At 38.1% G+C, this 111,427-nt stretch overlaps 7 protein-coding genes, 2 non-coding genes and 3 pseudogenes across 9 annotated transcripts in view; 2 read left to right on the forward strand and 10 right to left on the reverse strand.

Moving 5' to 3' along the window:
- The window catches only part of LOC147931051 (uncharacterized), a 17,813-nt gene extending 1,301 nt beyond the window's left edge, over positions 1-16,512 (reverse strand). The window contains exons 1-3 of the mRNA XM_087476760.1: positions 16,091-16,512; positions 2,949-3,229; positions 1-2,703 (exon numbers count right to left, since the gene is read on the reverse strand). The exon at positions 1-2,703 is cut by the window's left edge and continues 1,301 nt beyond it. Of these exons, the coding sequence (XP_087332886.1) occupies positions 1,506-2,703; positions 2,949-3,088 (1,338 nt within the window). The 5' untranslated portion in view covers positions 3,089-3,229; positions 16,091-16,512 and the 3' untranslated portion in view covers positions 1-1,505. The remainder of the gene's footprint in view (positions 2,704-2,948; positions 3,230-16,090) is intronic.
- Positions 5,458-5,564, forward strand: LOC147931052 (small nucleolar RNA R71). The gene has a single exon (XR_015576831.1). It is a non-coding gene; the product is annotated as a small nucleolar RNA R71 (small nucleolar RNA).
- LOC147931053 (uncharacterized) lies at positions 7,537-16,611 on the reverse strand. Its single transcript, XM_087476761.1, has 2 exons — positions 14,099-16,611; positions 7,537-8,031 (listed from the first exon to the last, which is right to left on the reverse strand). Exon 1 carries the CDS (start codon positions 16,376-16,378, stop codon positions 15,458-15,460), a length of 921 nt encoding a protein of 306 aa, XP_087332887.1. The 5' UTR covers positions 16,379-16,611; the 3' UTR covers positions 7,537-8,031; positions 14,099-15,457.
- A 181-nt stretch (positions 16,612-16,792) lies between these two features.
- On the reverse strand, positions 16,793-17,371 carry LOC147931054 (defensin-like protein 1). The gene is made up of 2 exons (XM_087476762.1): positions 17,288-17,371; positions 16,793-17,153 (listed from the first exon to the last, which is right to left on the reverse strand). The coding sequence occupies exons 1-2, from the start codon at positions 17,346-17,348 to the stop codon at positions 16,978-16,980; spliced, it is 237 nt and encodes a 78-aa protein (XP_087332888.1). The 5' UTR covers positions 17,349-17,371; the 3' UTR covers positions 16,793-16,977.
- Positions 17,372-36,903: 19,532 nt separating this feature from the next.
- On the reverse strand, positions 36,904-39,956 carry LOC104732583 (phosphoglycolate phosphatase 1A, chloroplastic-like). The gene is made up of 11 exons (XM_010452146.3): positions 39,379-39,956; positions 39,178-39,245; positions 38,952-39,044; positions 38,798-38,869; positions 38,594-38,665; positions 38,345-38,404; positions 38,167-38,219; positions 37,935-38,032; positions 37,632-37,731; positions 37,343-37,446; positions 36,904-37,249 (listed from the first exon to the last, which is right to left on the reverse strand). The coding sequence occupies exons 1-11, from the start codon at positions 39,878-39,880 to the stop codon at positions 37,143-37,145; spliced, it is 1,329 nt and encodes a 442-aa protein (XP_010450448.2). The 5' UTR covers positions 39,881-39,956; the 3' UTR covers positions 36,904-37,142.
- Positions 39,957-40,042: 86 nt separating this feature from the next.
- On the reverse strand, positions 40,043-40,819 carry LOC104732584 (uncharacterized). Its single transcript, XM_010452148.2, has one exon. It carries the CDS (start codon positions 40,743-40,745, stop codon positions 40,194-40,196), a length of 552 nt encoding a protein of 183 aa, XP_010450450.2. The 5' UTR covers positions 40,746-40,819; the 3' UTR covers positions 40,043-40,193.
- Positions 40,820-43,659: 2,840 nt separating this feature from the next.
- On the reverse strand, positions 43,660-55,711 carry LOC104733821 (uncharacterized; annotated as a pseudogene).
- An 8,799-nt stretch (positions 55,712-64,510) lies between these two features.
- LOC104733823 (uncharacterized) lies at positions 64,511-65,871 on the reverse strand. Its single transcript, XM_010453369.2, has 5 exons — positions 65,864-65,871; positions 65,596-65,775; positions 65,367-65,490; positions 65,064-65,276; positions 64,511-64,961 (listed from the first exon to the last, which is right to left on the reverse strand). The coding sequence occupies exons 1-5, from the start codon at positions 65,869-65,871 to the stop codon at positions 64,644-64,646; spliced, it is 843 nt and encodes a 280-aa protein (XP_010451671.2). The 3' UTR covers positions 64,511-64,643.
- A 3,404-nt stretch (positions 65,872-69,275) lies between these two features.
- On the reverse strand, positions 69,276-69,378 carry LOC147931055 (U6 spliceosomal RNA). Its single transcript, XR_015576660.1, has one exon. It is a non-coding gene; the product is annotated as a U6 spliceosomal RNA (small nuclear RNA).
- A 22-nt stretch (positions 69,379-69,400) lies between these two features.
- On the reverse strand, positions 69,401-69,519 carry LOC147931056 (5S ribosomal RNA; annotated as a pseudogene).
- Positions 69,520-75,800: 6,281 nt separating this feature from the next.
- Positions 75,801-77,445, reverse strand: LOC104733824 (putative F-box protein At5g38390; annotated as a pseudogene).
- A 5,821-nt stretch (positions 77,446-83,266) lies between these two features.
- On the forward strand, positions 83,267-87,915 carry LOC147931057 (uncharacterized). Its single transcript, XM_087477157.1, has 7 exons — positions 83,267-84,463; positions 85,204-85,585; positions 85,769-86,002; positions 86,350-86,444; positions 86,496-86,591; positions 86,852-87,112; positions 87,886-87,915. The coding sequence occupies exons 1-7, from the start codon at positions 83,267-83,269 to the stop codon at positions 87,913-87,915; spliced, it is 2,295 nt and encodes a 764-aa protein (XP_087333283.1).
- The last annotated feature ends 23,512 nt before the right edge of the window (positions 87,916-111,427 follow it).

Genomic DNA, 111,427 nt, shown 5'->3' on the forward strand with positions numbered 1-111,427 from the left:
AGAGAAAGATGATCCAAATATGTATATGGTATCCATGAGTTTAAAACAATGCACACATTGATAATTGAAATTCAATATTAGGTTCTTATAAATAGGAAATGGTGTCAAATCACAACATGCTTCAATTTAGACAAAATGCAATGCAGGAATTCAAGGCTTGGTTCAATCTTATGCTTCTAACTACTCAACTAGCATCAAAGTACTATTAACTTGGGCATTGATCCTAGTCTAGTGAATTAAGCAAGCTAACAAGGAAATACTCATCATAGATCCCTAATGCAAATATTATACAATCCTACATGAAACATGCTAAACATGATCCTAATATGCAATGTAAACTACATGAACACTCTTTTGTTATAAAGATTTTTGCAAAAAAGATTCAAATTTTTAGGGTTTTTCTATGCCTTAGATGCTATGCAAATACTAAACATGATGATGCTAAAAAATCGAAATAAGAACACAAAACACAATGTCAAATGCTATCTCAAATCCTCCCCCAAACTTAAATCACACAGTCCTCTGTGTGAAAGAAATTTGATAGAGGATTCAAGATTAAAAACAAAACACAATGTCAAATGCTATGATATTTACAAGTGAAGGTGATAGTGGTACCTCAAGGATTGGAGAAGAAGTTGTCAACATCCTCTTGCATGCTGTCAAATGTGTAGTTGCGGTCTTGTTGGTCACTTGGAGATGGAGATTGGGGCAGCTCGACGACGGTGATCGACCTGCACTCGGTCGAGTGCGTGCTCGAGTAGGGGGGTCGAGCTAGACCGCGGATGCCATAATTCTGAGCTTGCTGCTGGTAGAACTGCTGGTAGAGTGCTGGATCCATGAAGTACTGGGGTGGGATGGGAGGGTAACCTGGATAGCCTGGATAAGCAGCTGGAGGTGGGAAGCCATATGGTGATCTGGGCTGGAACTCGGCCGAGTGCATTTGGGATGCTCGGTCGAGTGGGTGCTCGAGTGACCCGGTCGAGTGCCTCGAAAATTGTTGTTCTCGGCTACTTGAACTCTTCTTCCTCTGATTTGGCTCATACATTGAAGCTCTAGCTGGTTCCAAAGGGTTTGCAATTCTTGAAAGTGCTCTAGTTGAGCTACTCCTCCTCAAAGGGTTTGAATGGCTTGGAGATGAGTTTCCACTCTTCAGCTCAGCAATCTCCTTCTTGAGGCCCTTGATGGACTTGGCCATGTTGGTCACCTTCTTCTTAAGCTTGTCAAGCCTCTTCCCATGCCACTTGTTCCACATTTGCAAAAGTGTCAACCTCTTGCTATTCTCTCTCACTCCTCTACTATCCCTTGGGTTGGGCTCATAATCTTCAAAGTAGAACTGCTCCTCTCCATCAACCATTTGCACATCTCCAGCTCCATCAACTCTAGGTTGAACTATCCCATTAAACAAGTGCTCATCAGCTGGCCAAAAGTCAATGTTGGCTCCTTCTTGAATAGTGGTGAGCTCTTGGTTAGGCAAGATGAATTGTTTCTTCCCAAGTGTTGGAAGCTCAAAATTGAAGATGTGATTTCCTTGATGCATCTCCTTGGCTAGGATGAGTGGAGGTAAGGTAGCTTGAGTCAATCCATCTTGGTGAGACCCTTTCTCCTCTAAGTGGGACCTTGGCAGCTTGTAGAATTGTAGTGATGATGTCTCCAATGGTGAGTGCTCCTCTTGAACCTTTGTTGTCCAACTTGCCTACCCAACTCCTCAAATATATCATGTGCTCTATGAGCACCATTGCAAGATCAGTCTCCACAGTGCTCCCAAGAATGATGGTTTCATCTCTTGCCTTGAGGATGATCCCATTGAGAGCCATGTCAATCATCTTAAGCTCACCCTCATTGATATTCCCAGTTTCCTTCCTAGCAAAGAAGGTGCTGGCAAGAGCTTTGTGGAAGTATCTTAGGACTGGGCTCCTTATCCTTGAACTCTTGGAATTGGAGGATGAGTAGAGTTTGTTGTCCCCAATGGTTTCCCAAACGGAATAGAGCTCCTCTCTTGGTATCATCAAGCTTCTATTACTCTCAACTTCAAAACCAAACACATTGGCTATCTTCTTCATTGAAAGCTCATGCTTCTTCCCCTTGATTGTGAAGGAAATGTGACCAGATCCAACCTCAGCATCCTTCCTTGCATATGTGTGCAGCTTGACAGTGGCCAGAAACTCACAACTTTCCTCCTTGTAGCCCTCCATGCAAAGCCCCATAAACTTGGTTAAGTTGCTCTTCTCAAAAAGATACTCCACATCTTCATCAATGGCAAGCTTCTCCATGGTTTCCTTGTGAGGATATCTAGTCCCCAAGAACTCCATTCTCATGAAAGCTTCATACAACTGCCTCTTTGTCAACCCACAAGATTCTGCTTCTCCATCATCCTCTAGCTCTTCTTCTTCATCTTCTTCCTCACTCTCACTTTCAATCTCCTCTTGTTCAACCTCAACTGCTGGCCTCTTCCCTTTGGCCTTCTGTATCCTCATGAACTCATTATGGGTTGGCTCCCTTTCTTCTTCACTTTCAGTTCTCTCAAGATCTTCCTCAACTGAATCATTCCTTGGGCACGGCATCTGGCTCGACCGACCACTCGGACCACCACTCGGTCGAGTGCTTGATCGAGTGGGGAGTCGAGTGGTTCTTCCAAATTCTCCTCTTGATTCAAGGCCAGCATCACGACGTTCCATGGAGTTTGCAGCCGCTTGTTGACACTTCCTGGTAATCCTTGAAGACATTTTTGAATAGAACTGAAGGGAATAGACTCAAAGCTCAAAGTTAATAGGTTAGTGACCCAAAAACTTGAAAGAACTAAGCTTGAGCAAAAGATGAACTTTGAGAGAGATTTTAAAACTTGAATTTAATTTTTTTGAGCAAATGAGAGAGTGTGAGAGGTATAGGATCGTGCAAGCTCTATTTAAAGAAGCTAAGGGGACAAGGGGACAAGGGTAGAGTGTCCATACCATTCATATTTGAAATGGGAATCTTTGACTTGCTTTTTAATGCCACTCGACCCCATACTCGACCAGCACGTGGTCGAGCTCCCTTGACCAAATTTTGAAAATTCAAAATTTTCTTCTTTTTCTTCCCTCCACTCGATCATTCTAGAGGAATGAGAGTCGAATGGGCTTTACTTCATTTCCAACTCAGTCGAGTACCTCTCGTGGGCTGGTCGAGTGGGCTTGCGTTTCTCCTTCCCCAAGTCCAAATTTCTCCATACCCATCTACACTTTCATTAAAAGGCCTGCCCAACACAAACATAAAAGAAAACACATCAAAACTACTAAGAAAATAAAGCATATTTACAAAGGATACCTTAGGGACTTCCTCCCTAGTGAGCTTGTTTATAGTCACTAAGCTTGACTTTGGTTGCCTTCTTAGGACTAGTCTAGATACCAAGGAGGTGACGAAATCCTCCCTGGAACCTCCCTATCACTGTGAAGTTGATCCTTGATCACCTCACCCTTAACACACAAACCATACTTCTTCTTGATTTTGAGCCTTGGTCTTGCTTTCCTCAAAGACCTCTTGTTTAGCTTGACTTGGAGATCCTCAACCATACCAGTCAACTCTTGAACTGACCTCTTAAGCTTTTCCACAAAATCTTCTTGTAGTGAGGGCTCAGCCTTTGGAGTTGCCTTATCACTTAAACCTTCTTGACCACCTTTGTCCTCTATAGTAATTGGTTGATCATCAATGGTAGGAAGGTTGGTTGGGTTATAGATGTTAAACTTCATAGCTATACCCTCAGCAATGTTCAAGGTCACAAGACCTTCCTTGACATCAATGACTGCCCCAACAGTGGCTAAGAATGGTCTCCCAAGAATGATAGGATCTTCAGGCTCCTTGTCCATCTCTAGAACCACAAAATCAGTATGAACCCTTGCTCTCCCTATCTTCACTGGAATGTTCTCCCACTTGCCAACCACATCTCTATTTGACCCATCAGCTAGGCATACATGAAGGTTGGTGGACTTGAAGTCAGTGTGCCCAAGCTTTTGAGCTATAGAATAGGGCATCACACTGATTGATGCTCCCAAGTCACACAGGCACTGGTTGTAGTGGAGATAGCTAAGTGTGCAAGGCAGATATAATGGTCCTGGATCCTTAAGCTTAATTGGGATGATCACTCCTCCAAGGTCCTCAAGATCCTTCTCATCTTGAGCTTGAGCCTTCTTCTTTGACAAATCAAGCAAAAAATCTCTATAGAGGGGAAATGGTTCATACTATTCCAAGGCAGGTCCTCTCTCCTCTTCTTGGTAAGCAATGATGATCTCTTGTATGGCCATCACTTCCTCTTGTTTCTCAACCACAACTTCTTCCTTCAAAGCTTTCTCATCCTCTTGTTGCTTAGACATCATCTCCTTTTTCTCAATTATTTCCCTTAATTCCTTAAGCTTCTGTGCTTTGAAACGTCCTGGGAATGGTAGAGGCGGTTTGTAAGCAGGAGGAATATACTTAGCAGGCTTGACAGCTTTGGAGACTTCAGCTCGATTGACCACTCGAGCATGCACTCGGTCAAGTGGCTGTTCGAGTTCCTGGTCAAGTGCAATGGCGGACTCCATTTGCTTTGCACAAACGTCACTTGGGTCTTCAGTAACTGATAAATTCCCCTAAACTTGGACTTCACTGTCCTCAGTGACTTCCTCATCAGAGATATGGATGGCTTTTGCAGTGAACTCCCTTGGATTTTGAACAGCTTTTTCATGGAGTTGGTTGGGTTTAGGAGCTGAAGTGGAGGCAATGTTGCTCTCCATATACTTCAGTCTAGAGTTGAGACCTTCAAACTTCATGTTCAGGTCATTATATTGGGATGTGAGCCTTTGATTCAACTCAGCAAACTGTTTGGTTTCCTCAATCTTTCCTTGTGTTTGCCCAATCAACAACTATTGCATCATAGCTCTTAAGTCTTGTTCTTGGCCTTGGTTAGTCTGAAACCCTGGTGGGGGACATAACTGAGGCTGGAACACTTGATGTTGTTGTTTGGGGACATTGTTGTTCTGTTGTTGACGTTGTTGAGGTGGATAGACTTGGTCTTGTGGATTAGCTACATTGGTGCTTCTATAGGAGAGGTTGTTGTTCTTGAACCCTCCTTGGTTGTAGCCTTTGAATCCACCCTGGTTTTGCATATAACAGAGCTCAGCAAACTCATTCTCCCCCTCTTGAACTTGAACCTCTTCCTCACCAATGAAGTGAATGGACTTTTGTTGGCTAAGGAGGATTTTATCAAGCTTCTCATTGACCATCTTCAAATCCTTCTTGTATTTGTCCTCTTGGTCAGTGGAGGTGGACCTTATGGTTCTGTCATAGTCCTCATTGTAATTGCCATCTGACTGAGCAAGGTTCTCAACTAATTTCCATCCTTCTTCCACATTATTGTTGAGGAAGTTGCCATTTGAAGCTGTGTCAAGAAGCATCCTGATCTTGGGAAGCACTCCTCTATACAAGGTGCTTAGGAGTGACTCATTGCTGAAGCCATGATAAGGACACTGAGTCTGAAATCCTTTGAACCTCTCCCAAGCTTCACAAAAGCTCTCATTGTTTCTTTGAGCAAACCCAGAAATTTCATTCCTCAATCTAGCAGTCCTTGCATTTGAGAAGAATTTTGCCAAGAAAGCCTTCTTGCAAGCATCCCATGTGGTTATTGCTCCAGTAGGAAGAGTCTTCTCCCAAAGGTGAGCCTTATCTCCAAGTGAGAATGGGAAGAGCCTCAACTTGAATCCATCGCTACTCACTCCATTAATCTTGGTAAGACCACAGATTCTATCAAATTCATCAAGGTGGTCTAGGGGATCCTCCATTGGCAACCCATGGAACTTGTTGGCTTGAATCATGGAGATCAATCCACTCTTGATCTCAAAGTTGTTGTTTGGTACTGTGGAAGGCACAATGCCAGCTCTCTGGTTGTGGGTATTGGGTGCATCTCCAGCACCAATGTTCCTTGGTCTTGGAACTGGATCTTGTTACTCCATTATCACTTGATCTCCTTGCTGTTCTTGAACTACTCTTCTTTGCTTATGTCTCAAACCCTTTTGCAGTCTGTGGATGTTGTCAATAGGCCTTTGAAGATTGTCTTTCCCCTTGGACCTTGTGTGCATCAACAAACTGAGGTACTGACTCGAACAGGTGCACAGTCGAGCACATGCTCGAATGAGTGGTCGAGTCGACTGGGAACTGGTGTCTATTTAGATTCGCTGTCTGACTCGATCAAGTGCTCGATCACTACTCGGTCGAGTGGTGGTCGAGTGGGTGGTCGAGTGGTACCTGAAACTCAAGACAGCCAAGCAAAAGAAGATTTGAGTTCAGCAACTTCACAAGTGTATAAACGAACTTAATCTTAGACTAATATTGACCCTAAATGTCACAAAACACTCTCAAATGGGCAACGGCGCCAAATTGAAACAAGCTTTATTTGTGGTATGGGTGATGAGATGATGAATGTATGCAATGGTGAGATATGAACGAATGGATGGTAAGGTGTTTCAATTCCCCTTATGCAGTTGCAGTATAAGAGGTGTCAATCCAATCGGAGAGTTGTGAACAATCAAGATGTGTATATGAGCCTAAGTTAAGCCAAGTATGAAAAGGATGTTTGTCACTAACAGTCCTATTGATGAAATGTAAAGAGCAGAAGGTAAAGCTACTAGAACTAGATGCTAAATGTAAATGGAACAGAATGATTATAACTAATATGAAGCTAGAACAGAAATAGAAACTATAATAATGAACTAATGCAAAACAAGTAATGAACAGGACAATAGTAAATGCAACAGAAATGCAAATAGAATGAGACAAGAGATAAGACAGCACAACTACAAATCATAAACAAGAGTTCTGGGGATGAACCCGAGCAAGCACTCGATCGAGTGTAGATCGAGTGCAGGGTCGAGCTGGGCAAATCCGTGAAACAGAGCAATAACAAGAAAAACAGAGCAATACACAAGCGAATCAAACAACGATCAAACAACAGGATTAAGACTTAAAAATCAATAAACAAGGAAGGCCTTGAGGAGGGATTCATGGGCTGGACTAATGAATGAGGTCATCTAACTTGGTCAACAAATATCAAGCAAACTTTGAGCTAATCTCTAGACATATATTTCTAAGACAAGTTTAATCCACTCTCATGGCAAGAAACAATCAAACCTATGCATCTCTAGACTTGTTCTCACATAGAAAAGAATCTACACAAGCAGGCATTAAGCAATATATCTCATACCAAACAAGACCTCTAATCTCTTAGCAAGCCTAATGGTAAGCTCTAGATCTAGCCTTATCTATGCTTCTTAAACATTGGTGTGATGCTAAGATTCTTGAAATCAAACCCTACCCTCTCAGTTATAGGATCAGTATTAAGAACATCTAGCCTAGAAGAGATTCTACCACAATCAAGCTTGACTAAAGCAAACAAACCTCAAACACAGCCCAGCCTAACCCATCCTCAAGATCCTAAGCTACTACTCACAAGAACACATGATGAACATCAAAGTCATAAACCTAGAAAATACTGAAACTTGCATCAAATGAAAGATAAAGCAAAGATCTACAATATTTAAGAAGGAATCAAACACGAGTTCTTAATATCTTGAAAGTTATGAAACCAACAAAATCCAAGAATCTTATGTGTTCTCTCTTAAAAGAGTACAAGATCTAAGAAAAATAAAAGTGCAAAAGGAATAATTCCCAAAAGGGTAAAAATTAGGTTTCTGACTCTTCTAAAAAACGCTGGACTCTTGGTGGCTGCTGCGTACAAGGTCTTTAAATAGAAAAAGTAGTGGAAGCCCTAAAAATGCTAAAAGACAAAATAGCTAAGCGGCTCGGCCAACTCGACCCGGTGCTCGGTCGAGTGACCGGTCGAGTTGGCTTCTCTCGTGCAGCTTCCACTCGGTCGAGTCCCTCTCTGCACACGGTCGAGTGTCTGGTCGAGTGGGCGGTCGAGTGGGACTCTGGACCTTGGTTCTTCAGCCTTAACTCTCTTGCTTTTCCTTCATGATTGCCTCACTTCTCCTCAGCATTGCTTCCATGCTCCTTAAGCTCCAAAATCACCTGATTATGCATGAAAAGATGCAAATGCAATGTAACTATACTCTAATGCATGATTGGTCCTAAAGCTATGCAATAATGGTAAAAATGGATAGCAAAAGATGAAAAAGATGTGAATTTACTAAGGGAAAACAGGGTAAAATATAAAAACATCAACTATACTCTCACAATGTATACCCGCTTACAGAATTTGCGACAAGGCACTAAAACTGTGGATGACTATGCTTCTAAATTTTTTTCATTGCTCGCCCGTAACTCTTTGACGGAAACAGAGGAACAGATGGTGTCAAGGTTTATTGGTGATTTGCGCTTACCAATTCAGAACATGTTGCTACAATTCAATCCTTTGTCTGTTTCAGAGGCTCATCAACGAGCTGTGTTGATCGAGCAGCAGACCTGTTGCCAAACCTCCACATGGAACGCTCAATGTCTTCGTCTTGGCTCTGTTTCTGAGACAGGGGTGTCGAAGGCCTTGGACCAGTTGAAGTTGACAGAACCAGTAGAGGGGTCATTCCCAACAGGACAGCAGCGTTCTGTTTCGCTTAAGTGTTTTAAGTGTGGGGAACAGGGCCATCGTCAAGCCGCATGTCCTACTACTAATCGACGAGGTCTTCTAACAGGTACTGATGATCCTATTTATGATACATATGAACAAGATGAAGATAGTGCCGAGGAGGAATCTGAACAAGTACAAGGGGATACCGGTACGTTGTTGATGTTGCAACGAAATCATCTCCTTCCTCATGGCGTTGAAGAGTCTTGGCTTCGTACGAATATTTTTCAGTCAACCTGTACGATTTGTGGCAAAGTGTGTCGTATGATCATAGACTCGGGTAGTTGTACTAATGTTATTTCCAAGGATGCGGTCTCCAAGCTTGCTTTGTTTACTGAATCTCATCCCACTCCCTATCGACTCGCATGGCTTAACTCTTCAACGGATTCGTGGGTATCTAGGCGTTGTCGTGTTCCTTTCTCCATTGGGCTGAGTTATAAGGACTTGGTTTACTGCGATATTCTTCCTATGGATGCTTGCCATCTTCTCTTGGGTCGACCATGGCAGTATGATCGGCGAACAGTGCATGATGGTTTCCTGTATACTCATAGTTTCACTTATGAAGGGAAACGTCTCACTTTGTTACCGTCGCAATCTGCTTCTGATCCTTTGATCACGACTCATGATATTGAGCAACCTACTCTTCCGACAGCTCTGATGCAGCCAATACTTTTTATCAACAAGTCCATGGCATTTGAAGAGTGTCACACGGTACAGGTCGCTCTTGTGCTTGTTGCTCAACCCGCTGTTGACCACTCTTTCACGTCTGCTCCTACGGCTTTCCAAGATCTCTTGGCCGAGTTTCGTGATGTGTTCCATGAAGATTTGCCTCCGGGATTGCCTCCGGGATTACCTCCGTTGAGAGACATTCAACATTGTATTGATCTGGCCCCTATTTCGACCTTGCCTAATCGTCCCCATTATCGTATGAGCCCAACAGAGCATGATGAACTACGTCCACACGTCGAAGAGCTACTCTCTAAAGGCTATTTGCGTGAAAGTTTGAGTCCATGGGTTGTGCCTGCTTTGCTCATACCTAAGAAAGATGGTACATGGCGTATGTGTGTTGACAGCCGAGCAGTGAATAAGATTACGGTGAGATATCGCTTTCCGATCCCTCGCCTTGATGATCTTCTTTATAAAATTGGGTCGGCTTCTGTTTTTAGCAAGTTGGACTTGAAAAGTGGCTATCATCATATTCGTATTCGTCCTGGAGACGAATGGAAAACAGCATTCAAGACGCGGGAAGGCTTGTTTGAATGGTTGGTTACGCCTTTTGGTTTGTCAAATGCGCCAAGCACTTTTATGTGCGTTATGAATCAGGCTTTACGACCTTTTATTGGCAAGTTCGCGGTTGTATATTTCGATGATATCCTGATTTTTAGCTCCTCTCTTGTGGTACACGTTAACCATTTGCGTGAGGGGCTTCTTGTTTAGAGGTGTGATAAGTTGTTTGGAGCTCTGAAAAAGTGTGCATTTGGCGTGGATCAGGTTATTTTTCTTGGTTACATTGTCTTCAAGCAAGGTTTGAAGGTGGATCCGGCCAAAGTCAGTGCCACTGAGTCGTGGCCAGTACCAAAAACTGTCACCGATGTGCGCAGTTTCCACGGCTTGGCCTCCTTTTACCACCGTTTTGTTCCCCATTTAGTATCATGTCCCCCATTACAGATTGCATGAAAGCAACCCGTTTTGTTTGGACACAAGAAGCTGATCTTGCCTTCCGCACAATCAAAAATAAGCTTGTTACAGCCCCTGTTTTGGTTTTACCAAATTTTGATGAAGCGTTTGAACTGCATTGTGACGCATCTAAAACAGGCATTGGTGCTGTGTTGAGTCAACAGGGTCGTCTGGTTGCGTTCTTTAGTGACAAGATTGCGGGTGCAAGAGGCCGATACAATACTTATGACATTGAGTTATACGCCATGGTTCAAGCCATCAAGCATTGGCGTCATTATCTTTTCCACAATCATGATGCTCTTAAACACATGGGAACTCAGGATAAGGTATCATCACGACACGCCTCATGGTTTGCTTATTTACAGCAGTTCACTTTGTGATCAAACACAAGGCGGGTACACTTAACAAGGTGGCTGATGCACTAAGTCGTCGCCATTCTCTGCTTGCATGTCTCGGTTCCGGGTTTTGAGTCTTTGCCTGACCTCTACGCTCTTGATCCTTTTTTCTCTAAAGTGTTGGACGATGCTAAGCAGGGGATTGTTGATGTTTACGTCTTTTTTGATGGATTTTTCTTTCGTGGGGCTCAATTGTGTATTCCTGATTGTAGTTTGCAGTTGCAGCTGATTCGTGAGCTTCATGGTGAGGGCCATATTGGGCGAGATCGTACATTGCAACTTGTTCGTTCCTCATATTTCTGGCCAACGCTTCATCGCGATGTTGAGCGTTTCATTGTTCCTTGTGGCTTTTGTCAGGCCTCAAAGGGAAAAGCAACTAACGCGGGTCTTTACTTGCCTCTGCCTATTCCAATGCAGCCGTGGACAGATATTAGCATGAACTTTGTGTTGGGTTTACCGCAAACTCAACGAGGTAATAATTCGATATTTGTCGTGGTGGATCGTTTCTCAAAAATGGTTCATTTTATTCCTTCCAAGAAAACGACGGATGCTGTTCAAGTCGCGGTCTTGTTCTTTCGCGAGGTGTATAAGCTTCATGGCCTCCCGTTGTCTATTGTTTCTGACCGTGACTCTCGCTTTTTAAGTCATTTTTGGCGATCTTTGTGGAGTCTTCTCCACACTACATTGGATATGAGTTTGGCCTATCATCCCCAAACGGATGGTCAAACTGAAGTGACGAACAGAGCATTGGGTGATTTGCTGCGCTGTTTGGTTGGTGATATATTAAGTCATGGGATTCTATTCTTTTTCAGGCTGAGTTTGCACACAATCGTGCCGTAAACCGCAGTACAGGTTCAGTCCATTTCAGGTCGTTTATGGTGTGTTGCCTCGCTGTCCAGCTGATCTTGGTCTCGCTCCTGATCGAACTCGTTTCCATGGCCGTGCCTGTGATTTGATTGATGAATTTGCAGTTATCCACGACAAAGTTCACTCTAATTTAGAAGCCGCGACAACGAAGTATAAAACAGCTGCTGATGCTCATCGCTGTGATGTGCAGTTCAGTGTTGCTGACTTAGTTTGGGCTGTGTTGACTAAGGATCGTTTCAAACTGGACACGTACAACAAGCTCAAGTTACGGAAGATAGGTCCTCTTAAAGTCCTTGCCAATATTAATAACAATGCGTACCGACTTCGTTTGCCCCCACACATGAATACTGCTGGCATGTTTAATGTGAAGCATTTGGTGCCGTATGTTGCTGATGATGGAGATGAAAATTCGAGGGCGAATTTTCTTCTTACCCCGGGAGACCTGATGTAGCACCATCTACTACTTATCTTATTTGGTTATCTATTTTATTAGGCTATTGAACTATGTATTTATTTATCGTTAGGATTGGGCATTTCACGTTTGGGTTTTATTTATGTCGGTTTCATTACTTAGGCTTCAAGACTTATTAGGGTTTTACGTTTTACTATAAGTACCCTAACTATTGTAATCGAAAACGGTGGTTGTTTTGATTTATAAAACGAGATAGCTTTTCTCAAACCGAAGTCTCTGAGTTCATCCCTTCTTCGATCCATTGATACGCAGAAGGTCTGAAATCCGAGCAACGATTGTTAACTCTTGATCCATTGATACTCGAGTTCTCTTTCGTTATTGTGTCCCTACATTACTTGATAGACATCATCCCCAATAGAATTTTCCATGCTTTCTTTGGCCATAAGCTCTTGAATTGACCCATTATTTGTTTCCTTGATCTTCTCTCTCTTTGACTCTTTGATCCAACTTGCTGCTGAGAAACAACATGAGCTGTATCATTTCTTCCCCTTGGGCTTAGTAGAAACACCTCCTGGTTGCCAAAAATAATTTTGGAAGCACCTAAACCAATTGGACCTAAAACTCTTCATGTGAAGAATTAGTTTGACCTCCTTTGGCAAATGAAGTGTATCCTTGTATTCCTTGGACCAAATCTTCTGTTTCTGAGCTTCTTGGAAACATAAGAGATCTATTAACATCCTCCAAGTAGTTTTGTGTCTCAATTATTGCTGACTTGGTCTGTGTAACACGATATTTGGCTCAGACGTGAAACTGGGATTAAGATAGATCCACTGACTTGAAATATCCATATCTTTCACATTTGAATTGATATTAATGTGATTCCAATTCTCCGTGGTTATGGAATGGATCGGGATTCCATAAAAGTTTGGTTCATATCTTTAATCCTTCTGACTTGGTCGGAATCCTCCTTTGAATGCTCGTAGGTCCAAGTCGCGTAGCCATGAGATCACCTGATTTGTAAAATGAATACCTCCTTCATTCGAACTCTTATTGGACTGATTCCACCTCGAGATATGCTCTAGATGAGGTAAGAATGTATCACAAATAGTAGTTTTTCTGGAAGAGTTGATCTTTGACTTGGTTCATGTTGAGCAAGACTCAAGGGTCGTCTTGGATTGTCTCATGGTCATATCACTATGTAAAAATATGGTCCCTACAATATTATAAATTAATAATGATATAAACTATAAGGAAATTTAGTGAAATATGACTTAATTGTCGTTTGTCTATTCTTGAGTTTGCATTCTAGTTGGAGACCATCTCTAATCTTTTTCATTGTATTGAAAAAAATTTTATGTTGTCTTCTCAAATCGGATCCAAAAATTGAGGAGAATCCTAAATGCAATGATTGTTTTATTTACATGTAATTGGTTCTAAAGACACTCCAATATGTTCTTCAATTTCATCATTACCAAGAAAGATAATACCAATAATTTATTCTAAACTCTAAACTTCTAACATTTATCATTTTCACATAGATAATTAATTAAACTATTAACATCAGTTCTATTACGATAGTCAATATTATAAATTAATAAACTTTTATAAAATTATGAATCATAACGAAAGTATCTTATTTTGTAATATAAAATTTTATCTTATATTTTATTCTTTGGTATAATAATACTAATATTTTATTCCTTTTTATCATATTATTATAATACTATGCGATGACTGCCTTGCAAAAACAGCATGATCACGAGGTTTTAACTGTTCTCATATATGTTTCTCAGCACCGAAACGTATATGAAACCCGTCGGTTATAATTATATATTGAATGGATGAACTTAGCGTTAAAGTCAAGGAAAAAAAAAGAGTCCTTGGTTTCTTTCAGTGATTATATGAGTAAAATCTACTAAGAAAACACAACCAGATGGAGAGAAAGGTATGTGTGAAGAGCGGAAGAGAAGTGTGAGTAGAATGAAGAGTATAAATAGAGATAGAGGAGTATTGTAAATGCATCCTGCGTGATCATTGAAGTTGAGAGTTTGTTAGAGAGCCAGTGTTCATGGAGATAAGAGAGGAGAACTGTAACTCCGATCTTATCAGTTAGGGTTCATAGTTTGTATTAGGGATTGAGAAGAGATAAGAGAGAAAAGATCACACCTTCAAACTTATTAAATCGTGCGTTTGTGGTCACGGATCGAAACAACCGTCATGGATCTCGTTGCAGTTCCAGTTTTCACAAGTGTGAGATCTGATTTGCGTTATTGGCTTGATTGGATGGAGAATCGTTTTGTGTTGGGAGATTACACAGATTTTGAAAGATTACACTTTGCACATGGCTTCATCGAAGGCTACGCAGATGCGTTTGTTCGTGGTGTTGAATCAGTGATGCCTTACTGGAGTTGAATCATTGTTCTTATGGAACCTCAAAGGCTCAAATTTATATGCAGGCAATTATGGAAAACACGAAACTGGAGGATCAAAGGCTTGAAAAAGGACTATGACTTGCTCTTATTATACCTGATTCCAACATATCCTTGACCATGCCTTCCATAACTTCCTTCTGTGCATGTGGATATCTATAAGGACGAACACTAATAGCATTGTGTCCAGGTAACAAGTTGATCGCATGTTCCCGACCTCTGATAGGAGGTAATCCAGTTGGAACATCAAAGACATATTTGAACTGCACCAAAACTGTCTGAAGCTTTTGATCCAGCTGTTCCACTTCCTTCTGTACTAGTTGTTGGCTAGACAACCTCACCTCAACTCCCTTCTGGTTCAGTGTGTAACCATTTGATAATGATTAAAGAGACATCTTTGATATCAGAAGGTCAGGTTCCCCTCTTAGTGTGACCATCGTATCTTTGTATAAAAATGACATCTCATGCTGCTGCCAGTTTACTTTACAATCTCCAAGAGTGCTCAGCCAAGCTATCCCCAAAATGATATCGATCTGACCCAGTTCCAAGACAATAAAGTCATTGGTGAATGAAAGATCTTGAACTGAGAACTTGACTCTATCGCAAACTCCCAAGCCATTCACTATTATGCCGACCCCAGTGTTATGTTTAAATGAGGGTCATCTCTACTCTTCAATCTGAACTTCTGGACTGCAGCTGGTGAAATATAATTGTGGGTCGCACCACTATCCAACATTATGATAACACCAGTTTTTCCTATTGCACCATGCACCTTAGTTGTATTGTGCGATGACAAGCCTCTGAAATAATTAAAAGATAGTGCCATGCATTCCCTTACTGGTTCTATCACCTCGGTCTCCTCCATGTCATCATCTAACAACTCCACTTCATACCCATTAAACACTGTTAATACTCGCAATTCCTTGTTTGGACATTTATGATCTTTGGAATACGGTCCATCACATTTGAAACAGAGCCCCTTCTTTCTCTTCTCATCCAACTCTGCATTGGTGTGATGCTTCCTTGGTCTCTGATCGCCTCTAATCATCTGTCTTGTATTGTTCTGAGCATACTCTGTTGGAATAGTTTTTGTTTTCTAGTTGTTCGTAACGAACTGTGAGTTCCCAGACTGCTGAACTACCAGAGTACCTTTATTCTCCTTATCAACCAATAACAATTCTTTCTGAACCACCCTGCGTATTATACTCGATTCCATAGCTTGAGCCTCAGCCACCATCTCTGGTAAGTTCCTTGGTTTTTGCATATGAACTAATTCTTGCATTTCTGGAGTCAAACCATTAAGAAAAATGCCTTCTAATTTTTTATCATCCAACCCCGAGACCTGAGAAGACAAATCTTCAAAGTGTTGCACATATTCCGCTATGGTTCCTGTTTGTCTGATGTAGAAAAGACTTTGACTCGGTCCCCTTAGCTTCGAATCTCCAAAACGCAGCAACAGACTCTTCTTAAACTGATCCCAACTGACAAACTCCTTTCTGTTAACCTCCCAATTGTACCAACTAAGAGCTTCGCCTTGTAAACTCACAGCTACCAAAGCTAATTTCTCAGTGTCGTTATAATTTTCAGTTCTAAAGAACCGCTCCACTGTCGCGATCCAACCATGCGTTCCCACACCCTCAAACACCGCCATTTCCACATTTTTAAGCAAGTTTTCTCTTATTGCAGGCCTAATCTCACTACGGCATGGTTCCGAGTTAGAATTTGTTACCTGAGTAAGAGGATCTTGTGGTTTTGAAGTAGAGATGTGACTCGGACCTCCGATCTCGCGTACTGTTGCTTTGCCGGATAGACTCGATAACACCAGATCTAACTTCTGTTTGAGCTCCAAGAATTGTTGATCTTGAGTATCGATTCTCGAATCTAAACGCGACTCCACACGGCGAACCATCGTATTCATCTCCGCCAATCTCTTGTAGCACTCCGCTGCTGACGCTTCCACTTGTTCCGCAGTTGCGATCTCCTTAATCGGCGATAAGGTTTTTTCCATTCCCATCATCACACTTCGATTTGAAATTCGCCGGAATCGATTTCCCAAATTAAACTTAGATTTCGCGAAAGCTTCGATCTAGATCACGATCGCACCAAATGATAAGAAAGAGAATGGTATTCTTTATTATCCATATCGGAATTGTAACAGAATGTAACCGTAAGAGTCCCTAGATCACTAGAGCATTACTCTCACCCACAGTAGTCACATACGACACTGTTTTACACACTCATTAACAACATGAATGGAATGAATAACAAACTTCAACTATTTATAAGTCTTCTTCTTCCCGTGCTTCTTCAGTCTCCACCTCCTTAGCACGTGACTTCCTTCGAGTGTATACTATAAACGGCTTATCATACCTCGTCGTACATAAATGGTTATACTAACCTAATCAAACATCTTTAATCATAAATACACATGTCATAAAGTCACTCATGGAGTGAGGCAATCTTATTTTATTTCGTACATAAAAGGTTATACTATAACCACACCAAACATTAAAACACAAACACACCTGTCATAAAGTCACTCATAGAGCGACACAGACAATTATTTTATGTAAAACACGCACACCACTGAGTACCAAATTAAAGAGTTTGGTTGGATCAACATGGGAAGTAGCAAATGCATCTGTGATATGGGAAGCGATAGTTGCAAGATCCATGTCGTGCTCCCTCGAGGTTAATGCACTGATTCTTGCATGCATTATTGTTTCCACAAACTCCTGACCATGTTCCACTTGACCTCTCGCATAACTTTGCTTCCACCATTATCGGTGTTTCTGCACACATATATAATTTATATATATATATATATATATATATATATGGTTAACCATACAAAAAATATCTTATTCAGAGAAAGAGCAACTTAATAGCTCATTCTAATACGTCTATAATAACATCATATACTCACCAAGACAAGCGAAGAGAACTAGAGCGAAAAAAAGGGCGGTGATAGAAGCAAACTTAGCCATGTCTATTACAACTTCCTTTTCAAACTATGTGTAGCGTGAGGAAATAAGCACAATATCAACCTATATTTATAGTGAAATGATGGTGAGTTTAAGTCTTTTACTTTTCATCTAACAATTAGTGTGTTACCCGACAAACTATACACACTTTCTTCTAGTAAACAATAGAAGATAAGATGTTTGACTAGTTCATAAGTGGGTTTATTAATCACGTTTCAGACTGCCTAATATTCTAAGTTTTTGCCAGTCTTTTACTTTTGTTTTGGTCGCTCTGAATTTCTTTTATCAAGTTTGCACTTCTTTTTTGAGTCAGTACAACTAGTTTTTTTAGATTTTGATTTTGGAAATTCTAATTTCGTATCTTAATCTATGTTTTTTAGTACTCAAACTTGATCAGTTAGTTAGTTTTATTTTAAATATGGTTATTCAAAGCATAAAAATTTAAAATTATTTGTTTAAATGTATTACTTGATAGTCCCTTTGTTTTGTATTAAGAAAAAGTTAAAGTTAAAGTTTTATTTATAAATTAGTTTATAATTACTTTTTTGTACAAAAAAAAAATATAAACTTTAGATACATGCTATGTGGAAAGAGCATAAAGTAAAAAAATCGTTTCCATTTTTGTAATGTATAACATCAATCTTTTATACCATCTCCAATGATTTTTCCTTTAACATCAATTTTTTATATCATCTCCAACAGTTTTCCCTAAATTAAATGAGATAGAGGGAGTATAACATAAATGAGCAAATCATCCGTGCCCGACGAAAACTTATGTTAGGATTATTTTATGAACATATAAAACGAGTTTTCGGTACATGTTTTTTGATTTGTCTATTTCTGTATGCATGAGTACCTGTGAAATTCTTAATATCCAGTGTTATCGTCAACTTTAAGTTATTGATCTGTCGTTTGCTTCATTTACATTCTTTACTTAATTTATCTATATATATATATATATATATATATATATATATATATATATATATATATATATATATTGATAAGCCATATTTCAACTATAGATTTACTGTATTTTTGCAGATTCGTTACGTAACTCATCACTCATCTGTTGTTGTGGATTTGATTTTTAATATGTTACAGTGACTTTATCCTCAATTTGACCTAAGCGGCTGCTTTGGTTTGAGACATATGAGGTGGCAGAGGCAGAGAGGCTGGTTAACTTGGATAAATTATCAAACATATTTGAGTAGAACAATTGTTTTTGGTCATGGTTGAGATAAACTCGTTGAACTTAATTGTGAGAGAGAAGTGGAAACGAGAATCGTTATCATTACGACATTATCTCATTAGATAATGGTGTTCACAAATTTTCCATGTAACGATTACTATTTTATATCCTACACTTTTTTTTTTTGTAATTTGTATCTTATGGAAGAAAAAATATAGATGTAAGGGTAATTATATGATTATGAAAGAAATCTAATGACAAAACTTTTTTAAATAAAGTCCGAAACCCTTCTAAATACATCCAAGTCCCTTCTACAAAAAGATCATAACAATACATGTACAAATAATTCTGCGTGGACCAATCTTGCAAAAAAAAAAAAATCGATGTCGTATGGAAGTTTTGTTAGAGGAGCTAAAAAGGTTGGACAAAAGATTGATATGGCTAAGCATAATTTGAAATTTGGATTATTTTTTTACTAGGTTCGTCGCATAGTATAGAGCTAAGATAGTAACATAACTAGGACTTTTAAGGATACCTGATTGGTTATTTCCTTGAGTGGCGATGACAAAGCGTCCATATACTATAATGATATATATCACCGGTCTGCATTCTTTTTTTTTATTTATTTAAATTATCTACTAAAATAGGATTTATCTTTGGTCTGAGTTAAGTTCAAGAAAATCTTGTCGTGGATCAAAAGATTGAACATGAGCTTGTTGTGTCCGACTTAACTTCAACTTTTTGTAAGTTGAACATGAGTAATACTGCTAACTCATAAGTATTGTAAAATAATCATATGCTCCCTACGTTTAATAATAAACTAGGTAATATCCCGCGCATATGTGCGGGTTATTATATTAGTTATGCTAATTCATTTTAGTTTATATATTAATTATAAAATTATGAGAATATTCTGAAAAGATAATAAAGTTTTTTTTTATATAATTAGTAGTAAAGTGTGGATTTAAAGTATAGATTAACATACATTATTACATTTTTATTTCTTAAATTTTTTTTTTTAGAAATTAAATGCTAAATAGGCCAATAAGAAGAGAGTGAAACTTTACTTATATATATACTAGGGACGAACCTGCCTTACAACGCGGAGGAATATTCATAGAGACATTAGTGTATAACAGACTGGAATATGTTATACTATCAGTTCATTATAGTGCAATCAATTATATATATATATATATATATTATAGTAGATTATATATTTATACAATGAATTTGGATAAAACAGTAGAAACAAAAAATAAATGGCAATATGATGCGTTTTGATAAAATAAACTAAAATTAGATTAAAGAAAAAAATTTAATATTATCATGAATTTGAATAAAATAAAATAAGAATACAAATAATGAGTAAATTGTCTTAATATTTGAAATTAAAGAAATTATAACTTGTGTTAGTATTTAATTTTGGTAATTAAAAAATAATTTATATAAAGTAATGATCAGTTAATGCTGCTACAGCGTGGAGAAATGATGAATATGTCTGCTGGAGCATATGAAAATGTTTACGTGTTATTTAGTTAAATTTTTCTATGTATATAATGTTAGTAAAAATGTTGTAAAATAATTTAATTTGTATAAAATTAATTGAACAAAAGTGTTTAAATTATTGAGAGTTATTGATATTTACATTATAAAATTATCAATGTTAGCTTTTAATAGTGAGATGGTTGTTGCAAATTTGGGAAGCTAAGCTTTAATTACTACGACTTTTTTTTTTTGTTGCGTGTAATTATCCATCTGGATCTAAGGCTGTAAAACATATTCCCATACCAATGGATCATGAAGAGATGCATTTAAATGGGCTTCTTTTGGACCGAGAGCTTTTTTTCTTAATTACCGATTTATGAATCGAGATCTCCATTGGAAAGACCGAAAGAGAACTGTTTTCTCATCTTCTTTCCCTAAACACCATCTCGGTTTCCTTCGATTTCCAAACCCTCGACTTTTCAAAATATATTTGACACAAACCTTTGCTGTTCTCAAGTCTGACAACTATTCTATTTATGGAACATGTTGAGATGAATTTTATCTGTTACAATTGTTTTCGGAGAAGCCCAAATTCGAAAATTCGAAGATCATTCAGATGTAGTAGTCAATCGATATCTTGATCGGCAGATTCAGTATAGGGTTTTGGTTTATTGGCCGATCCTTTTCAATACAATTAATCTGGTAAGCTGCCTTCACTCATTCACTTTATGTTATTACAGGTACAATAAGAATACATCTTTCTCGTGATTAAATCAAACATATTGTCTACAGTTTACCAATTTGTTATTATTATACCTTTCATTTGTTATATGTTTGAAGTAAATCAGAGAAGTGGCAAATTTAATGGGTGTATGTATGTGATGAATATACAATTTCTTATGTTTCCAGTGTATACAAAATTGCTATAATCGAGATGAAGAACATATACCAAGTAATCGTACTGATATATAAGTTTACATTTCCTACTTGGTTACTTATTTTGTAGTTGCGCAAGTTCTTGCAATAAGATTTTGTTCTGCATATATGACAGCACATATCATGTATCTCAGTGGAGCCATTTAACCTTACATTGAACTAAAGTGTTTGGAAAAGACTACTTATTGGTTAGTGTTTCCCGAAACTCTTAACAAATATTATTGATATTTTTTGTTACTTGATTTATATATAATCAAAAATATAATTATTTGATATGTCCATGAAAATTCATCTCAATTTTTTTTAAAAAAATATTGATTTTATTCAACAAATAAAAACACTACAGCAAGAAAACATAGATATTTTGAAAAATACATAAATATTTTATCAAGTTTTCAAACATAAAAATAATTCATTCATCTAGTAATCCTCTAACCAAACACGCTTCCTTGTAAGTGTCATAGACAATACCTTCAAAAGTCCTTAAATCTTCATCACATCTTGGTCCTTTTAGATAAGGGAAAAGAAGTTTCAAAGATAAATGACCATCAAACTTACTTGGCAATTGGCATATAAGATATTCTTCTATTCCCGTTTGTTCTCTTCCATCGTTCGAGCATTTGTCTTTCGGATTCCATGTAAAGTACTATGGTATGTCCTCAAACTTCAGATGAATACTTGTTTAGATCAAACCAAGCCAAAAGCAGTGGATCTTCGATCTCTAAACACATATAAGATGAATTGTTGGAAAAAAAACACATAAAATGAATAAGAGTACCCTAAACAATATAAGTTCACATATTCATAGTGAGTAACAAATCTTCATTGTAATATCTACCTGTAATATCTACTGTGAAATGAATAACACGATTGATAAACCTACCCCCGCATCACCTAAGATCATTTCAATGGTCTCACCAGAGAAAATGGTATATTGTGGCCAAGAATGAAAAATTGTGACTTGAATCCTCCATCCAGTCTTGTATGGCTTGATTGGACAATTGCCATGGCCGCCATTTCTAAAGAGTATTGAAAGAACAAATATAAGAAATTGTAGAAGGTATGATGAATTCAACCTAGATGACTGATGGGTATCTATAGGAAGACGTAGATCGGTCACTAATTAGGTTAGTTTTAGGGTATATTCTATGGAAATTCTCTTTTAATTATGAATATATGAGATTTGTTAGTTTAGGATAGTAATTAAATAGAATTTGAACTGCAAATCTTTTAGTTAAATCAAATCTCGCTGCTCAAAAGTAGGATCAATTGGGTATGTATATTTGGTATGTATAATATTTGTTCATAATTGATTTTCCTAAATGGTTTCAGTGATTCGCGCGAAAGTTTGGTGAGGTATGATAATGATAAAGGTAGGATTGTGATCGAGGGCGGTTAGGAGAAGTTGTGATAGGATCTCCCTAGGTTAGAAACTCTGATGAAGGCTGTAGACTGATGAATGATGATGTGACTCGGTGATGATGGTGCGGAAGTGGCAAATACGGTGGGGATGATGATGTGAGATCGTGAATATTGAGGGATATGGTGATGATCGAATGATAGAACAATGATTAGATGGAGATAGACTATTTAGGTGGTGATATGGATTGTAACAAGTGAAGAGTTTCTGAATCACAAAGTGTATAGAAACCCAGAAATCAAGAACGCATTCAAGAATTCAAATTGAGAGAAGAAAGTTCACAAATCGTGTTTACAACATACTTCTTCGCTGAAGAACAAAAGAGGCGTAGCTTTGGGTTTTAAACACCCTAGGGCTCGACACTCCAAACAACAAGAAGTGCAAAACCAAAACAACAAGATGTTTTAAGAAAATAAGAAAAACAGCAAAACGTCTAGGCGACTTGTAGTAGTACAGAAGTCGGTTGAACTAGTACAGAAGTACATTATTCCCCCTTTGGTAATGATTTCTAGATAACTCGACGTAGTGATCCATTTGCCTCATTAAAAACCATGCTGAGAAAACGCATTGGGACAAAACTCAGCTATGGGAAAAAGAGTACAAACTTCACACCTAAGTTACCTAGTCCTCATTACCGGGTGAAGTCTTCAAGGTGGATATGTTGAAGACTTGGATCCTTGGTAGGTTGAATGACCCGTCAACTATGAGTGAATGAGCTTCCTTGGCCATCTCCTTATGTTGAAGACTTGGATCCTTGGTAGGTTGAATGACCCGTCAACTATGAGTGAATGAGCTTCCTTGGCCATCTCCTTAGCTCTTCAACGAGTGATCCTTCCCACCACCTCCGGTTGCTCTGCAGCCTCTGGCTCCTTGCTTGCCACGATCATATCATCCTCCCCCTCTTCAAAAGGATTTGTCCTCAAATCGGAATCTGCATAATAAGGGAGCAAGTCAGAAACATTGAATGTAGATGATATGGAATACTTACCTTGAAGATCAATCTGATATGCATTGTCATTGATCCTCCTGATGACTTCAAATGGGCCATCAGCTCGTGGTAGAAGCTTGCTCTTCCTCTCTTCTGGGAACCTTTCCTTGCGTAAGTGAATCCACACTAAGTCTCCTTCTTCAAAGATGAGCTCCTTTCTACCCTTGTTCGCATGCTTCTCATATTGCTTGGTCCTTTTCTCTATGTTCTCCTTAGCTTTAGCATGTAACCTCCTCACCTGTTCAGCCTTTTCTTTGCCATCAAAGCTACACTTCACACTTAAAGGTAAAGGGATCAAGTCTAGAGGTGATTGTGGATTAAAACCATAAACAATTTCAAAAGGAGAAAATAGGGTAGCAGAATGCTTAGCGTGATTGTATGCGAACTCCACATGTGGTAGACATTCTTCCCATGATTTGAGATTGCTTCTCACTAAGGTTTTGAGGAGTGTTGATAGCGTCCTGTTCACCACTTCGGTTTGTCCATCTGTTTGCGGGTGACATGTGGTTGAGAATGAAAGCTTGGTTCCTAGTTTAGCCCATAACGTCCTCCAGAAGTGTCCTAGAAACTTGGTATCTCGGTCTGAAACAATTACTTGAGGCATTCCATGTAGGCGTACTACTTCCCTGAAAAATAAGTTAGCTACAATAACAGCATCGTCTGTCTTGTGACTTGCAATGAAGTGAGCCATCTTGCTAAACCTGTCAACCACAACAAAAATAGAATCTCTACCATTTCTGGTTCGAGGTAAGCCAAGAACAAAGTCCATAGAAATATGAGTCCAAGGTTGAGAAGGAATCGGTAGAGGAGTGTACAAGCCGTGAGGCTGTACCTTACCCTTCGCCATTTTGCAGATATGGCACCTAGAACAAACCTTCTCAACGTCTTTCTTCATTTGAGGCCAATAGAAGTGTTCTTGCAGTCCAAGTAGAGTCTTTGATACTCCGAAATGCCCAGTTAATCCACCTCCGTGAGCTTCTCTGATCAGCAGCTCTCTCATGGATCCTCTTGGTATGCACAATCTATCCTTAAAGAACAGATATCCATCCTGCCTATAATAGTTCTCAAAAGCAAACTTATGGCATTTGCCATAGCTCTCAGCAAAATCAATGTCAGTCTCATACAGTTCTACTATTTCATCAAAACCTTCAAGCTTAGAAGACAAAGTAGAAATGAGAGTGTACCTCCTGGATAATGCATCTGCAACTACATTATCTTTACCTTTCTTGTACTTAACCGTGTAGGGAAAAGTCTCTATGAACTCCATCCATCTGGCATGTCTCTTGTTGAGCTTCTGTTTTCCTTTGAGATGCTTCAGGGACTCATGATCTGTGTGAATAACGAACTCCTTGGGCCACAGGTAATGCTGCCACGTTTGAAGAGCTCTAACCAAAGCATACAGCTCCTTGTCATATGTAGGATAGTTCAACGTTGATCCTCCTAGCTTTTCACTGAAGTAAGCTACTGGCTTCCTATCCTGCATCAAAACAGCACCTATACCCACTCCGGAAGCATCACATTCAATCTCAAAAGTTTTCATAAAATCAGGAAGTAAGAGAATAGGGGCAGAGATAAGCTTCTCTTTTAAGGTTGAAAATGTCTTCTCTTGTGCTTCCTCCCATCTGAATCCTACATCCTTCTTGACAACTTCTGTAAGTGGCGCTGCAATAGTACTGAAGTCTTGCACAAATCGTCTGTAGAACCCTGCTAGTCCATGAAAGCTCCTGACTTCTGCCACGTTTTTGGGTGTTGGCCACTCCTTGATAGCCTTGACCTTCTCATCCTCCACTCTAACTCCTTCTGCACTGACAATAAAGCCTAGAAAAACAACCTCAGTAGTACAGAATGAACATTTAGAAAAATTAGCAAAGAGGGATTGAGAACGAAGAACATTTAGAACTTGGCGGATGTGTTCTAAGTGTTCTTCTAGACCTTTACTATAGATGAGTATGTCGTCGAAATACACAACCACAAAGATGCCTATGAACGGTCTGAGAGCATGATTCATTAATCGCATGAAGGTGCTAGGAGCATTGGTGAGACCAAACGGCATGACTAGCCATTCGTAGAGCCCTTGCTTGGTCTTGAAAGCTGTTTTCCATTCATCTCCTTCCTTCATTCTGATCTGATGATACCCACTCTTCAAATCTATCTTTGAGAAGACTGTTGATCCACATAACTCATCCAACATGTCATCTAATCTCGGAATTGGGTGTCTGTACTTCACTGTGATATTGTTAATAGCTCTGCAGTCAACACACATCCTCCATGAACCATCTTTCTTTGGTACAAGCAATACTGGTACTGCACATGGACTGAGACTCTCTCTGATATGTCCCTTACTCATAAGCTCTTCTACTTGCTTCTGAAGCTCTTTAGTTTCTACTGGATTAGTTCTGTAAGCTGGTCTGTTCAGTAGAGCTGAACCTGGTACCAAATCAGTCTGATGCTCTATCCCACGAATTGAAGGTAAGCCTGGAGGTATCTCTTCTGGAAACACATCCTTATACCCCTCTATAATCTCTATCATCTCGTGTGGAAGCTCTCCTGCTGACTTAGTACTGGTGAGTGTTTCCTTGTACACAAACATGAATGTGGTCATCTCTGGATCAAATAGCTTGTTGAACTCGCTGTGATTGATGTACAGGCTGTGAGACACTTTCTCTGTATCCTTGCGGTTCATGTAAAGCTGGTCCTTGTAGATTTCACTGGGTGTAAGCGGTAGAAGAGTGACCTTGCGTCCTTTGAACTCAAACGTTTGCTTGTTGGTGTAACCATCATGGAACACTCTTCTGTCGAACTGCCATGGTCTTCCCAAAAGGATATGACTTGACTTCATTGGAATAACATCACAAAGCAGCTCATCCTCATACTTCCCAATCGCTAGTTTCACCATCACTTGCTGCGAAACTGTCAAAGCTCCCTTGTTGTTCAACCACTGTAGCTGATAAGGTCTTGGATGTGAAGTAGTCTTGAGATTAAGCTTCGGTACCATCTCTTCATTAGCTGCATTAGTACAGCTTCCACCATCAACGATCAAGGTGCAGACCTTGTCTTGAACCATACACCGTGTGTGAAATAGGTTCTCACGCTGTCCTCTATCATCTGGGTGAACATGAACACTTAAAGCTCTGTGTGCTACCAACATCTCTCCCATGACTGCTGGTTCACCTTCTTCACAGAGTTCAGACTCTGATTCACTCTCTGAACTGTCTACTGGCACAATCTCTCCTCCTTCTTGAAGAAGAAACATCTTCCTGTTTGGACAGTCTCTGGAATAATGTCCCATTCCTTGGCATTTGAAACACCTAATATGACTTGTAGAGGTACTACTCTTGGGCTTGTAGTCGATTTTAACCTCCTCTTTAACTGTGGCTGTCACGGATTTGCTGTCCTTGGTGAAGGCGGGTTTGCTGAACTCCCTCGGCTTGGACATGTTAGGCGTGAATGTAGACCTTACTCCCTTTCTCTTGATCTGCGATTCAATCAGCTCTGCCTTATGTACCATTTCTTGCACATCCTCATAGTCCTGCAACTCTACCTTGTCTTGAATCTCTCTGTTTAAACCCCCAAGAAACCTCGACATAACCATGTCTTCACTTTCTCTTAGATCAGCCCTGATCATAAGTGTTTCCAGCTCCTGATAGTAGTCTCTAACAGATTTAGTGCCTTGAATGAGACGCCTAAGCTTGTTAAGAATCTCCCTCTGATAATGTGTAGGCACAAACTTCTTCCTCATCTGCGTGACTAACTGTTCCCATGTAGTGATAGCAGGCTCTCTCTGTCGATGTCTAGTAAGCCCCAACTACTCCCACCACAACAAAGTATAGCCATTGAATTCGGATATGGCTATCTTCACCTTGTTCAACTCAAAAATACCTTGAACCTGAAAGTTGGACTCCATCTTCCTTTCCTAGTCTAGATAAGTTTCTGGATCATTGGTTCCATGGAAAGAAGGATACTGAATTTTAAGGTGCTTCAGCTGCTGCCTCAAAGGATCATAATCCCTGCCATGATCTCTGTTTCGGTTTCTCCTCATTGTCTCTTGACTATGATCTGAAACTTCTTCTTCTTCAGAATACTCTCTATCTGACTTAATGTAGATTCGATGCCCAGTTACTTGTTCAGCTTGTTGTGGGCGGATATGACCTCTGCCGGTTCTGCGTTGTTCTCTTTCTGTACCCTGAGTGCTTCTCCTCTGATTGAAACAAGTCTCTCTGCCCCCAGTAGGTGACTTAGCTGTTCTGACCCGTGTATGCTTGGAAGAGGTTCCCGCGGGAGCCTTTCCTTTAGCTAAACGAAGGGCCTCATTAGGACTAGGCGGTTCTGTAGAACTATGTTCTAAAGCACTAGATGCGTGAGCTATGTCCTTGAACTGTTTCTCAAACTTGTTACTGAGCTGCTCCATCTGTTGCTGAAACTGAGTAGACATTAACTTGTTTGCTTCTGCTATTTGCTTAGACATGGCTTGATTCAGAGCTTCCATAGCTTCTGGAGATAGCTCCATTGTACCTGGAAATTAAAGAAGAAACTCTCAGTAAGTTGTTCCTTGAATAAGAGACACGAAAATAAACTCTAAGACTCTGAATTTTAAACAAGAAAACACGACTACAGACTAGTGTCGAGCGACACCTCAAGAGAATCGATCGACACCAAACCCTATAACGAGCAAACTTCGACAGAAACAGTTCCTAACACAATCAAAACTCGAAATAAACACAGAAACTGAATCCTAAACTCACAGAGCACGATCTAGACACAAACGAACAACAAAAACAAATCCTAAAACTAAACAAGACTCACAACGAAACGCAGAAACGAACAAAACCAAGAATTAAACAACACAAATCGAGATTAGGGTTTAGAACCGCTCAGCCTTTGGCACAGAGTTGGCTCTGATACCACATGATAGGATCTCCCTAGGTTAGAAACTCTGATGAAGGCTGTAGACTGATGAATGATGATGTGACTCGGTGATGATGGTGTGGAAGTGGCAAATACGGTGGGGATGATGATGTGAGATCGTGAATATTGAGGGATATGGTGATGATCGAATGATAGAACAATGATTAGATGGAGATAGATTATTTAGGTGGTGATATGGATTGTAACAAGTGAAGAGTTTCTGAATCACAAAGTGTATAGAAACCCAGAAATCAAGAACGCATTCAAGAATTCAAATTGAGAGAAGAAAGTTCACAAATCGTGTTTACAACATACTTCTTCGCTGAAGAACAAAAGAGGCGTAGCTTTGGGTTTTAAACACCCTAGGGCTCAACACTCCAAACAACAAGAAGTGCAAAACCAAAACAACAAGATGTTTTAAGGAAATAAGAAAAACAGCAAAACGTCTAGGCGACCTGTAGTAGTACAGAAGTCGGCGACCTGTAGTAGTACAGAAGTCGGCTGAACTAGTACAGAAGTACATTATTCCCCCTTTGGTAATGATTTCTAGATAACTCGACGTAGTGATCCATTTGCCTCATTAAAAACCATGCTGAGAAAACCCATTGGGACAAAACTCAGCTATGGGAAGAAGAGTACAAACTTCACACCTAAGTTACCTAGTCCTCATTACCGGGTGAAGTCTTCAAGGTGGATATGTTGAAGACTTGGATCCTTGGTAGGTTGAATGACCCGTCAACTATGAGTGAATGAGCTTCCTTGGCCATCTCCTTATGTTGAAGACTTGGATCCTTGGTAGGTTGAATGACCGGTCAACTATGAGTGAATGAGCTTCCTTGGCCATCTCCTTAGCTCTTGAACGAGTGATCCTTCCCACCACCTCCGGTTGCTCTGCAGCCTCTGGCTCCTTGCTTGCCACGATCATATCATCTTGGATGATGTTCGAATTGGTAATAATCGAAAGAATGCTTTTAATAGCGGGATGATCCAACTATTACTTTACGGTTTTTTGTTGCCCGTATCCGTTTCTTTAAACAATGTAAGATAAAATATACATATCATATAAACTTTAAAACTCAAATTTAGAATTACGTGTTTACAATAATATTTGATTTGATTTTTAAACCCATACAACAACAATAACAAAAAAACACAAAAAAAATTCTTAAGATATAGTGGAAGAGGATGAGAGAATGAAAGAATGAGATACTAAGAGAATGAATTTTTGTAAGAAAAAAGTGATGAAAATTTATATTTAGAAAAATGGGAATTACAATTCTCATTTATTATTTGTTTTAATACAATTGAGTGGAGAAATATAGTTAATGCATAATTTATATGATTTCATTAAATGTGAGTTAAATGTTTTTTAATTTGTGATTTAATATAAATAATTAATTTATTTTTTTTTGACTTAAATGAAAAGGAATACCAAGGGGCTCAAAAATGTAACTTACACATGATTTGGTTGTTTTGTTGATATAAACTCAACAATCACACATAATTTTTTAAAATAAAAATATTACTTTTGAAGTGACTAACTAAATTAGTTTTCTTATAAAATTATATGAACTTCAATCTAAAGGTTTTTTAAAACCCAAAGGATGACTTCCATCTTTTTGGTTTTTTTCACTCATCAATTTAATTTGTAGTGCTAGATTTCATACTAATGGTTTCATCTTTGGAGAATTTAGTTACATGGTATTAAATTATATTGTTTTTTTATATTTCATTTCCAGTTAAATATGATTTCTTTTTAGGATCATTTTTTCATTTTGCCTAAATCACAAAGACAATTTTTTTTAATTGAAGTTCTTTTTGTTTTCAAAAACCTCAAATTTTAAATAAAATAATTATTATATTGATCTTTACATATTCTATTGCATCACAAAACAAAATAGACTTTATAAATAGAGTTTATAGATTTTAAACAAAATAGACTTTATAATATTGATCTTTATAAATTATTAAAATGATACATGAATATGTGAGATAATCAGAATAGATAATAGAGAATTAGAGATGAATATTTTCAAATTCATGACCTTATTGTATGGTAAATATTGTAGAAGAGTATGAAAAGTAATGACTTATAAGATGCAAAATTAATATAGAAAATGGAGTTAAACCTTTTAAAACATCAAAAAACAATGTAATATATACATATCATACAAACTCTAAAACTAAAATTTAGAATTAAGTTTTTACAATGATAATTGAGTCATTGTGCACGTGTGTGGCGGTCTTCTGAGACATTGTGTGGCCTTTGTGGCGGGCTGTTTAGCCAATTGTGTGGCCTTTGTGGTGGGCTGTTTAGCCGATTGTGTGGCCTTTGTGTTGGGCTGTTTAGCCACAGTTGCCTGTTTAGGCGGTCCTTCGAGATGTATGGTCTTCGTGATGGTCCTTCGGGATGAGTGGTCTTCATGACGGTCCTTCGGGACGAGTGGCCTTAGTGGCGGTCCTTCGGGACGAGTGGCCTTAGTGGCGGTCCTTCGAGACGAGTGGCCTTGGTGGCAGTCCTGTTGAGGACATTTTTTTGGCCTTGGTGACGGTCATGTTAAGGACATTTGTTTGGCCTTGGTGGCGGTCCTGTTTAGGAAATTTGTTTGGCTTTTGTGGCGGTCCTGTTTAGGACATTTGTTTGGCCTTGTGGCATGTATATGATCCTTGTGTGGTCATGAGATATTCCAGAGAGGGGATATGTGGTTGGTAGGACATTGTGATGTTTTACGCGAGCCACAGGAAGGAAACCTGGATAGGGATAGGACTCAGACGTGTTCAGAATTGTTTGCTCGCGACTCTTGGGGGACTTTGGTTCTCCTAGTACTGCCATATTCTGAGACTTTGTGGCTTGGGAGTATGGTTGGTATATCGACTTCGGATGACCATCCGGGGGCGCGCTGTAGGGCGGCAACCCGAGAGACGAATATTGGACTTCCTTATATATTATGGCATGCGGGATTAGGCCCGATGAGGAGCCAACATTATGGCATGCAGACTTAGGTCTGATGAGGAACTGATAAAAACTCAAGGTTTAGGCCTATGAGTAAAGGAAAGTCCAAAAGTCGAGAAAAAATAACGCCTGGAGCGTGAGTCTATCGCCTAGAGTTGACCTTCCGTAGATCGGTCGGAGGAGTGCGGGCCGTGGAGACGGTAGCACGGGAGTCCTTTGCTGATGGTTGTTCAAGATTCGAGGACGAATCTATGTTGGTGACGGAGAATTGTAACATTCGCGAACCAATTATTGGTTTTCTGGGATGGGTGTCGATCGATACCAAGGTGGTGTTGGTCGACACCAATGTTATCAGGTCCGATCAGAATTATTTAATCATCGATTTTGGTCGGTTTGGTTTAGGAAAAACCACAGAACCGGACTATTAAGTGAGAAAAACGACCTAGGTCGTGTTTTGGTGTTTGTCTCGCCGTTTTTAAAGAAATCAAAGAGAGAAAATTGTTCTTGAGGTTCTAGAGAGAGATTGTGAGATTTCAAGGCTTTGTGGGAGTGAGGATTCAAGGCTAGGAACGTGTGGGAAGCTTGCTGGGATTGTGGATTCGTCATTGTTGGTCAGAATCTTCCTGCAGAGAGGTGAGTGCATGACCATGGCTGATCTAAGCCTGTGATTCCTTGTTCTTGCTTGTTTGTTGTTGTGTTTGTGTGTTTTTCTTGCTGGGATTGGTTGCTACAGGTTCCTACGGCGGTATATGGCTTGGGTTTTGAGTATTGGACGATTTGGTGGAGTTTATGAGCGAGATTCGACTCTCGGCTTCGAGCGGATCGCGGTTGCAGAGGGAGTGTCGACCGACACCAATTGGTGTCGGTCGACACTAGTGAAGCAGCATCGATCGACACTGTGGGGTAGTGTCGGTCGACACCAAGAGCCAGTGTCGATAGACACTTGGCTGGTGTCGGTCGACACCTCCCTTCCAGCAAGTTGATGTTCGTTTTCCTGGTTTGTATGCTTTGTTTGTTGATTGTTTGGAACTTTGGAATTACTGTTGCTTGTGTGTATAGCCCAGTAGATGGGAGGATTGCCTCACTGAGTGTTTATAAAATACTCATGCATCTCAATTTGTGTTTGTGGTGCAAGTAAAGGCAAAGTGTGACCGTGGAATCAAGGCAATGAAGAAGAGGATGTTCTAGGGACTCGATTGGTTGTTGTCTGGTATTGCTAGGTTGCTAGAGTTGGATCATTGGAAACATTGCTAGGTTGTTGGTTCTATGTTTCATGTTGTTTGGTTATTGGTTATATTTGAAGTATTGGTTATTTATTATTATTGGATATTGGTATTTGTTATTCCGCTTTTGATTGTGATTGTGGTTAGGTGGCTAGTGGGTATGAGACCACTAGCTGTAGTTTATTTATTATTTATAATTATTAAAAAAAGTCGGGTCGTTTCAAATATTCTAAAGAATCATATCATCTAACTTACCATATTAATTTCTTTTATTAAAATATTCATCAAATAAAAAATTTTGATATCTAACTTAACATATTAATTTGTTAATTATCATTATACTTCACCTCTCATTTTTATATATAATTCTATTTTGTGAAACAAATAAATTATCATATTATTTATTATAATTAAAAAATAGTTTTATTTCCGGATATAACATAAGCTGAATTTTTAAAAACAAATATAAAATTTTTAATCTATAAAATATTCAAGCTTTAGTAATATTATTCTTTAAAAATAATATCCTTTGATTTATAAATTTTACTGAGTAACGGGTCAAAATTTGACTATTTAAATTCAATTTTATATTTTTGTTGAATTTTATAATTTTATATAGCATAATAAACTTTAAATAGTTTATTTTGAAATATTTTTCATATATTGAAACTTGATAGAAAAGTTAGAAACTATAAACACTCTAAATTGATTTGTTATAGCAATGTCAATAATATGTCACTATAATATGAAAGAATTTCAAGAAACCAAGTATATTAAAACAAAATGTATAACAATATATTAAATTACTCATAATATAATAACTCGCTTTTTAAAAATCACATTCACAAAATTATGTCTTATAATGACATTCAAGTCATGATGTAGAATCTACATTGTTGAAATAACTTCACATATATAACCTAATACAACATATTAAAATTTTATTATGAAAATATAAAATATACAAAATCTATACTATTAAAATGGAAGCATTTTTTATAAGTAGACATAAATTAAAATATTATTACAATGAAATGCCACTCAAAACTGAATAGGGATCAATCTAAATAAGGAGCCAAACAGATTGAAATTAAATTGGAACCAAACAGATTGATAATAATTATACTAGCCGAACAAATATCAAATGATAATAACACATAAAATCGGAAACTATTAAGACCTACTATAAAATCGGAAATAAATCAACCCACAAAATTAGCTATAATTTAAACAACTAATTAAAACTAATTAACACTTAATTTATATGGAAGTTGATATAATCTTAGCAACTTAATCTAGGAAAATCTCAGAAATTAATACCAAAATCTCGAAAAAATCAGTTAAACATAGATAATAAGGAAATCAGAATTAAATATCATAACTAATCGACAATTAAATATCAAAACAGTCAACAATATACCATTTTAATAACAAACTAATTGATTGTTTCTTAAAATATTTACCAATATAACAAATGTTTTTCCTTTATCGATCACAGTTGTAAATGTATTTTTGAAAATTTAGAATTATTATTTTCCTAACCATTTGGAGTAGTTTTAGGAACCGTAACTATTAAGAAAAATATATTTTTAATGATGAAAGATTTTTCTATAACCCTAAATGACAGCTTATTTGTTTTTGTATAAATAGTTATTCTATTGACAAGCCGATCACTCAGATTCATCTGTAGTTCTATTAAAATATTTATGATGGTGTTTTTCTAAGTGTTTTTTTGGTGTTTTTTTGTTGGTTCTATAAAATCAAAATAGTTCTTTTGGTTTATTTTCTCACCTCAAGTTATTTATATGTTTCAGATTTTTTCCCTTGGAGATTGACCCAGTGACATCTTGAGTATGAAGAAAAAGAAACCAGGGAAAGCAACTATTAAGTTAATTCACTAAACTAATAATATATTAAATTCATATATTATAGTCTCAAAATTACATGTAAACTAAAGTTATTATTTTGCTTTTTGTACTTCAAAAAGCAAGTATATAAGATTAAGTACACGTGAACATTAGGATGGAAGATTATGATAATTTCATTCCCATGTATATATACATGTATTAATGTGAGTTTGACTCTGAGCGGTTAACAGGACAACAAATATGCCATTTTTGAATAAATATGGCATCATCAGTTACATATTAAGATTCTTAATTTAATATTGGATTATTTTCTTAAGCCTATGTTTTCTCACATTTTTTTTTGTGGTTTATACAAAGTGACATGTAAAGCCAAAATCATAGGAAAAACTTTTACATGTTTTCAATAAAAAAAAAAATACAGAATACACAAGCTACACCGCACCTTTTGCACAACTCTACAAGTTTTAAATTTTATTATAACTTATATATGTTATAATAGAATATAATGTTATTGTAGTTGTAACCGTCAAGTTTTCAATAATATATTATAAGGTCTGTTCGTTTCAACCTTCAAATTACAAGTGAGCGACTTAAAAGTAATGAATTCGGTAATTAGTGTCGCTAAAACTAAACCAGAGACAGATTAAGAAAACATGAACTTGCATGATTAAACGAACTGGCCCATAGTTTAATCAAAGTTTTGAAATTGCATGATTAAAAGACTTTTAAAAATGATTTACGATTGTAATGTCTGTATTTTCTAAGATAAAACAGGGAGGAGAATAAATAAGGCACTTCTTGACGTGTAGTATACTTTACTTGTGATTGATTTTACAATATTTAGAATTACATAGATGTAAACAACATGTAATTATGTACTAGATTTATGCATCTATCTACAAATAATGTAAAATATATATATATATATATACATATATATATATATGTGTGTGGGATAAGAGATAAATTGTTTCTTTAATATATTACATAAATTGTAACTTCACATTTTTTTGTTTTACATTTTAGGGGTAGATTATCTTTGATTGGAACAGAAAAAATCAAAAAGGTAATTTTTTTTTTTTCGTAAAGACCAGCATAAGATCTCAAATATTTAAATTATTATTAAAACCTTAGTTATGCGATAGAATATAAAATCTCAAATAGTTAAATTATTATTAAAACCTTAGTTATATAATAGAAAAACCTAAACATATACGGGACTAGACGCATTTTCTGTCCCAAAATAAACATACCGTTTTCTCTTACTATTTTTTTTTTTAATGTATTGTCTTTATTGATAACAAAAACAAATTTGATCATTCTTTTTGTCTAAATCAAATTAGAGTTTGGATCTTGAATATTAATAGCATTTTTAAAAAATTGTTTACAAATATTTTAGTAAACTAAGTTTTTAAAATTAACCCCGCACGTATGTGCGGGTTCGAATCTAGTTTTGTATAAAATCAAATTTAACCGGTATTATAGCACGGATACTTATCTAGAATCATTAAGAATATAAAATTTATAAAATAGGTATCTTTTTTCAAGCTATCATATTTACCATATGATTTTATTGCATAATGTTTTATCTAAAAAAACATTTAAAAACAATTACATAAATTTTATTTTATATAAAATTACAATAAAAATAAAATGAATTTCAACTCATGCTTTAGTATGAGTCTTAATTTAATTTAGTTCACATATTAATTTGCTAACAACTTCGAAGACTTTAAAATTTGAGATAATACGGAGTTTAAGTTGCTTTTGGACTTCATTTTCCAACGCGAGTTTTAATAGAAAAAAAAACAACAATAATGTTGTAAATGTTTTACGGTTATGAATCGTTTTGACTTTGTTAACTCAGAGCTAGGATTATGAATAGAATTAGCTAAGCAGAGCTATCTATATAATTACAAATACGTTTATCGAGTTGTGACAAACGTATCAAGAACACAAGAGAGCTTGTGTATATTTGCTTAGTTTTGAGTGATTTTCGAAGCATCAATAAAGAGAGCAGTTCTTTATACAAGCTAACTGTGTGTTTTCTTTTCTGTTTGTCATACGCTAAATTGCTGTTTCTTGAAGCTGAATCCTTGCCATAAAAAAAACCTTATCTTTGAAGAGTGTTGGCACCTCTATTTTGGGATAGTTTTGGCGGGCGTTGCATTGTATGGTGGCCATGCTGTACTGGATCGGCTTGCATCGAGGAAAACGATTGTCGAGTTAAAATATGTTCGGTTTGTAATTCTGTGAATAAAACTATGAATCATGTGCTCTTCACTTGTTCCTTGTTTGTGTTAATCGCCACTATCAATTTAGTATGTCGAAGTTACCTGGATTTTATAGAATCTACGGAGGAACATGAATAGATTTGTCTTCGATGGGCTTCTTTTTTAGGCCAACACGGTTATTGCTTAAGCTTTTGAGGATGCACGGTTATAGTTTGTTACTGATGCTAATGCTGCGGGTCTTTCGCCAAGGTTATAGTCTGTTCGATCGCGAGAATAACGTTTTCTTGACTCTCTTACCTTTTTTTTTTATGTGTTAATGCAGGGCCTTGTATGTATATGCACATAACCACATAAGAAAATGTTTAAAGTCAATGAAGAGTCTTACTCTTACAGATCAAAGCTTGGTTCAATAAACTCTTCCTAAACAATACACTTATTGGCTCGTTAATTTGCTATGCACAAGTAGGCACTGCAAATAAAAGAAGCTTGCCAAAACAAAGAAAAAGTATGAATAGACTGTATTTATAAACCCATAAAAAAGATTCAGTATCCTGAGTTCTGCAGAGTGATTGATGCTGGAGCGTACTTGATTATACAGTTGCTGCTTTGGGGGATAGAAAATCGGAGATCTTGCTGGTGTAAAAATCGGGTTGTATCTTGTTATCAGGGCTTTCCAACATTGAGATTGAAGTAACACCTTCAAGTCCACAAAAAAAAAACATAATGAATAAAATTTTGATTGACCTTAGATGTTTACACCGAGTTAGTGTTGATAGAGGATTAGTAATACCCGAGAGGACGAGCAGAGTTTTGCAACCGCCATTTTGCCCGAATAAAATGTCAGTGTCCAGTCTATCACCCACCATGCAGATCTGTGACTTTTGAATTCCAAATCTGCAAAATACAATATTAGTGAATCAACATTTCATTGCTTAAAGATGTCATTTGAAATTCTCTTTGATCTTGCACTTGTGGTATAAATAAATAAATGGTTTTATTAGCACTTGGACAAGATTAAGGAAATAGAGAAATAAAAGAAATCAGAAGAAATAAGGATGATGAGAATCTGGAAGCCTTACTTGTCTGCTAAATAGTCCATCATAAAAGTTGAGGGTTTTCCAACAACAAGAGGCTCACGTTGAGTGGATCCAACAAGAGCACCAACCATAGAGCCACCACCTGAGACCGGTCAAGGATGAAAAAAAAATGGTGAACATAGACAACAAAATAACTTCTCTATAACAGTCCATTACCAAATTTAAGGCACTACACTATGTTATTGTAACTAGCCTTTTTCTATAATAGGAGAGGAGTAAAATCCAATTTCTCAAACTACAACTAAATAAAAAAAGTTGAAATAAAAAAACATACAAGAAACCAACCTGCCCATTCTTGAGCATCAGTAAGGTGGGTGACAGCATCTCGGTTTGTAGCAATGAAAAGACACCCCGGGTTCTCACGGATACAAAGTGTTCCGTACCTTCCATTAGAAAAAAGATATTAGATCACCAAACGCAGAACACAAAGTTCTTCTATAAGGCATAGAGCAACCACAAAGCAGCAAGAAATATCAGTCCTGAAGTGTGGAAGGAAACACATAATTGGAAGACCTACTGAATTTTGTAGTAGTTGAAATAGCGATCAAATCCAACGACAACAGCTCCCACCTGGAAAGCAATTTCAGTAAAACTATGCTCAGTCTCTCTCTCAAGAACAATAAATTCATGTGTCATGTAAGTTGAAAGAGAAACAGAAACATAAAGGAATCAAAGGTATAAGAAGGATGACATACATCATGTTCATGCTCCATTAGGAATCCTGGCTTCAATTCAATCTGTTTTTTACCATCATCCTGTTTTTCAAGAACTAAATGTTCAGATTATGACAACATTTTCACAAAGTATTATAGAAGAGATGGACAAAACTGTATAATGCTGAGTTGATTGGCAGACAGAAAGATCACAGAGAAACAAGACCGGGAAATTAGCATCAACACAAACACAAATCCGGGAAGCTATTAAGGAAGGTCACGGATACATACCGGCCCTCCAAGGTATTGAAAACCAGCAAGTTCAAGCTCTTTCAAGATACCTTCCTCACCAATTACATAGACCTGAATATAAACACGCATCAGAACTTGCAAACAGAAGCGTTGTATTGTAGTCTTTACATTTGATTATAAGACGCAGTGATAACTGAAATTTTGAGCATTGGCTGAATAGTTTTTGGTTGAATGAAGGCTTACCTTCTTATCTTTTGGGAAATTAATAGACTGTAAGTAAGCAGCTGCAGCAAAAGATGAAGCAAATATCTCTTCCTGATGGGAAAAATGGATTGTAACTAAAAACAATTATATATAGACTCAAAGAGCATCTAGAGTATCTAGATTGTGAACTAACCTCGTTAACATTCAGGCCAAGAGTCTCAAACTTTTTGCCATACTGTTTCCTAGACTTTGTAGAGTTGTTTGTGACAAAAACCAACCTCTTTCCCTAAAAAGGTTAAGAATAACAAGAAAAAGCAGTTGATGTAATGGAAGAAACTATCAATCAGAATTAAGTGGGAAAGCTAAAACATAACCATTCCACACTTAAAACAAATCGATCAAAGAGATTGCTTACCAACCTTGGCACGAAGCATATCAAGAGTTTCAGGAACTCCCTCAATCAGTTTATCTCCCTTCCAGATTACTCCTTCAAACACACAAAGAATAAAGAAAATCAAAGAGAGAATTCAGCACATTTCTTGGCTATATTCCTCTATCATCTAACTAAAACTAAGCGATTACAAAATTACATTGTGTGGATTTTTTTTGGTTATACTGACCGTCACAATCGAAGATAAAGGTTTCGACAGAATCAATGAGCTGATCAGCGTTCTCAAGCTGCTTCGAGGCCATAGCTCTCGTTGTCATATTGGAACTCGTCATTCGAAGAGGCTTATGGTTGATTTTACGAATGGAGCCGCCGCAGAAAGAAGAAGAACGATATCCACAGAGCGTTTTGAAGCTGAAGAGTTGTTTAGAGTTTGGTAAGAGCGCAGAAGTAGAAGAAGAGACCTGTGAAACGGCTGAAGCAACTGATCTACTCAGCATTTTTTTCTCTTTTCTTCTCTGTTTCCGCTTCTTTTGGTATATTTTTTTAATTTTTAATTTTTGTTTCTGTTTCTTAAACGTGTCCATGGATGATGATGCTGACGTGGTAAATTGGGTGGATCTGGTAGAAGATATCATCCGCTTAATTGGATGAAGAAGAATCGATTGGACACACATTGTGAAAAAAATAATAATAATAAAGTGCTCTTTTACAAACAAAAAACACATTGGCATGTGACATATGTTATGACTCTTACATGACAAAAGCACCAACCAAAAAAAAAACACAATGGTAGAGGACGATGAGATAAGCTCAAGAAGGCCAGGTGTTTGAGAACCGCTAATGATTTCAAGTGAGGCCATTTCTGTCTTTTCACGTTGCTCTGTAATTTATCATTTTTAGAAACGATGATCATTTTCATTTATGTGTTTGAACTTTATAAAATTTAGTGATGAATTATTTTTACACCAATTAAAGTGTGACATGGTCACATTACAAGCATGAACGAACACAAACGTGTGTACGGATAAAATTAAATTGAAAATTTTAAATCTTGAGTTGAAATGGGTAAGAAGGCCAATCCTTGAGATCGTCTTCTTGCCTTCGAACCTTGAAATCATCATCATTCACAACACTCTCATCTAAATAATCACTATACTTCAACAAAAACGCTAGCACAAGAACGACCCACTCCAAGCAGAACATCAATACACACAAACCACCAGCGAGTTTTAGTATCACGGCACCGTCTTCTTCCAAAACATACGATTCCAAGAACCTTAGGAAATCCCCTGTTCTCGTGAACGTCAGAACAGAGACCGCGCCTTGGAATATGGCCGTGAGGACTGTGGCTACCATGTGTGAACCGTATAATCTGTCGCTAGTGGTTGCGGTGGTGGAGGAGGCGAAGATCGAGCAACCGGAAACCGCGGTAGCGATGGTGAGAGCGTAGAGTAAGATGAGGGAGAGACCAGAGAGTGATGGGAAGAGACGGAGGGAGATCGTGAGGAAGATGCAGCTTGAGGCTGAGCCTAAGAGGATGTAGTTGCAGATAAGGAAGATGTTATGTGTGTTGCTTTTCGATTTCGACATTCCCATTTTCTCGGATTCGAGGAAGAGAGATTTCTGTTTTTTTTTTTTTTTTGGTTTAGTGGGTTTGGTTGTTGAAGTTTCTTAATTAGTCCACTTTTATATGCAACAAATTTGAGAAAGCGATAAAGCTGGGATTTTGTTGGGACTAATAACGGTCGTATATGTTTTATTTTATTTTGAAAATATGACCGTTATGACTTAATGGGCGAAGACAAAAGAATTCAATTAAGGTGCAACGGCTCGATAACTTTTTAATCTTTCTTTTCTTTTCTTAATTGTGGTTGTTGGGATTAACGGTCGTATTTGTTTCTCTATGATTTTCTTATGTCAATTTGTTTTCATGATATGAGCCCCAAAGATGTGCGGTCTTCTACGTTGTCTTTTCTCCCACCTTTCTTGAACCACATTATGTGCTGTTCTTAATGCGTAGTCCATTCACTCCATTTGTCAATCTTTGCCATTTTCTATAGTTACAAAACTTAACCCGTTGTAAAACAACATGAAACCGAGCATCAAATCGAAATTGGGTAAATTGCCAAACGTAATTCTAAATAGGGAACTCTTCTAAATTGCCAAACGTAATTCGTAAGTTCTTCCAAAATGTAACACATATATAAGTCAATCTCTCTTAAGAGCCAACTCAGATACACAAAACCACATCTAAAATTTAGCAAGGCATATCAAAATTTTCATGTTCTAATGTTATTCGTAAACTCGACGGGAGAAATTTCAGTGATTTAAGACTCACCATTGAACTGAAGACTCCTTTGATTTCCACCGACTACAGATCCTTGAAGAGAGAACTATCAAATTTCAGAAACGATATCCTCGATATATATTTTTCAATATAAATATTATTAGCAAGCTTTTCTTTTCTTTTGTGGATCAATTCATATTGTATAAGCATTCCTTGCTCACCTTCAAATCCCCGCTCGGCTCTTAAGACATGACAAGTTACGTTTTGTATAGTGTGACAAGCAGATATCATCTACAAACAAATATGATCATTGTACTAAAACATTTTTGTAACACCATCCTAAAGATTTATTATTAAGATGTGAGTGAACGATCAATTGCTATAATCAGCTTTTTAATAATATAACTCAAACAAGATATTCACCTGCAGTGTACTGCAGGTCTATATTTTTAATTAAAAAATAGAACATAAAATTTAGTTATTATATTACATATATATATATATATATGTAAATAATATATTTTCCATTGACTACATGTTATTGTTTATTATATATATCCTTATTGGTGATTAAATTTAATTTAGTCAACAAATATACAATTTGTTTTTTCTTTTTCATATACACTGTAGGGATAATAGTATTCCATAATATATTATAAATTTATAATTATATGAATATACTATAATTTCAATTTGAAATTTTTGTTGTTTTATTTCTATATTATTTAATATTTTTGTATTTATATTTGTGCAAGTTGATTATAATTGTGAAGTGTTATTATGTAAAGTTTGATTTATATCAACTGTTTCTCTTATTAGTATTGATAGAAAATCTTAATATATTAGCTGCTTAAAAACAGTATGGGAAGATTAAATACAAAGAAGATTAATAATTGGTTTTGTTCGGGCCCAAAAATATTGGGCTCATGTCTTTTTGTACGGAAAAAAAATATTGGTTTCAACATTACATCGATTTCTCTTGCCTTATCAACTCCAGCTATCTGGTTTTGTAAATCTGAGAAATCAAAATTCGATTGTTATTATTCTTCATCGTTTTGAAATCGAAACGACATAATAAGTTAGTTTCTCGTTTAACATCTAAAAACGAATTTCATCAAAAAAAAATTAGATCTTTTCATTCCCAAGATTACAGATCTATTCAAAGTCATCCAATTACTCGAGGTAAAATTAAATGTTCTTTCTGTTGATTTTTATGTTAATTGCTTCAATATTTGATATTGAGTTTCCAATGTCCAATCAAAAGTATTACTGAGAGATGGTAATAGATTTGTTGTTAATCAGATTGTAGGATGTTTGAATTTTGGGAAGAGTTTCGATCCGGCTTGCCTCTTACACTAAAGTCAGCCATTGAATCTTACTTCACTGATATGGATGTCGTTTGAGGATTCTTCTAACAATATGATGGGCAGCCAATAATCAATCTTTATGCTATGTTATACATGAAAAAACAGTTGTTAGAAAGCTAAGTACAATTCATATGTACAGATTTCTTAAGAAACATGTTTTTTTTTAAATAATGGTAATGACTAATGGTGTACTTTGCAGGATAGATTGAAATTCTAAGGAATCTCGAACCAAAGTGTCTGTAAAATTTCATCCATTTCAATGTTAAGATGGTGAGTAATTGATGAGCCTGTTAAAATTCTGCATATAAACCTTACTGATACTGTTTTTTATATAACTAATTGTTGTTTGTTTCCTCAGGGTGAAGTTCAGTGGCTGGTGAATCTACTGGTACCATCACTTAGCGTCTTCAAATTTATTCCAGACTGAGGTTAGTAATCTATTTCTTTTGATCACTAAAGTTCGTATTACCAAGTTGATTAGGTTCAGTGAAATCAGTTTTTAAAATTGAAGTTATTTTCAAACAGTTTAATCAATTGGCTTTGATAGACATTCAAAAAAATTTTGTTGAAACGACAAAGCTAAATATAGTGAACTGAAAGTAGAACCTGTTTTCTGGTAATAAATCAAAAGATTAAAACTTCAATAAAATATATAATCAAATGTTATCATAACGTGGATTATGATATTGTGAAATCATGGGTTTCAATAGCTTGGTCTTATTGTGAAAGAAGTACCTGCATTTATAATAAAACATAGTTATTGTGTGAAAGCTATTGTTCTTATTGTTTCCAAACAGTAAATGAAATAGCTAGTAATATAAGATGGGTCAAATTTACCTTTGTAAAGGTTGTTGACTCAGTATATGTTTTGGAAAACCTCCTTGAACACAACATTAGTTGTTTGCATCTCAATTTTCCCCTCTTTGTTTAGTATTAGTATTCTCAAACCTTTTTCGGATGTAACCCTAGACAATGCAACATAAAGTTGGCTATGAGAGAACACATGTTTAGGGAAGTAAAGTCCTACTTTCTTTAGAGATTGTCCCTGACTCTTATTGATGGTCATTGCAAATGCAACAGAGAGTGGAAACTGTCTTCTATGCATCTTGAAAGGCAGTTTGGTATCTGAAGGTGTAAGGTTTATGCTAGGGATTAAAACTATGTCACCACTTCTGTCTCCTGTTATTACTTTAGCTTCCACAATGTGATTAGCAAGTTGAATTATCTGGAGTCTAGTTCCATTACACAGCCCTCCTTTAGGATCAATATTCCTAAGTAGCATAACCGGCGAACCAATCTTCAAACGTAAAGCATGGTGTGGCAAACCTGACAGCTTGATATTGTTTAAGAAATCTGGAGTGATAACCGGATTGTTCAGTGAATCTGAGTCAGTTGGATCTATACTATCAGCACTTAGGTAGATCTTTTCTTCTCCTACAGTATCAGGAACAAAAAAACGTGATTACTACCAGTAGTTGCAGAGTTAGTGATGACATGAATATCTAACAAACAGTAGTATAATTTAAACGTTTACTTACCTTGCAAATGTTGTAGCATATACTGGTTAATTGTATTGACATTATCATTGGTCGGTGCTAAAATTGCTCTCTTTTGAAAGAATTTAGGATCACTGTTTTTGTGCATCTCTGTTGGATCTCCATAGATTTCCTTACAAATTGCTGCTACTGGATTTTCAGCTTCTGTAATCAACAAATCTTGTGGAATATCTATTAGTGCCTCACCATCATTAGGCTCATTAATCCTACCATCACCAACAGCCAATAACCAATCTGAAAATTCTTGGATATCTTTAGCTTCATCAACACTTAATTCGTCTGACAGTAGTCGCATGTTTTTAGTCAACTTTAGGACCTTGCAGTGATCCCACATATATGAAGCATTAAGTGATGACATCACAATTTCTGCCCTCCCTGCTCCATTTATTACTGGAAGAACTTGTCTGAAATCACCTAAAAAAACAACAACTTTCCCACCAAATACCTTGTTATCTCTTGTTCTTCATAATATCAGAGAAGCTTTTATCTAAAGCTCCAAAACAAAACTTGATCATCATTGGTGCTTCATCCCAGATAATAAGAGATGCTTCTTTTATCAACTTAGCAAGATCTGATTTAGGCTTGATTTTGCAAACTGAATATTCATCAGGATTCAATGGGATTGCAAACCTTGAATGTGCAGTCCTACCACCTTCTAACAATAAAGAAGCGATGCCACTTGAGGCGACATTAAGAACAATCTGTCCTCTTGATCTAACAGCAGCTGCTAGTGTTTTCCACACAAATGTTTTCCTTGTTCCTCCAAAGCCATAAACAAAAAAAAACACCACCTAAATCTTTGAATACAGCCCCGGTGATCTCATCATATATACTCCTCTGCTCAGTAGTTAGCATATGTATCCATTCGAGATGCTTTTCTTCCAAGTAGACACAGTCATATCTCATCTCATCAACAATTAACCGGTTGGAGTTATCAATATCTTCTCGTGAAGGCTGCAGGAAATGTGCAATATCTTTGAGAGTTCCACCATTAAACAACATAATCATCTCTATTTCTTGAAGAGTTTAATTTTTTTATCTAAGCTTCCGTGAGAGTTAGTTCTGCATAATGCAAAAGTATTAGGCTTTAACCAAGTTTCGTATATAAATTGTGAATTGCTCTAAAACATATTATTACATGGATTGTTGTACTCTTCTCTCTTTTTTTGTCTCTATGTCCTATGACAAAAGGTGCCACGTTTGTAACCATACTTGTTCCGGTCTAGCAAGAGAATCTGATAGAAGCAGCATAGCAAAAAAGTTTCTCAAATAATCTCAAAAAAAAATACTGACCTGCTTCAATTAGACCGTAAATAAAAACTTGATCATCATCTAGAATTCCTCTTGCAAAACATGCTTCTTTGTAAGATTGATACACAACACCATTAAATGTTGTGATATCATCAAAACTCGTTGGACCTCTAACAATGTTAAGCAGAACCCTAAGATAGTATTCATCTTCCATTTTTCTAGTAACGTAGTTAATACGACCCAAAGAAAAACCTCTTGATCTCTTTTTCCACTGCTTATTCTTTCCATCCCAAGTGAAATATGCTGGGATTTCAGCATATAGAAGTTCTCGAGCTCGTTTCCCATTCTTTCCAACAACATTTTTCCTATTTAAAGTCAACCACGCCATGAACATTGAATCTTGATTAATTATACATTCCAGAACATCTGAAATATGAGCTTTTGCATCGAAATAAGCAGGTTGCTTACCTTCGACATGAAAAGTCAATCTCTGAACTGCGGTAGATCTATTTTGAATTGGAAACTTAAAAATCGTCCAAATTGCTTCTGACGCAGATAAATATCTAAAGAGATAAAATTAGGATAAAGCAAAGTTAGATAGTGATATAATATGCAATAAGAGGTGAATATCATAGTGTGAAAAAATCGCCTGTAGTCAAACCAATCTTTTATTTCATTCTTCTTTTTCTCATACGTATCTGGTGCTTGGCCAGGAGTGACAGTTTCAGTAGTGGTAGACTGATTTACAGGCTCAACAATAACTGTAACACGATCTGCGCCTTTGTTGATATACTTAAATAAGTATTTGATAGAACCATTCTGGTTACACCATTCCACATTGATATGAGCTTGATATCGAAGGGAAAGCTTCTTATTATAAGGCACCACATATCTATTGTCACATTTGATACCACCCTTTGATGTGTGTGGTTTTTCACTTCAAATCTTTTACCTTAAAAGACCACACAACTGCTGAAAGTGCACAGCTAATCGGTAGTAGTATTTAAGGATCGATCCCACAGAGATAGAGTTGTTGTTCGACCGAATCCAACAGAAGTAAGTAAGGCTAGGACTCAATAAAAATAGGGTTTTGTGGTTGTCACGGTTGTAGCAAGCAAGTAAACGAAAATAAAAGTGCAAGTAAATAATAAAACAAGCGTTGGGCATCAAAGGGAATCGCAGGGGTTCAATGATCTATCTATCTAGGAAAGTTTAGGGTTAGTTTGTATATCTAAAACTTGGACTACGAAACACTAATGAACCGTTAACATAAAGTTCTCAAGCTAACCGTCTAAGATCTCTACACCCCGTAAGTCAACTGTCGCAGGCTACGACGCATAGATCAAAGCATTTAAAACAGGTTCGACTAACATCCGTGGAATTCCATAGGTAATGGGTATGTGCTTCCTATGTCTCCCCACACATCTAAGCTAGGTCAAGCACACATGCAAGCTTTTGGCAAAGAACACACACTTTAGATCATAGTTAGTTCATGAGGCTAACTTAAAGCATTAAGTAAAGACTTAGAATTAAAGCATAGAATAAACAGAATTTAAATCTAACAAACCCTAAAAATTGCCACCTAAACTAAGATCATCTCCCCCCTTTGATTTATCCCTTTAAACCCAACTAGAAAACTACTCTAGCATGTTTAAGTGAATCATCAAAGCAAGGTTTAAACAATTCATAAACATAAAAGAATAAATAGAGAAAAAGGGTTTAGATATTACTTCAATGATTATCAAACAAAGTTGTAGGATCTTCTCCCTTAGAAACAAAGTATAACAAACGAACAAGAGAAAGAAAAAGAGTTGGTGGATCTCAAAGCTTCAAAGAGAGGGACGAGGGAGAGTTCTGAACGTCGGCTGCTCCTCTGGTCGTGTCTCTTGGCTGCTCCAATGAATGCACACTCTAAACCCTAGGGCTTAGAAGAGTATTTATAGGGTTCTGTCTAGGTTTAGGGTTTTGTAAGGGTAGAAACGTCTTCTCTTGATAAGTGCATGGCAAGGGCGGCGTAGGAAGCTTCTAGAACGGTGGTGAAGGCTTGGACTGGGCCGCCGTGGTGGTCGGTGGTCAGGCCTTCAAATAAAAGCTCATGGGCTTGATGGTTCTTCTTAGGTCGGTTTAAGGTACGTCTCGGTAAATCGGGCATAACTTCCGAATGGTTGGATGGATCGACTTAATTCCACGTCGAGGAGACAGATGACTCTTCTAGCTTTCCATAGACACCAAGTACGTCGAAATGTGAGTTCTGAAAGTTCTTCAAACGTTGCTCGTACTGTAAAGCTCTGAAACTTTCCTAAAACATATTTTCCTTGCCTTTTGGTCCTTTTTGCAATAAAACCTGTAAAATCTTCTTGAAACCTAAAACACTTGATAATAGACATTACAGCCTTGAATTCATATCAAACTCATCCTAAATGCATACTAAAACTATAGCTAAAATGGGTAAAATAATGATGTTATCACCCTTCTCAACATAGTCTTCTATTTTCCTCCTTCTATACACTGGATAACCATCACTACCAACTTTGGTAATATCTTGATGCTTTTTCGGTTATTGCTTTGAACATGATCCATCCACCATACAGGGTGAATTCCTGTTCGCTGCACCACATGGACCGTGAATCATAGAATTTTTAATTACTTCATAGAGCTCTGGTTCTTTCTCTTTATCTAGAATCTCTGCAGAAATCATCTTGTCGATGTCAACATCCATAGGTAGCTTACTTTGAGAAGCCATAAATAAGAGAATGTGAGCATGTAGCAATCCTCTTTTCTGAAATTCGACAGTATACATAGCTGCAGTAGTAGAATCGAAGTGTTATTAGGATCAGAAAAAACATTTTTTGTGCTAAATTAAGTTAATAATATAAGAGAAAACACTTACAGGCTACGGTTTTACCAAGAATATTTTTTTGTGTCAAATATTTTATTAAAGAATCCAACTTGATTTTGAAAATCCTTGCAACAATATCTGGTCTATCATCAGCAGTTAAACCTCTTTCTTGGCAATATCTTGTTATCTCAGGTCACTTAGGATTACATGTAAAGGTGATGAGCAGGTTTGGAAATCCGTGATGTTTACAGATTGCCATTGCATCATAGTACATTTGAACCATATAACGCGGTCCACCGGTGAAAGATGATGGTATACAAATTTGATTACCTTCCTCACCCATAGTAGTTGTTCCAGTTGCGGCCGCCTCTTTAATTGAGCTGTAGTTCTCGCATCTTAGTTTGGATTGATTAAATTACTTGATATAAGATAGTCGGTTAGATTTAATAGTTGTATAAGCATCACAAAGAAACTGCTGAAACAACCTTTTCGAACACAACAAAGTATAAGACTCGTTAGCCCTCTCTTGAATCCTGAATGCAAACCACTGTCTCATGCTAATACACTTCTTTTTTTTCTTGTTTGCTTGCTGATAACATTTCTCAATACCAGGCCTGAAACCATCTTCACCATAGCATAGAATGAGAGGATTTTGTAGAGCCAAATAGGAGATATGAATTTGACTTATCCTCTGTAAGTGACCAGTACTCTTCTCTTGAATCACTATATCACGGTCAAACATTTGCTTTTGAAAATCCCCAGGTATTAAAGCAGCTACCTCTGATGATGTTGGCATATTGTATATCCTTCCATCAACACCTTTGCGATCCGCAACAATACGCATGTGAAACGGCTCATCGTTAGTAGATTCAAACCTCTCTCTAGCCGACCTGAATATTTTCACATAGGGGTTGACATCATTGAGCATTTTCATAAGGACTTCGATGACTTCTTTTTTTAGTTTCTGTTTCCCTATGTCTGGCTTTGCATTTTCCCCTTTGCTTTATACATACAAAAAACACAAAGTTTTAAATCATAACTATATTTAAGTTATAAAAAATACTGAGTCAAAAAAAATAAAACATAGAATGCTTTTTTTTTGGTCGAAGACAGGGGAAAATCCCTAAATTTTATTAAGAAAAGAAAACAAATTACAACCGAACACGACGTGAGGTCCCAAACCCAGCAACATCCTCTAAAACAACCGAATTTACCACATCCGGTGGAGACTCAAAAATATGCAAACCTAAAGATAGAGAAAAAGCATAGTTGGCTAAACCGTCAGCGAGACGATTCGTTTCCCTATACACGTGAGAAATGCGGACTATCCAGTCCCTTGATAAAAAGCCATAGCACAATCGTACTAGGAAGGATAATGGATGAGAATCGTTAATTCCTGAATTAAGAAACTCAACCACTATCTGTGAGTCTACATCAAACTCCACCCTCGTCGCTCTCTTCTCCCAGGCTATGCATAATCCATAATATACACCCCATAACTCAGCCATAGGTGCAGTACAGATACCAATATTTAGAGCAAAACCCCCATACCAGTTCCCCTCTCCATCTCGTAATACTCCTCTCGCTGTTGCTAAACCTGGATTTCCGTGTGATGCTCCATCAATGTTGAGCTTAAACCATCCCTCAGTCGGTAAGCTCCATTTAATCAGCCTATCTTCTCGCACCACACTCTGATCACCACTATGCAGGACTGAATTTGCGAGAGAAACTTCAGTAGCATAATCCTTCAAGAAACGTACTATGTCGCGGCATTTGTTGTTTGAACCGAAGATGTTTCCACAACGCCATTTCCAACCCCACCAGGCGCTGATAGCAAAGAGTGTGGACCACTCGGCTCCACTAACATCCGAGTGTTGTCCCAAGTTAGCATATAACCATTCCAAGACCGACATCTCAAAGAACCCATGTACCTTTATTGTAGCCCCAAGTCTATGCCAAACTCCTGTCATGGCTGGGCAATCGCGCAGTATATGTATTATCGTCTCATTCCCACTTTTACAGACCTGACAAAGTCCTGAGTTACACAAATGTCTCCTGTATCTTTCCATATTGGTCATTAGCACCTGATTCGCCACCAACCATAAGAAGATTTTCACACGTTCAGGTGCTACAACTCGCTAGATGCGATCAAAAAACTGTTGCATCCTCTGTTTTGGAACTCGATCCCGTATTAAGAACTGATATGCAGACTTCACCGTGAATTTACCATCCGAGCACTCTCCCCATGCTATCCGATCCTCAGCTCCTATTACATTATCGAGCACTCTAGCGGCTAATTGTAATTGTGTGTTTGCTGACACAAAGGGTGCAATGCGTGGTAAATCCCAGCCGATACCATCAATCCATAATTCATGTACCCAAAGTTCACCATAGCCATCCGGAAGTGGCATTGTTACTGAATCTTGGAGGGGAGAATCAGAGAACCACTTATCTGACCAGAATTTGATTTGTCGTCCATTACCAAGGACCCAACATAAACCAGGGAACACCACCTCTCTCAATCCGGTCCCAATGCTTCTCCATATTGCAGACCAATGCCCCTTTGAGGTCAACCAAGCCAGATTTTGAGTATCTCCAACTCGATACTTACTTCTTAGTAAAACTGCCCATAAACTATTCTTCTCATTTAAAAGTCTCCATCCCAGCTTAGCTATGAGAGCTTTATTCATTGGTTTTGCCTGTCTAATCCCCAGCCCACCCTCTGGCTTCGGTAAACACACCCTATCCCAAGCAAGAAGATGTTGCCTCTTCTTCTCAGCTGAGCTTCCCCATAGAAAGTCTCTTGACAGTTTTTCTAGCCTTCAAGCGTGTGTTGTGGCAGAGATATTGTGCTCATTGTGTGAACTGGTATTGAAGACAACACTGCCTTTGTCAACGTAACTCGTCCATCCAAACTTAAAAACCTTCCTTTCCAGCCCGATAACCTTGAGGACACTTTTTCCAACACATCTCCAAAGGTCTCCTTATTGATTCGTTTATGAAGAATTGGCATCCCCAAATATTTTCCCAAGTCTCTGGTAGACTTAATACCACTCTCCACCGAAATCTGTGTTGCCAAGTCCCGATGAACATTGTCCGAGAAAAAGATTTTAGATTTTTCGAGACTTACTTTTTGCCCTGATGCGTGACAAAATTTCTCCAGAACTCGTCGTATTATCTTCACCTGTACTACTGATGCCTTCGCGAACAGTATGAGATCACCCGCAAAACAAACATGAGATAGCTTCGGGCCTCCTCTCGACATGGCAATAGGTTTCCACTCTTTCCCAGCAACAGACAACTCAATCTGGTGGCACAACCGTTCTAAACACAAGACAAACAAGTAAGGGGACAGCAGATCGCCTTGTCGAAGCCCTCTCTTTGGAGAAAACGGTTCTGTCTTCTCACCATTCCACATAAGGGTCATGGAAGGACCTGTAACACACTGCATTATCCAACTGACCCAATTTACTGGCAGCCCTGCAACCCAAAGTGTTTCTTCAAGAAAGTCCCACTTGATTCGGTCATAAGCTTTCTCCAAATCCAACTTTAACAGCATCCATCCCTTTTTTCCTTTCTTTTTCCTCATTGAATGGACTGCCTCTTGAACCACTACTATATTGTCAGTGCTCAGCCTACCTGGGATGAAGCTAGATTGTGCAGGTCCAATTAGCTTTGGCATCAGTTTCTTCAATCGTAACACCATAGTCTTCGTAATTGCCTTGAACAGCACATTGCAAAGACTAATAGGGAGAAATTGCATTATTTTCTTCGGTTTCGTCACCTTAGCAATCAGTACTAAGAGCGCATCATTCGTTCCACTTGGTAGCACATTAGACTCAAAGAAATTCAACACAAATCTTATCATTGATTCACCAACAACGTCCCAACAGTCTTGGTAAAATATTGGCTGGTACCCATCTGGCCCCGGTGCCTTATACTTTCCCATGCTTTGAACCGCTTGTTGAACTTCTAAACTAGAGAAGGGTTTAGTTAAAGACGTCAACTCATCCCTTGTTAAGCCCGCAAACCCAACTCCCGGTAGTTGCTCTCCACCCACAGAAACATCCTCCATAGAGTATAACTTCTTATAATACTCAACTGCAAGGCTCTCTAAATCCTTAGAGTTTGAAATCCACACCCCTTCATTATTATTTAGCATCTCAATTCTATTTCTTCTCCTCTTGATAATAGTGGATGTATGGAAGAATTTTGAATTGCGATCTCCCATCGTTATCCATTTCTCACGAGATTTTTGGAACCATAACACTTCCTCTTGCTCCAAAACTACATCCAGCTCTTTCATTAGTAACACTTCCTTGGTAAGTAACTCATCTGTTTGGATAATATCCAACAAGTCCTGAGTAGCTTTAATCTCCATCAACAACTGATCTTTTCTTTTATTTATATCACCAAAGATTTCCCGATTCCACTGTTTTAGTTTCACTCGTAATCTCTCTAGCGCCTCAGGAGTGGTCAAATTGTTTTGCCAAGAGTTTACAAACAACTCTTTGAAGCCCATATGATTCAGCCAAGCCGCCTCAAATCTAAACGGTCTTCGTCTCGGATCACCTTTCATTTTGGGGTTAAGTTGCAGGTATAGTGGTGCATGATCAGAAGCTAGTATCGGAAGGTGAGTCACAACAACCTCCTGATACTTCAAACATGTCTCGGCACAACACAATACCCTATCCAACCTCTTTGCAACATAAGTACTTTCCATGTTTCCTCGCCTCCATGTGTACTTGTTGCCTTTAAATCCCATATCAATCAGTGTAAACTCATTTATCCACTCACCAAAGGCTAGCGAATCTATCGATAAACGACCATTGCCACCAGTCCTCTCATCAAGCCTAATGATCGTGTTGAAATCCCCACCAACTATCAATGGATCATTAACTCCTTCAATCTCCTGTTTCAACTGCCCCCACAATCCACTTCTCCGACTTACAGAAGGTGCAACATATACCACTATTAAGTGTATTCTATCTTCTCCATTAACCACCAACGCATGTATAAACTGATCCGATGAGCTAATTATGGTGACATCTCCCACTTCAGTCCACCATAACAGCCATAAGCCTCCACTTTGCCCGATTGCATCCACCGAAACGAATTCGCAAAGCCCAAATGCTGACAAATACGGTTTGCACGATCTCCTGCTGCATGCGTCTCAAACAGGGCAAGTATGTCCGTCTTCTGTCGTTTGAGCATGTAACGAATTGATCTCCGAAAATTGGGTTTATTCGCCCCCCCGGCAATTCCAAAAAATACAATCCATTAAAATTGTGCAAATAGTCACTAGAACCACCGGGGAAACCCGTCACGCCGTTATCAGAGCTGCTCCCATCTCCGGCAGAGCTCCCTGCAACGTCTCTTCCATCTGTTTAGAACTCTCCATCGTATCCAGTCGAGATCTCTCCTCTTCTGTCTCGCATCCCTGAATCGACAAAGTCTTCGCCATACCATACCCTAAGTCGCTTCCCAGATGACGCCAATTCAGTCTTCTTCTGTATCGGGCCAAAGATAAGTCTTCTTGTGTGCCAAATTTGTTTATTCTGTTTTCCCTTTGGCCCATTAACGACACCCTTTTTAAGTTCACCATTTCTTTTCTCCATACCACTCTCCTTAGGCCCACATTTTCCCTTACTATTCGAGCCCAATGCAAAAACCGCTTTTTCTTGGTTCCCATTCTTCCCTCCACACAAATTATTCAAATTATCTTCATTTTCCTTATTCTGGTCCGTCGATATAGCAACTTCCATTATCTCTGGAGATATCATATCGTCTGCTAGATTTCCAAAACTATTCGTAATCTCAATATTCGCAAGAGCCTGATTTTGCGGGATTTCCCAAAGATTTTGTCCAGGTTCAGCGTCCCCACTCCCAGCTGAGAACACAACTTTCGTCGTCGGTGCGGCTGGCCGTCGCCAGGATCCCCTCACCAGTGTATACCCATCATCTTGTGAATTCTGTTGTGTTCCAGTACCCTGGGCACTGTTTCTCAACTGCTCACCATACGCAACCATGTTCCCCGATGGAGCCGTGCCTTGCTTCGCCGTTACTCCATCTGCCTCATGCACCTCTACCCTCCGCCGAGGACATGTACTCGCTTGGTGGCCAAAAATTCCACGAACTGGACATATGTTTTGTAACCCTTCAAAGGTTTCCTCAAATTCACCTCCACACAAACACGAGAAAATCGTGCCAGTTCAAGATTTAACGTCGTTAAATCCACTTTTACTGGTCTACCCAATCCTTTTGCTATGCACATCAAGATCGCGCGATGGTAAAAGTTTACCGGGTTATTCGATAATCGTATCCAAACCGGCGTGGTAACAATATCATCTGTCGCCGGATCAAACTCTGGATCCCATGCTTGCACCATAAGATAACTCCCATACACTCTCCATGGACCTCCTGTGAGCGCTGTCATGTATTCCTCCTCCACCTCAAACCTTACCATGAAGAAATTACGTGGTATATCACATACATAGCCCCCTTTGGCTTCCACAACTCCCTTAGCCGTTTCGACAACTCCGTAATCAAAATGTTTCGACCTAACACTTTCACGATCATGCAATTCTTCCACAGACTATTCATCACCTCTAGAACCTCCTTCTCAATGGTAACAACCGGTTCTCCATCCTCTCCTTCCGGAAACTCCAGCCAAACCTTCCCCTCCACAAACTCATCGTCCATCACCAGTTCCGGTCTGAGTCTCCCTTCTGTCCCACTCCCCTTCACCTCCCCAACCCATAAGGCCCCAGGATCTGAGGATCTCCTGGCGGCTCCACCCTTCCTCCGATGTTGACCATAGTCGCGTCCTCCTGCCCTAAATTCGCCATACCTTATTCTGTAATACATAGAATGCTTACTTGATGACAATAGCTCTATTAACTACTTCATTTTCAGTATCAACAATATATAGTCGTGAATACTTAGCATAATCACCATCATCTGGCTTTAAACTGCCAATCAAATGTAGTGACTCCTTGCAAACGAAACACGTTTGACCCTTTGCCTTTTGGCATAGAATGATCCACCTTTCCACCAAGAGAAGTCATGGCAGAAATCATATTATAAATTCTTATATTCTCTCTGTAATTTCTGCTCATTGCATCATTCCCTTTTAGAAGTTTCTTGATAATCTCTGGAGATTCTTTTAAAAAGGGTAATTTAACACTGCCTTGACCACAACATAGTGTAAAGGTTGGGTCCTTCTGGTTACGCCTTTGGTTTATACGCTCATCAAACCACATCAATGCACCACAATACTTACACTTGTATGCCGCATCACCATGATCAAAATAATCTATTGATTAAAAGTTTTTGATTGGGTTAAAATGAAAAAATATTAGTAGGCAGTCTTGTAAATAGTTTACTCTTTCTCCAATTGATACCTGATTTCTTTTGCTTAGCTGTCGAGTCTGGACATTTTTTACCATACGTGGGCGACCTCTTTTCTTTGGTTGAGAAATATTCGAGTTTGCTGCTGCATGTTCGATACTTTTCTTCAAAATTATATCCAATTTATCCATGAATTTTGCATGTTCTTCACTTTTGCCTCTCTGTTGTGATATAATAGTAGGTTCTTCTGTAGATTTATGGCTTTCTATATTAGCTGATTCATCTATTTCAGTAGCTGCATCGGAATACTGGTCAGTTTCATCGTCAGTGGAGCTGAGATAGTAGTTCTGTTCCACGTCCGTTTCAATTTCAGTCGAGCTCTCATTGTTGACATGGTCGATGCTTTCATCACCAGTACAACTATTTTCTAACTGTTGTTCCAAGGTTGCCGACCCTTGACCTAATTCACACAAAAATTGTAATTTGGTGGTCTAAAACTAAAGGTAAAAACTGAAAATTAATTAATTAGCAAAGAAAAAAATCATAAGAAAAGTATTAACTTGCATAAAAGTTGTGAATGATGCATTTTCAAAATCTTCTTGCAAGTTTCTAATTGGAAGCATATGAACTGGATTGCCATAATTTGCTTGTTTCGGGTTGGTTATATATGAAGTAGCAGTAGCAGATTGGTTCTGTAACACCCGCAAACCAATTTTTGGTATTTTGGTAAGGGTGTCGATCGACACCTTCTTGTGAGGCATCGATCGACACCAGTTATGGCCGGTTTGGTCGGTTCGTTTTTCATTGTCCGGTTTGCGTGGTTGGTTTAGGGAATCCCTAAAATCGAGTTTTTAGAGGAAGAAAACGACCTAGGGTCGTGTTGTTTTGGGTTTTCCGCCGTTTTCAGAGAAAAAGAAAAGAGAGAGTAGTTCTTGAGCTTCTGAGAGAGATTTGTGAGATTCCTTGCTGTTCCTGAGAGATCTAAGGCTGGGGAGGTGCTAGAAGCTTGCTAGGAGTGAGGGATTCGTTCTATTTGGTCAGAAACTTTCTATTTGGTCAGATCTAAAGCTTGCTAAAAAAGGTCGGTCGTTTCATTTTGGTATCAGAGCCCTTACGGTTCTAGGTTTGGGTTCACTAGGTTTTGTGCTGTAGATGTTTGGGATTTGCATGCTTTGATTGATTATGTGAGTTAGTCAATTGTGTGTGGCATGGAGTCCTAGAACATCCTCTTCGAGCCTACAGTGTGATTCCACGGTGAGTTTGTGTTTTTGTGTTTTTGTGTTATGTTAAGTTGCTTGTTAGCCTCTGTTCTTGGAAGTGCAGTGGTTAAAGGTCTTTGAGTTGTTGGTCGTGGACGGGGACGTGGTCGTGGTCATGGTCGGGCGGGTCCCGAGGCCAGCGAGTGTGTGGTCCAGAGTTCCACGAGGTGGTACGTCAGAGGGTCGCAAGCGTATCAGGAGGGACCAGAGAGGGTTAGCCGGTGTGAATGTCGGGGGTGCTGGGAATCCAGGTGTGGGGTTGCAGCAGGTGGAGCCCAGGGTCGAGATGATCGCTTGGCGGATCTATTGGCGTGCTGTTGGAGCGGTTACCGGGAGGGGTAGCAGTGCAGGCTCCAGTTGTACCCCATATGGCGGGTGCAGCCGAGGGCTGCGGATGTTGAGGAGTTTCCATCTTATGTTAAGAGGATGAGCAGTTGTAGATGACCGGTATGAGATTATTCTCAAGAGGTATCGAGCCTAGAGAGGCGGATAGGTGGATATATGCAGTTGGAGCAGATATTTTTGCAGCTTGGTGGTTAATCCAGTTGGATATTAGAAGTTGAGTGGCAGGCGTAACATTGCAATGTTATACTTGGACCACAGGAGGTACTTTTGGTCGGGAGATGTTTATAGTGGTTAAGGATTGTTGCTCCTGAGGGGATGGTGATTCTCCCGAATACCGATAGCTCGAGGGGCTGGAGGCTCTGAGAGTGGCAGAGGGGATTATGTTCCCCTGAGGGGATGAGTAGTTCCCCTGATACCGAGATCTTGAGGATTGTGTTCCAAGAGTGAGACGGTATAACTCAAAGTTGCTGGTCTGAGAGTGAGATCGGTATGGCTCAAAGGTTACGACCTAAGGGTGGTGGATTTGGGAGCAAGCAATACCTAGGACGTGAGTATAAACAACCTGATTGAATGTAGACCTCGAGAGATTGACGGTGGTTTAATCTCGGGTTTTAGATGTGTTGACCAATGGGTAAGGGTTTTATGAACCAGAGCGGTTATGAATGTGTGGCTGTTTCGCCAGGATTGTGAGGCCGGTGGTGCTGGAGACCCGGGAAGGGGAGTTACAGCAGGTCTGAGCCGGGAAAGGCATGTTTGCCAGATACATAAGTTCACGAGAAGCCTTCATGGCAGGATAATCTAATCGTTGCAACAATGTTGGATTACGTTTATTGGAGATGGACAGAGTTGCAAGATTCAAGGTTTTGGTAAGCTTGTTGAGGGAGACAAGGCAAGAGGTTTGAGTTGGCGGATTGCAAAGCATTTGACGCAGTGAATCAGAATGTGCGAACGTATGGTACTTGTTTGTTTTATTACATTCGTATTGATGATTTGCTGTGGAGAATTGCTAAGCGAAAAGCTAACTTTGTAATAAGCTATGTTGTGGAAGTTTCCCTAAGAAACAAGTTACTAGAGGTTCTTCGATGGACAAGAGATGTTGATATCCAAGTGGTGGTGAGTTGTTGTGGGCATACTTGATTATTTGTCTAGTAGAGTTGGAGATGCAGCTAGAGGATTGGTTGAGCAGGGGACTCTTTTGTCTTAACACTTCACTTTGGGGAGCGTCGGTGTCCACCAAGAAGAAAGACGAGGTATGGGTTTATGAGTTTGTGGCGATGTCGTTCGGGTTGACTAACGCGCCAGCAGCGTTTATGAGGTTGATGAACAGCATGTTTCAGGAGTTTCTAGACGTGTCTGTCATCATTTTCATCGATGCTATCCTGGTATTTTCTAAGAGTCCTGAAGAGCATGTAGTGCATTTGAGAGCAGTTCTAGAGAAGCTGTGGGAGCAGAAGTTGTTTGCTAAGTTGAGCAAGTGCAGTTTTTGGCAGCATGAGATGGGTTTTTGGGTCATATTGTTTCTGTAGAGGGAATTTCTGTAGATCCGGAGAAGATTCAGACCATCAGAGATTGGCCTAGACCGCAGAATGCCACAGAGATCAGGAGTTTCCTTGGGTTGGCAGGTTACTACAGGAGAGTTGTGTAGGGTTTTGTAAGCAAGGCACGTCCAATGACTAAGTTGATAGGGAAGGATGTTGCTTTTGTTTGGTCATAGGAGTGAGTGGAGGGTTTTGCATGCCTGAAGGCGATGTTGACTACTACGCCAGTGTTGGCTTTGCCTGAGCAGGAGATGGAGTCTCTGGCAGGAGAGATCAGTGCGTTGGGGTTGTGTGTTGTTTCACAGGAACCGTTGGGTTTGGAAGCAGTAGATAGAGCAGATCTTCTGAGTAGAGTGCGGTTGGCTCAGGAGAAGGATTTGGGGCTGGTGAATGCCTCCTAGGATGTGGATTCAGAGTATCAGGTCTCAGATAATGGTACTATCTTGGTGCACGGTCGTGTGTGTGTGCCCAAGGATGAGGAGTTGAGGCAGGAGATTCTGAGAGAGGCTCATGCGAGCAAGTTGTCCATTCATCCAGGAGCGACTAAGATGTACCGTGATCTCAAGAGGTACTATCATTGGGTCGGGATGAAGAAGGATGTAGCTAGTTGGGTTTCGAGGTGTGATGTGTGTCAGCTAGTGAAGGCTGAGCATCATGTTCCTGGCGGGTTACTGAAGAGTTTACCCATTCCTGAGTGGAAGTGGGATATGATCACTATGGATTTTGTGGTAGGATTGCCAGTGTCACGGACCTTTGATGCTATTTGGGTCATTGTGGACCGGTTGACTAAGTCAGCACATTTTCTGGCCATTAAGAAGACTGATGGAGCAGCGGTCTTGGCTAAGAAGTATGTGAGAGAGATAGTCAGATTGCATGGGGTATCAGCGAGCATTGTGTTTGATAGAGATTCTAAGTTCACTTCGGTGTTCTGGAAGGCATTTCAGGCGGAGATGGGCACTAAGGTGCATATGAGTACAGCTTATCATCCCCAGACAGATGGACAGTCTGAGAGGACGATCCAGACGCTGGAGGATTTGCTGAGGATGTGTGTGTTGGATTGGGGTGGCCATTGGGCAGATCACCTGAACCTGGTAGAGTTTGCTTACAACAACAGTTATCAGGCGAGTATTAAGATGGCTCCTTATGAAGCTTTGTATGGGAGGCCATGTTGTACACCATTATGCTGGACTCAGGTGGGGGAGAGGAGCATGTTTGGTGCTAGTTTTGTTCAGGAGACCTCAGAGAAGATTCAGGTTCTCAAGCTGAACATGAAGGAGGCTCAGGATAGGCAGAGGAGTTATGCAGATAGGAGGAGGAGAGATCTTGAGTTTCAGGTAGGAGACAGAGTGTACCTCAAGATGGCCATGTTGCAGGGTCCGAACAGGTCATTGTCAGAGACTAAGTTGAGTCCGAGGTATATGGGTCCATTCAGAGTGATTGAGCGGGTTAGATCAGTGGCATATAGATTGGAGTTACCTGAGGTTATGCGTGCATTCCATAAGGTTTTCCATGTGTCTATGTTGCGGAAGTGTCTCCGTGAGGGTGAGCAGGTGTTGGCTAAGATTCCTGAGGATCTTCAGCCTAACATGACTGTGGAGGCAAGACCAGTGAGGGTTCTCGAGAGGAGGATCAAGGAACTTCGGAAGAAGAAGATTCCTTTGATGAGAGTCCTGTGGGACTGTGATGGTGTTGAGGAGCAGACTTGGGAGCCTGAGGCAAAGATGAAGGCAAGGTTCAAGAAGTGGTATGAGAAGCAAGCCGCGACTTGAGCTTGTTTAGCCTGGTCCCATCTGTAATCCATGGCTGGAGCGGGAATGGAGTATTCCAGCCCATCTCTCTTGTTTCTCGGTCGCTTGGGGTGGTTGGTTGTGTGACTCAGTAACAAGATGAGGTGGTGTTGGGGTACAAAGTTTCCGTGAGGCGGGGTTGTGAAGGAAAGTTTTCTGAAGGAGAAGTTTCCAAAAGTGGAAAGTTTCCAAAAATGGAAAGGGCTAAATATGGAAAGTTTTATGGGAGTTAGAATTTGTCCATTTTAGCGGTGGAGAGCCTTAAAGGGGGGCTTATGTGTGGCTTTAGTGGCAGACTTTTGAGTCAGTGTGCCCGTGTGTGGCGGTCTTTTTGGACAATGTGTGGTCTTTGTGACGGGCTTTTTAGCCAGAGTGTCTTTGTGACGGTCCTCTTTAGGACATTTGTGTGGCCTTGGTGGCGGTCCTTTTTAGGACATTTGTTTGGCCTTTGTGGCGGGCTGTTTAGCCAGAGTGTCTTTGTGACGGTCCTTCGGGACAGATGGTCTTTGTGACGGTCCTTCGGGACAAATGGCCTTTGTGGCGGAGTGTTTAGCCAGAGTGCCTTGGTGGCGGTCCTCTTTATGACATTTGTTTGGCCTTGGTGGCGGTCCTCTTTAGGACATTTGTTTGGCCTTGGTGGCGGTCCTCTTTAGGACATTTTGTTTGGCCTTTGTGGCGGCCCTTGTGGCGTGTATATGATTCTTGTGTGGTCATGAGGTATTCCAGTGAGGGAATATGTGGTTGGTAGGACATTGAGATGTTTTTACGCGAACCACGGGAAAGAAACCTGGATAGGGATAGGACTCAGACGTGTTCAGAATCGTTTGCTCGCGACTCTTGGGGGACTTAGGTTCTCCTACTACTGCCATATTCAGAGACTTTGTGGCTTGGGAGTATGGTTGGTATATCGACTTCGGATGACGATCCGAGGGCGCGCTGTAGGGTGGCAACCCGAGAGAAGTGTTTGGACTGTTCCTTATATATTATGGCATGCGGGCTTCGGCCTGATGAGGAGCCAACATTTGGCATGCAGACTTAGGTCTGATGAGGAGCCAATAAAAAACTCAAAGTTTAGGCCTACGAGTAAAGGAAAGTCCAAAAAGTCAAGAGCAAATGACGCCTGGAGCGTGAGTCTATCGCCTAGAGGTCACCTTCTGTAGATCGGTCGGAGGAGTGCGGGCCGTGGAGACGGTTGCTCGGGAGTCCTTGGCTGATGGTTGTTCGAGATTCGAGGACGAATCTAGATTGGTGGGGGAGACTTGTAACACCCGCAAACCAATTTTTGGTATTTTGGTAAGGGTGTCGATCGACACCTTCTCGTGAGGCATCGATCGACACCAGTTGTGGCCGGTTTGGTTGGTTCGCTTTTAATTGTCCGGTTTGCGTGGTTGGTTTAGGGAATCCCTAAAATTGAGTTTTTAGAGGAAGAAAACGACCTAGGGTCGTGTTGTTTTGGGTTTTCCGCCGTTTTTAGAGAAAAAGAAAAGAGAGTAGTTCTTGAGCTTCTGAGAGAGATTGGTGAGATTCCTTGCTGTTCCTGAGAGATCTAAGGCTAGGGAGGTGCTAGAAGCTTGCTAGGAGTGAGGGATTCGTTCTATTTGGTCAGAAACTTTTTGCAGAGAGGTGAGTGCATGACCATGGCTTATCTAAGCTAAGATCTCTAGATTTTATGTGATTTGGTGCTTATGTGGTTGTTTCTTTGAGTTCTCTATGGTATTTCGTCGCTGTTTTGGCTGGGTTTGGCTTCTGGGAATGCATGGAGCGGATTGGAGAAGATTGGAGGCGAGATTCGGAGTTTTTGATCGAAGGAAATCGCTGTTCGGCATTGGTGTCGGTCGACACCAGTTGGGGTGTCGGTCGATACCAACGCGAGGACGGCTCGAGACTTTGGCGAGTGTCGATCGATGCCATGTGGAGGTGTCGGTCGACACAAACTAGGGTTTTCGGGAGTGTCGGGCAGGGTGTCGGTCGACACCAGTATGGTGTCGGTCGACACCAGATTGTCAGTGTCGATCGACACCACCTGGTGTCGGTCGACACCCTTCTTTCAGCTACGAAGGATTGCTGTGTGCTTTGTATAATGCCTGGTTTGTTCTATTGATTGTTGTTTGTGGCATGTAGAGATCTTATTGCTTGTGTGTATAGCCCAGTAGATGGGAGGATTGCCTCACTGAGTGTTTATCAAATACTCATGCATCTCAATTTGTGTTTGTGGTGCAGGTAAAAGCAAAGTGTGATCGTTGAATCAAGGCAATGAAGAGGAGGATGTTCTAGGGACTCGATTGGATGTTGTCTGGCATTGCTAGGTTGCTAGAGTTGGGTCATTAGAAATATTGCTAGGTTGATGGTTCCTTGTTTCTTGTTGTTTGGTATTGGGATATTGCCTTTGCATAATATTGGTTTGTTATTGGTTATTATTGGTTTATTATTGGATATTGATTATGTTATTCTAGTGGGTATGGGACCACTAGCTGTAGTTTATTTTATTTTATTATATTTATTATTTATTATTTAAAAAAAAAAAAGGTGGGTCGTTTCAGGTTCTCTTGATAACAAAGGTAGAAGGAGTTAATATATGGATATTAGTTGGTAGTGTAGTTTAATATTTGGGATAAACATTAACCATTTGCTGAATTTATTGCAGAAGGAGATGGAAGTGTCGTCGTGGGAGGTTTCTCACGGAACCGGCGTGGTACATTAGTGATGTCCGTTAGTACCTCTCTTGAAGATTGCGGAAATAATCGAGAGTTGGGGTGTACCATTGAAGCCAGCCCCGATATTGCAATTGAACCTGGTAAGAAGATGAAAAGATCTTTCAACATATGGTTGTGGCAATGACAAAAAAAAATATTTCTAATCCAAAATACTACAGAAGTGAGTTGTAATTGACCGATAGCATTTGTTGTTTGATTTGCAGGAACTGATGGTTGAAGTGACATTGGTGTCATAAAATGACCAGTAGAAGTATTGCTCAGGTTGGTAATATCTTTTAAAACGCTAGTAAAAGCTTTTTTTTAAACACACAGAACCATAATTATTGCCTCCATTTGCTTGAGTTATCTGACTGTTGGGTATAGAACTCTGAATCAAACGGTGTTTTTTTGATGGATTAGAAGATGAAGGCAAATCCATCGAAGAGGAGTTTTCTTTGTTTTTTCATGATTGATTTAGGAAAAATGGTTGCAAGTCAAATGGTGTCCATGATTAGCGTATATCTATGTCTTTCATTGGTAAATCTGTTTCTATATAGAAAGATTGTGTAGTTATAATCATATATTTTCTTGTTTAATAGATATAGAAAGTCGATCTCAATTACAACTATTTAGGACATATATATGGGATGACGGTGACTAATTGAATTTGAATAGGATCCTTATCTCTTTAATTATGTTCCATAACACTTATAATCCGATTTTGACGCTTATTATTTGGCATCAGTTAGTGACGTGATTGAATAAGTTTCAGCAATTTTTTTAGTTGATATTGTAATTTATAAATTTGTCAGATCATACACAAACGTGTAAAAGGGGATGGAATACAAATAGAGTGATACCAACAGGTTTGTTTTCCTTAATCATATTCTCTCTTCTGAAATTTAACTTATTAATAGAATGTGAAAATAAATTGTTTGTGTAGTGGATATAGAAAGTCGATCTCGATTACAACTAATTAGGAGAAAGTAGTGGTATTTAGAAACTAATTAAATAAGGAGTTGAAAAGAAATTTGTGGAAATCTTATATTTAAAACCATGATTTTTATTGAAGTAATTGAATCATAAAACTGCTACAACGCAGCAATTATTTTGCGGCTAACCAAGTTAAAAACAAAAACTGTAAACAATGAAAGTTTCAGCATGGGAAGGAATGAAAATTAAAAACAAAAACTTAAATGGAAACAAATAGAACTACCATAAATCACTTCTTCTTCTCAACCTTGACCTTAACTCCTGCGATTTTATCATTTTCCTCAATCTTTGAGTTGTACACAACACTTCCTTGATCAACACCCTTTTTTTTTCCATCCTCATCTTTGTCGTCTTTCCCCTCAGATATTGAAAGAACACCTACATGTCCAAACTCTGGATTAGACTTTTCTAAGTCTATTGGTTCAATACACAGCTTCTTCGAAGTTGAGGATTGATCAGAAGCACTTCCACTGTTTGGATAAACACGCTTGGACGATGGAGTCATCGAGTCAGTAGTTTCTGAACCATATTCTAACATGAGAGGTCCCTATAAGTGAAAAGAAAAAGCTGGTTAATTATCCACCATTAGACGTAGTAAAATCTGATCACCAAAAGATATGACGATAGGATTATTGTGTAGTTATATTACCTGATCACCAGAGATGATAGACTTTGGATTGAACATACCATAAGAATTCTCCAGCAGTGATTCTTCGAGTAGACCATCTTTCACAAGAACTTTGGACACCTTGTAGGTTTCTTTACCATCCCATATGTTCTCTTTCTCAACATTCACCAGAAACATATATGTTTTTCCAATAAGATTTTTCACTGGATCAGGCAAATTGTCTGGATCCACAATCTGTATTCAGATAATATATTTAGTGTTATTAGGTTTCAAATTTCAATAATTTAATTCAAACTACAAACAATAGAATTTTATAGAAAATACCTCATCAACTGAGCCACCAAGAACGGTGGGAGCGCTCACACCGATAATCTCCAAGCAAATAGAATCAAACAGTAGGAATTTTGACTCACCAGTATTGTCCATGACATTAGCATAAAACATAAACCTGTTAAATGTCGGACAAATAGCAATCAATAAGATTGATATGGTTTGTTAAAAATATGTATGAACCAAAAAATCATAATTAAATTATAAATAGGCGTTTAATTACCTGGCAACCACATTTTTGACTCGTTTGGTGCAAGTGTCGCACCAAAACCTCGGTTTTTTGCCTTTGTTTTTCTCACCATTCTCTCTATCATTGATATGAGTAACTTTCTTGTTGCAAGAACGACAACTTATGTAATACCAAGTCCAGTCGGTATCTATGACGTATATTGTTACCTGAATTCTAGCCTTTCCAATCTAAAAATCATGATATTCAGTAATTAGTTTCTATAAAATTCATTGCAATTTAAAAGACTTAAATAAATAGATACCTCAACATAGTTCTTCAACTCTTCAATGAAACTTTGACAATGACAAGAACATATCTTCATATAAAGGATCACTCTGCAACACCAAAGTTCCGGTGATGAAGGCCATCTTATACAGATGGGTAGTTGGTCTGAACTGACCAGTTGCGTAGCTAAGTCCAAAAGTCTCAATGAAAACCCAGTTACCAACATGGAGCCTATTCGCGTACTTGGTAACCAACTCCTTCTTAAGTGATGCATGAATTTTTTTTGCCCTACAATGTGTAGATATAAATAATGCATTAGTTGAACCGCGGGAGAATATGTGGATGTGTTTCATTAGCAAAAGAATTAGAGAAATTGTTCTTACCAGAGAATCTGAGACAATCAACTCAAGAAATTCACCAGTACTTTGACGCCATGCATGGAGTACCTTCACTTGTACCCTCCAGGCGGTCTTGTAGGGTCTAACATCTTTTAGGAAGGCAAAAGAAGCAGCCATTGGTGATGGAAAAGTGTTTACGGTTTCTTGTGAGTATTGTATGAGTGTGGTTTCTTATGTTAAGTCGGGTTGGCAATGTTACATATTTATAGGATTATGATTAGGTCGAGTAAATGAGATCCGTTTAAGGAGATAAAATATTATAGTTAGTGAATAATCAGGGAGATAATGAGTACAATTTTGGTTTGATAGAATATTAGTGGAATATGATATATTGTGGTTGTAAATGCTGTTTCTTTGTTTTGATTTTGAAAATAGGTTGGACGGTAAAAATATTTCCGAATCAAGAAGGAAAATCAGAAATCTCGGCGTCCATCAGATCGAAGTAGAGTTAATCAGTTTAGTGCAGTTTTATGGAAAGATAATATTGAAATAAAGTATCCAAATTTGATATGATTTATTTTGTAATTAGTTAAATCAAAAAAGTGAATACAATGGCAGTCTTGTAAATAGGTGGCAATTTTAGTATTTATTTGCTAAATGTACTTGCAAAATGTATATATATATATATAGATATTCATATATAAGTTAATCGAATCTAGGACCAAAAGTAAAACAATGTTTTACCCTTGTTGTTTTGGAAAACTTTGATATTTTGTAGTTTATATAGTAATTAAAAATATTTTAGTCAAATAAAACCTTTTAATGGATCAATTTGGACTAAAATAATAAAAATAATAATTATTTGAAAATAGCATAATAATTTAAATATGTTAGTAATAAAGTACCAAAAAACATTAACATTACTATACTAAAAAAAAAAAAAAAGACTTTTTGGAATATCTATAATTATTTATTTATTGTTTATGCTGTGGTATTTTTAAATCAAATTTCAAAAATAGAATTGTATGGAAGATTTCTGTGATTGATTTTAACTTGGAAAATCATTCTTTAAAGGGAATTTTAATTTAACTTACATTTGATTCATGCACTTACCCTTCATTTGTAGAATTCTAGAAAAATGGTTTATTTTTGGTATGTAATCCATATGAACTATGTGATGTAGTACTTTTACTTCAATTAAATTATCAATCCACAATTTGTAAATGTTCACACACTAAGAATACACAATAGAGTTTAATCTAAACTTAAACAAAGATTTGGGTTTTGAGTAACAACTAGTTAAGAAGCAACTTTAAATAAGCAAACTCAAAGAGAACAAATGATGCAACTTAGAACAGTTTTAAAATAAAGATTAAACAAGTGAACCTTGAGCAAGATAATTGACTTGGGAGATAGCTAATCAATCCTATATGTCTAAGCAAACAATCAAGAATAATCCTTAGGCTAAGAACACTTATGTAAATCAATTCACTTCCATGATAAAGATTCTATGCAAATCAAGCAATCATCAACAATTTTCAAAGGCAATCACAAGATAAGCATGCAAACTATTCAAACACATTTTTTTTCCAGTCTACCTTGGCTTATATTTGCTCACTATTTTTGGTTGGATTTCAGTTTATTTTTAATTTGACTCACTACTTTTCAAGAACTAAAATTTATATTTGTGTAGAGCGTAAAAAAGTGTAGACCATGGTGAAAACATAAGTTAAGTTAGAGAGAGATGATGACTTAGTGACTGTTGGCTTATATTTGCTCACTATTTTTGGTTGGATTTCAGTTTATTTTTAATTTGACTCACTACTTTTAAAATACTAAAATTTATATTTGTGTAGAGCGCAAAAAAGTATCTACCATGGTGAAAACAGAAGTTAAGTTAGAGATAGATGATGACTTAGTGACTGTTGAGCCGGTCAGGCTTTCCAATGGTTTCGATGATCGAAAATTTTCTACTCTTTCAAGTGAAGATATAAAAGAGGAAAAAGTAGTTGAACCATTGGTACAAGATAAACTACAAAATACTATTTCGTCTTGTGTTACTAAGAAGAGAAACATTCCAATATGGTTAATTTTGGTGGCTTCTAATGGAGGGTAAGACATTATTTTAACTCAATCTTTCTATGTTCATTTTCTTCTTCTGGTATTGCTAAAAATTATATATTAGATTACAACATAATCTCAAATGTTTTCAGGAATAAGAATGCACCATTGCGAAAAATATCGCCTACTTACATAAGGATTAAGTACGTTTGATTTTTCATCTCTTTACAATTAGTTAAATATGATAATACTTTAATTATTGATAAAATATTTTTTTTTTTTACGTGTTCATTCTCAGAGGAGTAGTTACATGCAGCTTTCATATCTCAAAAAATATGTTGCAAAGAAACTTGATCTCAGAACCGAAGATGAGGTGACTTATATTTTCTTCTTCTTTCTTGATAGTTTTATTAGTTTGATAAAACGGTTGATTATACATATTTGGTGTTTTTATAAATATTGTAGGTAGAGTTATACTTGGACAATGAACTTCTAAACTCATCAACAATGTTGCTTGATTTGTGGGAACGTTGGGTCTCAACAAAGAGCGATGTTGACATAAAGAATTTCGAGGCTGGATCTTCAAGCGCTGATTATGTCATGGTCGTCAACTATGGCCGGAATATGAACATGTAATCTGCTTAAGTTTATGTGATACAAAAGTTATCTTGTAGCTTTTCTCATATCTTTTAAACATGTTTCAGTTATTGAATAAGTATTCATCAACTTTACTTTGAAAGTAACATAGTCTATATCCATGCAGATGGCAGATTGCCAAAAAAAAAAGACGGTATTAATAAAGCTAATAAAGTTATGGCCGGAATTGTTATAGCACAAGTTATCTTGTAGTTTTTATCCTATCTTGAAAACTCGTTTCAGTTATTGAAAAAGTAGTATGCATTGCTTTACTTTCATATATGGAAAGTAAATTTCATATTTAATAAGACCCTATGAAATTTTTTTTAGTTATTTAAAATAACTAATTTGCTTTGTGTTTCTGTTTTTTTTAATAAAAGAACCGATATATAGATTAAAATATATATATATATGTTAATCGACCTTGATTTCTCGATTTGTGCGTGTCATCCTTGCGCAGGGGCCATGCTAATCTTCTCTGTATCGTTTCAATTTTATCAGATGTCCCCGAAGGGACAAACACACACAAAAAAGGGGGAGGGATGTAACACGAGGACTTCCCGAGAGGTTATCCATCCTAGTACTACTCTCGCCCAAGCACACTTAACTGCCGAGTTCTGATGGGATCCGGTGCATTAGTGCTGGTATGATCGCATCCATTCGACCTTGATTTAAATCTATATGTAGATTTTCTTGGGTGTTTTCTTAACACATTATTTGTAATCTTAATGAAAATAATGTGTTAGCAAACAAAGAATACATATATTAATTTAATTGTACTAAATAACTAAAATATCTAAGTTTTACAAAGCATGCAAAAAAATTAGAATGACAAAGTTTTTTTTTTTTTTTTGTGCACCCGAATGACAAAGTATTTAACAAATTTATTACATAACTGATAAATATAGAGTTATCAATATTAAATCCTTTTGTACCCTTTTCTTAACTATACTGTTAATGGATATTGGTTTCCTTGAGTTGGATTAGTTCAAGAAAAATAAAGTGTTATGTACATCGTTTTAATGACGCAAAGGTAAAACTAAAACATAAAATTTAAACTTTAGAGCTTTAAACATTAGAAGCCAAAACAAAACATAGCATAGTGAGAATGTAGTTATGGCCGGAATTGTTATAGCACAAGTTATCTTGTAGTTTTTCTCATATTTTGAATGAAAACTCGTTTCAGTTATCCCCTATATATTAATAGAGAAGCATTCTTGCAAAAAATGCTGATGTGTCGTCGCTAGAGAGCTCAAAGCACATTTTAGCAAATAACCCTCATTAATTAATACTAATTACATCTATGCCATTATAGATTTAAATCAAATTTCATTAGACAAATTTAAACCATTTGTAGCCATTTTTTTTAATCTATATTATACTTCTTTAAAAAACAACAAAATATATACTTTTTTTAAACATAATAATTGCTCATGGTTTATTAAAATAAATTTCATACAAATTTTTTCACCACGTTAAAATTATTTTCCACGTTCAAATATATATTTCACGGGTGTTTTACACAAAATAAACACAAATTTAAATAAAACAAACAAAAACTTTAGTTACATATTTTGTTTTACACAAACTAATCTTAGATTCAAAATAATAATTGTAGTCATAATAATTATATTTAAATTAATTTATCCGCACTATGTGCGGGTTGTTGCCTAGTTGAATAGTATGCATTGCTTTACTTTCAGATATGGAAAGTAAATTTCATATTTAATAAGACCCAAAAGTCCTTTGAAATTTTTTGTTCTCAGTTATTTAAAATAACTAATTTGCTTTGTGTTTCTGTTTTTTTTTTATAAAAGAACCGATATATAGATTAAAATATATATATAGATGTTAATCGACCTTGATTTAAATCTATATGTAGACTTTTTTGGGTGTTTTCTTAACACATTATATGTAATCTTAATGAAAATAATGTGTTAGCAAACAAAGATTACATATATTAATTTAATTGTACTAAATAAATAAAATATCTAAGTTTTTCAAAGCATGCAAAAAAAATTAGAATGACAAAGTATTTAACAAATTTATTACATAACTGATAAATATAGAGTTATCAATAATAAATGCTTTTGTACCCTTTTCTTAACTATACTGTTAATCGATATTGGTTTCCTTGAGTTGGATTAGTTCCAGAAAAATCCCCTATATATTAATAGAGAAGCACATTTGAGAAAAAGCTGATGTGTCGCCGCCAGAGAGCTCAGGACACTTTTTAGCAAAATACCCTTAAATTTTCTAACTAATTACATCTTTATGCCATTGTATTTATTTTAAAATAATTAACTAAATAATAATTAGATATGTCATCATTTCTCACATAGATTTAATAGTAAAGCAAAATTTCACTAAAATTTACTTACAAATATACAAGTCAAAATTATATTGATTTCTTAAAATTAATTAAATATTGATTTTTTAAAATCAATATTAGTAAAATATTCTAAAAAGGCTATAAAAATATTCTCAATATATTAATAAAAAAGCACATTCGAGAAAAAACTGATGTGTCGTCGCCAGAGAGCTCAAGACACTTTTTAGCAAAATACCCTTAAATTTTCTAACTAATTACATCTCTATGCTGTTTTATTTATTTTAAAAACAATTGACTGAATAATAATTAGATATGTCATCATTTCTCACATAAATTTAATAGTAAAGAAAAATTTCACTAAAATTTACTTACAAATATACAAGTCAAAATTATATTGATTTCTTAAAATTAATATAAATATTGATTTCTTAAAATCAATATAAGTAAAATATTCTAAAAAAAATATAAAAACATATCAATTAATATAAAGTTAATAAAAATAAAGAACATATAACTTATTAAACATATAACTTATTAACATAATCATATAAAAGCGAAATGTTATATGTTAGTATTATTACCATAATAATTTAAATAACAAGCTTTTAATAGTTATTAAAATAGATTATAAAAAGAAGTATATTACCCCTAAAATATCTCTAACTCATTAAAAGAAACTTAATTCCCAATAAATATAGATTTATATATATTCATAAATAAATATAAAAATGACAACAAATTAGGGGATATCATGATGTGTGATTATTTATGTATATATCTAAGTATGTAAACTAATTAATCTCAACATTTAGTGTGATTATTTAGTAAAAATGGAAATATTGATAACCAAGTAGGAATATACGTTCTAATTATATATTCATTTATGTGCTATTAAAAATGAATGAGACAATAACCCTTATCATTATAAATAAACTTAGTACCCAAAAAATCATAATATTTAAAATGAGTGATTATTAGACTATGCAAAGTTGTTATAGTTGCTCGACAAACCATAAATATAAATTTGATTTTTAAAACACATAAAAATATATATTTCCATAAATTGTAACATTTTATAAATATTTTCTTTACCACGTTCACATATTTCATAGGTGAAATGTATTCTTACACGAATACGTTGATTTTGGAATTTCATTAATTTTTCATAATGGTTTTTTGGTAATAATCTGGTGTTTATAGAAAATATTAACAAATCGACTAACTCAAATGATTTAAATGGAATCAAAAATATTAAATCAAGAAATTAGATTATTTTTAGAAAATTTAGTTTGGAATCTGATTGTTACTAACATATAATAAAATTGAATAATTAAACAACCGAATAATTTAGTATATGTTGTTATGGTTACATAAGAAACATGCAAAATTGTTCTGATTACAAAATAAAACATAAGAAGATATGAATTTGATTTTTAAACCACAGAAAAGATATGTTGCAATAAATAGTAACATTTTATTAATATTTTCTCTACCAGAAACCTCTTACACATTCAATGATTTCATGAGTGAAACATATTTTTTACATGAAAAACGTAGTTTTGAATAAATAAATAAAAGAACAATACTTGGGTTCACCCCTACGGGTGAACTTCTCCATTCACCCCCTAATAAAATAAGGCAATAAAATCTGTATACATTATTATAAAATTAAAAAACTTAAACCGTACTTTAATAAACCCAAACCGACATATATAAAATCTAAACCCTAACCATCTCATTTGTGAACCCAAACCGTATATAATTTCGTTCTACTTATAAAATCTAAACCCTAACCATCTTATTTGTGAACCCAAACCGACATATAATTTCGTTCTAATTGTGAAATCTAAACCCTAACATCTCATTTGTGAACCCAAACCGACATATTATTTTGTTCTACTTGTAAAATCTAAACCCTAACTATCTCATTTGTGAACCCAAACTGACATATAATTTCGTTCTAATTGTAAAATCTAAACCCTAACCACTTCATTTGTAAACCCAAACCGACATAATTTTATTCTAAGTTTAAAAATATAAACCAAGCCAATATTTAACTTTCCTTAATTAAAAGTATACATAATTTGTTTCCTTAATTTGGTTTGCTTTTTAATTTAATTTTAATTTATTTTTGAAATAAAATATTAGATGGAAGATTCTGATTGGCTGAGAGAAGAGGGGGTGAATGGAGAGGTTCACCCCTAGGGGTGAACCTAAGTATTTTTCTAAATAAAAACTTAAGTTACATATTATGTTTGACACAAACAAATTATTGGTTCTAAGATAATAATTTTACTTATAATAATTTTATTTAAATCAATTTATCTCTCACATAATGCGGGTTGTTACCTAGTAAAGTGTTATGTACAACGTTTTAATGACGCAAAGGTAAAATTAAAACATAAAATTTAAACTTTAGAGCTGTAAACATTAGAAGCCAAAACAAAACATAGCTTAGTGAGAATGTAGGCGTGACCATCGTTGGAGCAAACCGGCATACTTTGAGTCTTAGGGGTAGTGTAGTGCTGTGAGGAGACACAAGAGTGATCTTGATTATCATATGAGCCAAGTAATGGGAGAGGAATGCTCTCTCGTTTCGTTCACGCCAAAGATGGTATATTGCAGTTTGAAAACAGAAACGTAGGAGATTGTGTGATTTCAGTCTGGGGAGATCCTTCCACGAAGTAGTGACTGAGCAATCCCGATCCATAGAGTGAAAGAAAATGGGCACGCAAAGAAGAGGTGCTCCCTTGTTTCATTTGGTTCGCCGCATAATAGACAAGCTTGCGTACGTCCCCAGCTCATCCGAATGACGCGATGCCAGCTCTGTTCTTGCTTCTCAGTTTCTCTTGTCGAATGAAACTCCAAGTGCGTTATGTCAAGAAACGTGGAGTGTAATCATCAATATATACCTGCCCTCCACAACACTACATCTGCACCACTAGTAGCTGTAGGTAGAGGATGAGATCGTATCTGATCCGCAAGACCTTGGAACTGACGACCTCGTCGGTTTAGAATCCTCCAACCTTTGCATAATTTGTTATGCCGAAGACCCCCAGTCCCACCTCTCCAACAAGATCAATGAGACGTCCCTGCGTATGCCAATTATCTAGCCAGAAATAAGTTGCGTTACCATCTCGAATTTCAAACTTAAGAAAAGAGGATGCAAGGTCATGCAGCTTCGACACCTTTCTCCACACCCATGATCCCGAGTAGGACTTCATATTCCAAAAGGAATATGATCGTATTAAACATCTCTTTACCCAAGCTACCCAAAAGGACTTCTTTCCTGAGAAAAGTCGCCAAATGAGACCGAGAGCAAAAACCCGATAAGTGTCACGCAATTTACGATGCCTTAGGCGTACAAACTCATCCCATGATACCTTCTTTGAATGGTTATATATATGGTGACCCCGAACTACACATGCTGTCTAGTTCAGACTTCTTTTAGTTTATTTTCTTAATGAAACTAACAAATGTTTCATCAAACAAGGATTACATATATTAATTTAACAAATTCTTTTGAGATTGGTTGGCTGGTTGATTTGTTTGAATGTAATAAATAACTAAAAAATATCTTACTATTTTTCAAAGCATGCAAATAAATGACAAAATTTTTAACTAATTTATTAAATTTTCATTTATTGTTTACATAAATGTTATAACGAGTTATAATTTTTACATTCGAGAATAATAAATGCCTTTTTACCTTTTTCATAACTATGCTTACATATTATTATTATTTGTAATTAAAGAAAACACATATATTTGAATGACGTGATTCATATCTCACAAACATATATATTACTCTAATTAGAATTTTTACTTTGTTCAGTGCTTAAGAATGAATGTGTATGTATATGTACGTACATCCATATGTGTGTATATTTACGATCTCCAAAGTATGCTTAAATAGATCCAAGCCCAGCTTTAAAAGTGGATTTGAAAGAACAACCTTTGTCCTCGTGGAGAACCAGTTGGGTATTTGCTGAGCTCAACTTCCATAGTCACAAGCAATTCCCGCATTTATTCATCACATAGTGTAAGAGACTCTGAGAAAACAGAAAGAGTACATGATTAAAGAGATTTTACAAAAAAAAACTATGTCTTTGTTTAAAGTTTTGACAAATGAGTTGAGTTTATACCTCAAGGGCTTGTGTTTTGAAACAGTATTTTCTTGCATCCTTTGCCATCCTTGATCACATGTTACTCTTAATACATAGTGACTCCATGTTTTTGAATACAGTCATCGATTCACAGCATTGACAAGTCTGTGAAGAAGATTGTCCAATACCCAATTATTATTTGTTGCTCTTGCTCGCTAAAATTTATCTTTCATTTAGTATTAATAATGTGTTTCAAGCCATATATAAAGAAGTTATTCAAATTCACTAGTGGATAATCCTTCCAAGTAATCTTAAAAGTAAACTATTAATTAAGTTTCGTCGTTTGGAGTAAAGACGCCAACAAAGAACAACTCAAACAAATTAAGGGCAAAATGACTGGAAAAAACTACGGATTTCGATTCACTTGGTTTGAAACAGTTTTCAAGTCAATCAAAGCCAATTTAAAATTCAAAAGGGGCTTTAGCAAAACTAATTAGAGCAACTTTTGTTCTCTAGAGACTTCATTAATTATGGAGTCCACTTCTTATACAAGTTACCACTCACTAGGAGCTGGACATTGCAACTTGATGACTTTTTGTAGTGTTCCATCATCTCCCCCGTGATAACTTCACACACTTCGGGGACTTTAACCTGTGTAGGACCATTTTCTTCAATAGAGATTTTAATCTCCTTCAAACACGGAAAATGGTCCAAGAAATGTTTTATCATGTGAATCTCTTTGGCTGTTCCTTGAAACCCTTTAATCTCTAACACTTTTACTGGACAAGAAGTGATTGAAAGGCCTTTTTCCTCTCGTGGAATACAGTCACAAGAATCCCCACATTTATCTGTGACATGGTGCAATAAACCCTGAAAGCATAAAGAGACAATAAGCCATGCAACCTCTATATTTGGACATGTTTGGCAAACTAATGAGTTGTTTTATACCTAAGGACTAGATTTTCTAAATGAGGACTCTTCCTTATAAGAACTGGCATTGCTTGCCATGCTCGCTTCTTGTCACTCTTAACTGCTAACTTTTTGAGGTTGTGGAATACTGGCATCAATTCAGTCCATAGAGACAGAACCTGACAACAAGACATAGCCACAGTTAGAACGAAGATGACAAATTGTGCTGGTTTTCTTTCTTTTATTTCATCGAGACCAGCTGGATCAAAATATCACAAAAATAGAGAAAAGAAGAAGAAACCTGACCTCAAGAGTATCAGGAGACAGAACTAGATACCAAACATATCGAATGCCATTCATAAGCTTCCCCACATTTGCAAGCTGGAGAACATCATCGTCTAACCCATCATTGTTTGGCGCTCTTGCTCGAATGATTTGTTCTTCATCACTTACCAAAAGGCTGATTCGAGCCTCAAACAAGTTTACCATTTTAGCTACGGAATAAATGTCCACGACATAATCAGCGTAACAAAAGCAAAAAAGACTAGGTGTATCAAATGAAAAAGTAGCTAACTCCCAGCTTCACTCAATTTTTAGGGTTTTGAGGCTTGCACTTGATATAGACACATTGGCATCCTCCTCTTCTTTCCAGTATATATAATCTAGAACTAATTCCTCAAGCGAAGGTAAAGCATGAAGAAGAATCTCAAACTTATCAATAGATATCAAAACTGACTCAAGAACAAGAGTTTTGAGCATCGGTAAGAAAATCCTCCCATCAACCGAACAAAAGTCAAATGCACAACGTACTTTTCCAGCTTTATTAGTTTCTTTTTCTCGAAAACTTTTGTAAACAGATTATAGTTATCTCCCGATTCCTTATCCCTAGTCACTGATAAATTAATCTCTGAAACACTACGCACCATCACATTCTGTATCCAACGATTCACACGAGCTTTATCAACACCGCCCGAACCATCGAGGGAAAATTTCTTAATGGGAGAATTACCCTGTAATGCCAATACTCTATCAAAAAAATCCATGAAGCTCTGTCGAATATCTTCCCTTAACTCTTTACAGCGTTCCCGATGCAGAAAATCACGGTCATCAATAACAAGATTAGGGAGAAATGCAAGCACCTCTTGGAGAGAACACAAGTCAAAGCAGCCTCCTTTGTGGTAAGGAAGGAAAATATATGACCAACAACATCGTCTGGTAGTTTGCTTAAGAGATCCATATTCTCTGCACGAAACGAAGAGAGAGTAATATTACAAAAGAGAAAGGTTTGATGTTTAGATTCATGTAGAATCCAAGCAAAGAAACACGTCAAACTGGTAAGATAGGAATCTTATGGATTTCGAACATAAACTTTCATAGAGGGAAACTTAGAGCTCACTACACAAATAAGAGTCTTATGGACTAAGGAACGTACGTAACCCCCAAAAAAATAAACCTTGAATCCTACCTTGTGACAGAAGCTTAAACCAAGACCTAATATTTTTTAGGGGTTTCAGTGAATGAGAGTTAGGATTTTAATTGCTGGCTTCTTCGGGTCTACAAGCAGAGATACTGTATGAAGAAAAGACTCGACAAGAGATGCAAAGGCGTCGGAGAAGCCGAAACAAACGAAATGTAGGGTTTTATTTTATCCGGTACATTAAAACCACCGGTTCAATTTCGTTAAACCGTACCGGAACAACTTGATCTTTGGGGCGACATTAGCTTAAACAGATTTAGGCCCTAATTTACAAGTATTAATGCTTAAAGAGAACGAAAGCAAAGTTGACCAAAGAAGAGCAAATTATGTATATAACTATGAGACTCATTCGTGTGTGTACTTAGGCATTAAATCTCTTCGAAGGAATACAGTAGTGAGTAAAAGCAGAAGATATGAATTACCATTAATATTCGTGTGTGTGTGTGTTTGATGTGGTTCGAACGTGATTCCAAGTGTCTTTAGTTGAAACCCCGCGGCCTGAAAACGTCACTTTCCCTCGCCAAACTACAACATCCACCTTGGCACTTCTGCTCTGCAACTACAAACTCAAAGCATCTTCAATCACTACAAGAAAACAGGCAATTTACGACTGCACTAATAATCGCTAAATAGTCGCTAATTCAGATATAACAACTACGTTTACAACTAATCATTGTAATCGTTAGTCAGCAAGAAATTCAGTCTTAAAATAGTCGGTAAATAGCGACCATATTATGACTAACACACGTAGTCGTAATATAGTCATAAACAATTACGACTATTTTATGACAATGTTAAGATTAAAAAAATGTGGACAAAAGCAGCTTACGGGTAGTCGTAATGTAGTCGGCGTTAAATATTTACGACTATTTAATGACAATTTAACGATTAATGTGATGCGAAAGAAATTAGTTTGAGAATAGTTGTGATTTAGTCGTTAAATTTAGTGACTACTTGGCTACTACTGGACAACTATTTGAAGACTATGTGGCGACTACTTAAAGCCAGATTTAATGATTGTTTTGACGACTCTAGTGATTAACCATAATCTTTTTTTTGTTTTGTTTTATAATTCGAATTTCTAATCAAAGAAAAACCTAGAATTCACATTTTTAATAACCAAAAGTTCACCACATGTGTAATAAGTTCACCACATTAGCAATAACAAAAAGTAGACAACATTTACATTGACCAAAAGAGAGAACCAAAATGATCAATCTAAAACTATGATTCTCACAAGTGACAAGGAACAACACATCATCCCAAAGTGACAAGTTCATGAGAGTTAAGAAATAGAGATAAGTAGCCTAAGAAGTAACCTGAGAAGGAGATGCTCTTTATGTTGGAGGGTCGGTGGATGTATCACTTGATTCAGACACAAGGAATTCCACAAAGGCCGGATTAGTTTCTCACAAGTGCTTTTCCATGTGCTCTATCTTCTTCTGTTGCTCAGCCACAACTTTGGAATGTTCTGCTTCACGAGCAGCAATCTCAGCATCACGTTTTGTATTATAAACAACTTGTTCTTCAATTATACGATGAGCTTCCTTCATTTGCTCTTGCAATCCTACAAACGATGACGACTCTCCTCGTTGATAGATCTTGCCATTGAGAAGATCCTGAAGATGATCCTTGAGGCTTCCAATTCCAAAACTATTACCTCATGAATCCTTCTCAGTGGAGTGAGAAAAGAAAAACTGAAACTGTAAATATAGAATATGAAAGTTTTGAAGATATAGATTGTGAAAATGTTACTTTACCTGAAGAAAGATGGCTGTATAATCTTCTGATGTGAGCTCCTGAGCTCGTGAAGGATCTGACTCGATCTGAGATATCTTATCTTATAAGTTTTTCTCATAAGTTGTAATGATCTTCTTGGCCTTTTGATCGACATACGTACCATCTGGCTTTGTATGTGTCTCTTTGAAAACCTCACCAAGACTGACCGGTCTCCCAAGTTTCTCTTCCTGGAATGTTTCAAAAACAAAAAAAAGGGTGAAGACATAAGTTAAAGTTCCAAAGGTGTAAGAAAAATACATAAGTTACTCACCAATCCTTGTTGATACGATGTTGGCCCAGATAAGTGCATGTGAGGAGCGAGACCATTATGGTCCGACATACGAGCATTGGAATAGATTCGACTCTTTTCATGTGCTTCTTCATTATCCCACTGCGCAACCATTTTTTTCCACAGAGTATCCTCGATCCATTTAGGTCGCACTCGACTAATCCTAGCATCGCTAACCATGTTTTTCATCCGGCGTTGACATATCTTGTAGAAAAATTGTTGCACTTTCCCTATTATCAAGGATCCCAAGTGTGTGTTTTCTAGGGAAAAAAAAAGAAAATAGAATTAAGTTAGTGAAAAAAACAATTAAAACCAAAACAAGAAGGATATATGATAGAAAACTATACCGCAAACTCAAGGAAGTATCTTTCTCGTCTCTCTGGAGGCACACATGACCAATTATAGTATGGACCATCAAATTTGTTTGTAAAAACTTTAGTAATATTCCGAACCAGTTGTGATTTGACATCACAAGTAAACCTCAAAACATAAGAATCAAGTCAGAAGCAAAAATCAAACAAGATGCAAACCAACAAAAGAAATGAAACCATACGCGTGTTTACTACAGTTAGAAAACAAAAATCAAGCTACTAAATAGAAGACGGTTGTAAAATTATGAAAGAAAATTACATACCAAGTCGTTTTAGGCTTCAGTTCTGGAGAGAGGACGGTAGTAAAATTATGATGGTCCGGCACCATAAATATCGTGTTTAGAGCTCTCAACGTGTCCTCCTGGATTTCCGGCCACACTGGATCTGACTCTACGAAGTTGTTACCTTGAGAAGAAGGATGACTTTGATCGTGAGAGTTCTAAACCGGAGATCTCGCAGCATCATGCAATGGATTCGATTGAATCGGTGGATTATTCTGAACTTCTGGTGATGACCGAGTTGGATGGTCTTCAACATCTCGATTCACGGAGTTCTGAAATACGATTTGTGGTGGTGGATAATTTCTGACCTGCGGTGCGGCTGATGTCGATAGTTAGAGGGAAACACGGACTTGTTCTTGAGGCGTCTGAGGCATAGGATTTTGAGCCGCTGGCATGAAGTTGTATTAGCCGGTAGAGGGTTGGCTTTTCTCACCTTTGCCGGAGGGTTAGAGCTACCGGGTCTGAGAGAAGCGTTGGGGAGACCATTTCTCTTTCGTCCAACCTTCTGAACATGAGGCATCATAAGTATCGCGTTGAGATTTGTTAGGTGCATAAAAAGACGAAAAACGAGAGATCAGAGATTGAGAGATCAGAGATCGAGAGAATCAGAGGTAGGTTGAGAGCGACTGAACGGCAAAGGTGAGAATGGATAGAGACTAGGGTTGATGATTAGGGTTAGGTCGATTGTGATAGGCCTGTTTTGGACCGCATAAATGGATTTCCGAGTTTAATTAACCCAAATATTTTGAAATTAGTCGCTTATTAGTCGCTAACTAGTTGGTATATATAAACTCAATTCTTTTTGAAAAAGTTGGGCTTGTTTTGGAGTCCAAAATCTAGTCCACCGCGTAACTATGGTCTTTAAACCCAATATTGAACTTAGTCACTTATTTGTCGTTTATCAATAGCCAAAGTTAATTTTTTAAAAGCATATAATTTAGTTTATATATTTTTAAACATATAATTTAATTTAGTTTACATATTATTTAAAGCATAATTCTACAAATTTTTATTGCATAAATTTAACGTAAACATAATTAAGAGGATTCTTCGTCATCTGGTTCTTCATCATCCGAAGATGATAAATTACACAAGAATTCATCTTCAGGTTCCACATCTTTGACACCGTAATCGAGATTTATTTGGTTTACTCCCTCTTCCAAATTGTCAAGTACAATATCTTCAATTGTAGTCATCAATACAACATCATCATTTTTGGTTTGCAAAAGAGTCGTCTGAGATTTGTTTTCATATTCTCCATAAATGTTTTCCTTCGGATTCACTTTTAGAACATTGAGCCATATTTGCTTTGTTTTTTTTTCTTTATGGGTACGGAATGTAACAAACTTGTTCTGCTTAAGAGACTGCATTTGCACATTATGAACAGATAGAAAGTTAGACACACATATCGACATTAATCTTATATATATATATATATATATACTTACCTAGAATAAATGGTTCGTGTCTACAACACCACCATTGCTGATCCGAGTGCATCTACCGGTAACAGGATCATACCACTTACACTTAAAAAATGTGATTCTCAAATTAACCATCCCCTCATATTGAAGCTTTATGATATCAGTTAAGGTTCCGTAGAAATCCGCTGGATCAGATTCATCCGTGTAATTTTCACCCTTAACACATACCCCATAATTACATGTCTTTCGTCCAACGCCGTGATTCTTTGTATGAAACAAATAGCCTCTTGTAAAATACATTGGCCATGTTTTAACCTTTTTCAAAGGTCCATGCACTATCTCTTGAACCCTAGTAGGAAATGGATTTGTTGCGTTCCAGTAAGTTAGTATGAGTATTGTTGTCATGTACATATTCGTTAACCCATAAATGATATTCGTCTGCTCTTTTGGCAGAGATTTCTTTTCCGGAAGTCCTGGATATTTTGCTGAAATAAAATCCTCGAACATACTATATATACAAGACCAACACAAATATATATGAGAAATCATAGCAAATATATATACTAAAGCGCAAGTAATTTGAGCGATGCCTACTTAATTATATACCTCTCAATTGGCTTAAAATAGTCACACTTTCTTAAAACATATGCGTGTGCGCATTGATAGTCTCGGGTTGAGAATCATGTTTCATGCATTTTTCTACTTGGACAGCCAACGTGAGTAAATATAGAAGGCACTCGAGCCAAATGATATACAGGGTTTTCACCTTCATCAAATCTTGTTAACTTGCCTAAATGATTAAAAATTAAATAAATATTCACATAATATATCACACTTCTTCAAATCTTGATAGCATTTACCTTGATTTTATTTGTATGTTCGCGGCAAAGTAGTGCTCTGAAAAATATGCAAACTCGTCATTGATATATGATTCAACAATTAATCATGCTGCATATCTTTTATTCTTTGCTTTTCCTTTCAGTTTTTTTGAAAAATCTTTCAAAAGGATACATCCGCCTATATTGGAAAGGACCTCATAATTCAAGTTCGTAAGGGAGATGTATAGGCAGGTGCTCCATCGTATCGAAAAAAGATGGTGGAAAGTATTAAGATGAACACGCCAATCCATAGTCATAAATGTTTATATGTCGTTTTGTATAGTTTAAGAAGTTTCCTTGTGTTGATCTCTTTGTATCCATATAAATAGATTGTAACTAGGTCAATATTTGTTAAGGAATGAGAATCACTCCTTCTCCCCTATTCTAACCTAGCCGCTCCATCTTTCTCTCTTTCATTCTCTCTTGATCATTCTATCTCATTCTTTATTCTTCTCATACTTCTGTTTGTAATTCTTACATGGTATCAGAGTAGTAACGCTCCTTTCTACAAAATCTTAGTTGTTTTTATTCCGCATCAAATTCAGTTAGAAAATCTCTCATGGATCTCAGCAAAACGTTAATCATTCCGGTTACACTTACGGGTGGAAACTACTTGCTATGGGCAAGGACTACAAAGACAGCGCTGTGTGGTCGTGCACTTTGGAAGCACATTGAGAAGAATGAAGCTACAAAGGAGATAACGACTGCTCAAGAAGGAAAGGAGATTGTGGCTTGTGATAGTGAAAAAAGGTTCCAAGAGAATCGAAGTGTCTTAGCTTTCATCCAAAACTCCTTGGATGCTCTGATCCTTGAATCGTACTCTTACTGCGAGACGGCTACGGATCTTTGGGATACCTTGAAAAATGTGTTTGGAAATGTCTCAAACCTCAGCCGTGTATTTGAGGTAAAGAGAGCCATCAACAATCTTAATCCAGAAGAGATGGAGTTCAGCAAACACTTTCGGAAATTCAGATCACTTTGGGCAGAGTTAGAGATGTTAAGACCTAACTCGGTGGATCCAGTAGTCCTAAACGAACGTCATGATCAAGATAAAGTCTTTGGCCTTCTCCTGACGTTGAACACATCATACAATGATCACATCAAAAATATCCTCCGTTCAGATAAACTCCCAAGACTCGACGATGTGTGTAATCAAATTCAAAAAGAGCATGGCTTGATTGGTCTGTTTGGAGCTAAAGGAGATCTTATCACCACCAACAAAGGAGAGGTTATTATAGCGAACAAGGGTTACTACAAAAGTGATGGGAAGAACCGTGTCATATGTGACCATTGTAAGAAACCAGGTCATTTCAAGGATAAATGTTGGAACCTTCATCCTCACCTCCGACCAAGAAGTGTTAATCCGAAAGCAAACCAAGCATGTGGATATGGTGAAGGTCAAGCTCAGGTGACGACTCAAACCACTGATGGTAATGGAGTAGCACTAGCAGCCTCCTCGGATCTGGTGAGGAGATCTGACCTCGATGCTCTCATCAAGGCTCTAAAAGAGTTTTCTGGTAACGCTTATCTTACTCTTAATGCTATGAAACCTCTTATTGTGAATTCTGGAGCTTCGCACGATATGATTAGTGACTCTAAGCTATTTAGTGATATCAAAGCAACTTTAGGGAATGTGATTATAGCAAATGGAGATAAAATACCGATTAAGGAAATTGGAAATTTAAACATGTTTGATAGAACCTCTAAAGCGCTTTATATGCCTAGTTTCACATCCAATTTGTTATCAGTTAAGAAGGTGACTAAGGGCATGATTAGTGGTGGTTACTCATGTTGATGCTCTTATTAAACAAATAATTAAAAGAAGAGAGAGAAGAAAAACAATTAAGAAGCGTTACTTGCTGGAGCAATGTAAGCATCGGTACTTATGTGAAAATAGACATGTGTCATTTTTTATTGGTATTAATATTAAAAAATAAATCAAAAAGAAAAAGTGTGTAATAAAATTATTTGTTTTAGTTGTTGTGAGAAACGATTCATCGTTCTCCGTTAAAGATGGTCTAATGACCTTAATTGTTATGCAATTTTTGGTCCTAATGATGTGTATTTTCAGGATATTGAAAAAAGTAAAGTTCTTGGCATAGCAAGCACTAAAGATGATCTTAATGTGCTTGAGGATTTGAATCTCACCACTGCTTTATCTTCTCGCTTTAATTCAATGATCAATGAGACTAATGGTTCAATTTGGCATGCAAGACTTGGTCATCCACATTTTCGTGCATTGCAACTAGTTTTACCTACTTTTTCTTTTAAAAATAATGAGTGTGAAGCTTGCATTCTTGGTAAACATTGCAAAACAGTTTTTCCCAACTCTTCTACTATGTATGGGCATTGTTTTGTTTTAATTCATTCTGATGTTTGGACATCACCATGCCTTTCTGATATTTTGTCACCTTTATTGATGAAAAATCAAAATACACTTGGTTAACCTTGCTTCCATCTAAGGATAGAGTTCTTGAAGCTTTTCTAAACTTTCAGAATTATGTGACTAACCAATTTAATGCCAAGATAAAGATTTTGAGATCAGATAATGGTGGGGAGTACACAAGTCATATGTTTAAACAACATCTGGCCAAACATGAGATTGTACACCAAACAAGCTGCCCCTGTACGCCTCAACAAAATGGTGTGGCTGAAAGGAAGAACAGACACCTTATAGAGGTTGCCCGGTCCATGATGTTTCACTCGAATGTACCAAAGAAGTTCTGGGGAGATGCAGTTGTAACTGCATGCTATCTGATCAATCGAACTCCAACAAAAATATTGGGTGATATTTCTCCATTTGAAGTGCTTAACAAGATTAAACCATCTATTAATCACTTACGTGTATTTGGCTGTGTATGTTATGTCTTAAAACCAGGTGAGCATGTTTATTGGATATTCGACTACACAAAAGGGGTATAAATGCTATGAAGAGTATTGGTTTCAAGGGATGTAAAATTCTTAGAATCCAAGGGATTCTATGATGAAAAGAATTGGGAAGACTTGAAAGATCTCTCTTGTTCTAAATCCCACAGAGCAAATAATCTTTGAATCCTTCTAGAGAGACTCGGGGTTGCAGATAACCAGTCTCAACCGTCACCTATCATCAGTAAACCGCCGATTAAACCTGACAATGAACCGATTGAGCTGCATCATTCTGACTCGACAAGTGAAGACGTGAGTAGTTCACAAGCTCAACCTGCTCAACAACACCAAGACGAGGATAGAACTGATAACAGTGAGAATCCTACATCAGAAGGAGAAGAAGCCGAAATAGAAGAGGATCAACATCAAGGTGTGGAGACCGATGTTATTACACTCCGCAGAAGTGGGCGTCTCAAGTTGAAAAAAACTTGAGTCTACTACAATAGTCAGGCTGTGGCTCATCCTATACAAGCAGTCTACACTCTTGCACACCTCCCTGTCGAGCATCAAGTCTTTCTTACTCAAATCGACCAGCATTGGATTCCACAAAGTTATGAGGAAGCTAAAGAACACAACGTTTGGAGGGATGCCGTGGGAGATGAAACTAACAAAAAGATAAAGAATCATACATGGGATGAAGCTGATTTACCAAAAGGAAAGAAAGCCGTGACATCTCGGTGGATATTCACTATCAAGTACAAGAGTGATGGGGAATAGATAGATATAAATCCAGGCTTGTAGCTAGAGGATTCACCCAAACCTATGGGGAAGACTTCCTTGAGACATTCGCACCAGTAGCCAAACTTCACACGGTAAGAGTAGTTCTTACACTAGCTGTTAACCTCTCTTGGGAATTGTGGCAGATGAATGTGAAGAATGCGTTCCTACAAGGAGAACTAGAGGTTGAGGTGTACATGAGACCACCACCGGGTCTTGAAGACACTATTGGACCTGGAAAGGTTTTTAAGCTCAAGAAACCATCTACGGTTTAAAACAATCTCAAAGGGCCTGGTATCACAAACTCAGCTCAACACTTATTTATAAGGATTTAGAAGATCAGAAGCCGATCACACATTGTTCACATATCCAAGCCAAAGAGGTATTAGAGTAATTCTCATATACGTTGATGATATTATCATCTCTTGGCAATGTAGGCATTCAAGATACCAAACAGTACCTTAAATCTGTATTTGATATTAAAGATCTTGGAGAACTAAAGTACTTTCTTGGGATAGAAGTGTGTCGTTCTGAAGAAGGACTCTTCTTATCACAAAGAAAGTACACACTTGACCTTTTAAAAGATGTAGGCAAGCTTGGATCTAGACCAGTTGAGACACCAGTCGAAGAAAACTACAAGTCAAACTGTAAGGGGGAGCCTGATGAAGCTTTATTCGAAGATGTAAAACTGTATCGACGGTTGGTAGGTAAGCTTATTTATCTCACCATAACTCGACCTGGTATATGCTTTGCTGTGAACCAGGTAAACCAACATATGCAAAACCCAACAGTACATCACTAGGAGATGGTGAGCCGCATACTCAAGTATCTCAAAGGAGCTCCTAGACAAGGCATTTGGATGGGATGTAATAAAGATACGGAGCTTGTAGGATACTGTGATGCATATTATGCTGGAGATCGTGAAGATAGACACTCAACAACGGGTTATTGTACATTCGTGGGAGGAAACCTTACTGTCACAAAGTCAGGGAGCAAGTTCAACTTGGAATGATCTTACCATGCCACGCCGAGAGTTCTGAACAATCGGCAGACATCTTCACCAAAGCAGCAAGTTCAAAGGTTTGCGAGTATATACACTCCAAACTCGGGCTCATGGACCTAACTAGGCCACAAGCTAAGACCCTAAACTACTGACCCCATACTCTTTTTTCCTTAGTGTGTTTTTGTCCCAAATGGGTTTTATACACTAAGGTTTTTAATGAGGTGGGTGTTCATAGTTCCAAGCTCAACTGTTTCTCACACGGTTAAGCTTGAGGGGGAGTATTCAGATGAACAAGCCAATCCTTAGTCATATATGTTTATATGTCGTTTAGTAAAGTTTAAGAAGATTCCTTTTGTTGATCTCTTTGTATCCATATAAATAGATTGTAACTAGGTCAATATTTGTTAAGGAATGAGAATCTCTCCTTCTCCCCTATTCTAACCTAGCCGCTCCATCTTTCTCTGTTTCATTCTCTCTTGATCATTCTATCTCATTCTCTATTCTTCTCATACTTCTGTTCATAATTCTTACAGAATGATCTTTTCGAAGTTGCATATGATTAGAACTATGTTCTGTTTTAGAATTTGAAGGCAACTTGTATGCAAAGTTCGAGAACATAAGTATCGGAAAAATGCTCCAACCCCTACAATATATATTCAAACTTCATCACATTAAGAACTATATAAGTACTTCATAAATAAATAGAATTTTTATTTCTTAATTAGTTAGTACTTGATAACGCAAGGTGGACATTTCCATGTAGCAGTTCTGCAAAGATAAATGGAAGTAACCGCTACATAAAAACATGACAGCATGGCTCTTCATGCCTGAAAACTTTCCATTTTCCATATCAACACAACTAGCTAAGTATGACGAATAACCATCTGGAAATTTAACCAAGTGTGTCACACATTCCAATAAGCTTATTCTGGCTTCGTCTATCAATGTATAGGCTGGGAAATGTGCTTTACCCCTACTATCAAGATGTAAGTGTGGCCGAGAGCAAAACTTTACTATATCCAATCTTGACATGATGGTATCTTTGATTTACCCTTCACACGCATAAGAGTATACATGATGTTGTCCAAAAAAATATTCTCTGTATGCATCACATCAATATTATATCGTAGATTGAGGTCCCTCCAGTATGGCAGCTGCCACAATATGCTTTCTTTGTGCCAGTTATGTTGCTTCCCATATCCCGGCATCTTCTTTTCATGACCATTTCAACCGACGTCCTTGGTTTTTGGTGGATTTCATTCAATCGCTCAGAATAAATTTGCTCGCCGGTCAAAGACTCAGGTGGATACTCTCTCATAGCGTTTTTTCCCTTTAAGAAGTCTTTTTTTTTATTCCGCCTAAGAGGATGACCATGAGGAAGAAATCTCCGGTGATAATCAAACCAACATGTCTTCCTTCCATTAGGTAGCTACAAAGACTTTGTATCGTCCATGCAAACTGGACAAGACAATTTACCATGTACTGTCTATCCAGATAACATGGCATAGGCTGGGAAAACATTGATCGTTCACATCAGAACTGCTTTTAGATTAAAATTTTGACTCAAGGACACATCGTACGCATCAACTCTAGTAGACCACAACTCTTTTAACTCCTCAATAAGAGGTTGGAGAAATATATCGAGACTAGCTCGCGGATGATTTGGCCCAGAATTTAGAATTGTAAGAAACATATACTATGTATTCATGCACATACCAAGGGATAGATTATATGGCGTCAAGATCACAGGCCATAAAGAATGATCACGAGACATGCCAAATGGATAGAACCCATTGGTGCATAATCCAAGATACATGTTACGGAGTTCTTCGACAAACCAAGGATTTTGTTCAAGAAACTACCTCCACTCCGCTGCATCAGAAGGATGATTCATTTCTCCCTCCTTTATTTGGTGCTTGGCATGCCATCTAATTGCTGCTGCAGTCTTGTGGCTTTGATACATTCTCTTCAATATATCAGCAATAGGCAGATACCCACATACGACTATATGATACTTTGGTTCTACGTCGGCCCTCCTTAGGCTTCCATCTTTGTGCACCACAAAACAGATATTTATCTTCCTTTTCGTCATCTTTCCAAAATATCATACAATTGTTAATACAAACTTCAATTGTATGATATGGGAGGCCTAAATTTCGCATCAATTTTTCTGTCTCATAATGTGAAAACAATAGCCTAATTTCTTTCTGGTAAATAATCAGTCAACATTTCACAAACCGAATCCACTAACTTTTTACTCATATTATAATCTGTCTTATTTTGCATGACTCTAGCAGCTAAGGATAATTGTGAGTGACCTTCATGACAACCATCATATAATGGATTTTTTGCACCTTCTAACAAGTCGTAGAATTTCTTGGAATGGTTAAATATGAGTTCCTCCACATTCTGATAACTACCATCCTAATGATAGTTATCATCTAAACTTATGTTATAATGAAATGCATCATTCATCATATCTACATATTTATCTCCTACCACATTACCCACTTCTTCATTCCCACTTATAAATGACGGATCTACATAACTTGTTCCTAGGCCCATATTGATTTCTTCCCCATGATTATACCAAACATAATAATCTGGCATAAACCCATAGCAAAAAAGATGATTCCAAATTGTACCCCCCCCCGGAAGACGCCTACCGTTTTTGCACTTATCACAAGAGCAGTGAAACTTACCACAATTATTTTGTGCTAAACGCTGGCTATTTGCAAAAGCCATGAACTCCTCTACCCCGGTGCTGAACTCTTCCGTGAAATTTCCCGTCACTTCATCAAGCCTCTTATACATCCATTCCTGAAAATGACTATAATTAGAACTTCCAGCCATTATTAAATACCTCTCATTCTCGCTTTTCTTTTTTTCTCACCGTCGTTTTTTTTTCTTCTTTAAGCTCGTGTTTCTCTGAATGAAAGAAGACACGAAGTGTTTTGTATATATAGAGTTTTAGGCGACTATTTACTGACTATCTAACGACTGTTCAGTGGCTACCACTGACAGTCGCCAAAAAACTGGCTCACCAACCCCCAAAATGAATAAAACGTGTTTCCTTTTGGCCGACATGTTTACGACTTGCCACATTAGCTGGTGAGTAGTCGCCAAATTACCGACTCGTTGCGGTAGTCGCCAAATTAGCTACTTTTAGGCGACTAAATTAATTTCTTGCCATTTAGTCGTAAAATTATCACTAATTAACGACTACTGTACCAACTACTGTATTTAGTCGGTAAACAACATCTGATTTACTACTAAGTTTGACCAGTTGTAAATTTGTGGTTAGGTAGTCGGTATATAGTCGTTAAATTAGGTGACTATGTGTGTAGTCGCCAATCGTAGTCGTAAATTCCCTATTTTCTTGTAGTAAAATCCGAACTAATTGGTCAGAGTGGTGGTGACGACGACGTCAACCAGCCCACGCATCCGCAACTGAGCTACTACACTCAATGCCTATTACAATTACTCCTCTATCTCCTAAAAGGTCAGCGAGAATACCCAAATTTTACCACGGATCATACCAAAACGATGTACGTTCTCCATTCCCCACCTCAGCTTTGCAAAAATCTTTAGCCACCTCCCTGTATTTGAGCAGTTTTCCCCAGATCCAGGAGCCTTGATGTGTATTCTTTTTCATTGACCAGAGGGGTGCATTCTTAAGCAGATTTACCTCAACCCATCTTACCCAGAGTGAATCACTATGCGAGACAATACGCCAAACCAGCTTCAAGCAGCTCACATTGTTTGCCTCTGCTAAACATCTCAAGCCAAGGCCTCCTTCAGGCTTCACATTGCAACAAATATTGCCTATTGAGGGTTAAGTACGTTTTCTTTTTCACATTTTTTCAATTAGTAAATATTATGGTACTTTAATTATGATACAATATTTTACGATTATTTACATGTTCATACTCACAGGAATAGTTACATGCAACTTCCTTATCTAAAAAAATATGTTGCAAAGAAACTTGACCTTAAAACCGAAGATGAGGTGATTACTTTTCTCTTCTTCATACTTAATATTTTTATTAGTTTGATAAAATGGTTGATTTTACATATTTCGTGTTTTATGGATATTGCAGGTAGAGATATATACTTAGACAATGAACCTCTAGATTCATTGATAGTCATGTTTGATCTGTGGAAACGTTGGGTCTCAACAAAGAAAGATGTTGATATGATGAATTTTGAGGCTGCATCTTCAAGCGCTGATCATGTAATGGTCGTCAACTATGACTCATATGTAGACATGTGATCTACTTAAGATTATGTATAGCACAAGTTATCTTGTAGTTTTTCTCATATCTTGAAAAATTGTTTCAGTTATTGAATAAGTAGTCATATTTAATAAGACCAAAAGTCCTTTAATCTATTTTTGTACCTTTTTTTAACTATACTGCTAATCGATACTAGTTTCCTTGAGTTGGATTAGTTCAAACCTTTTTTTTAACTTAGACATTCATTCTTTACAGGGAAATTTAATTTAAATTATCTTTGATTCATAAACTTACACATAATTTGTATAATTCTAAAAAAAAAAAAAAATTGGTATGTAATCCATATGAAATTGGATTCACGCACAGTTGACTTACAATTATACAAATTAAGGAAAAATAATTTTAATTAATTAAAAGAGATTTGGAGGTATTTTATTGTCAATATTCAAATTAAATCTTTCTTTACCAAATTAAAATTTGTTGTTGAAAACTATATTACATATATATCCTTGTTTTCAAAGATGATTTGTGAAAGCTACAAGCAAATATCTAAGGCACCATAGATACAAACAAAAAAAACAGGTTATCATTAGCTACAAAAAATATAAAGGTTTTGTTTATATTTTTTTAATGTGAGCTTATATAAGTAATTTTGAAAATACTTATTTTGGTATGAGGATTCAAACACATTTTGTATTCAATCTACCTTGAGTTAAATTTGCTCACTATTTTTTGGTGGATTTTCAGTTTATTATTAATTTGACTCACTACTTTTGAAATACTAAAATTTATATTTGTGTAGAGCGCAAAAAAGTATCTACTATGTTGAAAACTGAAGTTAAGTTTGAGAGAGATGATGACTTGGTGAAAAGAGAAGTTAAGTTAGAGAGAGATGATGACTTGGTGAAAAAAGAAGTTAAGTTAGAGAGAGATGTATTACGAGCCAGGAGGGCTCTACTATGTAAATACTATATAGTCTTGTATAGTTTGGTTATTTATGTTTACATACTTAGGTCAAATATTGTATCTACTATATAAGGCTGATATGATCGTGGCTAGCAAAGAGTCAGAGGCTGCAGAGAAACCGGAGATGGTGGGAAGGATCACTCGGTCAAGAGCTAAGGAGATGGCCAAGGAAGCTAATTCACCCATAATTGACGGGTCATTCAACCTACCAAGGATCCAAGTCTTCAACATATCCACCTTGAAGACTTCACCCGGTAATGAGGACTAGGTAACTTAGGTGTGAAGTTTGTACTCTTTTTCCCATAGCTGAGTTTTGTCCCACTGGGTTTTCTCAGCATGGTTTTTAATGAGGCAAATGGATCACTACGTCGAGTTATCTAGAAATCATTACCAAAGGGGAATAATGTACTTCTGTACTAATACAATTGTTTTCCGTACTACTACAGGTCACTTAGACGTTTTGTTGTTTTCTTATTTCCTTAAAACGTTTTGTTGTTTTATTTTTAACTCCCTGTTGTTTGGAGTGTCGAGCCTAGGGTTAATTATAAAACCCACAGCTACGCCTCTTTGTCTCTTCAGCAAAGAAGTTGTATGAACAAGTAATGTCAAACTTTTTCCTCCATTTGATTTCTTGAATACGTTCTTGAATTCTGGGTTTCTATACACTTTGTGATTCAGAAACTCTTCACTTGTTACTATCCATATAATCATCAAACAATCCTCACCATCTCACCATTTATTTCATCATTCGATCTTCACATATCATCACTCAAAGTCATTCGGCCATCATCATCGTCGATTCTCGCCACCATTCACCAGTCATCAGCCTTCATCAGAGGTCTATCCTAGGGAGATCGTATCATGTGGTATCAGAGCCAACTCTGTGCCAAGGCTAAGCGACTCTGAAACCCTAATCTCGTTTTTGTTGCTTAAAATTCGTTTGTTTAGTTTTAGGGTTTGTTGTTGTTGATTCGTTAGTGTCTAGATCGAATAGGGTTTAGTTTTTTTTGTTGATTCATTTGAGTTTAGGAGTTAGTTTTGTGTTGTTTCGAAATTATACTGCAATTCGGGTTTAATTATTTCGAGTTTGTTTGTTATAGGGTTGGGTGTCGATCGATTCTCTTGTGGTGTCGCTCGATACTAGGTCTGTAGTCGTGTTTTCTTGTTTAAAATTCAGAGTCTTAAAGTTTATTTTCGTTTTTCTCATTCAAAGAACAAGTTACTGCGAGTTTCTTCTTTAATTTGCAGGTACAATGGAGCTATCTCCAGAGGCTATGGAAGCTTTGAACCACGCCATGTCTTAGCAAATAGCAGAAGCAAACAAGTTAATGTCTACTCAGTTTCAGCAACAGATGGAGCAGCTCAGTAACAAGTTTGAGAAACAGTTCAAAGACATAGCTCAAGCATCTAGTGCATCAGAACAGAGTTCTGTAGAACCGCCTAGTCCTAATGAGGCCCTTCGTTTAGCTAAAGGAAAGGCTCACGTGGGAACCTCTACCAAGCATACACGGATCAGAACAGCTAAGTCACCTACTGGGGGGACAGAGACTTGTTTCAATCAGAGGAGAAACACTCAAGGTACAGAAAGAGAGCCGCGTAGAACTAGCAGAGATCACATTCGTCCACGACGAACTGAACAAGTAGCTGGGCATCGAATCTACATTGAGTCAGATAGAGAGTATTCTGAAGAAGAAGAAGTTTCAGATCATAGTCAGGAGACAATGAGGAGAAACAGAAACCGAGATCATGGCAGGGATTATGATCCTTTGAGGCAGCAGCTGAAGCACCTTAAAATTCAGTATCCTTTATTCCATGGAACCAATGATCCAGAATCTTATCTAGACTGGAAAAGGAAGATGGAGTCCAACTTTCAGGTTCAAGGTACTTTTGACTTGAACAAGGTGAAGATAGCCATATCCGAATTCAATGGCTATGCTTTGTTGTGGTGGGAGCAGTTGGGGCTTACTAGACATCGACAGAGAGAGCCTGCTATCACTACATGGGAATAGTTAGTCACGCAGATGAGAAAGAAGTTTGTGCCTACACATTATCAGAGGGAGATTCTTAACAAGCTTAGGCGTCTCATTCAAGGCACTAAGTCTGTTAGAGACTACTATCAGGAGCTGGAAACACTTATGATCAGGGCTGATCTAAGGGAAAGTGAAGACATGGTTATGTTGAGGTTTCTTGGGGGTTTAAACAGAGAGATTCAAGATAAGGTAGAGTTGCAGGACTATGAGGATGTGCAAGAAATGGTACATAAGGCAGAGTTGATTGAATCACAGATCAAGAGAAAGGGAGTGAGGTCTACATTTACGCCTAACATGTCCAAGCCGAGGGAGTTCAGCAAACCCGCCTTCACCAAGGACAGCAAACCCGTGACAGCCACAGTCAAAGAGGAGGTTAAAATCAAATTCAAGCCCAAGAGTAGTACATCTACAAGTCATATTAGGTGTTTCAAATGCCAAGGAATAGGGCATTATTCCAGAGACTGTCCAAGCAAGAAGATGTTTCTTCTTCAAGAAGGAGGAGAGATTGTGCCAGTAGACAGTTCAGAGAGTGAATCAGAGTCTGAACTCTGTGAAGAAGGTGAACCAGCAGTCATGGGAGAGATGTTGGTAGCACGCAGAGCTTTAAGTGTTCAGGTTCATCCAAATGATAGAGGACAGCGTGAGAACTTATTTCACACACGGTGTATGGTTCAAGACAAGGTCTGCACCTTGATCGTTGATGGTGGAAGCTGTACTAATGCAGCTAGTGAAGAGATGGTACAGAAGCTTAATCTCAAGACTACTTCACATCCAAGACCTTATCAGCTATAGTGGTTGAACAACAAGGGAGCTTTGACAGTTTCGCAGCAAGTTATGGTGAAACTAGCGATTGGGAAGTATGAGGATGAGCTGCTTTGTGATGTTATTCCAATGAAATCAACTCACATCCTTTTGGGAAGACCATGGCAGTTCAACAGAAGAGTGTTCCATGATGGTTACACCAACAAGGAAACGTTTGAGTTCAAAGGACGCAAGGTCACTCTTCTACCGCTTACACCCAGTGAAATCTACAAGGACCAGCTTCACATGAACCGCAAGGATACAGAGAAAGTGTCTCACAGCCTGTACATCAATCACAGCGAGTTCAACAAGCTATTTGATCCAGAGATGACCACATTCATGTTTGTGTACAAGGAAACACTCACCAGTACTAAGTCAGCAGGAGAGCTTCCACGGGAGATGATAGAGATTATAGAGGAGTACAAAGATGTGTTTCCAGAAGAGATACCTCCAGGCTTGCCTCCAATACGTGGGATAGAGCATCAGATTGATTTGGTACCAGGTTCAGCTTTACCGAACAGACCAGCTTACAGAACTAATCCAGTAGAAACTAAAGAGCTTCAGAAGCAAGTAGAAGAGCTGATGAGTAAGGGACATATCCGAGAGAGTCTCAGTCCATGTGCAGTACCAGTATTGCTTGTACCAAAGAAAGATGGTTCATGGAGGATGTGTGTAGACTGCAGAGCTATTAACAATATCACAGTGAAGTACAGACACCCAATTCCGAGATTAGATGACATGTTGGATGAGTTATGTGGATCAACAGTCTTCTCAAAGATAGATTTGAAGAGTGGGTATCATCAGATCAGAATGAAGGAAGGAGATGAATGGAAAACAGCTTTCAAGACCAAGCAAGGGCTCTACGAATGGCTAGTCATGCCGTTTGGTCTCACCAATGCTCCTAGCACCTTCATGCGATTAATGAATCATGCTCTCAGACCGTTCTTAGGCATCTTTGTGGTTGTGTATTTCGACGACATACTCATCTACAGTAAAGGTCTAGAAGAACACTTAGAACACATCCGCCAAGTTCTAAATGTTCTTCGTTCTCAATCCCTCTTTGCTAATTTCTCTAAATGTTCATTCTGTACTACTGAGGTTGTTTTTCTAGGCTTTGTTGTCAGTGCAGAAGGAGTTAGAGTGGACGATGAGAAGGTCAAGGCTATCAAGGAGTGGCCAACACCCAAAAACGTGGCAGAAGTCAGGAGCTTTCATGGACTAGCAGGCTTCTACAGGCGTTTTGTGCAAGACTTCAGTACTATTGTAGCGCCACTTACAGAAGTTGTCAAGAAGGATGTAGGATTCAGATGGGAGGAAGCACAAGAGAATGCGTTTTCAACCTTAAAAGAGAAGCTTATCTCTGCCCCTATTCTCTAACTTCCTGATTTTATGAAAACTTTTGAGATTGAATGTGATGCTTCCGGAGTGGGTATAGGTGCTGTTTTGATGCAGGATAGGAAGTCAGTAGCTTACTTCAGTGAGAAGCTAGGAGGATCGACATTGAACTATCCTACATACGACAAGGAGCTGTACGCCTTAGTTCGGGCTCTTCAAACATGGCAGCATTACCTGTGGCCCAAGGAGTTCGTTATTCACACTGATCATGAGTCCCTGAAGCATCTCAAAGGACAACAGAAGCTCAACAAGAGACATGCCAGATGGATGGAGTTCATTGAGACTTTTCCCTACACGGTTAAGTACAAGAAAGGTAAGGATAATGTAGTGGCAGATGCATTATCCAGAAGGTACACTCTCATTTCTACTTTGTCTTCTAAGCTAGAAGGTTTTGATGAGATAGTAGAACTTTATGGGACTGACATCGATTTTGCTGAAAGCTATGGCAAATGCCATAAGTTTGCTTTTGAAAACTATTATAGGCAGGATGGATATATGTTCTTTAAGGATCGATTGTGCATACCAAGAGGATCCATGAGAGAGCTGCTGATCAGAGAAGCTCACGGAGGTGGACTAGCTGGACATTTTGGAGTGTCAAAGACTCTACTTGGACTGCAAGAACACTTCTATTGGCCTCAAATGAAGAAAGACGTTGAGAAGGTTTGTTCTAGGTGCCATATCTGCAAAATGGCGAAGGGTAAGCTACAGCCCCACGGCTTGTACACTCCTCTCCCTATTCCTTCTCAACCTTGGACTCATATTTCTATGGATTTTGTTCTTGGCTTACCTCGAACCAGAAATGGTAGAGATTCTATTTTTGTTGTGGTTGACAGGTTTAGCAAGATGGCTCACTTCATTGCAAGTTACAAGACGGATGATGCTGTTATTGTAGCTAACTTGTTTTTCAGGGAAGTAGTACGCCTACATGGAATGCCTCAAGTAATTGTCTCAGACCGAGATACCAAGTTTCTAGGACACTTATGGAGGATGTTATGGGCTAAACTAGGAACCAAGCTTTCATTCTCAACCACATGTCACCCGCAAACAGATGGACAAACCGAAGTGGTGAACAGGACGCTATCTATACTTCTCAGGACCTTAGTGAGAAGCAATCTCAAATCATGGGAAGAATGTCTCCCACATGTGGAGTTCGCATACAATCGAGCTAAGCATTCTGCTACCCTATTTTCTCCTTTTGAAATTATTTATGATTTTAATCCACAATCACCTCTAGACTTGATCCCTTTACCTTTAAGTGTGAAGTGTAGCTTTGATGGCAAAGAAAAGGCTGAACAGGTTAGGAGGATACATGCTAAAGCTAAGGAGAATATCGAGAAGAGAACCAAGCAGTATGAGATACATGCAAACAAGGGTAGAAAGGAGCTCGTTTTCGAAGAAGGAGACTTGGTGTGGATTCATCTACGCAAGGATAGGTTCCCAGACGAGAGGAACAGCAAACTTCTACCAAGAGCTGATGGTCCATTTGAAGTCATCCAGAAGATCAATGACAACGCCTACCAGATTGATCTTCAAGGTAAGTATAATGTATCTTCAACATTCAATGTTTCTGACTTGCTTCCTTATTATGCAGATTCCGATTTGAGGACAAATCCTTTTGAAGAGGGGGAGGATGATATGATCGTGGCTAGCAAGGAGTCAGAGGCTGCAGAGAAACCGGAGATGGTGGGAAGGATCACTCGGTCAAGAGCTAAGGAGATGGCCAAGGAAGCTCATTCACTCATAATTGACGGGTCATTCAACCTACCAAGGATCCAAGTCTTCAACATATCCACCTTGAAGACTTCACCCTGTAATGAGGACTAGGTAACTTAGGTGTGAAGTTTGTACTCTTTTTCCCATAGCTGAGTTTTGTCCCACTGGGTTTTCTCAGCATTGTTTTTAATGAGGCAAATGGATCACTACGTCGAGTTATCTAGAAATCATTACCAAAGGGGAATAATGTACTTCTGTACTAATTCAAGTGACTTCCGTACTGCTACAGGTCACTTAGACGTTTTGCTGTTTTCTTATTTCCTTAAAACGTTTTGTTGTTTTATTTTCAACTCCCTGTTGTTTGGAGTGTCGAGCCTAGGGTTAATTATAAAACCCACAGCTACGCCTCTTTGTCTCTTCAACGAAGAAGTTGTATGAACAAGTAATGTCAAACTTTTTCCTCAATTTGATTTCTTGAATACGTTCTTGAATTCTGGGTTTCTATACACTTTGTGATTCAGAAACTCTTCACTTGTTACTATCCATATAATCATCAAACAATCCTCACCATCTCACCATTGATTTCATCATTTGATCTTCACATATCATCACTCAAAGTCATTCGGCCATCATCATCGTCGATTCTCGCCACCATTCACCAGTCATCAGCCTTCATCAGAGTTCTATCCTAGGGAGATCGTATCAAAGGCACACTTTGTGCAACATTATGAATAAGAACCTTTTTATACATCTTAAGGGTTTTGACAAGATGATGACTTGGTGAAAACAGAAGTTAAGTTAGAGAGAGATGATGGCTTAGTGACTGCTGAGCCGGTCAGACTTTCCAGTGGTTTCGATGATCGAAAATTTTCTACTCTTTTAAGTGAAGATATAAAAGAGGAAAAAGTAGTTAAACCATTGGTACAAGATAAACTACAAAATACTATTTCGTCTTGTGCTACTAAGAAGAGAAACATTCCAATATGGTTAAGTTTGGTGGCTTCTAATGGAGAGAGTAAGACAATATTTTAACTCAATCTTTCTATTCATTCTCTTCTTTTCGTTATTGCTAAAAATTATCTAGTAGATTATAACATAACTCAAATGTTTTCAGGAATAAGAATGCACCATTGCGACAAATATCGCCTACTTACATAAGGATTAAGTACGTTTGTTTTTTCATCTCTTTTCAATTAGTTAAATATGATAGTACTTTAATTAATGATAATATATATATATATATATATATATATATATATATATATATATATGTGTGTGTGTGTGTGTGTGTGTTTTATACGTGTTCATTCTCACAGGAATAGTTACATGCAACTTTCATATCTCAAAAAAATATGTTGCAAAGAAACTTGATCTTAAAACCGAAGATGAGGTGACTTATATTTTCTTCATCTTTCTTGATAGTTATATCAATTTGATAAAATGGTTGATTATACATATTTGGTGTTTTATAAATATTGTAGGTAAAGTTATACTTGGACAATGAACTTTTAAACTCATCAACAATGTTGCTTGATTTGTGGGATCGTTGGGTCTCAACAAAGAAAGATGTTGCTATAATGAATTTCGAGGCTGGATCTTCAAGCTCTGATTATGTCATTGTCGTCAACTATGGCCGGAATATGAACATGTAATCTGCTTAAGTTTATGTTATGCACAAGTTATCTTGTAGCTTTTCTCATATCTTTAAAACATGTTTCAGTAATTGAATAAGTATTCATCAACTTAACTTTATATATTATTATGTTTTGTGTTTAGTTCATTAATATTAGGGTTTATTGTGTATGAAAGTAACATATATAGTTTATATCCATGCAGATGCCAGATTGCCAAAAAAAAAGATGGTATTAATAAAGTTAATAAACTTATGGCCGGAATTGTTATAGCAAGAGTTATCTTGTAGTTTTTCTCATATCTTGAAACTCGTTTCAGTTATTGAATAAGTAGTATGCATCGCCCATGAGATTATGCACTCTTTGAAGGTCCGGAAACCAGTATCTCAAACCTACATCGCAGTAAAGACAGATGTAAGCAAATCATATGATTGTGTGGAATGGAACTTTATAGAAACAACCTTGAAGATATTTGGTTTATTCGATCGTTGGATAAGCTGGATCATGGCGGTAGTAACCTTTGTTAATTACTCTGTGCTAATCAATGGATCTCTGTATGGCCATATTAAACTAACGAGAGGTATTAGACAGGGATCCATTATCTCCTTATCTTTTTATTCTCTGTTCAGATATCTTAAGCCATTTAATCACATCTAGAGAACGAGAGGGTGATATCCATGGAATATGAATTGGCAATGGGGCTCCAAGCATCACACATTTGCAATTTGCAGATGACTGCCTCTTTTTCTGTAAAGCTAACAGAAAAATTGTCAAGCTTTGAAAGATGTCTTTGATATCTATGAATACTATTCATGTCAAAAAATAAATACTTCTAAGTCAATGATAACATTTGGAAGCAGAGTTTTTGGGACAACTCAATCTCGATTAATGGCAATACTGGAACAGTTTGGTCGGAACAGTTTTGTCGGAAGAAAAAGGAAATGTTTGCATACATTGTTGATAGAGTTTAAAAACGCATTTGTGGATGGACTGCAAAAAAATTATCCCCTGCAGGAAAAGAGATCATGCTCAAATCAGTAGCCTTATCCATGCCTGTATATGCTATGTCTTGTTTTAAAATACCGTTGGGAATAACTTCAGAGATAGAATCCCTATTGATGAATTTTTGGTGGGAAAAAACCTTAAACCATCGGGATATTCCATGGATCGCTTGGAAGAAATTAAAGGCATCAAAAAAAAGGAAGGAGGTTTGGATTTCAAAGACCTGGCCAAATTCAATGATGCTCTATTAGCGAAGCAAGCATGGAGACTAATACAATATCCAAACTCTCTGTTTGCTCGAGTTATGAAAAACCGATATTACAGAGATGACTCAATACTCGATGCTCGATCGAGGAAAAACCAATCATATGGATGGTCATCAATACTAATCGGTTTCGATCTTCTAAAGAAAGGAACCCATTATATCGTGGGAGATGGATCCAATATAAGACTTGGCGTAGACAATGTCATCGACGCTCATCCACCAAGACCAATTCAAACTTTAACACCACAATCGTCTTTACCACTCGAAAACCTTATTTCCACAACTGGTAATACTCGAGCTTGGGATGAACAAAAACTATCCTCATTGATTCCAGAAGCAGAGCATACGTCAATCTGAAACATTCATTTATCTCAAGTGCAAGAAAAAAATAAACTCATTTGGAACTACTCTCAATCAGGCGACTACACTGTTAAAACAGGATACTGGTTTGCCACACATTACCCTTTTGATCCTGGAGAACCACCTCCCAGGCCTCATGGATTTGTGGAGCTAAAAAACAAAATCTGGAAATTGGGGATACTACCAAAGATAAAGCACTTCTTATGGCGCATTGTATCAAGAACTTTACCAGTAAACACACGGTTAAGAACAAAGCGTGTGAATATCAATTCTACATGTCCAAGATATCATCAAACAGATGAAACAGATCACCTTGTTTTATTCTCATGTCCTTTCGTAGCAATGGCATGGCGATTGTCCACTTCAGCTCTGATAGATATCAATCAACTTCCATCTACTGCAGAAGAGATCATTTCTGACATTATATCTAAATCATCTCAGACAACAGATAATTTTGCTTCTCTACTACCTTTCAATTTATTATGGCGTATTTGGAAAACAAGAAACAATCAAGTTTTTAACAACTTCCGGGAAAGTGCAAGCAAGACAGTTCCGATCGCTAAATCGGAAACAAAATACTGGATTAAAACTCATCAACCAAAGGAGTCAAACCATAACGTCACCGATAGCAGGAAATCTTGGACACCACCATTACATCCGTCAATAATATGCAACTTTGATGAAAGATATGATGATCAGACTAAACAATGAACATGTGGCTGGATATTTAGGAATCATCAAGGTGAAGCTCTGGTATGGGGTGCGACTAAACTATCTTATGTAGGATCAGCATTAGAAGCCGAAACAAAAAGTCTCTTAATATCTTTACAACAAGTTTGGATCAGAGGATATCAAACAATAGTTTTTGAAAGGGACTGTGAAGTGTTAATCAACCTAGTGAATGGCCAAAAATTAAATGCAACTTTAAGAAATCATTTACAAGACATTACGTTGTGGACCTCACGTTTGCGCCAAGTTTCTTTTATCTTTACTAAGAGGGAATGTAACAGTGTAGCAAATGCTTTAGCAAAGTATGGTTGTAATGATAATTTGCATTATGCTAACTCTGTATTAAAGCCAATTTGGCTACTGAAAACTCTGTGTAATGACATTTGCTAAATCAATATATTTCACTTTTGAGAACAAAAACAAAAAAAAGTAGTATGCATCGCTTTACTTTCAGATATGGAAAGTAAATTTCATATTTAATAAGACCAAAAGTCCTTTAACAATTATTTTTTATATATATAAGAACCAATATATAGATTAATCTATATAGAAATGTTAATCGACCTTAATCTATTTATAGATATTTTTGGGTGGTTTCTTAACACATTATATGTAATCTTAATGAAAATAATGTGTTAGCAAACAAAGATTACATATATTAAAATTGTACTAAATAACTAAAATAACTAAGTTTTCAAAGCATGCAAAAAAATTAGAATGACAAAGTATTTAACAAATTTATTACATAAATGATAAATATAAAGTTATCAATAATAAATGCTTTTGTACCTTTTTCTTAACTATATTGTACTTACAAATGATCAAATACCTATATATTTTAATGACATTATTTATATAACAAACATTTTATGTGTCGTCTTTGAGAGCTATCTCTATATACTTATTTAATCAATGTTATCAAAGTTTAACTCTACTATCATGTGACATATTACAAAAAATACCATTACATTTCAATTAATTTAATAAATAACAAAAAAAAAAAGCTTGTATTGATTTATAAAATAATAAAATAATATTTTCAAAATTATTTAATAAATTATTTAACAGATTCTACTTATTGTTTCAGAAATCTTAGGAAACAATAACAAACTATTTAAAACAATTATAAAAGTTAATTTTATTTATAAAATTAAGATTAAATATTTGTATACCTAAATCGTTTAATAATGACATATATATATATATATATTAAAACTAAGATACATCATTGCTTATATTTTTAAAATATCTCTATACATTTATTTAAGCAATGTCGTTAGAACTTTAACCAGCTTTGATGTGGCATATTACAAAAATGTTATTGCATTTCAATTAATCTAATAACTAACAAAAGAAAAGTTTATATTTGTCTACAAAAAAATAACACAATATTTTCAAAATTATTTAATGAGATTATTTAACAGATTCTATTTATTGTTTCATAAATCTTATCAAACAATAACAGATTATTTAATTAGCTAAAATTTATTTTTTATACACGATATTCACTATATAAACAATACTAAGTATAAACAATACTAAGTGTATAATATTGACAATATACATATACATAATGTAATTGTAATTTTTGCATATAAATTTAATATATACTTACATGTTATACCAATAAATGCAATGGTGTTAATATTAAAACCAAACACTATTGTAAATTTGGTATATTAAGATCTCTAAACATGATTACATCAATTTATAATAACAGATCACGGGTCAATACATGTTTTATTGGGTTTTTGTTCAGATTTTACCAAATTTATCATTAACGAATTTGATATTGACACCCAAACCAAAATAGTAGTACCGACTACATGTCAAAATCGGAGTATGAAATTAAGTAAATTAAATATATAATTTTATAAAATATATATAATAAATAAATTTTCTACTATTATTTTGTAACAACAAAATCTAAATTTACGTAAATATTTTCCCACGCTATACAACGTGGCTCACTATCTAGTTTTACTTTACAAAACTTTGTTTAGTCTCAATATATGTATGAAACAACCCTTCCCGTTTTTTTTTTTTTTATATACCTCATTTACTAGTGGTCCCATACCCACTAACATCCCAACAACAATCAATAACAGCGGATAACCAAATAAAACAATTCCAATAATATTTCAATAACATCATAATCCAAACAAAGAAATAACCAAAAGCTAACATCCTACAATGTTCCAATGACTTAATCTAGCAACCTAACATCAGCTAGACCACATTCAAACAAGCCTCTAGAACATCCCTTCATCATCGCCTTGATTCCACGATCACACTTTGCCTTTACCTACACACCACAAACAACAATTGAGATGCGTAAGTATTATCATAAATACTTAGTGAGGCCGTCCTCCCATCTACTGGGTTATACACACAAGCATATGAGACCCTCAAGTTTAAGCAAAACAAACAACACACAACAATACATCAAACCAGGAAATCAAGTCTCGACTGAGACCAGTGTCGACCGATGCCTCACGGTGTCGATCGATGCTACAAACAATGGTGTCGACCGATGCTAAACAGTGTCGACCGATGCCACTCCAAATGGTGTCGACCGATGCTTCCTAGTGTCGACCGATGCCTCCTCTGCAGACACGATCTGCGCAAAACCGAACATCGAACTCTCCTTCCCAATCATCTCGAATCCGTCTCAAACTCACCCAATTACCTCAGAAATCACTGGGAATCACAAAAACAACGAACCCAAGCAACAAAACAACACAAACAGCAAAGAAAACACACAAACAAGAGAGATCTCATGCTTAGATCAACCATGGTTAAGCACTCACCTCAAGAACAGGAAGATTGAATTGAGGAACGTGGAAAACAACACCCCCAGAAGCTCCCCCTTCGTTCCCAGCAACAGCTAACACTTCCACTGCCTCAGATCTCTCCAAAATCTCTAAGAACAAGCCCAGAAAACTCAGAAACGTTTTCTCTCTTTTCTCTCTTTCTCTTTCTCTCAAAAGCGGCGACTACCAACAAAATAACACGACCTAGGGTCGTTTTCCCCTTTTACACACGATTTTTAGGGATTTTAATTGAACCAAACCGAACCAATCGACAATTAAAACGAACCCGACCAAACCGGAACACATGGTGTCGATCGATGCCTTCAAGGGTGTCGATCGACACCCACACCAAAATTACAAAAATTGGTTCGCGGATGTTACAATTCTCCCCCACCAATATGGATTCGTCCCCGAATCCCGCAATACCGTCCATCTGCCAAGGACCTCCGTGCCACCGTCAGCACGGCCCGCACGTCCCCAGACCGGACTAAACACCGTCAGCCAAGGTTTCCCGTGCCACTGCCGCAACAGCCCGCACACCTCCGACTGACTCTCGAGGTCTCCCTCTAGCCAATATACCCGCATCATAAACACTATTTGCTCACAACTCAGTGCTTCCCCCGTCCGTGGTCGCAACCATCGAATCATGCCGGCTCGCTATCAGGCCAACCGCCTTAAGCTACGGCATCCAGGAAGTCACTCACACACGCACTCCCCCCGCTCTCAGGTCGCAACCTTCGAGTCATACCGGCTCACTGCCAGGCCACAGCCTACAGCTACGGTATCCAGGGAGTCTCACGCGCCCACTCCCCCCGCTCTCAGGTCGCAACCCTCGAGACATACCGGCTCACTGCCGAGCCGCGGCTCACAGCTACGGTATCCAGGGAGCCTCACATATCCCGCTCTTGGGTCGTCACCCTCAAGCGCGCTCTCGGATCGTCATCCGAAGCAACATACCACTCCCACTCTCTGGCCACAAAGTCCATCGAGCTATCGGTATCACGTGAGTTAGGCTCGCACGGCCTTGAGCAAAAACAAACACTGATGCCAACGAGTATCTCCCGGCTAGATCTACCTCAACATTTCCACAAAACATTCCCTTTTTAGAAACTTTCTATTTATGGAAACCTTCCTTTTGTGGAAACTTTCTATTTATGGAAACTTTCCAAAAATAGAAACCCGAGCTATTTCTCTTTTCCCATGACAACAACAGTCAAACATAAAGAAAAATACTCAGCTTATTAATCTTAAAAATGTCATAATCGTTACAATCTCAACGAAATTACATCAGAAAAACCAAAACTACAACAACCGGAGCCAACAACCCGCATCCCGAGCACCACCTCATCTTGATACTTAGTCGCACAACCAACCACCCCTAAGCGACCAAATATCAAGAGAGATGGGCTGGAATACTCCGTACCCGCTCCAGCCACGGACTACAACTCGGACCCGGCTAGACAAGCTCAAGTCGCGGTCTGCTTCTCAAACCACTTCTTAAACCTTGCCTTCATCCTCGCCTCGGGCTCCCAAGTCTGCTCCTCTACTCCGTCACAGTCCCACAGGACTCTCATCAAAGGAATCTTCTTCTTCCGAAGTTCCTTGACTCTCCTCTCGAGCACCCTCACTGGTCTCGCCTCTAAAGTCATGTTAGGCTGAAGATCCTCAGGAATCTTAGCCAACAACTGATCACCCTCGTGAAGACACTTCCTCAGCATCGACACATGAAATACCTTGTGGAACGTACGCATAACCTCAGGCAACTCCAACCGGTATGCCACTGGTCCCACCCGCTCAACCACTCTGAACGGACCCATGTACCTCGGACTCAACTTAGTCTCTGTCAATGACTTGTTCGGACCCTGCAACATGGCCATCTTGAGGTACACTCTATCACCAACCTGAAACTCAAGATCCTTTCTCCTCTTATCAGCATAGCTCTTCTGCCGATCCTGAGCCTCCTTCATGTTCAGCCTCAAAACCCGAATCTTCTCCGAGGTCTCCTGAACAAAATCTGCACCAAATATGCTCCTCTCCCCCACCTGAGTCCAACATAAAGGTGTACGACACGGCCTCCCATACAGGGCCTCATAAGGAGCCATCCCAATACTAGCCTGGTAGCTGTTGTTATAAGCAAACTCCACCAAGCTCAAGTGATCTGCCCAATGACCACCCCAATCCAGCACACACATCCTCAATAAATCCTCCAAAATCTGGATCGTCTTCTCTGACTGACCATCAGTCTGAGGATGATAGGCTGTACTCATATGCACCTTCGTGCCCATCTCCGCCTGAAATGCCTTCCAGAACACCGAGGTGAACTTGGAATCTCTATCAGACACAATACTAGCAGGCACACCGTGCAATCTGACTATCTCCCTCACGTACTTCTTGGCCAAAACCGCTGCTCCATCAGTTTTCTTGATGGCCAGAAAATGCGCAGACTTAGTCAAACGGTCCACAATGACCCAAATAGCATCAAACGTCCTCGACACAGGCAAACCTACCACGAAGTCCATCGTGATCAAATCCCACTTCCACTCTGGAATAGGTAAACTCTGTAATAAACCACCACGAACCTGATGTTCCGCCTTCACCAGCTGGCAAGTATCACACTTTGCCACCCAGTCAGCTACGTCCTTCTTCATCCCGACCCAGTGATAATACCGCTTGAGGTCACGGTACATCTTGGTCTCTCCTGGATGAATAGAGAACTTGCTCGAATGAGCCTCTCTCAGTATTTCCTGCCTCAAATCCTCACCCTTGGGCACACAGATCCGACCATGCACAAGGATAGTACCATTAGCAGAAACCTGATACTCTGCACCCGCAGCCTTAGAGGCATTCACCAGCCCCTCATCACTCTCCTGAGCTAACCTCATTCTGCTCAACAAATCTGCTCTATCAACTGCCTCCAAACCCAAAGGTTCCTGTGAGATAGCACACAAACTCAATGCACTAATCTCACCTACCAACACCTCCATATCCTGCTCCTGAGCCGAAGCCACCCGCTTCCGTCTCAAGGCATCTGCAACCAGATTAGCTTTACCAGGATGGTAAGCTATGTCCAAATCATAATCCGCTACTAACTCCATCCAACGCCTCTGCCTCAAATTCAGCTCAGGCTGAGTAAAAATGTACTTCAGACTCTTGTGATCTGTAAATACCTGTACCTTCCCACCATACAGATAGGATCTCCAAATCTTAAGAGCAAAGATCACTGCTGCCATTTCCAAATCATGAGTAGGATAATTAGCTTCATGCTTCCGCAACTGCCGCGAGGCATAAGCTATAACCTTCCCCTGCTGCATAAGTACACAACCCAACCCCACTCTAGAAGCATCTGTATACACAACATAAGGCTCGTCCTGCTCAGGCAATGCTAACACCGGCGTGGTAGTCAACATCTGCTTGAGACTTGCAAAACTTGCCTCACACTCTGGTGACCACACAAACGGGACATCCTTCCCTGTAAGCTTAGTCATCGGCTGAGCCATACTCGCAAAACCCTGAACAAACCTCCTGTAGTAACCTGCTAACCCCAGGAAACTCCGAATCTCAGTGGCACTCTGCGGCCTCGGCCACTCCCTGATGGACTGAATCTTCTCTGGATCCACTGAAACTCCCTCAGCTGAAACAATATGACCCAAGAACCCCATCTCACGCTGCCAGAAACTGCACTTACTCAGCTTAGCAAACAACTTCTGCTCCCGCAGCTTCTCCAACACTGCTCTCAAATGTACTGCATGCTCCTCAGGACTCTTAGAATATACCAGGATGTCGTCGATAAAAATGATGACTGACACGTCCAGAAACTCCTGGAACACGCTGTTCATCAATCTCATAAACGCAGCTGGCGCGTTTGTCAACCCAAACGGCATCACCACAAACTCGTAGTGCCCATATCTCGTCCTGAAGGCTGTCTTCCTCACATCTGCCTCATGAATAGGAATCTGATGGTAACCTGAAGCCAAGTCGATCTTGGAAAACCAAGTAGCACCCCTCAACTGATCCAACAACTCATCAATCCTCGGGAGAGGGTACTTGTTCTTCACAGTAACTCGGTTCAAACCTCGGTAGTCAATACACAACCGAAAACTCCCATCCTTCTTCTTAACAAACAACACCGGAGCTCCCCACGGTGAACAACTAGGATGGATAAAACCCTTGCCCAACAAATCCTCCAGCTGCTTCTTCAGCTCTGCCATCTCTGCTGGAGCCATCCTGTAAGGAGCCTTGGATAACGGCATCGTCCCCGGTTCCAGCTCAATGGTAAAAGGATCCGACTGAGATGGTGGTAATCCCTGCAATGACTGGAACACATCCTCAAAGTCCTCCACAACCGGAATACCGCTAACCGTAGACTTCCCCACTGACTCTGGCATAGATATAGTAACCAGATAGGCCTCACGGCCCTTCTCGATCATCTTCCCTGCCTGAACGGCTGAGATCACGAGACTCCCCGAAGTCGGTCTAATACCCTGAAAAACCAACTTCCCTCCTGGACGCTCAAACTCCACTCTACCCCGATAGCAATCCAAATGCACCTTATGCCGATGCAACCAATCCATACCAAGGATAACGTCATACAACTCCACTGGACTGATAAGCAAATCCGCTGGCCACGACTCTCCTGCGATCTGAATATCAACTCCTCCAGCTCGTCCAATAACCCTCAGAAACTTGTCTCCAACAACTCTGACAACTCCTGAACGCTCTCCAGAATCCCCACTGATCCCCGCACTCACGGCACACTCCGGAGTAATGAAGCTATGAGAAGCTCCAGAATCAAACATAACATGGGACTTAAACCCGCCCACCAACAAGGTCCCTACACAAACCTCATGTGTTGAGAACCTAACACTTGACCACAAACAAAAACAAATATAATCTAAACTATTGAATTGACTAAGTTCGAATCTCAGAAGTTATACCTGTGATCGCTCCTGCACTAGTGCCACCGGGCTCCTGAGTCGAGTACACCTGAGTCGTCGGCTCAATCCAACCCACCGGCTGCACACCGTGCTGCACCCCTGGCTGAGCTCCAGCCTGCAACACTGCTACCGCCCTCTGCTGCAACTTGGGACAACGAGGCTTGATATGCCCCGTCTCTCTGTAGTAGTAACACACCCGAGTATCTGTCCGCGGCTCCGTCACCGCCCGCTGCTCTGTCACTGCCCGCTGCTCACCTCTCTGTGGACAGCTAGACACCTTGTGGTCCCTACTACCACACCCAAAGCATTTCGCACCCCCGTGCCTCGATCTCTGCATAACATCAAACTTCCTCTTCTGCCCCTGCGCAGGCTTGCCACCCTTGCTAGGAACAGAAAGCGGCTGAGACTGCTGTGGCTGCACCGACGAACTGACCACAACCACCTGTGACCTCAAGTCATCCTCTATCCCAGCTGCAACCTCAACCAGCTCTGCTCTCATAGCATAGCTCCTCACTCTGCACCGAGTCCTCAAATCATCCCGCAGAGCCAACAAAAACCTCCGCACCTGAGCCGCCTCTGGCTCCCATGCCCTGCCTGCATACCCCACAAGCCGACTGAACTCTGCATCCAGCTCCCGCACTGTACGGTCCCCCTGAGTCAAACCCAAGAACCGTGCCTCCATACGATCAAGAGCCTCCTGAGGAAAATACTTGGAGTTAAACTCCCCCACAAAATCTCCCCAAGACATACCCCTCTGCACCCTCCGTGCTGTCACCGACCTCCACCACACACGAGCATCTCCTGACAAGTAGAACACTGCCAGATCCACCCTGTACCGGTCGGGACACCTAAGCGAAAGGAAAATATCCTCCATCCGCTCTCTCCACTCATCCGCTACACTCGGATCGGTACCTCCTGAGAAATACCCTGCTCCCACATGCCGCAGCTGCTCCATCATCCGCACATACTGAGCATCCACAACCTCGGCCCCCGGCTGCACACCTGCCTGCAAACCCGCCACAGGCTGCACCGCTGGACCCTGCCCACCACCCACGGGCGGCACTACCGGATCCTGCCCACCAACCACTGGCGGCACTACTGGATCCTGCCCACCAACCACTGGCGGCACAACTGCTGGAAGTCGCTGCAAAACCTGAGCTAGCAAGTCCATCAAGACATCCTCCCTGCCTGGAGCACCTCC

The sequence above is a fragment of the Camelina sativa genome, chromosome 12 (assembly GCF_030686135.1).
Source record: "Camelina sativa cultivar CO46 ecotype springtype chromosome 12, ASM3068613v1".
Lineage (NCBI taxonomy): Eukaryota > Viridiplantae > Streptophyta > Magnoliopsida > Brassicales > Brassicaceae > Camelina > Camelina sativa.

Bases quoted from the DNA above. Each gene is read 5' to 3' on its own strand.
- LOC147931057 (XM_087477157.1), top strand. From the start codon at position 83,267: ATGGATCTCAGCAAAACGTTAATCATTCCGGTTACACTTACGGGTGGA. The intron at 84,464-85,203 runs GTGACTAAGGGC...CTAAACTTTCAG, and splicing joins ATTTGTTATCAGTTAAGAAG to AATTATGTGACTAACCAATT. The intron at 86,592-86,851 runs GTTTTTAAGCTC...GGAGAACTAAAG, and splicing joins ACACTATTGGACCTGGAAAG to TACTTTCTTGGGATAGAAGT.
- LOC147931053 (XM_087476761.1), bottom strand. From the start codon at position 16,378: ATGATGGGAATGGAAAAAACCTTATCGCCGATTAAGGAGATCGCAACT.
- LOC104733823 (XM_010453369.2), bottom strand. The intron at 65,491-65,595 runs GTAATTAAACGC...GACATTTAACAG, and splicing joins GTCAAAAATGTGGTTGCCAG to GTTTATGTTTTATGCTAATG. The intron at 64,962-65,063 runs GTAATATAACTA...TTTCACTTATAG, and splicing joins CTATCATCTCTGGTGATCAG to GGACCTCTCATGTTAGAATA.
- LOC104732583 (XM_010452146.3), bottom strand. From the start codon at position 39,880: ATGCCAATGTGTTTTTTGTTTGTAAAAGAGCACTTTATTATTATTATT. The intron at 37,732-37,934 runs GTTGGTTTCTTG...GACCGGTCTCAG, and splicing joins TGATGCTCAAGAATGGGCAG to GTGGTGGCTCTATGGTTGGT. The intron at 37,250-37,342 runs GTATTACTAATC...GTGGACTTGAAG, and splicing joins AACTCTGCTCGTCCTCTCGG to GTGTTACTTCAATCTCAATG.
- LOC104732584 (XM_010452148.2), bottom strand. From the start codon at position 40,745: ATGGGAATGTCGAAATCGAAAAGCAACACACATAACATCTTCCTTATC.
- LOC147931054 (XM_087476762.1), bottom strand. From the start codon at position 17,348: ATGGCTAAGTTTGCTTCTATCACCGCCCTTTTTTTCGCTCTAGTTCTC. The intron at 17,154-17,287 runs GTGAGTATATGA...ATATGTGTGCAG, and splicing joins AGTTCTCTTCGCTTGTCTTG to AAACACCGATAATGGTGGAA.